General features: G+C 44.4%; 1 protein-coding gene across 2 annotated transcripts; it reads left to right on the top strand.

Annotated features, from left to right (window-relative positions):
* Positions 1-55,408: 55,408 nt before the first annotated feature.
* Positions 55,409-128,556, top strand: LOC115097060 (adenosine deaminase-like). Of its 2 annotated transcripts, XM_029612519.1 has the most exons (11): positions 55,411-55,568; positions 75,369-75,430; positions 88,069-88,191; positions 90,671-90,814; positions 94,498-94,613; positions 100,569-100,693; positions 106,667-106,738; positions 110,000-110,101; positions 117,986-118,053; positions 119,045-119,174; positions 126,539-128,556. In XM_029612519.1, the coding sequence occupies exons 1-11, from the start codon at positions 55,533-55,535 to the stop codon at positions 126,641-126,643; spliced, it is 1,083 nt and encodes a 360-aa protein (XP_029468379.1). In that variant the 5' UTR covers positions 55,411-55,532; the 3' UTR covers positions 126,644-128,556. The 2 variants fall into 2 exon arrangements, with proteins under 2 accessions (XP_029468380.1, XP_029468379.1); XM_029612520.1 differs by lacking the exon at positions 90,671-90,814 and having other exon boundaries at positions 55,409-55,568.
* The last annotated feature ends 15,623 nt before the right edge of the window (positions 128,557-144,179 follow it).

Here is a 144,179-nt window from a genome sequence, read left to right as displayed (position 1 = left end):
ATGTATTTACTTTGTAATATTTTTGAAATCAATAAATATATAAATATAAAGAAAAAAAAAAAAGTTACCAATAAAGGCCCTGACCTCAGCGGTCAGAGTAACAGATAAGTATGAGAAAAATAAGTATGAAGGCTTGCTGGGCAGACTGGATGGGCCATTTTGTCTTCTTCTGCCGTCATTTCTATGTTTCTATGTTAAGCCATACGAAAAACGTGACAAAAACAAGAAAAAGATTAACACACATTGCAATAAACATTAAGAGCCGGATTTTCAAAGGGTAACGCCCGTAAATCCAGAGGATTTACGCACGCCGGGCCTATTTTCAAAAGGCCCAGTGATGAGCGTAAAGCCCCGGGACGCATGTAAGTCCTGGGGCTTGCAAAAAGGGGCAGAGAGGAGGCGGGGCGGGGTGGTCCGGGGATTGCACGCCAGCAGTTGGCCGATGCACGTCACTTACTTCAGCCCCAGGGCTGAAGTAATTTTTGCAACAAAAGAGAAAAAAAAGGTAGGGGGAAAGGGCGAGGGGAAGGGAAGGTGGGGTGGGGGGAGGGGTAGGGAAGTTCCCTCCAAGGTCGCTCTGATTCCGGAGAGATTTTGGAGCGGCCTAGGAGGGAATGGGGGAAGGCAGCACGGCTCAGCGCGGGCTCGGCACGCTCAAGGTGAACAATTGTGCACCTCCTTGCACGCGCCGACCCCCGATTTTATAACATGCAGGCTAGCATGCGCACATGTACACCCGCGCGCAGGTCTTAAAATCTACCCCTAACTGTAGTAATGTAGTCAAAGAGTTGGCAACTAAGAGTGAAATGAGCCTCAGAGCAGTACCAGAAGCTGACAAGATCCAGCTGTCGCATAAAAAATTAAACATCATCCACTGAAGTTAAAAAAAGAAAAAATCGTTGTAAAAAATAAGTGCGCCATGCACAACAATAGTTCTAACGATCCAAGCAAAGAACTAGGAAAGAAAATATCATCTGAGGAGAATCAATGAAGCCCCCAATCAGAGCTACCGTGGCAAGAAGGAAAAAAATAAAACATGAAAGTCATTGGGAATTCAAGACAGTCATGTCACTATCTCTTGCGCAGACTCTAGCGATACAAGAAAAGCTTCTAGTTCTTCAGGCTTCTCAAAGGACATGGTTTCACTGTGGCAAGTGACGAGCATCGATGCAGGATACAGAAGGCCAAACCGAGTGCCAAGCGCTTGGAGCCGGGGCCGAAATGGCAAAAATGCTTTGCGCCTGACAGCTGTTGTTTTTGCCAAATCTGGCATGAATAGCAAGGTATGCCCTCGGAATATGACTGGGGCTTTAGCTCGAGTCGCTGCGAGCACCTCCAGCACCTGCAGGTAGTGCAGTAATTTGAAAATAGTAGGCCTTGGGAATCATGAATTCTGGAGGGGCCGGGATGGGATTCGATACACATGCTCGATTTCAAATGGTAGGTCAAAATGAAGCTGTAAACATGTGGGAATCATTGTTGATACAAAATGCCGAATATAGGACCCCTCCGATCCTTTTGGTACACCGAGGATCCTCACGTTGCTGTGGTGGTTGTGGTTCTCCAGGACTTTTAGATCTCGTTGAAGACGCTCCACTTTTAAGGTAAGTTGTGGGAGCGGTGCTGTAGCAAGCAGCAGAGAGGCGGTTTGAGCCTTGACATCTTCCAGCCATTCAGTAAAAGAGACAAACTGTTGGGACATCATGGAAAGGTCGGAGTGGATGGCTGTCGTCAAATCCATGTTATTTTGAAGAATATCTTTTAAAAGACAGAGCTCCGACAGAACAAGGTCTGCCAACGCCATTGTTCTTGTGGAGGTCGCTTTCTCCAGGGATGGAGGGTCCTATTTAGAGCTTTTCCCACCAGCTTCTGCTGCAAAAGCAGCCTCGATTTTCCGAGGTTTAGCGCCAGACATAACCGGGCACAGGTATTCCTGAAAAATGAAGGCACACACCGATTAATCAGAGTGGGAGAGCTGATAATCAAACAGGATCTTGTGGAGCAGTTGGATCAAGCAGCCATCTTGGTCGCTGCTCAAGAGTGGGAATTCTTTTCTAACAGTGTTTTAAACTATCCTGGATTTGAGTCAGTTCATGTTGAGCAAACCAATGAAAACACAAATGTGAACCCAATCTGCAGTGCCAAGGCACATTCAGGGCCAGAGTTTCCTGGAACTGGGGAGGTGATCCCTTTCCAAGCATGGAGGAGCCAGGAAGGGGATGGGAGGGGGTTGTCTTCCGTTGAACATTTACCGTGCTGTAAAGGGCAGTCTGTAAGTCCTTATGCCTTTAAGGGGGCAGACGTGATGGGGAAACTGCCACTCAAGCCAAGTGGTGCTTCTGAGAAAGAGCCACCAAGACTGAAAATGAGGTGCCCCTGAGCAGCTGTCTATTCTGCCTAAGGAAATCTGAGCTTGGGCACATTGCAGATCCTGTGTTCACTTTAACAGATCTTATGCTTTTTATTGGGGGGGGGGGGGAGTCAGTGTCTCAACTGCACCTATGTTAGTGTCACCCCCTCCTCGAGGTGTAAGAAGGGCTGGTAAGCGGGCGCATCAGCATAAGAGGGAGAATAAAATACATTCTAAAGTTGCGAGTGTAGATGGGGTTTTGAACTGCAGACAATCATGGGACTCCCTGTCCCATGATTGCCACAGCTTATACCCAGGTGTGCCCCGTGCCAAGAATCTTTCTTCTGTTTGTGGCGTTCAATAAACCCACGGAAAGTACAAATATAAAAAAAACTTTACTTAACTCTTCAGGGCAGGGACTGAAACACTGGGCACATACACGTAACACAGGAATGCCTTTCTTGCATTAGCGGGAAGACAGAAATGACCCTGGAGTATAAAATAAAGCAAACCATCCAATGAGGTTGATATGAATTTGTTCTTCTTTGGAGTCAAATGTGTCCACCATATGAGCAGGGACTAAAGTCAGTGACAATCCACTATAGAAACCATGTAGGTCACTGACAAAGTCTCGGGTCCTTGGTAGAAGGAATTCTGACTCATGTAATAGTATTGGTCTGCTTGGGAGCATTTCATTCTCTTTTTACCAGGGAGCAAGTTTCTGGCCCCCGCTCAGCAGGCTGCTACAGCTCCTGCTGGTTTTACTCAAGGCAAGGAGCGAGTGGTTTGTGGGTTTCTGGTCCTGCCAGCTGATTCCCTGTCGTGTGCAGCAGATGCAGCATAAACGCAACACAGGATATGTCCAACATTTTGAGTCTCTCGACTGCTCCGGCATTTAATAAGGGGTGTGCAGGATTTTTTTTTCCATTTTGTTTTTGTTTCATTTGTGGGAGGGAGGTTAATGTTGTTTCCTTTTTCATTTGCCAATGGCAACATTGGCAAATAACGCAGGCACTAGACAACAAAGCCCTTTCTCACTTCCCCAGGCTTGCCCAAAGCACTCCCCCAGACCCCACCTCCCCCTGCATCTTAGCCCGTCCAAAGGGAGCAGAAGAACATGTTCTGTTTCATTTTGTAAACAATATTTCACTCGTTTTGTTTTTTTGTTTTGTTTACAAAAGGATACCTGCTCCCCCATGCAAAACTAAAAAAAATGTATTTCCCCTCCCCCAAGACTCCTCCAGCATCTTACCCTATCCACAGGTTCAACGAGGGTAGGAGCGATCCCCAGTCGCTGGTCATATTCCAAAATGGCAGCCTGCCACCCGAGGCCTGCGCATCTTACCTTCTTTGAACCTGTGGATAGGGTAAGATGCTGGAGAAGTCTTGGGGGAGGGGAAATACATTTGTTTTAGTTTTGCATGGGGGAGCAGGTATCCTTTTGTAAACAAAACAAAACAAGTGAAATATTGTTTACAAAATGAAACAGAACATGTCCGTGGCATTTGAATTTAATTTGAAATGTAAGCGCATCCCTAGCCTGTAACTGGACACGTTTCCTTTGCTAACCCAGTGGAAGGGGAAACGTCCCCTCTGTTGTGGGCCTGGCAGCCCTTCTCATGTTTTGTTCTCTCCTGCTGCTTTTCGCACTGACATTGCTTCCTCCCAATGTAACCGTCTCTTTTTAGTCAGTAAGGAGGTCCAGACAACTGATCTGTAAAGATAGACTTTTATTGCCAGCAAGATGCAGCTAAGACAAAGGCTCAGTACAACTGCATGCCACGCCCCCTTCGGAGCAAACTTTTATGCACTTTACAACTCTTATCTTTCACACATGCGTCCTGGTTTTTGCTGAACAAACATTTCACAAATTGCTGAACAAGCATTAGCTAGCGTGGTCCTCTAGTAGGTGTAGCTTAAGATCAGACTATTGTTTCGTCATTTAATTGACGTGTTAGACATTTTACATTGGCATTCGTATTAATACAATACAAAGTATTATTCCAAAATGGAGTTACGTTACGTTACGCTAAAAATTAGTGCGCCATTGCGTCACTACGCATTACGTATCATTTGCGTTGCAAATATTAGTATGTTCAAGATGGCTGTGCGTTTCACTGCTGGCATGATTAGTCGGAGGATGTTCAGTTGCTCGTTCGTACTTCAGGGGGTCACGAAATTGAACCCCTTCATTCCCCCCTTTGATACTTCAACTTTGAAGAGAAGGCAGAAGTATCACTTTATATCTGAAGAGTAACTGAAACGACAATAAGAGTTAATACCAGTGACATTGAATGTGAGCCCTAATATGTTGTTAGGTCGTTGGTTGCTTCACGGGTTTGAGACGGGTGGACCCTATTGGTGTCACCCCCCTTTGTAGCCCGACTTACCCCAACAACACGTTGGCTCCATTACGGTAATGCTTAGAGGTTAGAGTTTATCAGACTTATAAGTTAGTAGTTAGGTACTCTTTATCAGAATCAGTATCCGAATCATTGTTAGTGTCGTAGTCAGAAGAATCAGATGAAGGGAATGTGGAGACAGACACATACTTATTAATCATCATGACGTGAGCAGCTGCTCGCCGATCAGCAATATGTTCAATCATGGATCGGAGATGTCTAAAAATAAGAGGGAGACAAATAGGAAATAGAATGCATGTCAAAACAAGAAGTATCAGAGGAAAGAGGAGTTCTTTAAGGCCAGGAATGGAAGTGAGCCAGTTGGGTAAAGAACCTGTCCAGTCAAGAATTCCAGTCCACGTCTGCACTGGTACATGGGCCAGGCGAATCATTCGATCAGTAATCTCCTCAATGACTTTACTCTTGTCATCTACCTGTAAACAATAGTTAGAAAGATTAAATTTGCCACATACACCACCTTCCTGGGCTAGGAGGTAGTCTAAAGCCAATCGATTTTGGTAGACAGCTGTTAAAATTTTGTGTTTTGCTTGGCTAAGATGTTGAGAGCCAAGGCAGAATCATTTGTCAGGAGTTCCAGTACTGCTTGGAGTCTTATAATTCGATTGAGCATATAGATAGGTGTTCTATATCCATAAGAACCATCCTCAGCCCAGGTGGCCGGACCATAGTATTGTACAATTCGTTCAGGAGGCCACTCTTGATCTTTCCAATCTCCTATGGATACTTTAGGAGTGCTTCGACGTTTGTTGGGTCTCATGGGACTGTATACTGGAACTCCTAAGGTTTCTCCAGCAGTGATGGGAAGTAGGAAGAAACTTGGCCGAATTGTAGCCAAGAAGCAAGTTCCATACCAGTTTGTTGGTAATTGTTCATAGGCTCTTCGTCCACATACATAATAATAACCATCTGGAGCATTGAAAACGGTAGTAGCAACGCCTGCAGCTGTCCATGTCTTGTTCAAAGTCGAGTCAGTCCAGATGGGAGTTGGCATGGTAGAATTTTCAGTCTGCCACCATGTCTGGGTGGTAAGGTTGGCAGTAAGAACTCCTGTGCATGGAGAATTTCCAACAGGCACAGTATAGATGCGTGAATGTTGTCGAGAGATACATAGTCTGCCAATAACATCAGTCTGTAGTGCCCACTCATATGGATGAGATTTACGGTTATAGGTTACAGTGGTATTCAAGGTGTTAAGATCAGATTGGAATGTTTCCTTGGCTTCCCATGGCCATTGCTCTCCTGTATCTGTTCCTCCACATACAAAACAGTTCTTGACTTCGAGAGAGAGAGCTATGTTTTCTGCCAAATTGACAAACAGGTTTTTTACTTGTTGAGAAATTGTATGTTTCTTTAATTCCTCAGAGGCATGAGATATTTCATCGAAGAAGGATTGATAACCCACCACAGTAGTCTGGTGAATAATTGGACGAGGTTTGTCTTTCCGCTGGGTGATGGTAATGTAGGTCATAGGGTCTTTTCCAGTTCCGTCGATACCAAATCCCCAAGTATCTTGCCAAGGGATTCCTTCACTTCTTAGAGGCCATTGTATCGATACTGTATTACCATTTACTGCAGTTAACCGTCCTATTCCGTGGCAGCCATGGTAACCTCCACCGGTGTAATCACAAACTAGAGCCCATCCTGACAGTGTCAGGTCCCCTCCGCATGGTAGCCAACTGGATGGATTAGCTGCACGGTTGTATGGGCAGAGGTATTTGTGATTGTAGACATAGGAATTTCTCCAGGCTTGAGACCCACAGTGAAGTGCATTTGGGTGTTTATCAATGGCTTCACAGGCATCGAACGTTATTGTGACAATCGTTTCACTTCCCATAAGAACCTTAGTGGAGTTGATGTAGTACAAGATGCCTTTTCCTTCTGGGACAATACTTGATGTGTAGCTCTTTGGTAGACCTGCAGTGAGGGTGATGTTGTAGTACTTAGGAGTGGTTGGGGTATGACAGATGACTTTGCCAGTTTCTAAACATCGATGGAAAGATTGATAGCCTTGAGTAGTATTCAGGGCGCAAGCAGGTAGTGTGGCACAGGAAGTTGGTGGTTGAGATTGGTGGATGATTGTTGATACAACTTGAAATCCAGTTTGAGTGGTAGTATGAATTAGCTTGATACATTCGGTGCAATTCTTGCTCAAGGACAGGAAAACAGAGGTAGTCGGTGTACAGAAGAGTAGTAAGTGAATGTAGAAGATGGATGCAACGTAGATCTTGGAAGTCGGAATCTGTGACATTGCTTTATGACGTAGATGGTTGCATTCATAAGTAATGGATTCTGAAAGGAAGGAGAGAAATGGACACATTAATATTCAGTTGCAGTTACTGATATCTTTTTACTCAGGACTAGCATTGGGCCTCCCTTGGGTGAATCTTAACTTGTGGTCTCCAATCCTGGAGACCTGCCAGTTGGCTGAAGCTGGTTTGAGACGTGTCCAATGAATCCATGAAGGACATCCAAAAACTTTGACAGCTGTCGGAGTAGTTAGCAATACAGTGTACGGCCCTTTCCATCGGGGCTGGAGGGAATCAGACTCATCCCAGTCTTTTATCCACACCGAATTCCCGATCTGGTATGGATGAATCGGGTTTAGCAGGACTAATGGTTCAGTGTCGCAGGTGTAATTTTGAATCGCAATAACTGTGTTATATAGTCCTTTGAGTTGGTTACTGAGAGACATTTCCCCTTGTATTTGCAGCGATTCAGGAAAAGATGGAAGAGGTGGAGGCCTTGCATACATCATTTCATAAGGTGTTAAACCCGACTTTCGTGGGGTGCATCGGACATGTAGTAGAGCTAATGGCAGGATGTCTGGCCATTTAGTCTTTGTTTCCTGACACAATTTAGCGAGCTGATTTTTTAGTGTCCTGTTAGCTCGTTCAACTGCTCCGCTACTTTGAGGTCTCCAGGCGCAGTGCAGGTGCCATCGGATGCCCAGAATTTGACTCAGACGTCACGTGACTTCACTGGTGAAAGCTGGTCCATTATCTGAATTTATCTGCCGTGGTAATCCGTATCGTGGTAAAATTTTATGGAGAAGCAATGTTACTACTTCCTTGGCAGTCTCAGTTCGCGTGGGTATGGCTTCGATCCATCCGGTATAAGTACAGACAGCTACCAGCATTGCTTTGTATCTTTTTGAAGCAGTCATGTGGGTGAAGTCGATTTGACAAACTTGAAACGGAGTTGTTCCTCGCAGTATATGTCCAGGGGCTGGACCAGGTCCATTTCTGGGATTGTTCCTTGCACAGGTAACACATTGATTAACAGCATATTTAGTTAGCTGAAAGAGTCTATTAATGTAGTAAGTTTTTGCCAACAGTGTTGCTAATGCATCTCGGCCGAGATGGGTTTTATTATGGGCTTCCCTGACAACAGTCCATGCCAGGGCGTCGGGTATCCATACCCTATCTTCTTGTACAATCCACCACCCATCCTGCTGATGAAATTGTTCGGTTTGTGCCCAATCATTTTCTTCCGCTGAATAAATGGGGGTTTCATTCGTGAACTGTAGAAGTGGGCAAGTGGGAGTTGAAGTATGTGGTGATTGCACACGTGCTGCTTCTTTCGCAGTCTTATCTGCCCATTGGTTTCCTTTGGCGATGGGATCAGTTCTCCCTGTATGGGCTTTACAATGCATGACAGCTACCTTCTTTGGTGCCCATACAGAGTCTAGCAATTGATGTATCTCCGATGCATTAGCTATTTGTTTCCCTTCTGCAGTTAGGAATCCTCGTTCCTTGTATAAAGCTCCATGCACTTGGATCGTAAGGAAAGCGTACTTTGAATCAGTATAAATATTTACAGTTTTTCCTTCTGCCAACTGCAGAGCCCTTGTGAGCGCAATTAGTTCAGCTTTTTGCGCTGATGTCCCTGGGGGTAGGGGTTCGGCTTCAACAATGTCGTCTTCGGAGACTACAGCATACCCAGCGACCCTGATTCCATTTATAACCTGGCTGCTTCCATCAGTGAATAAAGTCCATGCTCCTTGCCAGGGTTGGTCGCGTAAGTCGGGTCGGCTGGAATGTACTGTTGCCATAATTTCCCCACATTTATGAGAAACTGAAGTGGGGGTTGGGAGTAGAGTTGCAGGATTCAGGTTTTTACTGTCCTGTATTTGAATTTCTGGAGTTTCACATAATAACGCTTGGTACTTTACAAGACGTGAATTTGTCATCCATTTTGGTCCATGGGTCTCTAGCAATCCTTGGATAGTATGAGGAGTTGTTACTTGTAAAATCTGTCCAAATGTTAGCTTAACAGCTTCGGGTATCAGTAGACATGCAGCAGCAATGCTTCGGAGGCATCCCGGCCATCCTTTTGACACATTGTCCATTCCTTTTGACAGATATGCAACAGGTCGTTCCCATGAGCCTAAGTCAATACCCCTATGGCCATGCCTTTTTTCTCGTCGACGAATAGATGGAATGGTTTCATCACATCTGGCAATCCTAAGGCAGGTGGTTCAATTAAGGCTTCTTTTAGTTGACGTAAGCTTGCCAGTTCGTTTCCTTCCCATTGGAAGGGTTGAGATTCTGCCTCTTTACCCCGCAGCTTGTCGTACAGGGGTTGGGCAATAACTGCATAGTTAGCAATCCACAGCCTACAGTATCCTGCAGCTCCAAGGAACGCCCGGAGCTCTTTCTTGCAAGTGGGTACAGGTTGATCTCTTATAGAACTGGTGCGAGAAATCCCCAGACATCGGGTTCCTCCACGTATTTGGAAGCCTAAATACTCTACTTCCAATTCACAGATTTGCGCTTTCTTTTTACTTGCACGATACCCTTTTGAGTACAACGTCTTTAGCAGCTGAAGAGTGGATACCGCACATTCGAGGTACGTCTCTCGAAACAACAGAAGGTCATCCATGTATTGTATGACTGGCCCATACTTTACTTGATACATCTTTAAGTCTTTTGCCAATTGCTCACCGAACAGCGTAGGTGAGTGCCTAAACCCTTGAGGCAACCGAGTCCATGTGTACTGCTGCTTTACTCCAGTATCTGCATCTTCCCATGGAGCTGACTGTGATTAAAGATCAATTAGCTTCAATTAAAAGAATTACACCCACATTGCATTACTCAGAAAATAATTCCCCAATACCACAAACAAACCAGGAGTCAAGAAAAGGAGATCCATTAGGCTCAGGTAGGACCCACAGTCACCCATTCTTGACAGAAGAGCAGCCAACAGGTATACCGCCCCACTCAAACAGGTCATCAGGAAATTCTTTAAAAACCAGGAATACAGTTGGCTCTGGTAGAATTAGACCTGTGATGAGGAGACACACAATGTACCAAATGCAAAAAGAACAACAAGCCTTCTCTAAAATAAAAACTGAAGAAGTTCTTGAGAAAAGCATTGCAGTATTACCAGAAAAGAGAGAGAAAACACAATGCATGCAGTATTTAAAGATCCATAAGCAAAAAAAAAATCTAATTGAGATGGAAAACTCTGTCAACAGTGGCACTACCGCAAAAAGAAATAGTGAAGTGAATAACACATCTCAACAAATATCTCACAAGGAGTCCAGGAAATGCAATAACCGTAAAGAGAGTACCTGGAAGGCTATGACCACAAATGCTCATAGTTTGGGAAATAAAATCCCAGATCTGCAGGCCCTAATGGCTGAGGCAGAATTGGACATTGTTGCTATCACAGAAACATGGTTCACAGAATCTCATGAATGGGATACAACAATACCAGGCTACAACTTGTTAAGGAAGGACAGAGAGGATAGAAAAGGGGGAGGTGTGGCTCTTTATGTCAGAAACAACATCCAAGCAACTGAGCTACAAGGAAGTTGGGGTATTGAAGAAGCTCTATGGGTCGACCTAAAAAACGATGACGGAGCATCCATTTATATTGGAGTGGTTTACAGGCCTCCAAACCAAAAGGAAGAGCTGGACAGAGATCTGGTTAAAGACATCCATAAGATAGGTAAGAAGGGAGAAGTGGTGATCGTGGGTGACTTTAATATGCCAGATGTAGACTGGAAAATCCCATCTGCAGAAACTAAAAATAGTAGAGCGATAGTGGATGCCATGCAAGTATCTTTGTTCAAACAAATGGTGTTGGAACCCACGAGAGAAGGAGCTATACTCGACTTAGTGCTCACTAATGCAGATAATGTCTCAGATGTCCAGGTGGGCGCCCACCTCAGCAGCAGTGATCATCAAACGGTATGGTTTAATATCACTAAAATAATAGGGAAAAGAACCACAAAGACCCGAGTTTTACAGTTCAAAAACACAGACTTTGAGGAAATGGGGAACTACCTGGAGGAAGAACTTAAAGGATGGGAGAACGAGAGAGATGTGGATCAGCAGTGGACCAATCTAAAAGGAGCAATCACTAAGGCAACTGCTCTATATGTTAGAAATGTAAAGAAAAGCAAAAGAAAACTGAAACCTATCTGGTTCTCAATGGAGGTGGCTGACAAAATTAAAGCTAAAAGAACAGCATTCAAGAAATATAAAGGATCCCAAAGGGAGGAGCACAAAGAAGAATATTTGTATCAACTGAGGGAGACAAAGAAATTAATCAAGTTGGCAAAGAGTCAAGCGGAAGAGAGGATTGCCAAGGAGATAAAAAATGGTGACAAAACATTTTTCAGATACATCAGCGAAAAGAGAAAGGTCCAAAGTGGTATAGTGAAATTGAAAGGTGGTAATGATCAATGTGTAGAGAGAGACGAAGAAATGGCAGAAATATTAAACGAATACTTCAGCTCTGTGTTCACTAAAGAAGACCCTGGAGAAGGACCATCTCTAAACAACAAGAAACTGGAGAGAAGGGGAATAGATGAAAATCCTTTTACAGTAGAAAATGTGTGGGAAGAACTAAAGAACCTGAAAGTAGACAAAGCCATGGGGCCTGATGGGATTCATCCAAGGATATTGAGGGAGCTCAGAGATGTTCTGGCGGGTCCGCTGTGTGACCTGTTCAATAGATCCCTAGAAACGGGAGTGGTGCCGAGTGATTGGAGAAGAGCGGTGGTGGTCCCGCTTCACAAGAGTGGGAACAGGGAAGAGGCAGGCAACTACAGACCGGTTAGCCTCACTTCGGTGGTGGGAAAAGTAATGGAGTCACTGCTGAAAGAGAGAATAGTCAACTATCTACAGTCTGGAGAATTGATGGACCAGAGGCAGCATGGATTCACCAGGGGAAGATCCTGTCAGACAAATTTGATTGACTTTTTTGACTGGGTAACCAAGGAATTGGATCAAGGAAGAGCACTAGATGTCATCTACTTGGATTTCAGCAAAGCTTTTGATACGGTTCCGCACAGGAGACTGGTGAATAAAACGAGAAGCTTGGGAGTGAGTGCCGATGTGGTGACCTGGATTGCAAATTGGTTGACGGACAGAAAACAATGTGTGATGGTAAATGGAGCCTTCTCTGAAGAGAGAGCGGTTTTAAGTGGTGTGCCGCAAGGATCGGTGTTGGGACCGGTCCTGTTCAATATCTTTGTGAGCGACATTGCAGACGGGATAGAAGGTAAGGTTTGTCTTTTTGCGGATGACACTAAGATCTGCAACAGAGTGGACACGCCGGAAGGAGTGGAGAGAATGAGACGGGATCTAAGGAAACTGGAAGAGTGGTCGAAGATATGGCAGCTGAGATTCAATGCCAAGAAGTGCAAAGTCATGCATATGGGGAGTGGAAATCCGAATGAACTGTACTCGATGGGGGGGGAAAGGCTGATGAGCACGGAGCAGGAGAGGGACCTTGGGGTGATAGTGTCTAATGATGTGAAGACAGCGAAACAATGCGACAAGGCGATAGCAAAAGCCAGAAGAATGCTGGGCTGCATAGAGAGAGGAATATCAAGTAAGAAAAGGGAAGTGATTATTCCCTTGTACAGGTCCTTGGTGAGGCCTCACCTGGAGTACTGTGTTCAGTTCTGGAGACCGTATCTACAAAAAGACAAAGACAAGATGGAAGCGGTACAGAGAAGGGCGACCAGGAAGGTGGAGGATCTTCATAGGATGACGTACGAGGAGAGATTGAAGAATCTAAATATGTACACCCTGGAGGAGAGGAGGAGCAGAGGTGATATGATACAGACTTTCAGATACTTGAAAGGTTTTAATGATCCAAAAACAACGACAAACCTCTTCCGTAGGAAAATAATCAGCAGAACCAGGGGTCACGATTTGAGGCTCCAGGGAGGAAGATTCAGAACCAATGTCAGGAAGTATTTCTTCACGGAGAGGGTGGTGGATGCCTGGAATGCCCTTCCGGAGGAAGTGGTGAAGACCAGAACTGTGAAAGACTTCAAAGGGGCGTGGGATAAACACTGCGGATCCATAAAGTCAAGAGGCCACCAATGAAGAGTGGGTGACTCGCCAGAATGATGGCTATTGACACAATACCCTTACTAAATAAACATACACATGCTTACTGTGACTCCTACATCGCTCTAAGCTTCAACAGCAAGAGGTAATGGAAAAAAGGATTTGCACTCATAAAGAGGGGAGTAGCTGGCTTGTTACGGCGGTTACTACCCCAAACCAAATATGCCTGATACTTCACTTTCAATGCATATACAGCATAGCTCTCTGCTTCAATGACAGGGGAGAAGAATAACTGATACTTCACACATCCAGCAGAGCTCTCTGCTACAACGGCAAAGGAGAAGAAAAAGGGTTCGCACTCAAAACGCGGGGAGTAGCTGGCTTGTTACGGCAGTTACTACCCCAAACCAAATGTGCCTGATACTTCACTTTCCATGCATATCCAGCATGGTTCTCTCCTGCATCGGCATGGGAGAAAGACTGATACATCACGCATTTCCAGCATAGCTCTCTGCTTCAAGGGCAGGGGAAAAAAAAAACCAAAAAAAAAAAAAACCTGATGCTTCACGCATATCCTGCATAGCTTCAACGACAGGGGTGAAGAAAAAAAAGGATTCGCAATCACAAAGCGAGGAGTAGCTGGCTTGTTACGGCGGTTACTACCCCAACCAAATGTGCCTGATACTTCACTTTCAATGCATATCCAGCATGGCTCTCTGCTTCTACAGCAGGGGAGAAGAAAAAAAAAAAAAAAAAAAACCAACAAGAGCTGTACAACATAGTCTAGGTAAAACAAATAAGCATGGGTGTAGCTTGCTTATCGCGGCGGTTACTGCCCCTACTACCCCTAACTAATCAAGCTAGATATTTCACCTGCATGCAGCTCCATCACTGCTCTCTACATTAATGGTGGGGGTGGAAGGGGAATAGAACAAGGAGCTAAGAGTAACAGATAAGAATGAGAGAAAAAATGTGTGAGGCTTGCTGGGCAGACTGGATGGGCCATTCGGTCTTCTTCTGCCGTCATTTCTATGTTTCTATGTTTCTATATGAAAGCAAAAATCTTTTGACATTCCTCCGCCACCGGGACGGAGAAGAAGGCATCTTTGAGATCAATGACACTGTACCACTTTGATGCAGGAGAGACTTGAGCCAGGATTGAGTACGGATTTGGGACGAGGGCTACTAGATCTGCTACTTGACTATTCACTTTTCTTAAGTCTTGTACTGGTCGATAGTCATTTGATCCAGGCTTCTTTACTGGCAACAAAGGGGTGTTCCAAGCAGATCGGATTCGCCGGAGAATGCCCAAATCATACAATCTTTGCAGGTGTATCTGAATTCCTTGTCTGGCCATATACGGAATGGGGTATTGAGATTGATTTATCACCTGTGCATTCTGTTTCATCTCGATCCAAATAGGGGTAGCGTTGATGGCTATTCCTCCTGGGTTTTGTTCAGCCCATACTTTAGGTATACTGTCCATTAGCTGTCTGCACTTTTCGTTGAGGACGGTGTTTTCTCCATATCGGTGCGTAGTAGTATGTTCGACTATGGGGAGATGTAATCTCCATTCTTCTTGGAGTGGACAGATGAGAGAGACTGGGTTATCAGCGAAGGATGCTCTTATTTCTCCTGTCGATTCTGTAGAACATGCTGATGGAAAAAATACCAGAGGCCTCAAAATGAATTAAGGCTCTGAAGAAAGAAGAAGAAGCTATGGTGAACTATGGCCTAGTTTTGCAAAGCAACATATGAACTATGGCCTAGTTTTGCAAAGCAACACACACATTAGCAGAATCCAGGTGAAACGTCAACAAGTGAGTCACAGGATGAGCATGAGATAACAAGATAACAGATCTGAGAAAGGGTATCTGTGAAGATAACAGATCTGAGAAAGGGTATCTGTGAAGAAAGTTTGTGCATATGAAGTAAGATAAGATCAAACGGGAACAAAGAGTAGCTGCATTTAGCAGCAAGGTTAACTGAAATCTTGTGGTTTGGAACAAATAGTAGTTATCAATTAGCTTACAGAAAATGTATATAAAAAGAGCTTGCAAAAAGAAAAAAACAAGCAAAAGTTCCAGACCTCGATGTGCTATGTACATGTTGTAAGTATACCTTTGCTTCCTAAGTATACCTTTGCTTATACTCAGTATAATAAATATATTATTGTGTGATTTAAGACTTGGTCAGAGTTGTTTATTTACAAACAATTGGTGGAAAGAATGCGGGCATTCGTCACGTGTTTGCGGAGGCAACTCTGATTATTTCTTGGGAAGAGTAGAAGATTCACGTTCTTTTGGTGTGATTCCCTAGGGCTCAGATTGATCAACTGCAGCCCAGGAGTAATCGGTAATTAAAGCCAAAAGTCCTGTGTGAATCGTGGTGATAGTTTTGAGAAAAGGCGCCTGAGGTTTTAACGCTGCAGCAATTGTTGTTTTTCTTGTATTTACTGTGTGGGTTGATATTAGCGTGTATATATTTTGTGTTCTTATTTTGTCTCGGTTACTATATACAGTTATATGTGCGTAGCCTAAGTAAACGACAGTTTAAAATGGTTAACACACACCCAACCCCTAAAAGGGTCCCAGAAGGACAATTAGGACAGCCTAACACGTTACATACATTATATGTTAACAGTGATGATACATGTACGGCTGTCCAGCATGTAATTAATTTATTTCCATTTGATAAAGACCTTATTAAGAAAACAAATGACAAATGGGGTAAATACTCTGCTAAAGATTCCTTTCTTTCCTGGCCCATGGAAGGATCTTTGAAACCTAGTCATCTATTGCCATTGTTAAAATTCCTACAAGATAATAAAAAGAAAAATAGTCTAGAGAAACATCTGCATGTGTGGAATTTATTTTCAGTGACAGGTGACTTATATACAGCTGATAAAGAAATAAAAAAGAAAAATAAGGTTATAGGTGAAATAGGATCAAAATCCCTAAATCCGCCCCCATATGTGACTACATGTCCCCTGCTGGAAGACAGTAATCACGAAATTTTAATGCCCATACCAGCAGGCTATGGTCCGTTGAAAGGGCCTGTACAAAAGCCTAAACCCTTATATCCGGATTTGGAACAAGCAGCTAAATTTGAACGGGAAACTGCTGAGTTTTTCCCTGGGACAGATAATTTTAAAATTAAGGGATTAGTACACCTGACACCCGCCAATGGCAAGGACTGTCAGCAATTACGGGCTGATGTGTTATCAGGTGCCCCCCAGAGTCCTTTATCAGAAATGGCTCGAAAAGAGGAAGGGTCATCCTTGTCACCAGAGATAATTAAAGAAAGGATTAAAATGATTGAGGAAGGTTCATATGGGGCTCCATGGTGGACCACTGTTAAGACAGGATTAAGCAATGCAAATATAAACATTCCTTGCCACCCAGAAGGGCCAGTAAATGAAGCACAGCTTGCAGAAATAAGGGAATTAATCAGCAAATATTGTAAGGAGTCAGAAGATTTGGAATATATTCAGAAAGGTCTAGACATATGGTTAAAATGTATACAAGATTTAAACTCGCCACCCTTTAAGGGAATAAGAAACAAGAAAGATAATTTGGAATTTCCTATCTTCCTAAGAGATAATGGGCAACAGCCACCCACTGCAGCTTATAAACCATATACACCAGTAGATATTAGTACGATTATACAAAAATTGCCTAGTATACATAAAGGAGCAAGGCTCTGGCTCGAGGCAATAGATACTAATACGGCCGGAACACATTTAGCCATAGGGGATTTTAAGGCGCTATGTGCAGCTTGCGGCATTAGTTTACCGCAACTATCAGCAGTAAGCGCACGTCCACGACTTATAACTCATATTGCTGATGGACTTCCTTTTCAGGGACAGGACAGGATAGATTTGGTAAATGCTTTAAATGTCCTGTATCCTACCAGCATAGATTTTACAGCCATCACCGCAGCCAAGTGGGATGGCTTAACTGATTTTGCAATGCACTTGACAAAATGTATGGACATGTATAAGGCACAAACCGGGCAGGATGCTGATATACAGCCAAACATCCCTGTATTTTTACATTTATTCTATGCTACTTTGCCTGCAAATATGCAGACTAATTTGAATAATGTTGTGGCACTTTCAACAAAAACATGGCCAGAGGTGAGAAACACTTTAATGCATTTCGCCTCAGTGCATTGCAAAATGATAAGAACTTCTAATAAAGAGCAACAGAAAATGGCTAGCAAATTAATGACATTACAGATAGCGGACTTAGAGGAGAAAAAGAATATGAAAACACAAAGAAATCAGGATACAGTAAACCTACAAGGCAGTGATATACAGGATTGTTATGTGATACAGGGTCCACCGCGTACCCCGTATGCAGGAATATATCAGGGAGCATATCCCTCCTATATCCCCCGAGGTCGAGGGATGAGAAGGGGAAGGGGAGGAAGAGGTTTTGCACAAGGGATAATGAATAGACCGTCCCCTGATAGAAGAGCTCATGTGCAGTGTTGGAATTGCCAGTCATTTGGACACTATGCAACTGAATGCAGGCGATCAGGAGTCCCTGATCACACACAACAAACATTTTTACAGACACCGCCGCCGCTTAACCAAACATTGCAGACACCGCCGCCGTTATCTGCACCAGATCAGTTACAGGCTGGCCAACAGCCCTCACAATTCCCTGTGTGGGGCCAAGGTAACTATTGACAGCCTGCGGGGAATGAAGGAATAATGCAGGGAGATACTGTGTTTTTACAGAATTCAGAGCCGTTTGTGCAATTATTAGTAGGTCCTCAGCAGGTTCCAATGCAATTTTTGATTGATACAGGCGCTACATCATCTGTTATTTGTGTTAAACCAAGCGCTGTAAAAAGATCCATTGAAACAAATATCACTATTGGCTTTGATGGCAAGCCCAGTAAAAAACATTTAACTGAATTAACCCCAGTAGTAATTGACACTACACAAGGTAAAAGAGAAGCTTCAGTTAAATTCTTAATTGCTGAACATTGCCCTGTAAATTTACTAGGACGAGACTTACTTACTCAATTTGGATTAACTCTCACCTTTAAAATCCCAGCATCTAAAAGCCTCCTTTCATTACTCACTTCAATAGGAAGTGAGGAGGAGAATGAAATCCCGGATGAATGGAAATGGGATCAACTACCTTTAGATTTATGGAGCACAGAAGAGGCTCCTTATGGTAGAGCAAAAACAGCTCCGGCTTATCGAATTAAAACAGTACCATATGAGCTGGGACCAAATGTGAGCCCTTATCCAGTAAAAGAAAAGTTAATGGAACCTACTATGAAACATATTGCTAGATTGTTAAAACATGGTATTATTGAAGAATCACAGTCACCCTATAATACTCCTTTATTCCCTGTGCCAAAAGGAGAAAATGATGTCAGAATTGTTCATGATTTACGTGCATTGAATGATATAGTGATTCCACAATATCCAGTTTGTGCTAATCCTCTGACATTATTACAAACACAGCCCATATATAAGTTCAACTCTGTCATTGATTTATCTAATGCATTCTTTGCAATTCCTCTACATACTGCTTCTCGTGATCTAACATCTTTTGTATTAGGCACAAAAGCTTATCGGTGGGCACGCATGCCCCAAGGTTTTACAGATAGCCCGACTGTATTTTCAAAACAATTGAACAAGGATCTAGAGCAGTTCAGAAGTATTTTACCTAAATCAGTATCTTTATTTACATATGTTGATGACATATTGCTTTCTGCTGAAACTAAAATAGAATGTTGTGAATGGACATTTAAATTATTACAAAGGCTTGGTGAGGCAGGATATAAATGTAATCAACAGAAATGTGTATTAGCTAAGACTCAAGTAAATTTTCTAGGTCAAATAATATCCTCAGCTACTAAACACATAACAAAGGACCTATTGTTAGAACTACAGAAACAGGAGTTTCCCCAGAATTTAAAGCAATTACGAGGTTTATTGGGAACTTTTAATTACTGTCGACAATGGATACCAAGTTATTCAGCGCGCATTTCTCCTCTACTGAGGCACTTACAGGTACCGGCTGGTACTGGTTCTAATGCGCAAATAAAATTGACTGAAGATGACGAAATGGTAATACAAGATGTATTACAGACTTTACTACAGGCTGAACCCTTAGGTACTGTAGACCCCAGGCTGAAAGTGCATATATGGGTCCGAGACATGGGAAACACATGGGCTGCTTTTGTAAATCAAGAAGATACACCGAAACAAGCAGTGGCATTTCTATCTGGATCCTATAGTCCAGGTGGAAATGGCTCTACCTGAAATTCCAAAGTTATTAACTGCTATTGTCGCCGCTATTGGTAAATGGCGAGCTATGATGCCATATAGCTCGTTAATTTTACACTGCGCTCATTCAATACATCATTTGCTAACGACTAGTCAGGCTGCATTGACAGCAACCAGATTTGGAAAATATCAAACAATATTGACTGGCCAAGATATAGTAACAGCACCTCTCACGAAAGCTCAGAATAAGTTATTAGATTGTTTTTTTCCTAGTAATGTACAGAGACAAATTGAAAGAAAAGACATCCCGGACCTTTTACTGACCCAGTTTGATCCCCTTGACAAGGGACTAATATGGTTTACAGATGGGGCACAGAAAGACCAGCAAGCGGCGTTTGCAGCATTAAGTGTTACACCCAGTTTAGATATTATTACCAAAATACAGTATCAAACAGGGAAAGGTGTAACAGCACAAGAAGCTGAACTCCTTGCTGTAATAGCAGCTTTGAAATCTTCAGGAATGAAAGAGCACTGCACGATCTATACTGATAGTTCATATGTAGTTAGTTCTCTACAATACCATTTATTGAAATGGAAAAGAAGGGGAATGATTACTGCAACGGGTCAGCCCTTACAACATATCAACAACTGGAAACAAATACTGAACTTATTATCAAAAAGGGAAGGGGTTGGTTCTAAAACTGCTATAGTATGGACGCCAGCACATACTGGACACATGAGCTTTGAGGCACAGGGAAATGACCTAGCAGATAAAGCTGCTGCAGAAGTGCTTACCGTGAAACTAATGACTATGCAAACACGGTTTAGCTCAGAATTAATGCATACTCCATATCCCATGCCACTTGACATATTCCATGAACAACCTAGTGGTGAGGAATTACAGAAATGGGTGACAATTGGATGTTATCAAAAAGGGAAAGAATGGCTCCACCCTAATGGAAAAAAATGTTTGACAACATCAGAAGTGTTGCGATACTTCTTTGCATGGCATGCAACCATGCATCTGTCTGCCACTGCACTATTAGCAGGCATACAAAGTAATCATTGGAACCAGAATCTTTATGCTTTAGCTGTACAGATAATTCATAACTGTTTAGTCTGTTCTACTCATATAGCTCGTCGAGGCCCAGCTGTGAGTCCTGGTAACTTGCCTATCCCCCAGGGACCAGGTTTGGAATGGCACATTGATTACACTGATATGATTGAAGCAGTTAAAGGAAAACGGTGATCAAGTACTACGAAAGAATTACACCCACAAGACTTGGAAGGATCCGATATACGTTGGACCTTTCACTATCACAGACCTCAGCCATACTGCTGCTAAACTATCTGAACATTCCACTTGGGTACATTTGTCGGATATACGGACATTTAATCCGATACTATAATTGGACTGTTGCATTATCTTTTCTCTCTGAAGTAGACTGACGACTGCAGGAAATGAAAATGTTATGTTTACTAACCTGTTTATATGTACTAACGTATACATGGCCACTTGTTACTTCTTTCCCTCTCCAACAGGCCCCTGTTTCAGGATTAACAAATTTGTGGGTACAGACAATACATGAATTAGTAAAGGCTCTTCCAGCAGATATTACGGATTGTATCGTCTGTACTCCACATCAAAAAGCCCATTCACATGTCCCAGCCATTTCCTTTCCAGTTCCATTACACCATATTTTAGGATTTAAAGATAATGGACAACACAATATGACCATAGATCCATTAGCAGGACAAACATGGACACAATATTTGGGTAATGCCAAACCTCCCCCACTTACAGCCGATTTACCAAAAAATGGTTTTCTTTGCCTTAGTAATGTTACTTCCCCGAACCCTATTCCTTGCAACTATACTTACTCCACATACAATACAACATGGATTATTCGTAAGGGAACCATCTTACCCAGCACCCCTTTCACTGACATTGTAATAAGCTGTAATTGCACATTTTCACATATTACTGCATCTCCTCCACCAGGTTGCCTCCCATGTATAGCAAATCTGTCCAAGATTGTACATGTAGCCACCGACACCCAATACATACGCACTTTCAATTCCACATACACTGTCTGTCCACGTCTGTGTGACCTCTTCAACATAGCAGACAAAAACTGTTCATCTGAAAATGACTTATCTGTGGTTCCTTGTAGTGTATTAGGAAAATATAAATCTCCTTTTGTTTATGGCCCTTATGACAATAGCAATGATACCGTAATACAAAACTTTGCAAATCTTTATGTTGGACATTATTGGTTGTGTGATGGAATAGTCTTCCTCAAACTCCCTGCATACTATGAATTTTGTGTGTTAGTTACATTTAACTATTTTTCTCGAATTATTCCATTAAATCACCCTATGCATACCCGCTCCCGAAGGAGTGTTCCCTCAGCTGTCCCTGAAGATCAAGCAATCCAACTCTCGTTGGATTATATTAACTCCACCTACCCTTTAACTAAAACTAGATTAGATGCATTAAGCTATACCTCATGGTTACCATTTGCCCAACCTGCAGTTGCAGCTGAATTGGGAATGGCCATTCGGCGACTACAATCTGTCCTCCATGTAGTCACGCATGAATTAGAGATTGCCCTTAAAGCCCTTCAAGACACGGTAGATGAATTAACTACGGTTTCTACATATAATCGACACGGTCTGGACTATATATTGGCTGCCCAAGGCGGATTGTGTACAGTACTTAATAGCTCTGAATGTTGTACAGTAGTGGTCAATCGCTCTCATATAGTTTACAACGCAATGCAAAAGATACAAGAACTGGCTAGACTTCAAGTTAGCGATTTTAAGGGAGGAATCTCAGTAACTTGGTGGGATTCCATAACTTCCTGGTTTGCTAACTTATCTAGTCATTTGAAGGGGATAGTAGGAGTTTTGTTCGGATTACTGGTTTTAGGCATAATATTATGTTTTTGTATTCCATGTATTTGTTCAGTATTACAATATTGTCGACCAAAGATGCCAACACCAAAACCAGTAACCAATATGATAGCGTATAGCAATATAAACTTGAGGACTACTAGAATGATCCAAACCACAATCAGTACAGATGATAGCTGGGAAACGGAAAGTGAGAGCAGTTAAAAGGGAGGTCCTAGGGAGGTGTCCACAGATACAAAGAAGAAAACCCTAGTCTCTATGCTGTTCCCCTGTGTGAAGAATGAAGACACCTAATGTGAGCCAGAGTCAATCTGGCTCAAGGGAGGATTGTAGAACATGCTGATGGAAAAAATACCAGAGGCCTCAAAATGAATTAAGGCTCTGAAGAAAGAAGAAGAAGCTATGGTGAACTATGGCCTAGTTTTGCAAAGCAACATATGAACTATGGCCTAGTTTTGCAAAGCAACACACACATTAGCAGAATCCAGGTGAAACGTCAACAAGTGAGTCACAGGATGAGCATGAGATAACAAGATAACAGATCTGAGAAAGGGTATCTGTGAAGAAAGTTTGTGCATATGAAGTAAGATAAGATCAAACGGGAACAAAGAGTAGCTGCATTTAGCAGCAAGGTTAACTGAAATCTTGTGGTTTGGAACAAATAGTAGTTATCAATTAGCTTACAGAAAATGTATATAAAAAGAGCTTGCAAAAAGAAAAAAACAAGCAAAAGTTCCAGACCTCGATGTGCTATGTACATGTTGTAAGTATACCTTTGCTTCCTAAGTATACCTTTGCTTATACTCAGTATAATAAATATATTATTGTGTGATTTAAGACTTGGTCAGAGTTGTTTATTTACAAACAATTCGAATTGTAAGTTGGCTCTTAATTTACAAAGAAGGTCCCTTCCGATGAGGGGAACTGGGCATCCCGGGACGTAGAGAAACTGATGAGATACTAATTGTCCTCCCACTCGAACCTGTCGTTTCTGAAGAAAGGGAGCGATAAGTGGCTTTCCAGAGGCCCCTACAATAGAAATGTTTTTCGAAGTGGGCGTGGTAATAGCGGTAGTCATGACTGATCTTTGTGCCCCGGTATCTAACAATCCCTTAAATGTCTCAGTCCCTACTTTGATTTCTACTAAGGGATCGAATGGAAGAATTCCCTTCTCTAGTCATGCTTCACTACTGTCTTCGCCAGAGGTTTCTCCTACAGTCATCTGCCATTCAGCTTCCTTTGGTTTGGACGGAGTATATCCTTCCTGCTTCATTTGCAGGGACTCTGGGCACTCAGACTTCCAGTGTCCTTCTTGTCTACAAAATGCACATTGATTGGCTCCCAACGGCATCCTTCCACCCCTAAACGATCCTCCTCTACTTGCTCGTCCTCTGGGCGGTCCCCTCGAGGGTGACCTGCCCCTTCCTCTCGGCCCAGGATATCCCTGATAGTGCCTGGCCGAGTTTCCGAAATTCGTTTCTTCCAGCGCTGCGGCTAACAGACTAACACTTTCTCTTAACTTTCTACTTTCTTTCTTTTCTTTCTTGTCTCCGTCCGGCTCTCGGTTTACATAAACTCTGTCAGCCATGGCTTTTAACTGGCTAATAGTCATTCCCTCAAATCCTTCTGATTTCTGTAACTTCCGGCGGATATCGGGACAGGATTGTCCGACAAAGCTCATCACTATGACGGACTGACTCTTGGGGTCCTCTGGGTCGAATGGACTGTATTGCCGATATGCATCCATCAATCTCTCCAAAAAAATTCCAGGAGTCTCGTCTTTTCCTTGCACCACGTCGTGGATCTTTCCCATATTCATGACTTTCTGCTTTCCTTTCTTTAAAGCTCCGAGAAAGGCGACTTGGTATGCAGCAATGCGGGCTCGCCCTGCAGCCGTCTGGAAATCCCAGTTGGGATCGGCGACAGGGGCATGCTCTCTCACTACTTCATCTGGATTACCGTCTGACCCGGCTCCCAGCTGAGCTGCTTCTTCCATGTTTAATTGTATTTGTCGGCGTTCTTCGGTGGTGAAAAGGATGGAGGCGAGATGCCGAATGTCAGCCCAGTTGGGGTTATGGGCTGCAAAAATTCCTCATAAAAAATCTAGCATCTGATCTGGATTATCAGCGTAAGAGGGGCCAAGCTGTTTCCAGTTAAAAAGATCGCTGGAAGTGAAAGGTATGTAAGTAAACAACTTTATAGTTTGCGTAGTATTATACTCGTTTTCTTCAGTAGGGACCACAGGAACTACGGTGGTTGTTTCTCTAATTGGTAGTTGCAAACTTGCGGCTTGGGTTTTACTGCGAGTGCCGCCTGACACGGACGACTCGCCGCCGTCTTCAACTTTTGCCGCCGCCGCTTCCGCTTCAAGCCGTACTTCGGGAATCGGCATTATTTCATGATCAACTTGGGCAGCGGCGGGAGCTGGGGGATCTGGTGGCACATTATACGATTGAGGGCAGCTAGGGGCATAGGGTGGCGGCAGAAGATCTTCTGCGTCAGGCAGTACTGCAGGCGGCAGGGGTTTAATTTTTTTTTCTTGAGTCCGTGAATTCCCTTGCACTACAAACATGGCCGCCGCAGATGACGCATGGTCCTTTATTCCTAAGATGGCCGCCCTTCCCTTTCTTTTCCGGTTTGAGGACTTCCGGTCTCCCATTTTGTTTACTTGCGCCACCATTACGAGGGCGGCTCCCTCCACTAACTTCTTTGCCCACTTCGGAGGATTCTCGATAACTGCAATCCAAGCAGTTATGTATAGCTTATCCTCAGGGCAACCCGGATTCTCTTCTTTCTCAACTATTTTCAGGACCCTTGTGGCCGTTTGGAAATTGAAAGTTCCTTCCGGAGGCCAATTTACACACAAACCGGGCCACCTATGGGTGCATCGCTGAATCATTCCGGGCTTCGTACATTTACGTTTATCGAACACTTCACTATAGGGTTCCGTCATAACTTTTAGTGGAGTTGAATAGCCCCCTCCCATTAGGATAGAATTCACAGACAAAGGAGGGAAGGGAAGACGGATAGGTAAGGGGTCCGTATCCGTCAGACACAAAAGGGTCACAATCGCCCCGACTAGGACGCGGTCAGCCCGGCCTAGAACTGCGAGGCCATTCACTCTCTTTCACACAACAAGAAACCTATTCCCACTATCGTACGCGTTACTTCTTTTTCCTCTTTTTATGCGCGTGGCTTTCGGAATGCAATTCCTACCAAACCACCGCTTGGGGTGTGATCAAAGCCCCCTCGGTCCCCTCACGGATGGACCGGTTATTTGCTACTCTTTTAGCTATTCTTCACTTTTCCCATCATTCCCATAATACTCGCCTGCAGGGTTCTTCCGATCGTCACGAAAGCCTTCTTCCCAGATCACCAGCCCAGAGGTCTCAGAAGAATTTCTGTGGAACGGTCCCCTCAGAAACCTGATCGCTGAACTCAGCGGTGGCCACTCACCAGGTACGTCTGGGGGATCGCTCCGCCACCAAACTACCGGACCCCCTGGGGGGCTAAAATAGCGTCCCCGGTACCTCCTGGCTGGCTCGCCAAATGTAACCGTCTCTTTTTAGTCAGTAAGGAGGTCCAGACAACTGATCTGTAAAGATAGACTTTTATTGCCAGCAAGATGCAGCTAAGACAAAGGCTCAGTACAACTGCATGCCACGCCCCCTTCGGAGCAAACTTTTATGCACTTTACAACTCTTATCTTTCACACATGCGTCCTGGTTTTTGCTGAACAAACATTTCACAAATTGCTGAACAAGCATTAGCTAGCGTGGTCCTCTAGTAGGTGTAGCTTAAGATCAGACTATTGTTTCGTCATTTAATTGACGTGTTAGACATTTTACATTGGCATTCGTATTAATACAATACAAAGTATTATTCCAAAATGGAGTTACGTTACGTTACGCTAAAAATTAGTGCGCCATTGCGTCACTACGCATTACGTATCATTTGCGTTGCAAATATTAGTATGTTCAAGATGGCTGTGCGTTTCACTGCTGGCATGATTAGTCGGAGGATGTTCAGTTGCTCGTTCGTACTTCAGGGGGTCACGAAATTGAACCCCTTCACCAAGGATGTCGCTTCTCCTTGCTCTTTTCAGACCCTGCTCCCTCTGCTTCCCTTGCTTTCCTTCCCCTCCGTCCTCTTGCAACTATGAGGGAGATGACGGGAGCCACAGCCACTGGAACAGCTGAAGGAGTGCGCTGTCCTCCCCACCTCCTGCAGTGATGCCCCCTGGGCCTTCTCCCAGCTCACTGCCTCTTCCAAAGGCTCTGCTTTGGGCCAGGTGTACTAAAGGGGTTTTCCCCCTTTTTTTTTGTTGTTGCTGGGGAAAATGCTAAGCCTGTTTACAAAATGGTGGCAGTCGCCTATGGAGATATGTATGCAATTTTATTCAAGGAATTTGTGACTAGTTTACCACGTGCTTTGTTAGATGACTGTATTTCATGATGGCTGCCAGCCATTTTGGAGGATCCCTGGAAAGGCGGACTAGATGAAAACATTCATCAAATATGCAGAATGGTAATTGCCTTCTGAAGCTGAGGCGTGCAAACACAAGTTACGTCAGGAGCTCTCTCCCCCCTTGCACTGGGGCCGTAGACCTCCTTATCTAAAGTCAGCAGCTCCCCCAGGCATCCCAGAGCCCTCTTATCTCTTGCGAGCTGAGATTATTTCCCCTCGGCACCATTAGGAGGGGCTCCATTACGTGTTAACTCTTCTTGAACCCGGAGCACGCGGGCAGTGCACACACACACGCGCGCACACACTCTCACTCTCTCTCGATGTTTTTACCTGCTCAAGTGGGCTCTGCAGTTTCAACACCGATATTGATTTACCTGGTAAAATTATTTCCATGTGGCATGCTGCTTTGATTGTGGCGGTTTACAGTAAAAATATTCCTGGAGTTCCTGACTTGCTGATTTGCAAACGAGGGCAGATGGCCTGCCTGCTGACTAAGCATTACATTTACGAGGGTGATGCACCGAAGTTTGCAGAGGCAAGCAGTACGAGGGAAGGGGGGTGGGGGGGGGTGCACAGACATCGTTTTCTTTTTTCATTTTCTTTTTGTATTTGGTTTTCCTTGGTTGTTGCTTGGGTTTCTTTTTGTTTATTTAAAATGAAAAACAAACGGAACTTAAACAACAAATGAAATTTAAAAAAATGAAGGAAAACAAAGCAAAACAGACAAAATGAGTCAGCCCCATCGGAGAAGTAAAAGAAAATACCCCATTCCCAGGCACTCCCTCTGATCCTCACTCCCAGCTCTTCTTATCCTATTGAAGAATCTTTGTAAGGCAGGCGCAATTCCTTGTCACTCCTGCCCCGCCTATGCTGTAGTTAGAAATGGTACCAGGAGACCGAGCCAGGGGCCGTTGTTAATTTCTGCTGTACAGAATGACGCTGGCCTGGCTCAGCCACTCTTTTATGGTGTGGATTCCTGTCGTATGCATACGTCATGTGCAGAGTCCATTGGTGGGCCAAGGGAAGCTAAAGGCCAGCTGGAGATGGAGGGTTAAGGTGCCCCCTCAGCCCTGACATGGCCTCTGGTTCCAGGATCGCCTCCTCCCATGGACGTGAGTAAAGCGGTTAGGGTCGGAGCGCAGTTCCCTTCCCTGCCGGACGCGAGCTCTGAAGCGGGAGAACGTGCATTTTCCGTCGCAGATAATCCGGGACACTGTAGGAGCCCGGGGCAGCATGGATGCCCTGCAGCAGCAGTTGATTGCACGGAGAGGAGAGGAGATGTAGGATGTCGTGCTGCCAGGGGTACTTTGTTGATTTCATCTTTGGACTGTTCTGCATGTGTGTTAGAGAACCAAGGTTGGCTAAGCCGGCTGTGGTTAGTTTGGACTCCCATTTGGACAGTTTTGGTTTCCATGGAAAAATGTCTTTCCAATAACTCTCAGGTCCGAATCCTAGAATGCTCTCTTTGGATCATCTCTGGGAAAGATGAAGGCCTTGAGATAAGAACAGAGGTATTAAATACTGCCAATACTGCCTTCATGCAGGACATATTGGTAATTCACAGGAAAGCAGAGGGCACTGGAAAATGCTGAGAATTACTTGCATTTAAGCCTTTCAGACTTTCCCAAAGAACTGCTAGAAAAATGATTGTCTATGTTCGAAAGTTATTTTGCAGATGGGCTGAACTTTCCAAGCCAAGCCATCCCCCAGTTAATAAAGCCTGCAGATTTCCAGCAGGAAGGTTAAAGACAGGATGGCCAGGGAACAAGAAGATCGGATGCTGACATGTGAGAGTTTGTACTGATTACTATCCTCGAGAAAATCGTCCGAAAGGCGAACAGGATTCCACATTTTTTTCTTTTGGTGCAGACAGGGCCGGCCCGTCCCAATAGGCGAACTAGGCGTCACCTAGGGCACCGGCCATTAGGGGGCGGCAAAGAGCAGCCATGTAGGGCCGCCCAACCTGCTTGCGGCCGAGAAATGCGGAGTCTCGGCGGGCCACGAGCGGCGCCTCTTGTGTGCGTGTGTGAGAGAGAGGGAGGGAGCCTGTGTAAAGGTGCATGTGTGAATGAGACAAGGAACCTACGTGTAAGAGAGGGGGCCTCTCTGAGTGAATGAGGTCAGGACGAGAGCCGGGACCTGGACCCGGGGGGCGGGCTCAAAGCAGAAGGTTCGTCTAGGGCACCTAATACCCTTGCACCGGCCCCGGGCAGAAATATTTATTTTGTAAGGCAGAAAATCAGGATTCATCCAGACTGATGTAAAATTACGCAAGAGAAGGGGAAAAGATTTCTTTCTCTCCACCTCTACTATTGGTGCTGAGCTGTTTGTTCATTTTCCTTGTAAATGTCACTTGGATTATGAAAATGCTAAGTATATCTTTTATGAGCCCTATCGTTTGCAGTTTTTCGGTAGCTTTGGTAGCCAGAACTGTTGATGTTTAGTTATAATAGCCAGAATGATTGTCTTGTTGAAGTTAGAAATGGAATGTGCTGATTGCCCTATGAATTACATTTCTTTTTCCTTCATGTTGCCTGCCTCTGAGTGTCTGCATTTTGGACTCCCGGTCTAGTGGACCAAACTGATATACAGCATTCAATTTCTGTTTCCTTATTATGTAAAAACTGATTAGTTTTCGTATTCTGTAGTCCTGAAACTGTATCAAATTATCAAATTATTTCTGAGGTTGGTTTTTTTTTTTTCCAAAATTCAAAATAAATAATTAAAAAAATATATAACAACATAGTGTGCTATAAAGTACAAAGATTTCATAAAGCACATACAGTAAGCATGAAATTTGCTGCCCATCGAGTGCATAAATTATTAGCCCAATCGCTTATACGATAAATAAATCAACAAATAGCGCAATACTTGTACTGCAATTATACAAAAACTAGAACAAGCAAAACTGGAGCGAACCCCGGTCACTCCTGTCCCGCTGACTATGGTTTATAGACAGCACCAGTCACAGGGCCTTAAAGCATTGTTTTCCAGCTGTAACACTTTGCAACCCACAACTTGTTGTCAGCCGTCCTTGCAACCAGCACCGTTTTTAAATTACATCGGGCAGGGTGGGACTTGTTCCTCCTTCTTCCTACTTTGGACACCCCTGATGGAGTACGAAACAGCTGGGAGGGGCTGCAGGGAGGCAGCAGAAGGGCTGGATGTGTCAGTAATTAGGGCAAACTATTTGCCAGTGTGCACTATTGGCCGAAATGAAAAAAAAATCCAAATCATTTTTTTAAATTTTTCAGAACCAGTCTGTTTTCAGTTCACTCCATTCAGAACGAACCGAAAATGGATTTGTTCATCATGTTTTACCAATCGGGTAAAACAAATGCACATCCCTTGTGTACAGTTCTGAAGAGCTCACCTTCATAAAGATCTGAACTGAATACAGTCAGACCAGAGGCAGCACTAGATCTTCATAATAAGGTGTAAGGGGACAGACTTAAACGTGTATACTCTGGAGGGAAAGGGGAGATATGTTAGAGGCATTTAAATACCTCCAAGCAATAAATGCACAGGAGAAGGGCCTTTTTCCATATAGAGGAGGCTCTGGAATGAGGGGTCATGGGCATACCTGGGAACTCTCTGGTTTTGGACCGGAGACTCCGGAATACTGCAGGAATTGCCAGGTCTCCGGGCCAACATCTGAAAACTTCGGGTGCTCCTTCCTGTAGAAGCAGGCCCCGGGAAAAAAACTTCAGGCAGGAAGCAAGAGGCAGGATGGTCCCGCATGGGCAGGAAGTAAAAGGCACATCAGCCCGGACTGAGAAGGAGGGTCAGCATCTCTGCAGTCATGGGGTGGGCCATGGTCCACCCAATTAGCCCTATACGGTGTCCAAAGAAATGGCCCTATAGCAGGGCTGCCGCGGTTACCATCCTGTGGCAGCCCAGAAGAAGAGGTCCAGCAGCAGGGCCATCGTGGACCTCATCCCGTGGCAGCCTGAGAAGGAGGCCTAGAGGCAAGGGGGGGGGGCCTAGAGGCAAGGGGGGCTAGGGTGTGTGCGAAAGAGAATGCTTGTTTGTGTATGAGAAAGACAGTATGTGAGAATGAGAGTTTGTGTGTGTGTGATACAGACAGCGTGTGCGAGTAAGAGTCTGCGTGTATGTGTGAGAGTGAGGTCCTGTGTGTATGTTTGAGGGAGGAAGGGAATGAAGAAGAAACAGAAAGAAAAAGAAGCCCATAAAAAGGAATTGGGAAAAGAATGAGAAGAGGAACATGGAAAAAAGAGGCTGGGACCAACCAGTGAGAAAAATAAGATCAGACAACAAAGTAAAAAAAAAACCCCCATAAAGCATTTTATTTTGATTTTTAGTGATTGGCATATGCTACCTTTGGGAATGTGCATTACATATTTGTATTTTGCTTTTTCTTCAGAATTCCACTGTTCAGTCTGGTTTCTTGGCCTTTTCATTTCAGGTTTTTCATTTGGTTTTTTTTTGCATGTTTCTGTTTCTGATTTGTAGTCCCTTATTCTGTATTAAGAAAGGGTCAGTTTGTATATGACTGAGGGTGCAGCATTTCAGTTAGCTTGTAGCTTCTCTGTAGGGATTTGTAGCAGTACGGCTTAGTTTGTATTAGTGTTCTGTAGCCTGTTATAATATTTGCATGCTGCCTTTTCATAGACAAGGTTCCTGCTGTTTTGAGTCCTGAGATTTATTGCTGGTATGACATGATATGGCAAGGTTCTAGGTTCTTTTTTTGATTGTTTGTTTAATTCACAAAGTGGCAGTGGAGGATACTTGATTTGCTGTTATTGAGGTCAGTGTGTGTGTGTGTGAAAGATGGGAAGAATTGAGTTAGTGTGCATGTGTGTGAGAGTCTGGGGGAGAATTAGATGTATGAGAGTGAGTGTGCGTGTATAAGAAGGAGTATGCAAGTGTGTGACAGCGAGTATGAGAGTGAACATGTGAGTGTGTTAGTGTGTGTGTATGCGAGAGTGTTTGAGTGCATGAGTCCTCTCCCCACACCCTGCTAATCCGCCACATTCTCAGAGTGACTGGAAATCCAAAGTTCCCAGGTATGGTCATGGGATGAGGGTGAAAGGGGGTAGGTTCAGGAGTAATCTATGGAAATATTTCTTCACAGAAAGGGTGGTAGAGACATGGAACATCCTTCCCGTGGAGACAAGAACAATACTGGAGTTCAAGAGAGCATGGGACAAACACAGAGGAAGAGGAAGGGACTATAAAGCTGAGCAGCAGATGTTCATTGGCAGACTGGATGGGCCATATGGTCTTTGTCTGCTGTCATTTTTTCTATTTCTGTGTTTATTGATAATAAGGATGTTATTTAACATAGAAATGATGGCAGACAAGGACCAAATGATCCACCTAGTCTCCCAGAAAGCTTATGCCAGTATCTGCTGCAATGTGCAGGTTACCACCATCCTTATCAGACCACACCAAGGTCCCTCTCCCAGTCTGTGCGCATTAGTCTTTCACATAAAGCTCTTTTGGATTGCCGCACCCCAGATGCATGAGTCTGCACTTCTTGGCATTGAATCCCAGCTGCCAAATCTTCAACCACTCTTCAAGTTTTCTTAAACCACTTTTCATTCTCTCTATTCCTTTAAACGTGTCCACTCTGTTGCAGATCTTAGCATGATCCGCAAATAGACAAATTTTACCTTCTATCCCTTCCTCCAGGTCACTCACAAAGATATTGAACAGAATTGGTCCCAAAACCGATCCCTGTGGCACTCCACTTAACGCCGTTCTTTCTTCAGAGTAGGTTCCATTTACCATTACACGCTGTCTCCTGTCAGTCAACCAGTTTGCAATCCACGCTACTACCTTGGTACACATTCCCAAGCTTCTCATTTTGTTCATGAGTCTCCTATGTGGGATCGTTTCAAAGGCTTTACTAAAATCCAAGTAAATCACATTGAGCGCTCTTCCCTGATCCAATTCTCTATTCACCCAATCAAAAAAATGAATCAGATTTGTCTAACAGGACCTTCTCCTGGTGAATCCATGCTGCCTTGGGTCAAGCAACCAACCAAATTATAGATAGCTCACTGTCCTTTCCTTCAGCACAGTCTCCGTTAATTGTCCCACCACCGAGGTGAGGCTAACTGGTCTGTAGTTTCCAGCCTCCTCTCTGCTTCCACTCTTGTGAAGTGGGAACACCACAGCTCTTCTCCAGTCACCTGTGGCAACCACTCCCGTTTCCAGGGATCTATTGAACAGGTCCTTCAGTGGACCCGTCAGCACATCTCTGAGCGCCCTCAGTATCCTGGGATGTACTTCATTCGGCCCCATGGCCTTGTCCACTTTCACTTTTCCTAGCTCTTCCCATACATTCTCTTATGTAAATGGAGTTTTGTCTATTCCACCCTCATCCACAATTTTGTTAACTAGCGATGGTCCTTCTCCAGGGTCTTCTTAAGCGAACAGCGAACTCAAGTATTTGTTTAATATTTCTGCCATTTCTTTGTCTCTCTCCACACATTGATCTTTGTCACCTTTCAGTTTCACTATACCACTTCGGACCTTTCTCCTTCCTCTGATATATCTCAAAAATGTTTTGTACCTCACGCTATCTCTTTGGCAATCCTTTCTTCTGCCTGACTTTTTGCTTTCTTGATTTCTTTCTTTATCTCCCTCAGTTTCATCAGATTTTCTTCCCTGTGTTCCTCTTTTTTCTTAAATTTCTTCTACGCTGTTTTTTTTTTTGCTTTTATTTTATCAGCCACCTCCTTTGAGAACCAGATCAATTTCTTATTTTTCCTACTTTTGTTTACTTTTCTAACATATAGATTAGTTGCCTTTGTAATTGCTCCTTTTAATTGGGCTCACTGTTGTTCCACCTCTCTTTTCTCCCAGTCTTCTAGTTCTACCTCCATGTACGTCCCATGTCGACAAAGTCCGTATTTTTGAAATTCAAAACTCAGATCTTCATGTGACTTCTCTGTATCCTATTTGTGATGTCAATCCATACCGTTTGATGAACACTGGTGCTGAGGTGGGCACTCACCCGGACATTAGAGGCATTATCCCTGCTCGTGAGCACTAGATCGAGTATAACTCCCTCTCTCATGGGTTCCATTACAATTTGTTGGAACAGAGCCCTTTGTGGGGCATCCACTATCTCTCTACTTCTGTTAGATTCTGCAGAAGGGATTCTCCAGTCTGTGTCTGGCTAATTAAAGTCTCCAACAATCAATACTTCTCCCTTCTTTCCCACCTTTTGGATGTCTTTGACTACTAGATCTCTGTCTAATTCTTCCGTTTGAGTCAGAGGCCTGTAAACCACACCAGTAAAAATGGATGCACCATCTTCTTTTTTTAGGACAGTTCAGTTATTTGTATATTGTTTTTGACATAAAGAGCTATTCCTTCTGCTTTTCTCTCCTCTCTGTCCTTCCTTAAGTTATACCCAGTATGGCCGTATCCCAGTCATGAGAATCCATGAACCATGTTTCCATAACAGCAACAACGTCCAAGTCCACCTCCAACATTTCTTGTCCTAGTTTAAGAAATGTTGGAATGAAAGTGGATATAGTGTTTAACCTTGCTTCCTATGTTACTATCATTACCCAAAAGCATTTATGAAGCTGAGAGCTCTGGGCAGGCTATGTTCTGTCCTTGATAATGAATCTTTTATAATATAGGGTTGCATGCTTTTGTAACATCACAACTGGGTAACTGTTATAGCCTATACATGGGCCTTTCCATACAGCTCAGGCATAGGCAATGAGTAGTTCAAAATATAAGAACATAAGAAATTGCCATACTGGGTCAGACCAAGGGTCCATCAAGCTCAGTATTCTGTTTCCAACAGTGGCCCATCCAAGTCACAAGTACCTGGCAAGTACCCAAACATTAGATAAATCACAAGCTACTATTGCTTATTAATTACCGTAATAGCAGTTTATGGATTTTTCCTCTAAGAACTTTTCCAAACTTTTTTTAAACCTAGTTACACTAACTGCTGTAAGCACATCCCCTGGCAATGAATTACAGAGCTTAACTATGTGCTGAGTGAAAAAGAATTTTCTTTGATTTGTTTTAAATGAGCTACTTGCTAACTTCATTGAATGCCCCCTAGTCCTTCTATTATCTGAAAGAGTAAATAACCGATTTACATTAACTTGTTCAAATCTTTTCATGATTTTGTAGACCTCTATCATATCCCCCCTCAGTCGTTTCTTCCCCAAACTGAACAGCCCTAACTTCTTTAGCCTTTCCTCTTAGGGCAGCTGTTCCAAGCCCTTTAACATTTTGATCGCCCTTTTCTGCACTTTCTCCAGTGCAGCTATATTCTTTTTGAGATGCGGTGATCAGAACTGCACACAGTATTCAAGGTATGGTCCCACCATGGAGCGATACAGAGGCATTGTAGCATCTTCCGTTTTATTCACCATTCCCTTCCTAATAATTCCTAACATTCTGTTTGCTTTTTTGATCGCCAGAGCACACTGAACCGATTTCAATGTATTATCCACTATGATGCCTAGATCTCTTTCCCGGGTGGTAACTCCTAAGATAGAACCTAACATTATATAACTTCAGCAAGTGTTATTTTTCCCTTTGCATTTGTTCATGTTAAATTTCATCTGCCATTTGGAAGCCCAATCTTCCAGTCTCGCAAGGTTCTCCTGCAATTCATCACAATCCGCTTGAGACTGAAAACAGAGAATAGGATTAAACAATCAATTTTCTCAGTGGAAAAGGGTAAACAGTGGAGTGCCTCAGGGATCTGAACTTGGACCAGTGCTTTTCAGAATATTTATAAATAATCTGGAAAGGAATATGACAAGTGAGATAATCAAATTTGCAGATGATATAAAATTATTCAGAGTAGTTAAATCACAAGCAGATTGTGATAAATTGCAGGAAGACCTTGTGAGACTGGAAAATTGGGCATCCAGATGGCAGATGAAATTTAATGTGGACAAGTGCAAGGTGTTGCATATAGGGAAAAATAACCCATGCTGTAGTTAAACAATGTTAGGTTCCATAATAGGAGTTACCACCCAGGAAAAAGATCTAGATATCATAGTGGATAATACATTGAAATCATCGGCTCAGTGTTCTGCGGCAGTCAAAAAAGCAAACAGAATGTTAGAAATTCTTAGGAAGGGAATGGTCAATAAAACAGTAAATGTCATAATGCCTCTGTATCGCTCCATTGTGAGACCGCACCTTGAGTACTGTGTACAATTCTGTTCACCACATCTCAAAAAAATATATAGTTGCAGTGGAGAAGGTACAGAGAAGGGAGACCAAAATGATAAAGGGGATGGAACAGCAACCCTATTAGGAAAGGCTAAAAATGTTAGGGCTGTTCAGCTTGGAGAAGAGATGGTTGAGGGGGGATATAATAGAGTTCTTTAAAATTATGAGAGGTCTAGAATGGGTAGATGTGAATCGGCTATTTACTCTTTTGGATAATAGAAGGACGAGGGGGCACTCCATGAAGTTAGCAAGTAGCACATTTAAAACTAATCGGAGAAAATTATTTTTCACTCAATGCACAATTAAGCTCTGGAATTTGTTGCCAGAGGATGTGATTAGTGCAGTTAATATAGCTGGGTTTAAAAAACATTTGGATAAGTTCTTGGAGGAGAAGTCCATTAACTGCTATTTATCAAGTTGACTTAGGGAATAGCCACTGCTATTAATTGCATCAGTAGCATGGGATAGACTTAGTTTTTGGGTACTTGCCAGGTTCTTATGGCCTAGATTGGCCTCTGTTGGAAACAGGATGCTGGGCTTGATGGATCCCTGGTCTGACCCAGAATGGCAAGTTCTTATGTTCTTTGTCTATTCCTTCATTTCTTTACTGATTGTTATCGTTTTGAGGTGTTGGAGTGGATTCTTGGGTACTGCGGTGATGGCCACTCCCACGGGGAGGAGCCCCGTGAGGAACCGCAGTACTAGGCTAGACTCTATACATGCAGACACAGAGAATTTGTATTTATTATACAGCTTGATGGTACTGCCCGGGATGGGCAGCAGCGAAGGTAACCCAGTAGAAGTAGTCCAAGGGTCCTCAGCAGAGGAGACCAGTCTCACACCTGAGTAGATGATAGACAGCGCAGGGTAGCAGAGGCAGGTCCCGGATGTGGACTCCGAGCGCTGAAGCTGAAGGTGAGACCGACAGAGAGTTAGTACTTACTGAGTAGTTAGCTGTATTGATGAAGATCCTGGCAGGCAGAAGCAGATCAGATGCTGGCACCAGAGTAGGGAGAGCAGGCCCTCGAGGAGCGAGTACCCGGTTTCCCAGATAGGCACCTGAAAGAGAGCAGAAGGGCCCCCGAGAAGCGGATACCCAGGTTAGCGATGAATTACCCTGAAGGGCAGAGAGAGCTTCCAGCGGCAGCTGGGAAGTGGCAGAGCAGCTTAGACCGGAGGCAGTCCAATCCTTTCCAATCCTTGCTTACTCAGTTTGTTAGCAAACGAAGGGCAAGCTAAATGCCAGGATGTGATGAAGTCACTCGGAAGGGACGCCCCCAAGGTTCCCGCCATGACGTGGATAAGGACGCGGGTGGCGTGTGTGCGCGCACCCTAGGAGGCCCTCAGGAGAAACATGGCGAACACCGTCGCCATTGCCGTTCCGGAGACGCCGGAGAGAGTGACATGAAGACGCGGCAGCAGCCATCTTCCCAAGGCTTGAGGAGAGAGAAGGAAGAAAGGTGAGGCACAGAGGTCGAAGCCGTCTGAGACTGATGGAGTGTGATATGTTTGCTTTGTTTTTGAAATCTGTTCACCACTTTAGATGGCTTCTTGTATTAAGGACCAGGAAGGCACTTTATAAATATTATAATAACATAAATTACAGCCCCGTCCTAGGAGCAGGATACCTGCTTGGGCAACTGAACCCACACAGGCATGTAAAACACTGCCACGCACTGATCCACCGGGCCAGCCCATTAAGGCAATATGCTTAATTAAAAAAATAAACACATGGTGATCACCCTATAGACACTCAAACCTCTATTAAACTTCATTCAGCATCCTATGTGGCCTCCTAGACATTAGCTTTCTGCACAGCGTGCTTGTGCAATGTAAAACCAGAGCTGGTAGGTAGTTTCTCTCTATGATACAGAGGTCCATCTGACTAGTTTCTATAAACACCCTGTCTGTGTATACAGTGCTTAGCAGTTTATGTATTGTGCAAGCACATGCTGCTGGCTCTTTATTTGAACACGTCTGTGCCATTTGCCAGCTCAGCCATTAGAGGGTAGCATATGTTTCTCAATCATCTTTCACTCCCTGATGAATAAACTCTGGCATGGAATACAGCAGTGCTCTAAGGGCCAGATGTACTGACTAAAGGCATTTCTTCCCATTTTGTACCTATGGGAAAAAGGCTTAGTGCATCCAGCCCTAAACCAGATGTGAGAGAAGGAACTGCTAGTCGGTGAAGAAACCCCACCTAAAAGTGGTCTGAGTCTTGATTTAGTGGACTGCTTTGGATAGCTGAAGATGACCCAGCCTCTATAGGGGGCATGGGCCTTGTACTCAGGACTGCTGTCCGGAAGTGTAGGTTAGGGCAGAGGTAAGCAGTGGCAAGGGAGGGAGAGGTTAGCACAGGGCTAGCAAGGTTCCTGGCCATCTTGGCCACTTTGAGTGCACCAATCCCCTTTGGAGCAACAGGGGGGTCCTGGGGGGGACAAAGAAAATGCCAACCAAGGGGGTTAGGCGGCACCATTTGGGAGCTGGGTGGCTTACAAAAGCCCCGCCTACCACACCTGATAGAATAATGCACCGAGGCCCCTCAGGCAAGGAGCAGAAGGGAAAGGAAATGTCCACAGCAGTGGGTGAGCTCCTCACCGGCCCAAGAAGTGAGCGCAGCGTGAACAGCGATGCTCAGGCGTCATTGGATAGGGGGGGGCACCTGGGCTGGTTGTCTCTAGGGGTGCTTTAGCGACCCGGGTCCCTGACAGAAGGGGGGAGGGGGGACCTGGCCAATTATTAATGACAAGATCGTCGTGTTTACTCAAACCGTTGTAGGGTGGTGGTCTGCGGAAGGCCGCAAAAAAATGAGGCGGGGACAAACAGCAGGGAGCAGCTGTGGTCACAACGTTCACGGAGCAGGATGCTGCCGGGCAAGGGCCTTACTAGTCAAGGAGTTAGAAAGCTTTCAGATGCCCGGGACATGGTGGGGGTAGGGTGAAGGGTTAGAACATGTTAACGCTTATGATGTTGTGGGTACACTTGCATTTTATGAATGTTCATTAAAGATGCTGTGGCCGTTTCGTCCACTGAATAAAGAACAAAAGGAGATTATTTGCAAATGGAATGATGTTGGTATTTGGGAACAGGATAAAGGCGGGGGGGAGGGGGAAGTTATATGACCGTACTGGGAGAAGGGATCAGCGTGCCCGGGTTATGCCCCTCGAAGCAGACTTTTGGCAGATGTCGATGCGAAGTGCCCTTTTTTCTCAAAGTCTACAGGGAGATGAGGACATTTGTGTCAGGTTGCAGCGAGCATTCAGGCCGAGGCGGTACGGACGCGCTAAAAACGTGCGTCCGTTTTGGGCGCCCGCTCTTTCAACGCGCGCACACAGCCCCCTCTCCTGGGCCACGCGATAGAATATTTAAATGAGGGGTCGCGCTAAAAAGGCACTAGGGACAAACGTGCGCCCCTAGCGCCTTCTTGGCAGTGGGCGCCCGGGAGAGGTGGCTGTCAGGGGTCAATCGAGCGTCCCTTTTCCTAACCTGACCACCGGCACACTTTTTTTTTTTTTTAATTTTTTGGTTTCTCCAACTTAATATCACCACAATATTAAGTAGGAGGATGTACAGAAAAGCAGTATTTTTTGCTTTTCTGTACACTTTTTTGGGCTGCTCAGAAATTAATGCCTGCTCTGGGGCAGGCGTTAATTTCTGAGCGTAAAAATATGGGGATCGGGCGCATTTTTTTTTTTTTTTTTTGTATCTGGTGCAAATAGCTAATAGCCTCATCAACATGCATTTGCATGTGATGAGTGCTATTAGTTTCATGGGAGGTTGGATGTGCGTCTTGGATGTGCTAATCCTCTTACAGTTTAAGGGATTGTGAACGCACATCCAAAACGCGCATCCAACCGCGGGTTAAACAATGCATTCAGCTGAGCGAGCTGTATTGTATTGGCCTGATTGTTTGCTTCAGTGATCGCATCTTCTCTCCTGGGAGCGAACAGAAACTGTAAGTTACTGCTGGCTTTATTTTTAGATAACGTGGGTTCCTAATGCACCATTGTATCTGGAAGAACTAATATAGGTGTTGCGCCCGTCAGTCGCAGGCGGCTGCGATCTCTCATGCTCACCTCTTTTTTTTCCTGCACCATCAATCATGGGAAGAGTGGCGGTCTCCGCCAACCAACGCCGACCTCCCTGGCATCCCCAGGATGGTGTGGGCGCTGCTGACCGCCATCTTACTTATGGAATCACCTAGGCGCGCGCACGTGCGCAGGGCCTCCTTTTGTATACATCATAGCGGAAACCTTGGGGGCGTCCCCTCCCTATGACGTCAACCCGCTGGTGTACTTAAGCTGACCAGCCCATTGCTAAGAGGAGTTAGCAAGGAGTTAGCAAGTTCTCTCTTGTTAAATCCGCTCCAGGCTTGGATCTTCTGTTCCAGTAGCTCCTCGTGGCATTGGACGCTCTAAGTAACCGCTCCATGAGGGCCCTTCGGCGTCTTGGCTATCCACTCCTCGGAGGGCCTTCCTGCCTTGGACTTCACCTGACCCGCTCCTCTGGTCTCTCTCCTGGAACTTCCTTGTGTGAGTATCTTCTTCAGTTTCCTACGATACCAACATTGCTGAAGTCTCCACGGTGTACCCCTTGCCTCGGGCCACTTCCATTCTTCAGCATCATCGCTTCTACATTTCCTGAGCTACAGGGTATTGGTGCAGCCACTCAAGATCCTCTGCTTTGTTCCTGTATCTCAAGACCTCATCTACCTCGTCACCTTCAGTACAGTCATCCTTGGCATACCCCGTACTACGGGCCACTACCGGATCTGCACTTCTGAGGTATCTCCACCAGCCTGCAGGAACCTCCTGGTGTACCCCGCGCTACGGGGCCACTACCAGATCTTCTCATCTACAGTACCACCCTGGGTATATCTTAGTGCTCCAGAGCTGTGTTATTGCATTTCCCGCTCCTCGGGTTATGCCTTATCTTTTCTCTCTAATAAAGTCTCTCTCACAGCTGTGTCCTACGTCGCTGAGACCACGCCCACCAATGGTGAGGCTCACGGGGCTCCTCCCTGTGGGCGGAGACATCTCTCATTTCGGCCAGGGGTTCACAATTTCCTACAAAACCATAAAAATAGGGATCTTTTTGGTGACCCAGAACTGTCAGGTTACCATTTCCAGGTGAGAGATTTTATGCCTGTTCTGGATTTCCGACCACACCATTCTGATGCATTATGGGGCCTGCAGTGCTGATTGGGATGTGAGTTCAAAATCAGGACTGGCTAAATATTTTCCCTCCTGGAACTGGGTAATTTGACAGCTCTGGTTATGAGTCAAAGGCTGGACAGCATTTGTTAAGTTATTATTGTGCAGCTGGGATCTGCACAGTAATAGCTTACATTTAGCCTTAGAAAATGGCCTAATAGTTGCATTTTTATTTTTTAAAGGCTGGTGTGTGGCAGCAGAAGGTTCTGTGAGGACCATCATTCACAAACACAAGCAGTGGCAACTTAAAAGCTACTCAGACAATGCCAGAGGAAAACATGAAGTGAATGTGTGACATTGCCAGTCAGGATCGTCTGTTAGAAAATAAACAGTTTTCAGCAGCTGTTGCAGAGCATTAATGAGGAACACCTGCCCGCACAGCAGTAAGTTAGAAATCACTTTCCAGTCACTGAAGTGTTTGAAAGTGGCTCTTCAGAATGAAGTGTCCCATTAAGATGGTGATGTGTAGACTGCAGGATTGTATCAGCAGCTGAGACACTTCTGCTTTTACCCCTTTGCAGACATGGACTCATTAGTTTCTAATTTTCTTAGAGCAGCTGAAACTTCAGCCCCATGAATGCAACAAGGCAAAACCACACAGATGCCAGGTTATCCAGTTCCAGGAGGGAGATTTTGTGCCAGTCCTGGATTTCTGACCACCTCACTCTGATGCGTTCTGGGGCCTGCAGCACTGATTTTAATGGGTAGAATCAGGGACTACAAATCCGGCACTGCATTGGCATGTGAGTTCAAAACCAGGGCTGGCTAGGTCTCCTTCCTGGGTAACTTGGCAGGCTCTGAAACCAGCACCGGCCCAGCCTGCCCCTAATCACCCAGAGTCATGTGCTTTCCTAATTTGCAATTGGGGGGGGGGGCTACACGAGTAGAAAAAAGTAACATTTTGGGGGAATGCTGCCTGAAGTTCTGACATCGCTGCTCCAACCGGAGGTTCCTGCCCTCCAGCATCATCGGGGGGCTGCTGGGAGCCATAAGAGCTCAGTGGCTGCGGCGTGCCACCGACGGCGCACCGAAGGACTGCACCCCTTGTTGATGATTCAGAGCTTAGCAGTTTTTTCTTTTCCAGGAAGTTCAACAGTTGAGATGGGTATAAAGCGAAAAGGTTCTGTTCACTTACTTCCACCCGCATCATCAGCTCCCCTCTCTTCTGCCCAGACAACGCTGGATTCCTTCATGTCCCAGGTCACTGGGAGGTTTCTGTTCCCCCTTCCAGTGACTCTTCATTCTCACCTAGCCCTAAGGTCCTTATTTGACCGCAGGTAATTTCCTCAAACTGCATGGGAAACTGTGTCCGGGATGGAAAGAGCTTATTCTGCTTTGCCCTCTCCTGGACTAGATGGGGAGCTCCCATCAGTGGGGAGGGGGATTTCATTTACCCCCACTGGAGGCTATTATGACTTAGTCTACGATCATTAAACCTGCAGTAGCCACCTTAGATTCTTTGTGGACAGTGATTGTAAACTCAGAGAAAAATGTTTTTTCCAAAATTGATGCAATGTTGGGAACTTTGAGGGGTCCTTCTGTTAAGATTGAAGAACTCTCTGTTAGGTAAAGTGCGCTCCAGTGGAGCGCACTGTTAGCCCACGTTTGGCCACGCGTTTTTGACGCGCTATTTTTACCCCTTATACAATAAGGGGTAATAGCGCGTCGAAAACGCGCAGCCAGCCCCCCCCCCCCCCCAAAACTAATAGCGCCCGCAACATTCAAATGCATGTTAATGGCCCTATTAGTTATTCCCGTGTGATACAGAAAGTAAAATGTGCAGCGAAGCCGCACATTTTACTCTCAGAAATTAACACCTGCCCAAAGGTAGGCGTTAATTTCAGACGCCACCAGGAAAGTGTACAGAAAAGCAGAAAAAACTGCTTTTCTATACACCCTTCAACTTATTTATTTTTTATTTCTTTTTATTTAAAATAATTTATATACCGCAAATTAAACAGGATCTGTCTGGCTAAGCGGTTTACAAAAATAAACATACATAATAAAATACTCAAAAATTAAAACAGGCAAAGTACATCAAATGAACAATACATCCAAAAACATTAAAAACTTATAAAAACTACTTCTTAAAAGACTAAAAACAAAAGAACAGATCTGCTGTGTTGATGACTGTTTTCAATAAACTGAAAAAGTTGTTAGGTAATGTATGCAGCGGCAAAGAGATATGTCTTTAGAGCCTTTTTAAATTCTTTCGTATTTGCCTAAACGAATTTCTTCTGGGATGGCATTCCAGAGGATTGGTCCGGCAACAGAAAAAGCATGTTTACGTGTAAATTCTAGATGGGCAAGTTTTACTGAGGGTACTTCCAGCGTGCATTTATCCATTGATCTTAGTTGTATTGTTGGTTTGTAAATTCTAAGAAGTGAGCAGAGCCATATTGAGTTTGTGTTGTATAAAAGGTTGTGTATACTATTAAGAATTTTGTATGTAATACGGTAGGATATAGGTAGCCAGTGTAAATGTTGTAGAACTGGGGTGATATGTTCTCTGAGTGGTATGTTATACAGTAAACGGGCAGTAGCATTTTGGACTAGTTGTAATGGCGATATTAAGTCGGAGTCCCCAAAAATAAAAAAAAATTAAAAATTAAAAATTAAAAAAAAAAAAGTAAAAATCTGCCCACAGGTTGGAAGACGGACGCTCAATTTAGCTGCATCAAGTTCCGTACCTGTGGCTGTCAGCGGGTTTTAGAACCAACGCCAGTAAAATTGAGCATCGGCTGTCAAACCCGCTGACAGCCGCCGCTTCTGTCAAAAAGGAGGCACTAGGGATGCACTAGTGTGCCTAGCGCCTCCTTTTACCGCGGGCCCTCATTTGCATGCGGGCAGATACTGAATCATGTGCCCAGGACACTGGCCTGTGCGTGTGTCGGGAGAGCGGGCGCTCGCCGGCTATCCTGCGCTTCTTTCTGTATCAGCCCATTAGACATTAGAAGCCATTGATGAAAGATTGAGAGCGTCAAGGTAATTTTAAATTGTTACAGATGTGACATCTCTCTCTTATTAAAGATAATCAATTATTGCATCGTAGGATACAGAATATGGGTAATCAGATGAGGAAGTGTAATCCTAGATTTCTCAACTTTCTCACAGGACAAGCAGGATGGTAGTCCTCACATATGGGTGACATCATCAGGATGGAACACTTTTGTCAAAGTTTCTAGAACTTTGACTGGCACCTACTGGGCATGCCCAGCATAGCACAAACCCTGCAGCCAGCCGGGGTCCCCCTTCAGTCTTCTTTTTTCCACGTAGCAGTAGCCACATGGGTTAAGGAGCTCTTCAGAGATTCCTGACAGGAATTTTTCCTCACGGAACTTCATCAAAAATTTCAAAAACATTTTACCCCACAGGGGTCCACTTATTGATATCTTTGCTCCGCAGTTGAACGGTAAGTTTTTTACCTGCTTGCGGTTGATTCCCGTCGAGTTTTTCCCTCGCGGTCTACTGGCCACTGACCGCACCGCGGTTAAATTTTGTCGAGTCCATGGCGTCAGGTTTCCGTCGGTGCCCTGACTGCACTCGAACGATGTCCATCACTGACCCTCAAACGGTCTGTGTGATGTGTTTGGGGTCCGACCATGATGTCCTTACTTGCACCAAATGTGCCCAAATGACACCAAAGGGTCGCAAGGCTAGGCTGGAGAAGATGGGACTTCTCTTTCGGCCAAAAACCCCGAATCCATCGATAGCTTCAACGTCATCTGAACCAGAATCGTCTACTTCGCACCAGCACCGGGAAACCGCTGCTGCCCAACCGGCTTCGACAACTCCATGTCGACCCCCTCTGTTCCTATCACCAATCTCCATCTTGCCCTCCGGAGTGCTACCACTGACACATCCATTAATGTCACCGATTCCATTGGTGCCTCCATCGATGCCTCCGAATCCTCCCTCGATGCCATCGATGCCCCCATCGATGCCTTTGATTCCACCTTCAAGGCCATCGATGCCTAGGCCCGGACCTTCCAGAATAACACCGTTACTCCCTTCTGATGAACATATGGGAGCTGGTGATGAGCCATACAATCTCTGGACCGATGATTCGTCCCAGGATACGGATGATCTGCCTTCACAGCCCTCTCCTCCTGATGAAAGGAAGCGTTCTCCTCCAGAGGACTTGTCCTTTATCAACTTTGTTAAAGAAATGTCTGAAACAGTTTCATTCCAGCTTCAGACCGAAGAGGACTCTAGGCATCAGATGTTAGAACTTCTCCAATTTCTCGATGCTCCTAAGGAAATCATGTCTATCCCTATTCATCACAAAATAACCCACCAACACCAAATGTGTAATCCTTTGGGATGGTGACTGGAAAGTTTTTCTTGCCTCAGTTCTTTCGTCTTAGCATTATGTAGGATGAATAGTCCATATGGAGGATTTGAAATTTGTCAGCATTTTTGAGACATTGGTTTTTATGAAAAATGGAAAATATGCAAAAATATGAACAAAATAGAAATGCTATTTAAATAAAAGCAAAGTGACCCGATATCACAAAAGAGTCTGCTATAAATTCTGACTCGAGATTTGAGGGTCCAACAAACTTTGTTGGCAGTAGGGTGTGTTATAAATGAATACCAGTACACTGCTGTTTATATTTTATCCCTATTCATGTCATCCTCTTGGACCTTTTAAAGAGAAATTGGGAGTACCCTGGCTCTGTGGCACCTATCTAGTTCAGCCAGCCCCTGGCTTCCAGAGAGCTCAGCTAGATCATCATTCAGTAGTTGTGGAGTCAGCCCAGAAGAGAGTATGACGCTCCAAACCCCACTCTTCCATTCCCCCAGGAAAGGAACAGAAATTTCTGGATGCATTTGGAAGGTGAGTATTTCATGGGTCAATGCTCATCTCTCGCATTGCTTCCTATCAATTATACATAATCCAGTACAATAGGGCCCTGTTTATGAAGATTCAGGAATTTGCTGAAGCCTTACCTCTGCAATTCTAGGACCAACTTCATACCCTAGCACAAAAGGGTCTAGATGCTAGCAAACATGAAGTAAGGTCGGCATATGACATCTTTGACACCGCCTCCAGAGTTTTAGCGGCAGGAATTAGTGCGAGAAGATGGGCCTGGCTAAAGTCTTCAGACCTCAGACCAGAAGTACAGGACAGGTTAGCTGACTTGCCCTGTGCTGGGGATAATCTTTTCGGAGAAAAGATTCAAGAAGCAGTGGCGCACCTCAAGGACCACCAGGAGACTCTGTGCCAGCTCTCCTTACTGCCTTCTGATCTCTCGTCCTCTTCCAAAAGATCTTATAGGAGAGACTCCAAGAGACAATCCTACTGGCAAAGGAGATTCTATCCCCCATTGTCCAGGGCTCAAGCTTCTAAGCCTTACTAAAAAGGCCAATCCAAGCAACCTTGAGTACAGAAGTCACAGCCAGCCCCCCAGCCAGGTCCAGCGTCTGGCTTTTGACTCTTTCTAGAGAGCAGTACCCAGCCTCAGCTTCCGACCATTCCCATCGGAGGCCGGTTGTGCCACTTCTCCAAACCATAGAACTATGCACCCGGGTAATATTTTATAGAAGACACTTGTTACATCAATGTCAATTCAAACTCACATTAGAAAGTGTCAGGTGTCTTGTTTCTGAAATGTTAAATTTTTTTAGGGGGAAAAAACCTCCATTATCAGAAATCACTATTTATAATGAAAATCTTTAAACCAAAAATTTTTTTAAGGTGGAAATGGAATGTTTCATAAATTTACAATGCATTACTGGCTTGTAATGCTATGTATCCAGTTTTAATCACGAACGTTCCACCTCCAACCTTATAGTGATTTTTATGTGAATATAAAAGTGCGTTGGAAACTTTTTTTTGAAAAATTATAAACAATGGTGGTAGTTAGAGTGATCAAATATAATACTTATTATGCCCCCTGATAATGATAAATCCGACTTATGCAAGAAAATTTAAGATCCACCTGACAAGGCCTTGTTTCTGTCCGTGATAGGTCTTTCTTCAGGGGATGTAAATATGATAAATCGTCGGAATTACTTATCTTATAAGTGTTGCTCTGGTCTCTCGCTTGTTGCTTAAAAGCTCCAAGGCTTTCAGTGCCTGTCCAGTGCTATGCAAGCTGTAAAATGCTGTGGAATGCTGTAAAACTCCCAAGCTTTCCGTGCTCTCTGGAACTGTTGAATAAGCGATTCTTCAGGTTGATATTATGATGCAATGAAATGATGTTGCAAGTACAATGTTGCAACGATGTTGCAAGTACAGTTACACGAGATATTCCAAAATCCACCTTTAATTGTCACCTCCAGGGGCAGCAACTTGCGCGACAAGCTAGTTCACGCACATGTGGTCAATAGAACATCAATAGAACGAGTGGGACACTACAAATGTGGTCAGTGCACTCATTGTAATAACACCATAGAGGGACAAGTGTGGGAGCAACCCACCACTCATTACAAGGTATACCGAAGATGGATGACTAGTTGTGAATCCTCCTATGTTGTATATGTCATCATCTGCCCGTGTCCCTTGGTATACATAGGCAGAACCACCCGATGTATAAGATTAAGGTTAAACGAACATAAATCTCGCATAAGGACAGAAACTGTCAAAGTCCCCATGGTAGCTCACTGTTTACAACTCCATCATATATTTGGGGATCTTGGATGGACTATTATAGATCAAGTACAGGAGTCACCCAGAGGAGGTGACCGAATGTTTCTGCTAAATCGCCGAGAGGCATTTTGGATATTTACACTGAAGACCCAGGCTCCACAGGGTCTCAACGAAGATCTGGACTGGAGCTTGTTAATTTACCCTCACGCCATCACGTCATGGCACGTCTGAAAATCGATAGGCTGATTTTTGAATATAAGGGGAAGGACCTTAAATCCACATTCAAGCCCGTTACAGCACTGAGCGTTTCTGAGAGCGAGAGATATATTACGATTACATTTTAGCTCGCGACAGCTCCAAAGAAATCACTTCGTGGAAATTAGAGTATTTGCAACATCGTTTCATTGCAACATAACATCAACCTGAAGAATCGCTTATTCAACAGTTCCAGAGAGCACGGAAAGCTTGGGAGTTTTACAGCATTCCACAGCATTTTACAGCTTGCATAGCACTGGACAGGCACTGAAAGCCTTGGAGCTTTTAAGCAACAAGCGAGAGACCAGAGCAACACTTACAAGATAAGTAATTCCGACAATTTATCATATTTACATCCCCTGAAGAAAGACCTATCACGGTCAGAAACAAGGCCTTGTCGGGTGGATCTTAAATTTTCTTGCATAAGTCGGTTTTATCATTATCAGGGGGCATAATAAATATTATATTTCATCACTCTAACTACCACCATTGTTTATAAATTTTTTTTAAAAAGTTTCCAACGCACTTTTATATTCACATAAAAATCACTATAAGGTTGGAGGTGGAAAGTTCGTGATTAAAACTGGATACATAGCATTACAAGCCAGTAATGCATTGTAAATTTATGAAACATTCCATTTCCACCTTAAAAAATTTTTTGGTTTAAAAATTTTCATTATAAGTAGTGATTTCTGATAATGGAGGTTTTTTCCCCCTAAAAAAATTTAACATTTCAGAAACAAGACACCTGACACTTTCTACTTCTCCAAACCATGGCATACAGTAACCATAGATCAGTGGGTACTCGCTGTAATAAACCAAGGTTACCACCTCAACTTTCTCTCTGTTCTACCGGATTCCCCACCTCGGCTGTTGTGGGGAACATCCGACCACTCATCACTCCTGGAGCAGGAGGTCTCCCTCCTCCTCCAATCCCACGCAATACAGCCGGTGCCCCTCTCCCAACAGGGGCAGGGTTTCTATTCCCGGTATTTTCTGATACCAAAAAAGTCAGGTGGTGTTCGCCCAATATTGGATCTTCACATCTTAAACAAATACCTACAAAGAGAAAAGTTCCCTTCTTCCCCTTTGCCAAAGGGAAGACTGGCTCTGCTTTCTAGACCTCCAGGACGCCTACACACATATTTCAATTACTCCGTCACATCGCAGATTCCTGCGGTTCCTAGTAGGCCCAAAACACTTCCAATATCGAGTGTTACCATTCGGCCTAGCATCTGCCCCACGAGTCTTCACCAAGTGCCTCGTAGTGGTAGCTGCCTTTCTCAGGAGTCAAAGTGTCCACGTCTACCCCTATCTCGACGATTGGTTGATCAGGGCTCCTACTCAGCAAGCTGCACTGACATCTCTACTTCTCACGTGCCATACCCTGATCTCCCTAGGGTTTCTCATAAACTATCCAAAATCCAGGCTAGTTCCCTCTCAAACCCTATCGTTCATAGGGGCCGACTTGGACACTCTAAAAGCGAAAGCCTTCCTACCTCAGGATCAAGCTTTCACTCTCGCTTCTCTGGTCTGTCGACTGCAGTCTCAACAACACTCAACTGCACTTCATTTTCTGGTCTTACTGGGTCATATGGCCTCCTCAGTGCATGTCACTCCCATGGCCCACCTGGCCATGAGAGTAATGCAGTTGACTCTAAAATCACAGTGGATTCAGTTTTCCCAGCCAATGTCCACCATTGTCCTCATCACCAACCATCTCCACTTATCTCTGGCTTGGTGGATAAACCAATCCAATTTTCTTCAAGGCCTTCCATTTCAGGCTCCAGACCCTCAATTAACCTTGACAACAGATGCCTCCAACCTCGGCTGGGGTGCACATGTTGCAAACCTGCAAACTCAGGGCATTTGGTCTCCAGAGGAAGCCAAACACCAAATCAATTTCCTGGAGCTTTGTGCAATCAGATATGCTCTCAGGACTTTTCAGGATCACCTTTCCAACCAGGTCATCCTGATTCAAACTGACAACCAGGTGGCCATGTGGTACATCAACAAGCAAGGGGGAACGGACTCCTACCTCCTGTGTCAGGAAGCTGCACAGATATGGGCGGAAGCCCTTTCCCACTCGATGTACCTCAGGGCCACCTACTTCCTGGGAGTGGACAATGTGTTGGCAGACAAGCTCAGCCGCACTTTTCAATCACACGAGTGGCCACTCAACCCTACTGTAGGGGACTCAATATTCCAACATTGGGGTTAACCTCACATAGACCTCTTTGCGTCAATTCACAACCACAAAGTAGGGAACTTCTGCTCTCACTCGCAGCCAACACCTTCAGCCAAGAGATGCTTTCTCCCTCTCGTGGGCCAGCGGTCTCCTTTATGCGTACCCTCCATGTCCACTCATTTCAAAGACTCTCGAGAATTGCAAAGGGACAAGGGACTAATGATTCTCATAGCCCCTCATTGGCCACGCCAGGTCTGGTTTCCAATTCTCCACAACCTATCAGTACACCGGCACATTCCTCTGGGGAAGGACCCGCTTCTGATCACTCAGAACAATGGCTGCCTTCATCACCCCAACCTCCAGGCCCTTTCCCTGACTGCCTGGATGTTGAAAGGTTAATCCTTCAATCTCTTAACCTTTCAGAGCCGGTTTCCTGTGTCCTAGTAGCTTCATAAAAGCCTTCCACAAGGCAGTCTTATCGTTACAAATGGAACAGGTTTGCGGTATGGTGTACTTCTATGTCCATTGATACCTTCACTTGTTCCACACTGAAGTTCTTGGACTATCTCTGGCACTTGTCAGAGTTAGATATCCAAACTTCTTCTATCAGGGTACATGTCAGTGCGGTAGCCGCCTTCCATAAAGGTGTCGGGGATGTACCTATTTCAGTACAACCTCTCATAACACGCTTTTTGAAGGGCTTGCTCCACCTTAAACCTCCACTGCTCCCTCTGGCCCCTTCCTGGGACCTCAACTTGGTTTTGGGGTGGCTCATGAAACCGCTGTTTGAACCTCTCCAGTCCTGTGATCTCTGCCATCTCACCTAGAAGGTGATTTTTCTTTCGGGGATCACTTCTGCTCGCAGAGTTAGTGAGTTACAGGCCTTAGTCACCTACCCGCCTTACACTAAACTTCTGCATGATAAGGTAGTACTCCGCACTCACCTAAGTTTTTGCCTAAGGTAGTATCAGAGTTTCATATCAATCAATCCATTATACTACTCACCTTCTTTCCCAGACCCCACTCAAACCCAGGAGAACGGGCTCTGCATACCCTTGACTGTAAATGGGCTCTAGCATTTTATCTAGACCGTACAGCTGCCCACAGGAAATGCACTCAATTGTTTGTTTCCTTCGATCCCATCAAAATGGGCAAACCTGTGGATAAGCAGACTCTCTCCTCCTGGTTAGCGGACTGTATTTCCTTTTGTTACCAACAGGCAGGCATTCCGCTTCAAGACCGTGTTAAAGCATACTCTGTCAGGGCCATGGCAACACCAGTAGCGCACTTACGCTCGGTGCCACTTGCTGACATCTGTAAAGCTGCTACCTGGAGCTCTCTCCACACCTTCTCAGCCCATTATTGTTTAGACAAGGCTGGCAGACAAGATTCCTTCTTCGGCCAGTCTGTGCTACGCAACTTATTTGCGAACTGAGGTACCAACATCCTTCCGCCAATCCGGTAGGGTTCACGATGCCCTCTACCAAATTCCACCCCAGTTCTTGTGCCTGTTGCACGTCTTTGGGTACATTTGGTGCATTGCTTGGGCATCCTCAGCTCGGTACTCACCCATATGTGAGGACTACCATCCTGCTTGTCCTGTGAGAAAGCAGAGTTGCTTACCTGTTACGGGTGTTCTCACAGGACAGCAGGATGCTAGTCCTCACGAAACCCACCCTCCACCCCGCAGAGTTGGGTTTGTTTACATTTTCTTATTTTATTTTTCACACATACTTTTTGCTATACACGAGACTGAAGGGAGACCCCTGCTGGATGCAGGGTTGGTGACATGCTGGGCATGCCCAGTAGGTGCCAGTCAAAGTTCTAGAAACTTTGACAAAAGTGTTCCGTGATTGGGCTCCATCCTGATGATGTCACCCATATGTGAGGACTAACATCCTGCTGTCCTGTGAGAACACCCGTTACAGGTAAGTAACTATGCTTTCCTAAATGCCCCTTATTATCTCCAATAGAATTGGTAGAAAAATGTTACTTGGATGTATTAAGAGTTTCTAGAGATGTTTTTCAATACTATAGGCAACAATATTCGCTAAAATAGACTACTGCAACTCACTTCTCTTTGATCTTCCAAAAAACACCATCTCCCCCCTCCAATTGCTACAGAACCCAGTTGCACGCATCCTCACCAATACACGCAAGAACAAACACATAACCCCAATCCTCAAAGAACTACACTGGCTACCTATCCAACATCGCATACATTACAAAACCCTCACAATAATACACAAATCCCTACACAACCCAGATATGAACTGGCTCCATAACTCCTTCACCTTCCGCAACACAAAGAGACCCACCCGTTCACGCTACCTAGCAACCTTAAACATTCCCACACCCAAACTTACCCACTACAATGCTACCAAAGAACGCGCCCTATCCATTGCTGGCCCCACACTGTGGAACTCTATGCCCGCTGACATATGCCAAGAACACTGCCTGCACAAATTTAAACAAAAACTAAAAACTTGGCTCTTCACACAAGCATACTCATGATCACAAGTACATTACACTGCATCCTATCATACCGCATCCTATACCACCCCGACTCCCTGCCCTCACATTAACCTATGCCCCCTCACTTACCTCATCACCCACCACACAGTAGCGCTACTCACGGAGAATACTAAACCTCCCACAAATATGACCTTTCTCTCCATACCTGAATTTATCCTACTGATAATCCTCGGCATTTAACCCTGGTGTATATATATATAGTAGAGATGTGTATCGTGTGATCGATAGTCTTAACGATCGATTTCGGCTGGGGGGGGAGGGAATCGGATCGTCGCGGTTTTGTTTTTATAAATATCGTGTAAATCGTAAATCGGTCATATGGTCATATGACAGGGCAAAGGTAGCGCCGGCGCCATTTTCTATCAACGCGCCCGACGCCCGAGAGTGGAAGATCACAACGGGACCCCCCCCCCCCCACTGGACCCCAGGTAATTTAAGACATTTTGGGGGGGGTTCGGGAGGGTGGGGGATTTATTTTAAAGGGTCGGGTGGGTTTTAGGGATGTTTTAGTTTGCCGGTTTTCCCGCCCTCCCCCTTCCCCTCCCCCTTCCCCCGATTTACGATTTTTGACGATAAATCGGGGGAATTCCTATTAAATATCGCCTCTAACGATTTTTGATGATTTAGAATATATCGGACGATATTTTAAATCGTCAAAAAACGATTCACATCCCTAATATATAGAGCCCTCCTCGACATACAAGCCTGGTATATAAACCTGTGTATATATTCCCTCTGTTATATATTCACTGTATAAAAAAAATCCAGTGTATATTGAAACCAACATGTGAACTAACCCACTTCTCCCCCTAAGTATCCAACTAAATATGGCCCTTAGTGATCTTGGGCAAGTCACTTTACCCTCCATTGCCTCAGGTACAAAACTTAGATTGTAAGCCCTCTAGGATAGGGAAATACTTACAGTACCGGAATGTAAACCAATTTGATATCTCAAAATGAATGTCCGTATATAAAAACTATAAATAAATAAATAAATAAAATAAATCTACTGTTAAATTGTTCTATTTACATTCTCATACTTCTGCATCCCAAGCAAATTTATCTTCTGAGGACTTTGGACCTTTCCAGATTTTTAGAACTCTCTAGTTTTGAAGGAATGGAAAGGGCCACTTTAGCTGTTACATATGCCTGTGAGAAGGATAAAGACTGGACCTTAAGACTCTTTTTTCGTCTTAAGGACAAGATCTTTTGTGGTCAGTCTATTTCTCTTTTTCCCGATGTTTTGAGAGAGGCTCATCAGAGATGTATTAAGTATAAAAGGTAATTCCTGATTTTTATGAAGTTAAACAATGAATATGTTTCTTACTATTCAAACATCTCTGAGTCCACCAGATCCATAAAGTCGGAATTTAAAGACCTTTGGAGCCGATGCGATAAAAGTGCATCGAAAGTAGGTGCTCAGTGTTGAGCACCTGCTTTTCTAATGTGCGCCCAGGCACTTCTCCTGGGTGCACAATGCAATATTTAAATGAGGGGACCCACTGCCAAGGAAGCACTAGGATCGATTGCGTGCCCCTAGCGTCTCCTTGGCAATGGGTGCCCAGAAGAGGTCGGCTGTCCGCTGGATAGGAAAGCAGACGCTCGTGTTTTTTATTTTATTTATTTATTTATTTAAAACTTCTTATATACCATCATTGCAAATAAAATTTAATTAAAACGGTTTACGAGCATCCGTTTTCCTAACTGGTGCTCAGCCACGGGTTAGGAAATTGGACGCTCATTAACTGAGAATCTGTTTCCATAATTTGACCACTGGCACTTTTTTTTTAAACTTTTGGTTCCTCTGACTTAATATCGTCACGATATTAAGTTGGAGGATGTACAGAAAAGTAGTATTTTATGCTTTTCTGTACATCTTTTTGGGCGGGTCCGACGCACATTTTTTTTTTTTTTGCACGTGGAGTGAATAACTGATAGCCTCATCAACATGCATTTGCATGTGATGAGCGCTATTAGTTTCGTGGCGCATTGGACGTGCATTGTGGACGCGCTAATCCCCTTGTAACATAAGGGGCTGTGGACGTACGTCCACAATGCGTGTCCAATAGCGGGTTAAAAGGTGTGTTTGGCTGAGCGCACTGTTTTGCTTTGTGATTGTTCTGGGGTGGGTTTTTTTTTTGGTAAATGATTTTTCTTTTACCTTACTCCCCCTGATTGTGGTCTAATTTGCAACAATCAGTTATTGTTGTGTTTTTCTTGAAATCAAGTTTACTTGATTGTAATTCGTTTTTAAAAACTTATAAAGGTAAAAAGAAAAACTAACATTTTGAACTAATTTAAGCGTTTCACTTAGGGGTCCCACCTCACCCAGGTCAACCCAAAGAGGCTGATCCAGTCCTGGTTTTGCCCCCTTTGCTTGTAGGGAAAATGTCATCCCTCATGCTTCGAGATAATCAGAACTACAACTCCCTGCATGCAATGGGGCAAAACCAGGTCCGTATCAGTTTTGTTTTTTTTTTAGGTGGCCTAAAGGAAGTGGCAGCGCTAATTAGAATCTCAGTGGTCTGATTTATGTGGCCTGTGGGCATTTCGCCTTCCTGGGTAGTGCAACTTCCGCCGGTGCTGGCACGCTGACTTTCCGCAGACGCTGCTGCCCGCCGGTAAGGGTGCAAAGCCCCGGCGCCTGCCTCGGCACTTCCTTGCTCTGCGATGACGTCAGAGGGCGCCTCCTCCATAAGGGCGGGGCCTGCAGAGGAAGGCTGACTTGCAGCGCAGGGGGAGTGCAGGGTGCGGGACGGGAGTGGACCGCAGAGCGCTGTTTTGAAACTGTCATTATCAGCAAACTGCAGAGGAAGCCAGCAGCTGCAAAATGGAAGGGAAACTGCCCATTTTTGAAAAGCCCAAGGTACGGTAATTAGTGGGTAAACTATTCGAACAGAAACCAGGCAAAAAAAAAAAAAAGTGTTGATGAGAGGGCTGGAGAAACGCTGGCCGTGAGAGAATCCTCGGTACTCTTTATAGGGCAAGGAAAGTGTGCTGACTTGGGAGAAAGAGGAACTGTGTCATATGAATCGAAGCGGTGCCCCAGGCTGTGCGGGGACCCCTTCTGCACAGCCCATTTCCAGCTGTGTCGTGCATTTTCCTCTGTTCTGGACGCCTCTGGGATGCTCAGAGGAGCTGCGATTGGCTTCCAGCCATGAATGGATGGGATGAGGCTGAGCCGAACCGAATACCCGGGTTATTGATTGGTGAATAACAATATGTGGCATCAAGGAGGGAACCGCACCTTTTTGTTTTTAAATCTGCATTAGAATTATTCATGTATTTGTATCGTGATTTCTCTAAAGCGCTGTGTGATATTTAATAAGAGCCGCACACACAAAACTGAAAGGCAGAGTCTGTTCTAATTGCATAGTGGCAGTTTTCTGAAAACGTGTAATCTGTGCTGGATTCCATCCATGGCTGCATCCTTGTTCCTGTCTGAGATGCTCTGGGGTCCTCAATATCCTTATTGTGACAAAACCTCACTTTAATATCATCTCCTTGTAGTTCAGTACAGTACCACCACGGCTGTCCTTAAGGTGAGGGTGGGGGAGCAAATAGGAGCAATTGCCCTGGACCCCACACCACCATGGGAGCCCCATTCCCAGTGCTGTCATTTCCTGTCAGCTTGGAGGTGGACCTGTGCATTTCTGTGTTCCAAGTCCCTGCTGTGGTCGATTTGCCCTAGGCCCCACACCCTGCTGAAGTCAGCCCTGCCTGCCCTTCCCCCAACACAGTCCTGGGCATCCATTCAAAACTGGCTCTGAGGAAAGCGTGCCCCCTACTGACCAACTAAACCAAGCTATACTTCTTTAAACTAAGGCTTTTTGAGTGGAAAAAAATCTGTCTATAAATAAAATACATTGCAGTGGTAGTGGGGAGAAGTTGATGTATTTGCATGAAAAGAAGGTGACTGGCAGTAGAATTATTTCTGGTGGTGAGGTTAAAACCCCATGGCTCTGTTATGTCACTTCTGAAGTGGATTTTTTTGGGGGGCTTTTTTTTTTTTGTGATGATTTTAACATCAGATGCTGTAGGTTAGGTTGCTGGATCATTCTGAATTTCCCTTATAGTATGCTGGTTGAAAAGTCACTTATGCAGTGGTCTGGTTGCAAAAAATATCCCACCTTGGAGTTGCCTCGTCCTTCTCTGTGATGTGTAATTTGGTGTCTGTGTAGCTTTACAGTGCTCGCCGTCTGAAAAAGAAACTCGTCTGGTTGGGGCCGGCAGCAGCCTCCAGTTTCTATTCCAGTGACCATGTGGGAAAGGAAGAATTTGCAGCAGTTCAGAAAAGTTCCAGGTTGGTGGCCTGGCATGACTTGGCAGAAACTCAGCACCGGAGGTGTAGTCTTCTCTTTAACTTCTGGCTTGCCTCATCTCATTTTCTGCCCTGAGTAACATTTACTGTGTTAGTGGAGGAGTGTGAGTAGGATCCACTTGTGCACTAACCAGGGAAACCTGATTCTAGCCATGTGGTGTGAACTCATGGGTGCTTTCTGTGCCCCTCTACCAGCTGCTGAGATAAGGGCAAGGCCTACATAGTGTTGCATAAAGGCTGCCCACCGCTCATAGTGGAGGGGGTGAAAAGGGAGATGGTTGGATGCATGTTTAAGGTGGTTGCAGATTAAAATTATAAAGGGAGAGGTAAGGTTGGTTATAAAAGCAATAATTGGCTGGGGCAGTTATAAAAGCGACCCTCCTTGCCTTGGAAGATATTAGGAGAGGGAGGGGAAAGCAAGGGTGGTATGGTTTATTTGCTTTGTCACAGCAAAAGAAGGGGTTGTATTACTACACTGCTCAGGTGCCATTACATAAGAGGCTGCCCAAATAGCATAAGAAACTGTTACCCAGGCTCCTGTGAATACTAAGTGGGAGTCTGGGGGTGAGTCCAGGTGCTCTGGGCTGGGGGTGGTGGAATGAGACCCTGTAGTTTGAAAGGGGTGGGGAAGTCTGGAAAAGTGAGAGGGGTAACCTGCACAAGGTGGACACAGCCGAGCATTTCATCAAAAGACGCTCGGTTGACAGCTTCGTTGCTCCATTAAGGACGTTTTATGTTGGAGGATTTTTGATTTTGTGACTTGATGCCCCTCTGTTAGCCAGTGAGGTTTTTGCAATTATTTCACCTTATAAATTGTTTTTGAGAGTTTAAAGCTCATATTTGTTAAATAAAGGGTACAACGGGTGAGGTGATCAAATTTGTGGATGACACACGGTTATGCAGAGTAGTTAAACCTCAAGCAGATTGTGATGAACCTTACACTAACTACAACTCTTGTTGTAGTTAGTGTTAGGTTCCATATTAGGAACTACCACCCAGGAAAGAGATCTAGGCATCATAGTGGATAATACATTGAAATCATCCGCCTAGTGTGCTGCAGCAGTCAAAAAAAGCAAACAGAATGTTAGAAATTATTAGGAAGGAAATTGTTTTATTAACCAAGGATGCATTAATGCCTCTGTATCACTCCATGGTGAGATCGCACCTTGAATACTCTGTGCAATTCTGGTCACCACATCTCAAAAAAGATATAGTTGCACTGGAGAAAGTGCAGAGAAGGGTGACCAGAATAAGAGGCATGGAAATGCTGCCCTATGAGGAAAGGCTAAGGAAGTTAGGGCTGCTCAATTTGGAGACGAGACGACAGGGGGGGGGTGATATGATAGAGGTCTACAAAATCATGAAAGGACTTGAACAAGTTAATGTAAATCGGTTATTTACTCTCTCAGATAATAGGAGGACTAGGGGGCACTCCATGAAGTTAGCAAGTAGCTGATTTAAAACACATCAGAGAAAAATCTTTTTCACTCAGCGCATAGGTAAGCTCTGGAATTCATTGCCAGAGGATGTGGTTAAAGCAGTTAGTGTAACTGGGTTTAAAAAAGGTTTGGATAAGTTCCTAGAGGAAAAATCCATAAACTGCTATTACAGTAATTAATAAGCAATAGTAGCTTGTGATCTATCTAATGTTTGGGTACTTGCCAGGTTCTTGTAACCTGGATTGGCTACTCCTGGAAACAGGATGCTGGGCTTGATGGACCCTTGGTCTGACCCAGTATGGCATATCTTATGATCTGTGCTTTCACAAGTCAAAAGAAAGTTGGCTGATGTGTCATTAGTGAAGGAGGGGCTGTGGGTGGGAGATCAAGGTCTGAAGGGGAGAGAAGTCTGACAGGTCCATGTTAGGCTCCTGCATTAAAGAATTGTGAAAGGGGATCCTGTTTTGGATCCAGTTAAGGATTCGCAATGGGTGGAGGGATGGGAGGATCCCTTGAGCAGCTCAGCTGATCCTGCAGATCGGATCCTGTACCAGCAAAAGGTACTGAAAAGGACCCAAATTTGTTTGTCAAGTCTCACCCCCAATGAGATTTTTAGAAGAAAACCTCTTTAGATAAGAATCAGACATGGATAAATTAGTTTTCTTCCACTTTGTCCTTTTGGGAGGGGGGGGGGGGGTGAGTCCTTAGTTCAGAGGTTCTTTTGTGAATAAATAATTGCTATTAACTAAAAGAGGGGGTTCCAAACTGAATTCTTTGCTTGGTGGTTTTCTTTCTTTTCCTCCTAAGGAAGCTGAGCTGCTCAGCGTAGAGAGCAGTGCAATCGCACACACAAGCCAGCGTTATCTATTCAGCTCGCTAACAGAAAAAAGCTTGTTCCCAAAGTGCCACAGAGCTAAAGCACTGTGTATGCAGCCCTCCCCCTGGTTTGTTTTAAAATGACCGGCGCTTCTCCTTCACGTCTTAACATTTACCCCTTAATTGGGGGGGAGAGGGGAGATGCAAGGCCCTGAAAAGCATGAAGCCCCCCAGCCAGCTGCTCTTCTGGTTATTCTGTGCTCCTACTACTTCTCACTTCTGTAGCATCGCTCATCGTACATGGCGCTGTATAAAAACACACAGGAGACAGCAGCGGACAATGGAAAGCGTAACTCGTGGGGTGTTTTTTTGGGGAGTGCAGTAAAGGGAGAGAAAAGCATCTGGAAAGGAGAGGGTCAACGGATTTACTGTATCAGAGCCCAGCTCTGACCAAAGGCTGATCACAGCATGAGGACTGATTGACCCTGACTTTCGGCCTCCGGGAGGGGAAAGAGCAGTCTGCTATCAGGTTTTCCTGAAATACTTTACTGTCGTAAAAGGGGATATTTGACTGCTATTTGGTATGTTTCAGGCACTCTTAAAAAGCATCACAAGGGACCAAGCGCAGATGTTTGGAGCATGCTGACCCCCAAATCTGCCAGGACTCTGTATCATTGGGCTCTGCATCGTCTCTACAGCCATCCACAGATGACTGTTCAGCTTTTATACTCCTCCCTCCCTGAAGCCTCTGCCCCTATTCCAGTTCGGAGCAGGAGTAAAAGGCTGTCTGGCCATAGCTTCTGTTACTTCCCATGAGTGCAAAAAAATATTTTTTCTTAGCTTTTTTTTTTTTTTCTCTCACGGAAAGTTGTGGCAGCTGGGCCATGCCACAGCATTTCACGGGGTTCTGTCCAGTTGCCTGAGAGTGAAACTAAATAACGTCTCAGGAAAGAGTTGTGAGAGAAGTCCAGGTTGAGGCCATTTCTGGCCGTTTCTAAAGAGACGGTCCTGCCACGTCTGTGGCACATCGCACCACTTATCTGTGGGGAAAAGTGGCTTTGCTCGAGCCTCTGTACTGCACAGGCATCTTAACGTGCTATGCACGTGTCCTGTTCACACTTCTTTCTCTCTATTTCGAGACATTTAGATTAACAATGATCCCTCTTTCTTGGGTAGGGGGTTTGAAGGACTTTCTTAAGTCCTTCAAACCTCTTGGGGGCACCTGTCTCCCTCCACTTCTGCCTTCTTGGGGCCCCTGTGTCCCCCTCCAATTCTGTCTTCCCGTAGGGTGCCCCTCTGGCTGAGGATCAGCCAACTCTTGAGGTCCAGGTTATTCTGGAAAAAAATCATTAAAAGAAGAAAGAACTTGTTTAGTGGATTAAGTCCTATTTTTCTTTCTAAACAGGCATACGATTAAACTAGATTTATTCACTGTTTTATATTTTTAAGTGTTTATTAATGATATATGTCCAAGGGTTGTTTATTTGCACGCTTTGTGTATGTGATTATTGTTCAGCGTGGATCTCTAAAAAGTTATTGGAAGATGTGGAATACAAGAAACTGTAAATAAAAAGTGCAGAAAAGAGTTTTGGAGCATATGCAAATGAGGCCATGCGGACGGGTGATTTTCGCATCTTGAATTTAGATCACCCTAACCTCACAAGGTGTGCCAGGCTGGGTCAGAAGAATGGTCCATGGAACCTGGCATCCTATCTCTGACAGCGGCTAGTCAGGGTCACTTGGAGTTACCTAATGGAGAGATCCATTCCCCAAACCTGTCTGGCTAATAATTGTAAAACGGCCTGTCCCCCAGAATCTTGGAGGATGCTTTATTTTATGCTCATTACCCCCGTTTGGCTTCCCATGCAGCTTCTGCTCCAGCTTTGGATAGTAAACATTTTGCTATCCTTTTTCCCAAGAGTTATTCACCCCAGCCTCCTCTCTGGCCTCAGAATTGGTGAATTGGCCCCCATACTCCGCAAAGATATCTTCGCAATGCTCCCTGTTCTCACCAGGTTATTAGAAGAGATGACAGAGCAGTCAGCTGTGACTGAACAGTATACTCAGTCGGTTTTCCCAGTTACGCTCGTGGCAAAGAAGAGGATGCAAGCATGACTCTTTTTTTTTTTTTCATTTTGCTTAGTAGGCTACTGCCCCTTTAAAAATAGTCTCCACTTCAGTTTACTTTATATTTAAAAAAAAAAAAAAAATATGGACGGCAGTTTATTGGAGACATCAATGTTAATAAAGCATTTTAAACATTATACAAAGTGAGCGTTTCCCCCAGAACACTCAATGATGGGGCTGCTTCATGCCTTTTAATTTTGGGGTGAACTTGCATTAACTAGAAAGCTGGGGATGGTGAAACCCAAATGGGTTTTGATGTCAGAGCTTGCCAGAGCACCTTCTGTTTCCAGGTTGCTTGCTGGCATAAGTTCACACGGTTGGAGAAAACATTGCAGACTAAGAGCATCGAAGTCCCATTCGGTATATCGGAACGGAATCCCTTTATTTATTCTGAGATTCTCTCTTCACTAACCAAAATCTCACCCGGATGTTGGGAAGAGTGGCCCGATTACCATGAGACCAGGCCCTAAATTGAACAGTAGTGCAATGGTAGTCAAGGGCCAGTCCGCCTGGTTGATTCTTTCTTTTGGTTTCATTTTGTGTGGAGATGCGGGTGTCTGCTCACCTAGAACTTTTTTTTTTTTTTTTTTTTTTTTTTTTTGGACTTGGTAACCTTTGAGAATTATATCTAAATGGTCTGTGTTCCCTTTGCCTTCCCCTATGTGACTTGACTGTTTAAATGGATGTCATACATTTATGACTGCCTCGTGATTTTCATAGTCTGTGTGCAAAATGCAAGCTTGTTGTTGTTTGCAGTGGCCCCGTGTGCAAGACCTGAATGCATATTCAACAGTGTCCTTTAGATTAGCAAGCTTGGAGCGCTGCACGGTAACTCACTGTTTGCAGCAGCTCTGGAAAGAGGCAAAGACAGGGCCTTACCTGGCCTGAGCTGCTGTCAGGCGTAGGCAGCAGCCCGAGAGAACCAAGCCCCTCTTTTCCTACGTCTGCTGCTGGACTGCGCACTGCCAGCAGCACTGCCGGTTACTTGGATTTCCTCTTGGAAATCCAGCTGATAGGCCTTTAGTTGCATTCCCTAATGGAGGAATAATTTGACTTTGTTCTTAATTCAGTTAAAAAAAAAATCACATCATTTTGCAAAGAGCATAAACCCGTTTTGGGACTATAAAAGAGACATTTAGCTTTCCTTGCTAAAGGCCCCCTCTTCTCCGCCCTCTGTTAATCTTTATTGATTTTTAAGCCTGTGCTAGAGTGGAAATGCAGGTGTGCTGAATTCTCCTGCCAGAGATGGTGTGCTAAAAATCTGCTTTGGTAGATCAAAATTATACTTTCCATGAATTGTATAGTGAGGTGATAGATAAATATTCAGGCCATGGTCATGTTTGTAGTATGTGCATGATATAAGAAATGTGTTTCAATAAATTTGTAATGAGCCCTCCTCATGCATATGAGCAGTTGGAAAACATGAGACGAAGCTGCTCAGAGGGAAAACCTGACCATCTTGCACGTTACGTAGAAAGGGAGAGAATATGGCACAGATAAGGACCATAAGGCCTAGCTGGTCTGGCCAGTTTCCTTTCTAGTGCAGTGCCGTAGACGTCTGGCTTTTCCCTTGCTGCTTTGCAGCTAGAGATCCTCTTGGCTTATTTCAGGCTTTCTTGAAAATGTGTTGCTGTTCTTGTCTTCACCGCTCCCACTGAACATTGTTCCATGCATTCCCTATGCTTTCTGTGAAGGAATATTTTCCTGATAGGGAGTGACCCTACATTGATACAGTCCAGTAATTCTGAAGGCTGAGAACAAATAATGAAGATCCGTTTTCTAAGAGAACAAAATCAATAGACGGTGTGCTCTGTCAAACCTTAAAAGTGGATATGTTTTGGGCAGTTAATGATTTCTCTGTTTGGTAGATTTGTCAATGTCTTTCTCTGGAACATGGTGTGGCCTACCAATGTGACTGGATCACCAGTTGTGTTCCTGTCCACAAGTTAATATTGCAAGGCATTTTGATGGGGCAGGCCCTGGTGTATCCTTGATCTGAAGTTCTATGAGGAGATATATTGATTGGGCCTGCAGTACTGATGGATGGCCACCGGATGGCATCAAGTATAGTGCAATGTTTTAACCTGAATGTTATGAGTTCTGATTGGTAGGGGAGTGGCCTAGGATGGTATAAAACCCTGGAACAATTAGGCAGGAGTTGCCCTTTCGAAGTATGACATGAGAAGAGAGACATCAAAGATGTAGGGAGCCTGGAAGTAGTCAGCCCGTGGGATCCTCTCAGTTAGGCCCTGCAGGGGCTATTCCCCCTTAAGTAGAGAGACCTGTGGCCAGATGAGGGAAGAGGCCCATGGATGAGAATGTTGGAGAAGAGGCAATTTCTTCCCCTGAGGAAGTAGCCAGTAGCTAAGAGAATAGGGTGGTTCCCTAAACGAGGAGACCAGGGAGACCTGCACCCTGTGAGAAGGTTGGGATAACTAAGGAGAGGGGGCATGCGGTGAATTGCCCCAGGGGTCAGGGATGCGAGTCCCCTGTTCCACATTTGGATTCCGGTGTCAGGAGAATGTGATTCACCTGATCTTAGTGAGGAGGGGAACTGGTATATTGGGAAATTCCTTGCTACCTGAATATTAAGGGATGTAGGCTCTATTTATATATCTATTGCTATTTAATATATAGTGGCATAAGGGAAAGGATTTATTCCAAGCCCTGGCATGCACGTTATTACCTTGGTTATTGAATGTTTAAACTTGGCTGGTTACCCCATGATCTCTGAATAACTTGGTATGCTCTGTTTATCCTTTTGAGTAATGTACATATTTGCTAGCTGGGCAACCCAGAAAATTAATTCATGTTTGATTGGATCCGCAGTGGTGTGGACTTTGTGGCACCTCACAGATGGCTAGCACTTGAAGATAATAATAAAAGGACAGGATTCATGGAGGGGAATGTATCAGAGGACTCCCTGACGAGACAAAAGGCATCACCTAATTTACTGTTTCTAACTGGGTCCACTTCATCTGCATGACCCCATTTGCTGAACCCACCAAAACAATTAGAGAGCCTGACTTAGTCCACATGTGTCACATCCTCTTGTTTTATGTGCCCTGAAGTAGGGTTACACTGAGAAATAAACTATACTTTGGGGGGGGGGGATGTTTTGTGAAAATGTGTGAAAAAGCATTTATCATTTTTAGTTGAAATGTAAAGTTTGGTTTACATACTTCCTGCTCTTCTTGAGGACAGGGCTGCTCTAATTCCAGGAATCAAAATCATGACTCCCTTATAATAGTTTGCCCAAAAAACCTGAAATGAGGGAGGCTGAGCACTTTCAGTTGGAGATCACATCCCAACTTTGACATTTATTCAGATAGTTTATTTTTATCTAATGCACATCTGAAAGCTGAGAAGAGGGGGGAGCTGCTCTAGATATAGTTCTGGGTGAAACACAGATCTGGTACAAGGGGTAAAGGGGCAACAGTGATCATAATGCACTCAAATTTGATATAATCACTGGGTGGGGAGGATGTCATGTAAAACTACTGCAGTAGCATGTAACTTTAAAATGGGAGACTATAATAAAAGGAGAATGTTTTTAGCTAGAAACAAATAAAAGGAGCATTTGTGAGAGAAAAAGTTGGTATTTAACTCTCAACACCTTATACAATCTTAAAAGTCCAAATAAAACATTCATGTGTTAAAAAATGTTAAAGACCAAATGAATGCCAGCATTGTTCAGTGGTGACATGAAAAAGGTATTTTTCAAAAAATAGAAGCCAGAGTCTAATGAGGCAAATAGGAAAGAGCATACTCACCCTGTAAGTTAGGAATAAAATATTAAGGCAGGTCTGGAAAGTATTTGAGGAGAAACTTGCCACAGATGCAAAAAGTTAATAAGAAACTCCCCCCCCCCCCCCCCCCCCCCCCCCCCCCAAGTACAACAAAAGCAAGAAACCTGTGAGGGAGTCTGTCATGATGAGAGGGAAAAAGGGGTGCACTGGACGCACAAGGCTACAGCAGAAAAACTAAAATTAAATCTTTGCTTCACACTTTGAAGAGGATGTTGGGGAGATACCCACACTGGTAATGATCTTTGAAGGTGATTGATTCAATGGAACAAATCACCAGGCCTGGATGGTACTCAACCCAGAGTTTCAGAAAGACCTTGGATATAAAGCTGTAAGCTTGTTACTAGCAATCTGTAACCTATTAAAATCAACCATTGGGCCTGAAGATTACAGGATGAGCCTGATCTTTGGTTCCAGACAAAATAGTAGTAGCTATTCCTAAGAACAGAATTGTACACACAGTTTTAATGGGGAAGAGTGAACATGGTGTCAGCAAAGGGATGTCTTGCCTTATTAATAAATTAGAATTTTTTTGAAGGTGTAAATAAGAGTGAACCAGTGTGAGGATCTGTTGCTGACTTCACCTTTAGACTGCAAGTGGCGCTGTGAGCTGCTTAGACTATCTATCCAGTCCTCTCAGCTCTGTGCCCCTCTTTCCCCCAGCAGCCATCTTGTTTCCTACCTAAACATATTTTCATGCTCAGGTTTTTGTCACAGTTGCTAGAGCTTGGTCCCATTTCCTGCTCTCTGTACTCTGGTTCCGTACATGTTACCTGAATCCAGAAGACTTCTTGCTCTTCAGGTTTCTGCCTTCAGAAACCCTTTTTGTGTTTCTGATTTAATGGTGTACTCTAGTCTCCTGCTCTGTTCCATGCTTCTTGTTCCTTGTTTGTATTAAGGGCTACCACTGTATCTAATGCTTCGCTGGCCACCAGAACCTGAGAGCTCAACCCGAGGGAAAGGTGTTTGGCATAGGCAGAAGATGTCTAGCTTCTTTGTTTTCATAGTCATCTCTTTGGATTTGCTTCTCCAGAAATTAGGCTGCTTGTTCCTGGGGCAACCCATAGAATATAGACATCACAGTCATTTGACAAAGTCCTTTCACTAGAGATTCCTCGGGAAATTAGGTCAGGAAGCTGCATCCTGCTGTTGGTTGGTAACTGGTTAAAGACAGACAATAAGAGTTGAACTAAATGGTCAGTTTTTCCACTGGAGACAATAAGTAGTGGAGTGCTCCAAGGATTTGTGCTGGGGATCAGTGTTTCATATTTTTATATAAATGATCAAGAAAAGAGAGCTACAAGGGAGATGGTCAAATCTGTGAAGGACACAAATTTATTCAAAGTTTAAAACATGAGCAGATTGTGAGGAACTGCAGAATGATCTTGCAAGTCTGGGGAACAGGGCTTCTAAATGACAAATACAATTTAATGTGAACAAGAGCAAAGTGATGCATAGGCCCGGCAGCATTGGGAGCAGGGCGTGGCCAGTGTTGCTGCCGGTGAACCCGATTCCCACCAGCAGGAGGCCTGTGGTGCCACCAGTGGACTCGATCCCACTGGTGGCAGAAGAAGCAGGAGGCCACAGCAGAAGAGGAACATCCATCTGGCATTTCCTCCTCATGTGCTGGCCCCGTGGTATTCAACACTTGGGGTGCTAGCAATTCCTGTATTCTCATCTCGTGATGCATAAGATAAGAATTACAGGAAGTGCTAGCACTGCGAGGAGTGAATTACTTCAGGGCCAGCACATGAAGAGGAGCTGTAGAATGGTTTCTCTCCCCAACAAAGACTGTAGAGGCTGGCGGCAGCAGCAGCAGAGGAGGAATGACCCAGGATCCTGACTGCCAAGTCTGCGTGTGTGTGTGTGTGCGAGTGAATGGGAGCATGCCTTGGGTGGGGGTGGGGAGGTGTGCACACATGCATGCATGGGAGCCTTCCTGGGTTGGGCCTGGAGTGTGTGTGTGTGTGTGAGAATGGGAGCCTGCCTGGGATGGGTGCTGCAGGTGGATTCCAACCTGCCAGCAGCTGAAATGAAGATGAGGGCCTGATGCTGATGATAGATCCCAACCAAAGAAGATCTGGAGGCGCCTGCAGGTTTATCTGAGAGGGAGCGTGTGGGTATATATAAGTAACAGGAGAGTTTGTGCACCCCACTCCCATTACTCCCCAACAATTCCAGGTATGGAGAGCATGAATTTTTAAAATCCTTTTTAGTTTTATTTTTCAGGTGCTATTTGCTGTCTGATGTTTTTAAAAATGATATTGGTGTTTGGGACACTTAAAAAAAACCAAAAAACTTGTATATGAGTTTTTAATTATTTGATCTTTTATTCATCAGCTTTTTTGAAATATATTTTTAGTATTATGATTATGTATTTTATTTCTTGATTTTATTGTTTGAGGAATGGTTCTGTTTTTTCATTGTTGCACTGCATAGAGAGTCCGGCTTCTTGCAGTTTCCAGTTCGGTTTTTGTCTGCATGTTTGTATTTTTACTTTAGGATTGCTCTGTTCTGTATTTGGTAAGGGTCTGATTATGTTCTGCATGAGTGACTGAGGTGAGGCATTTTTGTAATAGGAAGTATATTCGGGCTTTCAGAGGGTCAAGTCCTAGCCCAACACGCATCACAATAGGCCTAATACCATAGGGGTTCCAAGTGTCTTTTTTGCAGGGATTTCTGGTTGGCATCACAGCAGTGCATGTAAATATAATGTAAGTGATAGTTTTACCTCAGAATACTGTACTTTGATATGTTTCATGTAAAATAATGCATAACTCTTAATTGTGTGTGTGGAATGGAGCTGGGGGTGTTGTGCAAGGCTATAAGGGTCATCTAGGGCACATAATACCCATGTACCAGCTATGGGTTGGGAGGGGATGGTATCAGTTTTTAAAGTTTGTATCACTGGAGGCAGCTGGGTGTCTTTTTTTTTTTTTTTTTTTTTTTTTTTTTTTGGTGGGCCTGGGACAGAGAATGAATGGGGGCAGCAAAAAAAAAAGCTAGCACCGGCCCTGGTGATGCATATAAGGAAAAATAATCCCAACTATAGGTACATAATAGTGGGTTCCATACTAGGCATTACCACCCAGGAAAATGACCTTGGAGTCTTTATGGACAATACGTTAATCCTCTGCTGTGGTGGTCAAAAAAAACCAAGTAGAATGTTAGGAATGATCTGAGAATAAAATAGAAAATAACATACAGCCTCTGTATTGAACATGGTGTGGCCACATCTTGAATATCATGTGCGGTGCTGGTCACCCCAGCTCAAGAGAGGACATAGCAGAACTAGGAAAGGTGTAGACAATATTTATTAAAACATATTTTGCATTTTCCTACACAAGTTACATCCCAGCTGGACCCAGGGGAGTGGGAACTCTGTCAAATTGCATTCCTCAGGATCACGAGCAAATGGGGTTAGTTGACCATGGATTTAATGGCCTCTTGGGCCAACACAAAGGCAAACAAATTCTTCAGCCGAAGAAGGGAGGCGAGCTCTGTCCATATAGACATGTTGACCAGCCTATGGCCAACAGAGGGTCCACTATGTGTCCCTCCACCCTAATAGGAAGAACATTGGAAAGAATAGAAAGCCAGCCAACACTGACATTCCTAGTCTCTTCGGACTGGTACACATCTCCTGAGACTTCTAGTGGATGCCCCTCTACACATTCCAGCTGGCCAAGGGCTCCTGAGTTTGGGCCCAGCATATCTGGAAGATCCAGCTCCAATCTATCTTATGGCATGGCCCATGAAAGGGCACGCCTGAAGAAGAAAGGATACTTGCCCTTGGTTATATCAGCCACGTTGAAGACTAAGTCCTTCACTTCATTAGTCTACATTTGGGTGTGGTGCCTCTTTGAGGATGTCTGCCATTCGGACAGAAGATCCCCATGCAAAGCAGACATAACCATAAACTGGATTTTATCCAACAAGGTCCGGACAAAGCCCTCAGATGCTCAAGAGTCCAGGTCACTGCCATCTCTAACTTTTAGAGGTTCAGTGGAGAGTGTGCACGTAACAATGCACCAAAATGTCATGCACTTTCTTAAGGGGGTAAAACACATTAGTCCTCCCTTTCGCCCACTGGTCCCTCTATGGGATCTTATCCAAGTACTCAGTCTTGATAGGCCCCCCCCCCCCCCAATTTGAAGCCCTATAATAGGCTCTATCAAAGACCTATCCTTGAAGACAGATTGACTGGTTGTAGTATGCTCAGCAAGACTGATCGGAGATACAAGCTCTCTCATGTAGAAACCCGTACTTGGTCTTCTCTGAGCCCTCTTGTCTCCTTTTGCCTAGTTCCGTCCTTACTCGAGAATGGTGAGTGAAATGGAACGGAGACAATTTCTCAGAAGGCCAGTTTCTGTTATGGGGAAACTAAACTGAAAATGTGCTTTTGTGGTCTGATCTGCTATTTGAGATAATTGTGATGTAAAAACTCTTATTCCACATACTGCCTGTCTTAGCAGTATCCTTAGTTATGTTCTGCCAAAATGGATGCCAGAATCTCTCTCGCCAACTCCAAAAGTAAACTCTAGCTATAATGATTGAATGGATTTGGGAGAATAAAGGAAATGTCATAGAAACTGTGAAAAGCTGTGGAAAAGAGAATTAAAAAAAAATAATCTTAAAACTCCTCCAGTTACTATCCTGCTGACACACCACCTCTGAGGATAATTTTTCAGCAGACTTTAAAAGCCTGAATTTTCAAAGTGGACTTATATGGATACACGAGCTTTGAAAATTCCCGAGTTGCACGGGTGCACGCATGAGCATATGTGCAGCTGCCTCCGAACAGGTTTAACTTTCTTCGTATCCATTTACATGCATGCTTTCAAAAATGGGGAAAGTGTGCACGAAATTTTTCCCCTGCCTTAACTCTGTCCTGGAACACCTACCACGAGTGCGGGGGGGGGGGGGGGGGGAGGAATGCATGTAATTGAGTTACAGATGTTTTTTGCTCTCTGCATGGCACCCACCCCCAATTGAACAAATAATATATCAGTTTTGTAATGTTTGGCATTGTGCCTGGAAGCAGTAAAGTAATCCTGCGAGCAACAGATGTTGGCGTCCTGTTCCAATGGCCACATAAATGGTACAAATGCACTGAAAGGAGCAGACCGAGCACACAGAAAACCCAACAAAAACATGGGAAACCAGAAAAAGCCATGGCTGAACATAAAAACATAGCAAAGAGTATGGAAACGTACAGAAATTGTCACAAACGATTTTCTGTGGTTGCCATGATGGAGATACAGATGTAATAAAAATTCACGAGCCATCAGGCTCTCTCATGAAACATCAGAACGTAGGCCGAGACTTTCACAGTCTTCATTGCTCTAGGGGGCAATTGTCAGACTGTCCACACTGGGACAAAGACCGCACATATATTTTTATTTTTTTTTGACTGCAGGCATTGCACCAATCCTCCAAACCAAAGCATGTGCCTGCTTTCTCCGTGGAGTTTGCTGCAGGTGCGACATCCACGCAGTCACTGGCACCTGCTTGTGCTTGTGGGTAGACTCCTGGAAAAGGAGGCGTGAAGGTTGTGAAAATATCTACTTGCGTGGATTTTTCCTTCTCTGACCTAAACTACGCCGCCTCTCGGCAGAGCTAAAAGCCTGTGCCTTCTTTCAGCCACACAGAGGGTGGGCCGTTCTTAGCTGATTTTTGCGTGGGCAAATTGTGATGCACCCACAGAACTGATTTTAAAAACAATCACCCTCTTAATGCTGAACAATGATGATCAAACTGTATTGAACAAGGGCAGGCTGTCTAGCAACAAGGACTTCAAAATAATTCAGAAGCAGCCTGTAGCTAACCTTTTTTTTTTTTGTGATATCTCTTTTCATTAAAATCCCACGTGCCCAGATGCGTTGTGAACGTTGCTCGATAGTCATCCGTTCCACCAAACCATCAGTAGCCTCCACACTGGAACAATGATCCCTTAGAAGGAACGCACATCTTGAGGCTGCTTGTCACAAAATAATGCACAAGTAATGAGAGCTGGCTACATGTTAATCTCGCCTTAAGTTTGATGCCACGTAAGCATATAAGTTGCGTGCCAGCTCCTCCTCCCTTCACAATATTTCAACTAAGAACAAAAACAAGAAACCAGGGACTTGACCTCTTAATTGTTTCCCCCGCCCATAGACATAAAATGGGAGATAGTAAATCAGGCCTGAAGTGGATGTGCAATAAATCATAGCACTATATGGTATTATTACCATTATTGTTACAGCAATGTTCAGTCATACAAATAATAGATTTTAAGTCTCTGCTGAATAGAGCTTTTGAAAAGAACCAGAAATAGTAACTAAATCAGGGAAGGGTATCCCTGTAAAATTCATTGCTAGTTTTCAAGCTTGGGAGACTTGCTTTGGTTTCTCCACAAGGAATCAAAGCGCTCTGTAAACATGACTTAGTTTTACTGCCTTATACTAGCTTTTGTATACTAAATACATGGCCCATTGCATTTAATTGTCTGTCTGTTTCAGGAAAGAATGCAATTGATAGTAAAGGCGGTATCTATGTAGCACAGTTAATGTAGGGATGTGCATTTGTTTAAAGCAAATGTGCAATGCTCCAGTGAATAAGGCAGATTTCATTTCTTGTGAGGGGCCCTGGAACGAATCGGGGGGGGGGGGGAGCACACACCAAACAGGGCCTAGGCCCTGGCCAATGCTGGGGCTTTGTCTGAGGGCCCCCTCCTCCCTCCGAACAAACTTACCTGACTTGTCGGGTATCCGCAGAAGCAGCTAGGCCAGGTCCCAATGCCTGGGTCCAGGCCGAGGCCCAGGTGTTAGAACCCAGCCCCTCTGGGCCTGGGTCCGGACTCAGCACCCACATCGGCCCTGGGTCTGGGCAGAGGATCCCGGTGTCAGGACCTGGCCTGGGCCTGTGCTTCAGCGTAAGCTGAGGAGTCTGCCTTGTGTAGGCTGAAGTTGCAGTGACCTAGCTCGGCCTACACAAGGCCAAGGCTAGGCCTTGCCAGAGAATACCCATTTTTCTGGTTGAGTGGGAGGTTGGTTTTTTTTTTTTTGTTTGTTTTTTTACACCAATGAAGCAAATCAAACATTTCACCAGCCAACATACATTTGGGGGGGGGGGGGGGAACCTGAAAACACATTTCCCCCCCTACACCCCTCAGAGCAATGCTTGATGTTAGCACTGGGACATTTCTTAACTGGAAAATTAAGTTCAGGAATGCATGTACCATGATGTTTCTCTCTCTCTCCTCTTCCCTCCTCTTCTTCGGCAGTGGCGCTGTAGTACAGAAATCTCTCCTTCAGTAGTGCATGGTATCTCCAGCACAGCATCTTCTCACTTTCTCCCCTTGCCAGGCCCTTCTTTCTCCCTGCCCACACGATGTTAGTGGCATCCGATGTGGTGGCGCAGCCTTTTGCATGGTTCCTGTACAGACACACAGGTCGCGTGCCCCAGAAGCTGGCCCTGATGAGTCAGTTGATAGATTTTGCTTCTTTTCATTTCAGGGATGGTTAGGATGAGCTGTCCTATAAACCATCCACTCCCTTGTTTCATTGAGTTTCACAGTATCTTGCTATGTTTGCCAAATGTTCTGATCTGCAATTATGATTGGAAGAACAGGGCTAGTGATCTGACCTTGTTCCTTCTGAGTGAGAAGAAATAATGGGTGGACAAATCATTTTTGCAGTTCTGCCAGTGCTAGCAGATGTCATAAAGAGTCAAAGAAAATGCAACACAGAGGTCGGTATTAACTCAAAATGGTGAGTTTGGTAGAGGAAGTGGTCCACAGAAGCCTTTCAAGAAGACAGATTCTGCATGGAGAAAATCCATGGGGTCTTCTCTGGATTAAAATGCGGCTCAACTTCACAATTGAAGGACCTATGACTTATTGCCCCATCAACATCTGGAGTTTCCTGTCCGAATCCATATGCTTCTGACAAACTGTTTTTGCTAGATTTTTCCTGTGATTGAGGTCACCTGATGCAACAGATCATCATTCTAAAGCAGCAGGGCCACTGAATTCAAATATTATTGAAATAATCCAGTTAGCCAAAATCACTAATACCTTTTCTGGCCTCTCTTGTGCTTTTTTTATTTTATTTTAGGTAAAAAGTTTCAACATCCCTCTTCTTTAGTCAGGTCTGCTATTGTAGACCTCTGTGTACCAGCATGCGGATGTGCTGTCCATCATCAGGAACCTGGGCAAGCATTGCTCTGCAAGCTCCTCATGTACCTGCCCTGTAAACAGTAGAAGAGTGGCCTCGAGTTAAGAGATTTTGAAAACTCGGGTTGCTCATCAGAAGAGTGATTTGTAGTTGGACCAGCAGGGAATGCTCCATTGTATGTGCTGGGAGAGAAAAGAGTGTGCTTTGACTACCTTCCTTAAATAAAATGTATAAAATGGAAGTGATTTTACAATGGCCAAAACAATACAAGAAATAAATGCATCATAATAGACTAATACAGCAATAAAATGCAATAGACATTTTAAAACAATGCAAAACAGTTTACAATGTAGGAGAAGGGAGGTAATGACAGGATATATGGGCGGCAAGGAGAGGGTTGAACACCACGAGAACGTCAGGGAAGCAGGAGATGGAATTGGGGTTATGTTTGTAGAAACATTAATAGGCTAAAGAGATATAAGATTAGCATTTGGAAGTCTTCATCCATCTGATCCAGGCTCCTCTTTAATGATCTTCTTCTTTTTTTTTTTTCTGACTTTTATCTTCCTTTTAGTGCTAAGAAGTATTAAGCTAATGATGTTTCAAAGCTGAATGCTTAAGAGTCCCTTCCACAAAAATATCTCTTAGAAAAATATACTGTTTGAGGATGCAGCAAGCGGCAGATCCTTCAGACTGGGAGCAAGTGTAAAAGATATAATTGTAGTGTTTTGAAATGCCATTTTATATTTGTTTTCCAAATAGTTTTATTTCATATTCTTGATTTGTTTTTTTTGTATTTTGTGGATTTAATTTTTTTTTTTTTTTTATTGTTGATCTTGTTTCCCTGCTTTGGGCATACCATGGGTGACAATGCTTAAATATAAAACCAGACACCTTCCAAGTGCTTAAGCATCATCTTTGAAAACAACTCCGGTATCTGGATAACCCTTTGCTTCCCTCCCCCATCTCCCCAAAAAGGAGAACCAGGAATAGACCAGACCAACTGAGTGCCATTTCTGAATGTAGTGGTACCAGAGTCCTGCAGTGCAGACTGCTTAAAAAAACAAACTGGCCAGTGCTTTGCCAGCTGACAGATTTGGCAGTGGGAGGGAGCCCCAGACTGCCTGCTAGCATCTTCAGATGTATACTGGGCTAGCTGGCTGCTGCTGAAGATGTCTGCTAATGAGATCGAGCAAGCTGTTCCTTTATAATCCCCCCCCCCCACCCCCCACACACACACAAAAAAGGTTGGAACTATTTTTGTAAGGAAACCCTGGAAGATTGGGTCAAGTAGAACGTATGTGCTTTGTTTATGCGCAGCCATCTGTGGGTTTGTAAGAGTTCCAGGAATGATGCTGTTTGGTTTACCCTGCTTCACAGGAAAACTGTTTCAGTTGAAATACCAATTTTTTTTGCAATTTGTGAGATCTAAAATGGTTGGCTTTCTTTTGGTTTGATTGGCCCCGTTCATGTCCTCCTCCTTCTTTTATGCTTTCGGCTCATTCAGAACCTGGGCTGGGATCCGGTATCTTGAGCCTGCATTCAGAAATACCCGGGATATCTTATTTCCCCCTCCATTCGCCTAAGCCAGCCATTGCAGTGGCCATCCTTGGTCAGAGGTTATGACCCCGGGCTCCCTTTGGAGCATGCAGTCCTGGTCTTCAAGTCTTGTCTGTTAGGTGGTGCTGTTGAGCCGTGGCCAAGGCTTCCTTCCCCTTTGGGATGGGAGGGGGGCCTGTGAATGCTGCCTCCTTGGCATCGTCAGCCCAAAGAGCAGGATCCTGGCCCAGGACATCTGTTCACAGCCATTGGGCCGGTCCCTAAGATTCATATTTAATGGTAGATTTATTTGATATGTCTTACTTGCTTGACATCAAGATGCTTCAAGCAAGGCGCAGCAGAATTAAAATCACCAATACGTTTACTAAAAATGTCAATACATATGTACTTTACCATTTTATTTTATTTTTTAATTTAATTCAAATTTTTGTCTTGCAGGTAGAGCTTCACGTCCACCTAGATGGAAGCATTAAGCCAGAAACCATCCTGCACTATGCCAAGTGAGTCATTGTAAAATAGAAACGTGTTCCCGGTATTTAATTGCATTCTAGCGAGTTATGGCAAATGCTGACTGCAGATCCCATGTTAAAGGGCCGACCACATTATTTTAGATGAAAGGCCCTAAGATACGCAGAAGCTTGTCATGTTGTGTCTCACTGGTACAGAATACCTGATGCATGTCCCTCAGTGGGGACTGTTCAGTAGTTGGTTTACTGGTTGCTCACTAGCTTTGGGCTGCTTTTGACTCTTAACCTTATTGATAATGCAAAATGCATGCTTTTACTAAGCAAAAAAAAGGGATCTGGCAATTACTTCCAATTAACCTGGCATGGCCACCGTCTGAGACAGGATGCTGGGCTCAATGGCCCGTTGGTCTGATCCAGCATGGCACTTCTTAGGAATCGTCATCACTATGTTTCCTTATGAGGGGAAACTAGGTGAAGCTTGCTTGTTCTTGTTTAGTTTTGTTAGTTGGTCTTTAACTGATGGTATTTTGCATGCGTTGGATTCCTCATAAAATAGCAACCAGCTGCCTTCCTGACACATTGCTTCTCAGCCTTTGTGCTATGTTCAAATGTAAGGTTTGAACCATGGGCTGAGGACACTCCCTTCCTGGTCTTTTGACTGAATTTGAGGAACTGTATAACATGAAGGGAGGATAGGAGTGAGAGGTAATGCCCTGTTATCTAACCCCACTGGGGACACAAAAATAGTGCACTTATGATCAAAGCAGGAGGATTAAGCCACCTTTAAAAAAAAAAAAAAAAAAAAAACAAAACAAAAAAAACCAAACCCAAATCTCTGCTTTTATAATGCTGCCTCTCCACCTTATTCAGCTATGCACGTGTAGAATAATTAGTAAATATGCAAAACATTTTCAGTTTTAAGACTTGTCTTGCTTTTTGACTCTAGGACTGGAATCATGTATTTACGGGTTGATGGGGCCATTTAAAAATAAGACTGCATTGCATAAGATTGTTTTCAACCCAGTCCTCCAGCATCTCCCCCAGCAAGTCTGGCTCTTCAAGGATATCCATCATGAATATGCATGCAATATGATCCACTTGCAGTGGAGGCAGATGCAAATCTATATCATGCATATTCATGGAGGATGTCCTGGGAGGTATTCGAGGACCAGGTGAACACTTCTAGTGTAAGAGAACAGCTGATACCTGCAAACGTAATAAGTGTAGGGGAGCACGAGGAAGCTGACGTGTTATTTTGCAAAAGATGTCCTGAAGGACCGTGGAATAGAAGACTTCCCTTTAGCACTGCACTTGAATCTCTCTGGCCGTTTGCAAATACTATCACGTTGCCAATATCACATTTCTTTTTTTCTTTTAAGTTGCTGTACAGAGTGACCGAAGGAAGGATGGTTCACTGCTGTGGTAGAACGAATATGCACGGTTTATCAAAATGCTTTCCTTGCCTAATCTCTCCTGCTAAATCGAGATGCTCCTCTACTTTTTGACATTAGAAATACGTTATCCACCTCATGGTAGTGTCTCGGACTTTTTGAGGGTAATTTTCAAAGAGACCTCTGGGGGGGGGGGGGGGGGAAATAGAGCTTTGCCTGCAGAAATGGATCCTTAGATTGCAGGGCTGATAATGTGTAAAATTGTGCAAATTCGCCCAATGTATGTAGTTATATCTACAAAAGGGAGAGGTGCTCAGGGGGTGCAGTTTGGGTGGGGGCTGGGACGCATAGTTTTTTTGCATACAAATTCTTTCGGCAGATCTACAGGTACCATATTGTAATGAAATGTTGTGCGGCATAGTTTTTGCTCGAATAATTTCAGAGCTGACGTGTACGTGCATGTCCCCTTTGAAAACTGGCGTAATGTGTTTTCTGGCTAACCTTATGTCCGATTTTGGTATAAAATTATCCCCTTTGCATACCACAGCTAAAGAGGAGAAAATGTTTAAAACCCAAGAGTTACAGCTGTAACCAAATGATCCCCCTTCCTTCCTAATGACAATATGCAAAATATATACCTGGGACAATTTAAAGCTGGTGAACTTAGGAATGAAACCAATATAGCAGTAGTTCCTGAACCTGCCCTGCGGGCTCTCACCCAGTCAGGTTTTCAGGAGATCCACAATGAATTTGCATGTACTTCCTCCATGCATATTCATTATGGGGCTCCTGAAAACCTGACTGGCAGGAGGTCCCAGGTTTGGGAACCACTGCAGTGGAGAAAAGAACAGAGCCAAGAAAACGGGCACGTTCAAGAAATAGGTGGTACAATATTTGCTACTGTTGCGTGTTTGTTTTTTTGGGTTTTTTGTTTTTCCATTTTGGGGGGTGATGTGGAACAGTCTGCTTAAATTTAATGCCAAATAGGTGCACGAGTTACATCCATTTTCAAAGGGAAAGTATATATACATAGTTTCCCTCTTTGAAAATTACCCCACCAAAACAGCCTGCATTTAATTACGCTGGGTAATTTGTGTACAAAAAGATTTTAAGAAAATGGGTAGAAGTGCAAACCCCTTTCAACCCAACCCGGGGGCTGCCTCTGCTCGCTGCCATATATGGCTTTACCCCTGGAAATGCCTTTGAAAATTGCACCCCTCCTCTAGGGTACATTTTCTTTAACTCCGTGCCGCCAAAATATCCTGTTAGTCTTTGTGCGCATGTGTCTGAAAACCAATATTCTTGACAGAAAAACCTTGCACAAGAGCACTCTGCTAGAAGCCTTGTACCTAAAGGCAGGAGAAGACTTGACTCTGTTTGCTAGGTTTATGACCAGAGAAGGAAAACGCCTTGATTCAACCATAACTGGAATTATCGCTAGGACTTGCATAGTGCATACCAGATGCATGCAGCACCGTACAGAGACACAGGGAGGGTAATTTAAAATGTTCAAAGCTATTTCCATAGGGAAAACACTGCTGTACTTGCAGAGGTGGCCTTTTAGAAAAGTGGTCACCTGATATGCAGCAGACTGCTCACTTGGGATAAACTTAAAGGCAGAAGAGGCATTCCTGGGGGTAGGGTTGGGGGTGGGGCTTGCACCTATGCATATATATTTTGCATTTTCAAGACAAGAGGACAAACTACGAAAAACAAACAAGAGACTCAGAGTTAAGACAGCAAGACCCGGACTGATAAGATTTAAGGTGTGTGAGTTTAAATTGAGGATAAGCAACTTATCATTCATGCCAGATCAGTCCAGACAAATAGGTTATGTTCTCCTGCCAGCAGATGGAGTCAGAAAATAAAAGCTCAAAGCTGGCTTTATTCCCCCTATAAGGGGCTGGTGTAGCATTTAGCTCTTCAGTATTTTCTGTCTCAGCAGATGGTAGCCAGGTATCTTTCATACTGGTGCTGTGGAGGAGATGGCCTTGGGCCAATTTATTCCCCATTCTAAGACTTAGGGCTGAGCCGAGGGCAGACTGATTGGCAGTCAGGTGCTACCTGATCTTCCTTCCCTCTAAGAACTGGCTACCTGGGGAGACTGAGCTTCTCTGGCGAGTGCACCTGGTGGGATTTTATAAATAGCTTTGCCTCCGTTCTCTACGGCAGATGTCCTCCTTAAGCTTATTAGTCTGCATAAAGTTGAAAAAAAAATGTAGAGAAGAGCAAATGGAATGCCAAATCAGACCTCCTGTTACAGAAGAGTCCTTCAGGATCCACGGAGGCGTCTCGCCATCTTGAGTGGACAGGCTCCAAGGTATGATTGCAGGTGCTGCAGTTCTTCAGGGGACTAATGTCAGGTGGTGAAACTGATTTCCCTCCATAGAACTCAGAAAAGGACATCTGGAAAGCAGAGGTCACAGCTTTTTAAAAGGCATGTTGTACTCCAATCAAGCTCAGCTAAGTGAGCGAGAGTCTTGACCACCAGAAGCAAATAGATAAGCCTCAAGGCCAGCAACTCATGGTTAGGTGTGGTGGTGGCCCTGTTGCCTGTGCAGTGTGTTGCAGTGGTTGAAGGACTGAACCGCTCCTACCACCAAGTCTAGTTTTACAGGTGAATGTCCTGCACTTGTTCTTTGGCTGAATCAGGTCCCAACAAGCTTGTCCTCCCCCCCCCCCCCCCCCCACACACACACCCACACACATCTGACTTTGTGCTTAAGGCTAAAGCCTTTGGTTCAGCCTGGAGGGAACTAAAACATGAAGAACCGGTGAAACCAGGAGTCAGATCCTGTCGTCGTCCCCCCAGGGCTTCTTTGGGTCCTGCCTTAAACAGGAACCAGCCCCAAATAAACTGTGAGTTGGCCCTGGAAGGATTCTGAACTCTGAGGACCTCCTGGGGTTGACCTGGAAAAGGAAAAGTGGACCAGGAATTAGGGAGCCTCCTAGGCCTTTTTTCCTGTGATACAGGCCATTTAGGTCAGGATTGTAGTGGAATGGGAGATCCCACAAATATTCTTACCCATGCTCTATTAGTGGTGGTAACTGATAAGACATCTTTTCCCATGGATGGAAATAGTGAGTCTGCTTAAAACAGCTACTAAGGTGGTCCTGCTTGAGTAGTTTGTTTGACCCCCTTCCTAGTCTGTTTCCAGGATCCCACTCGGAAGATCTTTAGGTTAACCTTAGCAAGAACTGGAGGTGCTAGAGCCACTTCACTGGCTGGGAAAGATGAGGAAATAACTGTAGATAAGAGGAGATTTCTTCTTCGGAAGATGATGGTTGCTCAAGAGGAGCTGGTGATCTGTAATTCCTGGGCGTTGCCTTTTGCAGCTCTTGCATAAGTGATGAGAGGCAGCAATCTGTAAGGGGAAATCTATATTCCTGAGTGCTTGTAGGCCCCAGCTCAAGAGATTCCTGCTACTTCTGATTTTTGAATATGGGATTTCTTTGATAAGACGCCTGATTCCAGCCTAAAGTGGCCAAGACAATAAGGGAGCTGTAGTCCCTTCCCAGAGAAGATAGGTATATGGAGTTGGATCACCTATTGGGAGTTATCTTCCCTTTTTTTTTTTTTTTTTTTTTATAAAGACCACAGTTGAGTGGTGGAAGCACACCCTTCAGGACCCCCATGATAGGAAGATTGTATCTGTTTATATTACCTATCTTTTTTTCTATAGTCTCTCTCTCTCCTCAGAAAATTGCAATGGCTTTGCAATGTGAGTCTTCCTATGCTGGGTCCAGCATTCCTCAGAGGAGACTATGGTGATCTTCTCCACAGGTAACAGTGTGCTGAGAGGACTCTAATTTCCCTACAAGGAAACCTGTAGCTCCTGGATCGATTCCCAGCTGGTGAATCTTTCACACAATTAGAGGTAAGCGATTCTAGGAGCTCCTTTAGTTGGATCCCCCTTATGGCTGGGCCCAAGCTACTTCAAGATGGGGCTGCAATGTTTTACAGCCATGCATTTCAGGAGTTCCCCCATACAGTGTGGAGTCTTCTGCTGTGAGTGGTCAAACACTACTCAGGAACTAGGAGGCTTCAGGTTTGGGGGCTCCATCTGTCCCTTGAAAAGAGATCAGAGGTGTAGCTCTAATTATTTCAGGCCTCCAAGAAAGCTGTAAATTTGGTTTCAGGTCACTGTGAAAAATGGCATACCTGTCGTTAGGTAGTTCCCCCAAATGGATACATTGGAGTTTTCCACCTTACCTCCACCAGGGGTTAGAATCAGACATTTCTAAAATGCATCATCCTGAATTCTTTATGGACAGCTATCAGGCTATTTCTTGGTGCTGACCATGGCCCCAGGTATCTGCAGATCAAAGGGTAGTTAAGGCCTCCCTAAGCAGGGAGGTACATTGGTTCTTCCTTTAGGCAGTCATTTGTCTACTCAGGCTGAGTCAAAACAGGAAAGCCATCAGACTGTAGCCAGAGTTATACAGGTATGGAACCCTTTGACTAACTGAAGATTTATCTCAAACGGCATTTAGTTCTTCCCAATCTCTGGAGCACAGGGAAGCCCTCTCGTATCCAAAGAAGAAAGTGGTCTTATAACCTTGGACATCAAGGGCTGAAAGCCTTGCTCCCAGTGTCCAGATCTTCTGTTTCCATAGCTTCCCATTCTTCATGTCCTAGGCTCCAGGGCAATGGACCTGAAGCTAGGTACCTTTGGTGCAGACTCACATGCCTCTCACTCAATTCACTCTTATGGTGATATCCAAGAGTGCAGCGTCACAAGACCTGAGCAGAATACTTTCTTCATCATGGTTTCCTGCAGGGAAGATATTTTGCACCATCGGAGAGGAGTTATGATTCAGGGTGGCCAAGGCAAGCACAGAAATCCTAGTGGAGAACAGGTCCAAGCTTAGGCTAAGGACCACAATCAGTCAGCCATCTAATGCTCTAGAAATCCTGGCCTTTAGCTTGGAAAAAGGCAGCCTGGTAAGGCCATTGGCTGATGTGAACAAGCTAAGGGAATCTAGTAGCCTTCAGGATTCCTGGTAAGTGAAACAGATTTGATCTGGAAAAGAGGCCTTCTGCAGGACTTAGCAGCAGCTTTCATGGCCAACGCTGTTATCATACAGACAAATGTTTAGAGCTGACAGTGCGAGACCCTAAAGTGTAAGGATTGGCAGAAGCGACCTTTACGTATCAAGAGGAGGAGGAGCACCTCCAGAAGCAGATTCAGATCGGCTTGCTGAGGTTCAGAGAAGCAAGCTGTTCATTCAAAAGGAAAGCAGGAGCCTGCTGAGTTTGGATATCCTGTTAGAACCAGGACTTGCATCTAGTCCCTTGGGTGGCTCTTACTGAGAGCCTGAACTTTCCGTGGACTGAGGTCTGAAATTGCAGTTAGGGGTGTTCCTTCAACTTTTCTCCAACAGAGGATTCTTCCCCAGATGATCCTTTTCCATTCTCTTTTAAAATCTTGACTGTTAAAAGAACCAGGCTACATATTCGGGATACCTAGTTTCAGAGGTTACAGCCCTTGGTGACACAAAAGAGGAAACATAACAGGCCTGACTTAGAGATTGGAGTCTGAGAGGTCAGCTTTTGGAGGAGACAATATTTCCCATTGAGGGATCTATTCAATCTTGTCCTTTTGCTAGAGTGGATCAGGATAAAAGCAGTACCTGCAAATCTCATAGAAGGCAGAGACTGGTTTGGGGTTGTTTGAAAAGGATGCAGGCATGGGAGCTTTCTCACTACTCTCCTGGATGGGCTACTTTGAGATATTTGTAGATGACCAGTTTCTTTTTGGATAGTCTTTGTTCTGTTAAAGCACAATGGTTTCTGAAGCAAGGAGTTGGGCACTTCAGCCTGCTTCAGCAAGAGTTTGCAGATCCTTAAGGGCTGGTGAGCCCACTCAACAAGGGTGCAGGACACCTTGTAGATAGAATCAGAAATGGTCTTTCCAGAGGAGAATGGCTCCCTAGTTTCCATTGCATCTGTGCTCTCTGCATGAGTATGCAGACCAGGAGACGCTGCGCCCTGAATTCAGGATTCCTGAGAGCTATCATGGTTTCTTCCCACCCATTCTGGGCAAGCTTTGGTACATTCCACTTGTCTGGATTGGTCTGGCATGGATAACAAGGAAGGTGACATTTTTAAACTTGGCTGTTATTTTCCTTTCCTTTAGTCTTGTCAGGCCAGACCGGTCCAGGACCCACCCAAGAAAGTCACGACAATCAAGGTTTCTCAGTTTGACAAGTTCAGACAGCTAACAGCAAGTGCACTGTGGCCCATTCCAAGGGTAGCTGGCCAGGTTATGCTCTTAGTATAGAGATTATCTAATTCCTGGGTTAATGATTATGGAATGAAATTTGCAGGCTGCATCAGATTTTGGAGGTGATGATTTGGAAATAAACAATGGCCTTTGGCTGTCCTAGTTGTGATTTATAGGATACTGTAGAGCTGAAGGCAGCTTCAGACCTCTAGGGGGAATGAAATTTATTTAAAAACTTGTACCTGCTATTTCCTAAACATTAGTTTGGTGCGGATAACACTAAAACATACATATTAAACAATCACATAAAATACATTAGTGTTATTAAAACTACATCTCACTTTAGGAATATACTTTTTGAAAGAAAAGTTTTTAATCCTTTCCTGAATTTGTCAAATCTTTCTCTAATCATAATACCTTAGGGAGAGAATTCCATAGTACTGGAGCTGCATTCACTACTGCCTGTTTCTGTGTAAAGTCAGATTTATAATCTACGATCGAGGGGACTGTCAATAGACCGGCCCCCTCAGATCATAATGTACAACTGGGCTCATACCGCTGGGATTCACTGAAGAAAATATTATGTATAATATTCAACAATTTAAAATGCAATTGGCTCCTTATTGGGAGCCAATGCAGGTCCCTTGAAACCGGGGTTATGTGAACATAATATCCTCAGCCACTTGCGTCTAGTAGCAGCATGCTGCACAAGTTGCAATGAACAAAGCAGTTTCTGGTAAACCACCCTAAAGACTACAGTAGTCCAGCTTTGAGCTTTTCTTCTGTCTCCATCTGCTGGCAGGAGGACATAACATAGTTCTGTCTGGACTAGTATGGCAGAACTAAAGGAAAGGAAATTAACAGGTAGTTTTTTTTTTGTTTTTTTTTTAAATTTCACCTTTATTTTTTGTTTGGCCAGTGTCAATTACACTGTTCTTGAGATTGTATGTCAAAGTTTATATGATTATGTATGTTTTATTGTAACTCACCTAGGATAAAAGGCAGGATAGAAATATTTTAAACAGATTACCATCAGACATAATTATCAGGTTCTGGAAAAGTTTGGTGAGGATTCTGGCGTATATAAATTGTTGCTAATCAGCCTTTTCTTGTACAGTGTAAAGTAAGTATGGAACATCTGTCAGTCCCAGTCCAATCTAGACACTGAGAAATATACTCCTAAACTAGAACCCAGAGTGATAAATCTGTTACATAAGCAGGAAGACTTAGGGTTTGGTTATTAAAAGCAGTCTTGAAGAGGTGAGGTTTGTCAAGTGGCATTTGAATCTGGTACGAGAGGGAGCTGGAACATGCATTCAGGAAGGCTATTCCAGGCATTTGGTGCAGACAGAGGCAAGGCATGGAGATTTGGTGTTGTGGGGGGGAAATGACTGGTCCTGTCAATATTCAACCCCTCAACAAATTCAGGAGCCCGTTTACTAAGCTGCATTACCACAATAACGTGCATTATTCAGAGTTAAGGCACATTAATCTGTAATAATGCAGGTAAGTGTATAAAAAAAAAAAATCAAGCCCAATATGAGTTAAAATAATGAGCTACATTGTAAACAAATGCATACAGATCTGCTTGTCATTATTATGGAAACTGAATAATACGGCTTGTGGTAAACTTCTCAAACTGTGCTGTTCTCAAAGTTTGGACATCAAAACGTATAGTTGACCAGGTGATGCTCCTGGGGCTGAAATTTTAAAGGGACCACCAGGCCCAGCCAAATCCATCCTCCTCTGAAAATCCCTAGTGGTTTAGTGGGAAAGGGCATGACCCCCTACCTGGGCCATCAGTGAAGGAAAAAACAACCCGCCCCATAATTTTTTTTTAAGGTTATCAGACACCCCCCCCCCCCCCCCCCCCCACACACACACACACACACACAAACACACACTCCTCTGACCTTCTCCAGGCTTATCTTGAAATTCCAAAGATTTAATGGGGGCAGAAGCCATCCTCACTCCTGCCCCACAGCACTATAAGTCCAAAATGGCACCAGCTGGCCGCAGACACTCTTGACTCAAGAGTCAGTCAATGCCATTTTCCAGAATTGAATGAGGATCCCTCCTGCCCCCACAAGACTCCAGGGAGTTGGGTAAATCTGGGGAGGGTCAGAGGAGTGGAGGGTGGTTCCAGGGGAGAGCACTTTTTTTTTTTTTTTTTTTTTTTTTTTTTTTTGTGGGGTGGGGCTTGACAACAGGGGCCTGGGCATAACTAACGGTGAGGTCATTTTTCCTTTCTTGATAGGCAAGAGGGGGCCATGCTCTTACCCCACTAGACCACTAGGGATTTCTGGACAAGGGGGTAGGGGGCTTTGACTGGACTTGGTGGCCCCCCTTAAAAAAAAAATAATAATAATAAAGTAGCCTTGGAATGTGGAGCTGCCATTGTGCATTGCTGAGGCCAGGGATGTGCGATTTTCCTGGCCATGGTAACACCAGGAAAACTCCTGCCAGATTTACTAAGCTGTAGTCCTCAGGTGCTACAGTTGTTGTTGTTGTTGTTGTTAAATCCTGCAAGAATTCTTTCATGGACAGACGGTGTAGAAGTGATGTCTTACCGCAGCTTTCTAAATTGGCCTCGTAATAAGCAAACCAGTACCTTTTTGGTTTTGCTCTTACAAACTTATCTTGCATTGACCTGGTTGAAGGAATTTAACTCTCAGAAGCTGAACACAAAACGTTTCAGCTATGTCTATTAAAAAGGTATCTGCTACGACTTCTATCTTGAGCATTATTGCTGGGAATAGTCACAGAATAGTAATACAAGATCATTCTGGACACTTACCAGAAGACTTCCATATCGGGGTTTCACTTTTTCTAGTGGGTAATCTCGGCTATTGAACTTTGGGCCTCTATACCCATGTCGTTATGTAATACATCTTTATGGTTCTCCACGGGGCTTACACTAAACGTCTTCTAGAGCGATCATGTCATAGTAGCTTCCCAGGGCCTATCAGAGCAATATGTAGATATTAAAGACCAAAAATACTAAAATATGTAACTGGACATCGGAGGAAAGTCCTGAACAGTCTTTTAAATAGAGGTTGCTTGGTGTAGTGGATCACAGGTGAGATACTTCTAATAAAGGGTGAACAGATTCTTTCTTTCTTTCTGTGGGTGCACAGTTTTTTGCTTCAATCAAAGCCTGGAGTAATGGCAGACAGCTCCAAAACTGTGGTTCCAAATTGGTCTGACTTTTTGGAAATAAAAAAAAAAGTTATTTACAGGCTGCTGCCCGGGCACAGTTTGAATGTACATAACTCTCAGTTTATACAGAGAACTGGGACATGAGGTCCATATTCAAAAGCCATTTAGACAGATAACCATTACATTATCTGTCTAGCTATATTTAGCCCTTATCTTCCTAAATTTATAACCAGGTAACTAGTTACCAGGCTAGAATTTACCTGGATAACTTAGACCTGCTTCTCAGTAGGCCTATAGTTATGTGGCCGTATAACTCACTTCTTACCCGAAAATCTTCAGAGATATCAAGGTAAGTAGCACGACTTAGAGAATAAAAAGGCTCCGTTTCGGGACTCCTGGCCCAGTTTGCTCCCCCTCGAGCTGGCCCAAACCTTTAAAGATCGGAAAGTTTGTGGGGGTTTTTTTTTGTTTTTGTTTTTAAAAGCTTTCATGCAATGATCCCTGCCAGCCTGGGCCTCTCCCCTCCCTCCTTCCCTGCTAAAATCATTTTAACAGTCCTTCCCTTCCCACCCCTGGGTGATGTCCTCTCACCCACCAGTTACCTCCCAAAGTGGCCCCCTGGGATTGCTTTTATCTATGACAACAGCCACTTCTAACGTAAAGTAGGCCATTACCTAAGTAATGTTTCCAGGTAATGGCTCTGGAAGTGTACTATCTAGGGATCCTGCTTCCAGCGTGATGTAGGTAATGGCCTGCTTTACGTTGGAAGCGTCCGGGATCGCTGAGAAGAGCAATTCTGGCACAAAGAAGAGGGGGCCACAGGTGGGTATCGGTTCAGCAGTGGGGGAGGGGGGATGAGGAGGGACAGTTAAAGTAACTTTAGCAGACTGAGGGGGAGGCCTGGGCCAGCAGCAATCATCGGATGAAAGATTTTTTAAACTTTCCGATCTTTAAAGGTTTGGGACAGCTGAGGGGTGGGGGGGGGGTACATACATGTAGGGAGAGGGGCATCGGGCCGGGAGACCCGCACTCTGAGCTTTTTAGTTTTTCTAAGTAGTGAGTTATTTGGCTATACGAGGCCGGATAACTTTAGGCCTAACCGGCCATATTCACTGGCCGGTTGGGTTAAAGTTATCAGGCTACGTGTAGCTGGATAACTTTTAACCAAGTATATTCAGCGGGATGTTTATCCCGCTGAATATACTGGACAAGTTATCCGGCTAACTGTGGTCAGATAACTTGTCCTCTAAACGGCCTACTGAATATTGGCCTCGCTGTTTGCAAGTGCTCAGGGGAGATTGCTAGGGTTTTTTTGTAACAGCTCACAAACCGTCAACTCGTGGCAAGCACTCGAAGGTGTGCTGCCTAGTCTTGGCTTCCTTTTGAGCTTCATTTCCTTCCCCCGAGGACTCTTTTTTTTTCCTCTTGTGGGAAAACCTACAGTGGGGACCCCTTTTATTACTCGCACATCAGACGTGACTTCTTTTCAGGATGGGAATACGCTTCGTCCTCCCAGGAGCTTGGTATTCTCCTGCAAACTCTGCCTCCTTAGCTCCATTCCCTGTGGTTGGACACTCAAACTGCTTCACACACACACACACACACACACACACACACACACACACACACACACACACACACCTCTCCAGTCTGACATACGTCTCGTCTACTGTGTGCCTACATTGCTTTTCCAAGACACTACCACTTGGGCTTAAAATACAAGTTGGTTGGTTTGTGTTTATTTTTTTTGAGTGCTCTCTGGGTCACCTCCACATGCTACAGATCTAAATAAGGTTCAGGAAACTGGACACAGGTGAACATATGAACTTCTGTTTGCCAAATGTTTTTTCACTGAAAATGTAGTTCAAATCCTTCTGTTTTTTTTCGTTTTCAGTAAAAGGCAGATTAAGTTACTTGCGGACACTGTTGAAGGTCTCCTGCAGCACGTTGCTTACAAAGAACCGCTCAGTTTTACAGAGTTCCTGGCAAAGTTTAATCATTATATGCCTGCCATTGCGTAAGTATTACCCTGTCTTCTGTGCCGACCATGGTCCTTGTATCCCTTAACATAGTAAAATAATAATTAGGGGCAGGTAAGGACCTCTTGGCCCACCTATTCTGCTCAGGTTTTGAATTTAAAAAATCCAACCTCTTCCATCTTGTGGTTTCCCTCGTTGCTAGCAGTTCAGGGACTTCTACAGGAGCTGAGGAAGGGCCGGTGCTACCATTAGGCAAACTGGGCAGTGTCCTAGAGCGCCAGGATATTGAGGGCAGCAAAATCCCTGGCATTGTGAGCCTCCAGAGAGGGGAGCTGTACCACAGCTAATACGATCAAAGAAGAGCGTGCTGTGCTGGAGCCACTGCCGCTAGTAAGGAGTAGCCTAGTGGTTAGAGCCGTGGGCTACGAACCAGGAGATCAGGGTTTGAGTCCAGCTGTCGCTCCTTGTGACCTTGGGCAAGTCACTTTACCCTCCATTGCCTCAGGTACAAACTTAGATTGTGAGCCCTCTGGGGATAGGGAAAAACCAATGTGATATCTCAGATCAAATGTCTGTTTATAAAAATAATAAATAAATAGTTAAGTTGGGGGAGGGGGGTAAATGACAGTTCATCTAGGGGGGCCAAATATGCTTGCACCGGCCCTGTTACTGGCATTAGCATGGGATCTATTTACCCCTTGGCTCCTTGCCAGGTTCTTATGGCCTGGATTGGCCACTGTTGGCAACAGGATGCTGGGCTCGACGGACCCTCCTGTCTGACCCAGTATGGCAACTTCTTATGTTCTTAATGTCCCCAACCCCCTCCTAGAGGTGTTCTTAGCCAGTCTGGTTTTCAGGATCTTCACAATGAATAGGCATGAGACAGATTTGCATACAGTGGAGGCAGCGCAAGAAGATCTCTCATGCCTATTCCCTGTGGATATCCTGAAAACCAGAGTGGCAGTGGGGGGTCTTCTAGGATTGGGTGGGGACCCCTATCACCCATCCTAGCCAGGGATTTCCCCCTTCCCCAGAGCTCTTCTCCCAAGTAACCTTTGGGTGTTGGCCCTGTCGCCCTGGCTATTGCTATGTGTAATTAGTAGTTGTGCCAAGGCATTTCCTGTGCCTCTTCTGCATGTGGGGGCTGCCCAGTTCTCCTCAGAGTCCTCGTGCAGATCCTGCCCAATGTTTGCCTATATCGTAAGACCTTGGCTGTGGGACGTTTGTCTAATTTTAATGGGCTAACAAGACGTTTTGCAGTAGATACTTATAGTAAAGTAACATAAAACTCTTTACTCTGGTCACTCTCGCTCGTTATCACGGCCCCCATCCTTTTTTTTGTAGCAGAGGTAGTGTTTCAGGATTTAATTCATGTAATATTTATTTCAGTTCAGTTAGTTTGAATTTAAACATTAAACTTAAAAAGGAAAACACAAAGTTAAAAAGAAACACTCCTCTGCAGCCCCTCCCCCCCCCCTCCCAGTCACTTCTTATCCCATTAGGGGAAGCGAGAAAGGGGCAGGAGCGAGTTCCAATTTAAAAACAAAAAAAGGTGTCGTTCTCCAGGCCAGCCATCAAGTCATTTTATAGCCATAAGACAATTTTGCCGGCTGTATTGCTTCATGGCCACATTACTTTACAGCCTAAAACAATTTGGCACTGATTGGCCCTGAGAACGGTGCCACTTCTTCATCTGAACCAGTGGGCCAGGAATGAATGGAGTTCATCCCTGCTCAGTTTTATCTTAGATACCCTTTGGGCGGGTGGGTGTGGGGAGGCTGGTTGGGCCAGTAAAATATGCCATTTACAAACCTAAAAATTAAAAATGTCAGATCATTCAGAGTTAATTTTCGATTTATTCCATTTGAACGAACCGAAAATGGACTCATTCGTCACGTTTTACCTATTTACATAAAACTAATGCTCATCCCTAGTCCAGATTCATCCTTGCATTCTTCCGAGGGCCATTGCAGAATAACCCCCCTCCCCAATAGAAAGGGGTTAAATTAGCATAAGTTTGTAAGCAGTAGTGCCCATCGTCAAGCCTTTGGCTGTAGCTGCTGCCTATTCGTGCATCTTTCATACACGTTCATAATTCAAATATTAAAAAAAAAAGACACAAATCTAAGGTAAAATGACAGCACATCTTACGTTCACTCACCTCATGCTTGGGTCAGGAAGGGTTGGTTGGGCCTTCTAGCTGAAGCTCTTAAGGGGGTTTCCTTAGAAACATAGATGCCAGTGGAGGACAGGAATAGAGAAGGGTTTTGCATGCACTAAAACCACTTCAGTATGCAAGAAATGAGACAAAACAAACAAAGGCAGGTCCCTAGTATGCAGGGAGAAGGGCTGGGAAAGAAGCAGGTTTAAAGAAAAACAGAAAGGTGGTAGCTGGGATGCTAACCCCTTAGGAGTAAAGCTGAAATGACGACAATATAGCCAGACTCCTAGGTCTTGCTGTAGGGAAAGCAATTAATCATGCTGTGTGTTTTTTTTTTTTTTCTTTTAACTTTGCAGGGGTGACCGGGAGGCTGTGAAACGAATAGCCTATGAGTTTGTAGAAATGAAAGCCAAAGAAGGAGTGGTTTATGTTGAGGTCAGGTACAGCCCTCACTTGTTAGCAAACGCCAAAGTGGATCCTATTCCGTGGGGACAAGAAGAGTAAGTGATTCCTATACGGGCCTGCAGTCAAAAGGTTTGTCCGGCTAAGTCTGGGATTTAGCTGGACATACCGCAGGATTTTTAAAACATCTGCTGTTCTGATCACCAAAGGGATGGATAAATATTTAAAAAAAAAAAAAAAGCTAGTCTATTATCTGAATTAGCCGGATAGACTCATCTGGCTAACTTAGGGCCTAGTTTCCTCTTCTGTCTATGGGGAAAATAGCTTAGTGAATCGGGCCCGTAGATGGGATATTCAGCAGCACGGCTATTGAGCAGGGGAGGTGAAAGAAGCTATTTTAGCCATAAGATCTTCATTCAAAAATTGGAAGAAGGATCCAACAGAAGAAAATAGGATAAAGCATAAACATTGGCAAGTTACATGTAAGACATTGATAAGACAGGCTAAGAGAGAATTTGAAAAGAAGTTGGCTGTAGAGGCAAAAACTCACAGTAAAAACTTTTTAAAATATATCCGAAGCAGAAAGCCTGTGAGGGAGTCAGTTGGACCGTTAGATGATCGAGGGGTTAAAGGGGCACTTAGAGAAGATAAGGCCATCGCAAAAAGATTAAATGATTTCTTTGCTTCGGTGTTTACTGAAGAGGATGTTGGGAAGGTACCCGTAATGGAGAAGGTTTTCATGGGTAATGATTCAGATGGACTGAATCAAATCACTGTGAACCTAGAAGATGTGGTAGGCCTGATTGACAAACTGAAGAGTAGTAAATCACCTGGACCGGATGGTATACACCCCAGAGTTCTGAAGGAACTAAAAAATGAAATTTCAGACCTATTAGTAAAAATTTGTAACTTATCATTAAAATCAATCATTGTACCTGAAGACTGGAGGATAGCAAATGTAACCCCAATATTTAAAAAGGGCTCCAGGGGCGATCTGGGAAACTACAGACCGGTTAGCCTGACTTCATTGCCAGGAAAAATAGTGGAAAGTGTTCTAAACATCAAAATCACAGAACATATAGAAAGACATGGTTTAATGGAACAAAGTCAGCATGGCTTTACCCAAGGCAAGTCTTGCCTCACAAATCTGCTTCACTTTTTTGAAGGAGTTAATAAACATGTGGATAAAGGTGAACCGGTAGTTGTAGTATACTTGGATTTTCAGAAGGTGTTTGACAAACTTCCTCATGAGAGGCTTCTAGGAAAAGTAAAGCGTCATGGGATAGGTGGTGATGTCCTTTCGTGGATTCCAAACTGGCTAAAAGACAGGAAACAAAGTAGGATTAAATGGACAATTTTCTCAGTGGAAGGGAGTGGACAGTGGAGTGCCTCAGGGATCTGTATTGGGACCCTTACTTTTCAATATATTTATAAATGATCTGGAAAGAAATACGATGAGTGAGATAATCAAATTTGCAGATGACACAAAATTGTTCAGAGTAGTTAAATCACAAGCAGATTGTGATAAATTGCAGGAAGACCTTGTGAGACTGGAAAATTGGGCATCCAAATGGCAGATGAAACTTAATGTGGATAAGTGCAAGGTGATGCATATAGGGGAAAAATAACCCATGCTATAATTACACAATGTTGGGTTCCATATTAGGTGCTACAACCCAAGAAAGAGATCTAGGCGTCATAGTGGATAACACATTGAAATCGTCGGTTCAGTGTGCTGCGGCAGTCAAAAAAGCAAACAGAATGTTGGGAATTATTAGAAAGGGAATGGTGAATAAAACGGAAAATGTCATAATGCCTCTGTATCGCTCCATGGTGAGACCGCACCTTGAATACTGTGTACAATTCTGGTCGCCGCATCTCAAAAAAGATATAATTGTGATGGAGAAGGTACAGAGAAGGGCTACCAAAATAAGGGGAATGGAACAGCTCCCCTATGAGGAAAGACTAAAGAGGTTAGGATTTTTCAGCTTGGAGAAGAGACTGCTGAGGGGGGATATGATAGAGATGTTTAAAATCATGAGAGGTCTAGAACGGGTAGATGTGAATCGGTTATTTACTCTTTCAGATAGTAGAAAGACTAGGGGGCACGCCATGAAGTTAGCATGGGGCACATTTAAAACTAATCTGAGAAAGTTCTTTTTTACTAAACGCACAATTAAACTCCGTAATTTGTAGCCAGAGAATGTGGTTAGTGCAGTTAGTATAGCGGTGTTTAAAAAAGGATTGGATAAGTTCTTGGAGGAGAAGTCCATTACCTGCTATTAAGTTCACTTAGAGAATAGCCACTGCCATTAGCAATGGTAACATGGAATAGACTTAGTTTTTGGGTACTTGCCAGGTTCTTATGGCCTGGATTGGCCACTGTTGGAAATAGGATGCTGGGCTTGATGGACCCTTGGTCTGACCCAGTATGGCATTTTCTTATGTTCTAAGTTATCAGTCTAAAGGTGAATATTGCTACTTAGCCGGATAATTTATCTGGCTTAGTGCCACCCCAATCTGCCTATCCCTGCCCAAAACTATTCTGGCCAACTGGATAGCCAGATAGGTGACTTATCATCTAGCTATCTAATGGCTGCTAGATAGCCAGATACATTCTACCCTATTTGGCTGTCTGGTGTCTGAATATTGACTCTAAATGTTTAGATGTGTAAAACTTACCTGGATTAAAGATGTTTCTAGGCAGGACTAAGTTATCCGGATGAGTTTAGCCAGCTATATTCATTGGTGCAGCTTTCCCATTGAATATCCAGTTTAAGTTAACCAGATAAAAAAAAATTTAACTAGTTAACTTAACCAGACATTCCTTGGCTGAATATGGACCTTATTGTAATTCAAGGAAATTTACAGGACACACAAGCCAGAAAAGTGAATGCAGGAATTCAAACAAGAGGGCTGTTTAATTAAAGTTCTGTAATTGTCTTGAGGGAAAAAGGAGTTTAATAGTCCCGAGATACTGCATCTTCAGACATTCCTTATCCTAATAAAGACATCTTCTTCTCAGTCCAACTGCTTTGTTGATTCTCTTTCATATAACTGCATTAGCTATGTCCTCTTCCAATTTTATGTAATTTGTCACCTAGGTAGCAAGAATTAAACAAAAAATAAAGTATTGTTGTGACCCATGGTTTAAAGACAGGCCCTCCAAAAAGTAAGCACATTCTGCTTAGTGCATCAGATCCTCAAAGCAAAACAGCAGCTTCGGATACCGAGGGTTCAGCATACAAGATTATGTGTTCTTAGAAGCCAGCGTTTAAAGTCACTTACCCGGGCAAATGTGCCTGGCTGAGGGTTGCCCTTCTCAGAGGGGCTGCAGAGACTGGGCAGGCTTAGGATGGTAAAAGTAAAATGGGCCTGGAGATCGGGGAAATGCTAATCCAGGTGCATTCTCAGTCTCCCACTCCTCTGCCTGCAGGAAAAAAGGAGGTTCAAAGCTCGCTTGGGATTCTTGTAGCCATGCAAGTGAATTTAGAAAAGCGGAAGTACTTGCCTTCCAGGTATGTGGTTGAATAACTGCCCAGTGGACTTAGGCAAGCTACTGAAAATTGCTCCCCTTTTTAACCAATCCTTTAGCCTGACAGGGAGAGAGGCACAAACTCCTTAGGAGATCTGTCCCAAAATGTTTCTTAGGTGCTACATAATTTCGTAGCTCTTTCCAGCAATCCAGTAGCTTTTGTTGCATGCAGGATATTATAATAAGGATCTGGTTAGTGCTGCAGAAGTTACAGCCTAATTGATTCTTTTCTGCTTTCTCCCACAGGGGTGACCTCTCGCCCGACGAAGTGGTTCGTCTCGTTAACCAGGGATTGCGAGAAGGGGAGAGAGACTTCAGTGTGAAAGCCAGATCTATTCTCTGCTGCATGCGCCACATGCCAAGTAATGCCAACTGCAATGCACCTGCTGCTGTGCTTCCCAATTCTTTCACAGGCCGTCCGAGCGTCAGTAAAGCCATAAAATCAACACTGTTCTATGATTGTGACTGGTTAGACCTGACTTAGTGGCATCTTTTCTCTGACACCTGGGTGTGATGCTTTCTGATTTCTCAGCCCAGCAGAGAATTGACCAGTAAGGAACCGAATCTGTAGCGTGCAACATGTACAAGTAGTCTGGTCCAGGGCAAGAAGACCGATGCCTCTCATTTTGTATACTTGGAGGTCCATATTCAGACGCTGCTTAGCCAGATAAGTACGGCTTATCCAGTTAAATGGCAGCTGCTGAATATTTGGCTACGTTCAGCAGTTGTCACTTAGCTGGCTAAATAGTTAACTGTATAGTCAGTGGGGATAATTAGGTGGCACTACTTATCTGGCTAACTTAGGCCTGGAGTCATCATTCCGCTATAAATATAGCGGAATGATCTGCAACAAAATTTTTAAAAAAGGGTGGGGGCGATTAGTGAGCAGGCGGCCGCATTGTGGCGGTGCATTTTCGCCTGCCGCAGTTGTGGCCACGCTGCACACTTTCGCCCCCTTTAGCACTAATGAAATAGTTGTAACTACTACGGGCAATAATGTGCGATACGTTTATTGCCTGCAGAGGTACAGTCCCCTAATTTCCCTAAACCCCACCCAAACTCCTTCCCTTTCAATAATTTATATGTTCAAATTGTGATGCAGTAGTTATTGCATGCGACAAAGCCCTAAGGCTCGCGACAGCAGCCCATCTCAATTTGATGAATGACCTCCGTTAGCCAGATTAGCAGTATTCAGACTTGTCTGGTTAAGTTAAATGGGTAAGTTAGACTTGGTCTATAGCAAGTATAAACTTATCCAGCTAAGCAGCAGTAAATATGAGGATATTCAGCAGCATAGCCGTGCTGCTAAACATCCCGTGGAAATTAGCCGGATAAGTCTGACTATTGACCTCCAAATGTAGCGGACCCAAATATTAATGGGGTCAGTTTTCACAAAACGCTCAGTACTTCAACTATAGGCACAAAAATATAGGGACATTTTATTTTATTTAGCTTTCTATTCTGCCATTCAAGTACTGCATACATTTCCCTGTTCTAAAAGGGCTCACAATCTGTACCTGAGGCAATGAAGTGACTTCCTAAGGTCACAAGGAGTGGCACGGTACTGGGATTTGAACCCTGGCTTCCCTGGTTCGAGGTCTGCTGCACCTCCATTCCAGCAGAACATAACGGCCTACATTTTAGTCTAAAAAAATTTAGGTCCCTAAGTTCTGCTGAAAATCTTCCTAAATTTAGGTGCCTCCAATTTAAGCACCAAGCTTTTTTTTTTTTTTTTTTTAAATTCACCCTTATTCATGTTTGGGTCAGTTATTTTAAATATACAAAATGAGGCGCATCGGTTTCCTCATCCTCAGCATCTTAAATCTAGGTTGGCAATTCATTTTCCTAGATTTAGACACCTAAACTAGTGCTGAAAATCAGTGCTAAGCATCTAAGTATTTTTTCTTTTCTCTGTTTAATCTTTGTTCCTGCAGCCACCCATGTCTTAGGATCCTAAACTTGCATTCCTAATTTTCATTAGCCTCTAAATTTTAGTCATTCAGCCCTAGTCCATTTTCTGAGGGTCCAATTTAGGCCCCTAATGCCCAGAGATAGGCACCTCAAACATTCAAAGGCTCTGCCTTCAAGCATGCAGGCAGAAAGGTTAGTTCCTCCATAACTTTAGAACAAGCTAGATTCCTCTCGGTTCACCAGTAGCTCGCCGGTCCCTTCTCAGTGTCTGGCTGGAAATCTGGATCTTTTATGGGAGAGGAGGAAAAGGAATTTATCAGCCGGTGTGGTGGGTTTTTCATGAGGCTGAACTTTGCATGGAAATTCTAGAGAGCAATCCATGTAGATGTGACCTAAAGGCCCCACACCAGCCGTCCCCATTCTCAGTCGGCAGTCTCGTCTCTTGTTTCCTCACAATGCCAGTTTACAATGCTCTTCTTTAAAGGGATCATATAGCAACCAGGGAGGTGCACTCCTTTGCTTGTCACCACCCGTTCCCTGCCTGCCTGTTAATCATCTGATTTTAGTGAAGCTCACATTCCTCTTATTTGTTTCTTGATGAGTGAGGTGATATGATGTGGCAGCAGCAGCAGAACATCCCTATTGTGTCTGGCACAGATCTTGCCGGTCACGGTTGGGAAATCCTGTTATTACTACAAAGTGTTATTGTTAGTAGTGTGTGTGTGTGTGTGTGATCGAGGCGTGAACAAGCTTAAGGGCTTCTGTTAGGATTGCCCTTTCCTTTGGCACAGGCTGCTGTTCTATGCTTGGATTGGTGCAACACAATATGGAACGAGGGATCAGCCAAGACTGGTTTAGCTTCATGTCCAGAGCCCATCCCCAAGCTGCCACTGCAACTGGAAGCACAAGCTCAGATTTCAGGTTCTCTCCCTGTTATCCTTGTATCTGTGCAGTCCTGATCTTTTGTCTACATGCTTTGTAGGCCCTGTGCTTATTCTCCATTAGTTGACTATTAAAAAAAAAAACCAAAACAAAACAAAAACAAAAAAACCCCCCACTAAAATATCAGAGGGAGATTGTTTGAGCTTATTCAGGCAGCATAAATAAATATTTGCCTGTGAACACAGAAAGCCTTCTGTTACGGACTTTCAATAAGGAAAGCATGGGAGTGTTGGTAAGTGCATGAGGTTTGTGCAGCTGTGGCTATTGTAAATGGAATAACGGACCTATTGTTCCAAAATAAAATAAAACATTGCTGCCAGAGTCTTCGTACAGATTTATGGCCTCCGGTGCCAGCTCGCCACAAAGCATGCTCTTCTGTGCACTTTTGTTTCGCAATGACAAAGTCTGGAATAGGGACAGTCCAGTGCCGGGATGATTGGCAGATTTTGTCATCTGATGCACAGCTTTACCGGGATAATCCAATGCCAAGGTTCCTGTGGGTCAGCCATGCACAGCGATGAGCGGCTTTTGCTCTTTGGAGTCTTGGTAGAAGCCAGGACGGCACCACTGTCTATTTTTCGTTTTAGGTTAACGAGGCGCCATTGTTAATCAGAGCCATCCTCTGACTCCTGGATCTGTTTATTTAGAAATTTTTTACATACCGCGGCACGTTATAAACATCACCTCGGTTTACAATAAACAATAATTCAGCAACAGGCTTTACATTCTAATGACCATAGAACAAAACAAGTACAAATAAGTCAGTGTATGATAGAAACATATAGTACAAATTAAACAAGCCTAAAATGGGTAGTAACGTAGAAGGTAAGTATAAATAACTAGGTATTTTCAAACAATAGTAAGGTGAGTCAAAATGCATTCTGTTTGAAGAATGGTATTGTATTTTAGGGGACACATATATAGATTACAAAGGATTGCCAGTGGGAGAAATTATTGAGGTAGTGGATAACAGAGGGGATGGAGTGATTGGCAGTTCAGACTAAGAAAATTCCTATTCTGGGTAAGCTTGTTTAAATAGCCAGGTTTTGAGGTTTTGTTTAAACTTCTTATGGCAGGGCTCCTGGCACAGGTCAGAGGGCATTTTATTCCAAATGTTGGTTCCTGCAATAGTAAATGAGCGTTCTCTCGTCGAGACATGCTTGAGAGTGGGAGTTTGGAGTTTGGCCTGGTGAATTGTGGGTCATTGTTTCCTATTTCTGCTGTCGAACTGGGAATGCTCTAGACTTTTGTGTTACTTATTGCACTTACCTGTCATAACTAGGTCCGAAGGTGAAAAACGAGTGATCCCTTTAGCAGGTGCTATTTCGTTGTAGTTTCCTTCTTGATTAGAAGACCACACAATTCATCTTTCCTGGCACCAGAACCTGAATGTTCTATAAAAATGCGCAGTCTTCCATTATCTAAATGCCTACAACAATTTTGTGTGGCTTTGTCTTCTAACTATTGGGTTGGTATTGCACACCATCCTAAATCACCCGACGCTTATTGCAGTTTGGGATTTGTCATTGTAAGTTACGATGAGATGAGGGGACAGTAAGCTGACATGCTGTGGTGGGGTACAGTACGGCACTCTCCACAAGAAGGTTGACTTGAGTTTCAACACAAGCTGTACAACATGGCCCTCCAAATATTTCCCCTTCCCCCATGAAGGATCCCAGGTAGGAACAAGGAAAAGCATTGCCCTCCTTTTCATGAAGCGTAGCCCTTCTTAAACACTGTTCGGCATATCGCCATGCAAAAGTGATCCTGCTGCTGACACACACAGACGGAGGTAGTCCATATTTAGGAAAGGCTTACTATTTTGAGAGAGGCTATTTTCAAATTTGTTTATGTGGGTAAATTAGCCAGTCTGAAAATGCCTCCCCCCCCCCCCCCCCCCCCCCAAGCAAGGGAATCGCAACAGGCAAGCTTTTAGTGTGTGCACTATTTAACCCCTGCCAGCAGCACATAAGGTAGGTGGAAAATCACAGGTGCTTTTAACATGCATATTTTATGCTAGCTGCTTCTCAGAGAAACTATGTGCATGGTTTTCCCTTTTGAGAATTAACTAGAAAGTTAGCATGGTAAAAGTTCCCATGTGCTGTGTTGCTACGCAAAGCTACTCAGAAATGCCCACTGCGTGCCCCTCCATGAAAGGGTAACTCCATTAGTGTCAAAATCCAAGAGAGCAAAGTTTCCTGAACCTCACAGTGCTGGTGTAACTGTGGGGAGCAGGGAACGCTCTGTCACGTGTGGCGGCAGCACACAGACATGAACATATTTTGGTCGAAGGTCATCTTCCTCATTCATGGGGTCCCTGGCCTTTTTGCTTCCAGATGACCCATTGGTGGTTCTATTGCGCTCTGTGGTCGGAATAATTTGCCCTGATTAGTGGCTGCTAGGCGCACAGCGGCAGGGCGCTGGAGTAGCTCCAGTAACCCCTCGCCGAAAGCCTGGCTTCAGCTACTTTTGGCAAACATGCGTGTCAGGGAAATGTGAATTCAGAGCTGAGAGAGAATTATCCAGATGTAACTGAGACCTGGGAGAGGGAATGCAGAGAGAAACAGTCCACAGGCATGGGAAACCTTCCTGGCTCCTCTACTTGCTTTTATTCCCTCTTTCTCCTTGTTTCTGGGTTCTTTTTGGTGACTGGATAGAGGCTAGGGAGTTGCTATAGGATATCACGAACAAGGTTATTAAGAGTCATTTGTTAAAATACTGGGATACTTTCTTGCTCCATAAAAGGATGGAAGGGGGGGGGGGGGGGGAAGAGCTTGACATCCAGGCAGGAAACTTCGTACAGTTTAGTTTTGCCCTCCGGTTGTTGAACATTGCGGTGCAGCTCACATAGAGGGTAAATCTTCAAAGCCTTTTACGCACATAAAACAAGGGACTATGCCCATCCATTGACTGTTATAAAAATGTTGAGTGTTGGGCACATAACGTGCATGTAACCTGATTTTTTGCACATGCTTTTCTGCGCATGAATAGGCATTCCTGAGAGGTGAAGTTGGGACTTACGGGCATCTTTTGCCTTCAAATTAACCCGCACAAGTTACGCCAGGGCTTTCCAAACCTGACCTGGGGACGCTACAGCCAGCTGGGTTTTTAGGAGATCCACAATGAATATGCATGAGCTAAATTTGCAGAGACTTGGGGGGAAAGCCTGAGTTGCACCCTGTAAAGAACAGGCGTGCGGCTGAGTTTGTGTTCTTGGGGATAACTTTCAAAGCAAACTTTGAACAAGCACGTAGGCTTGTTTTGAAAACTGGTGTAACCTGGCGCTTTAGAAATGCCTAAGTTACACACGTGGTTAAAAAATTGCCCTCTTAATAATGTATTTTCATATACTGTGTCCAGACTATGTACTGCTGTTTTATTAGATTTAGTTTTGGAAAATCTTCAAAAACAAAACACAAAAAAAGGCAGACTGACGTTGCATCCCTTCACTCTGTCATTAACAGATTGGTCTGCTGAGGTGGTCGAGCTCTGCAAGAAGTACCGAAATGACACGGTGGTGGCAATTGACCTTGCAGGAGATGAATTAATCAGCTGTGAGGCGTTCTCAAGACATAGGGAGGCTTATGAGGTTTGTTAAACAATAGCTGTATGTTTGCATGTACCTAGGACTGCATTATGGTTTACATATTTCCTATAATGCTGCAATCTTAGTACACATTTTGTTTCTGACTCCAATGCAAGCAATTACCCGGGACGTTCTGCCGAGTTTGCTGTCCTTTATCTACTTCAGTGTATTCCTCCTTGAATAAGGCAGGGCTTTGGTGCCATAAACTGTTGCACAAATGCTTGGCTGGCTGAACTGTAAACTCTGTACAGTATCTACCAAGATAGAAGCCAAGCCAATAATGAGCTGACACCTAAGCGGCAAGGCCCTGAGAATTCTTATTTTGAAGCATAAAAAAGTGAGAGAATGTCACGGGCCAGAGGAGTCTGTCTGCATTTCATAATCGAAGCTTCCTGTGGAGGCTGCCAGCATCCTTCAACTTGTAAGAGCTCCCCGTCCATGCAATCTTTTTTTTAAGGAAGCGCTAGGCTTCTGCTGCCTTTAGTCAAGGAATCTTTCAGTTGAGACAGTCCTGATGGAAGCTTCTTGGGGAACAATTGGAGGCCAAGCTTCCTTTCTAGCTAATGTTTAAATAGGGCTGTACAGTTAAGGCTCTCGGCAGAAATGTCTTGTTGCTGTTAAAATAGGTTGGCCACGGACATTCCCATTGCTCAGTTTCAGGTCTCCTCCCCCCTCCCATTTCCTTTTTGTATCTTCTTTTTCATACCCTGCCCTCTCGTTCATTACAGTATTTCTCTCCCTCTCAAAGGTTCTTCCCTGTAGGCTGGCATCTCTTCCGTCCAGTCTTATCCCTTCTTCCTTTCCCTTCTAGATTCACTCTACTCTCTTCCCCAGCTATTCCCTCCCAAGCTGCTCTTCCTTCTTGCCTTTCCTCTCCTCAAGTTTATCCCTTTCAGCCACAGCCTGGTCTCCCCCTCTACCCTTCCACTGCTGCCTCCCTCCTGTGTCTAATGGCGAGGGCTCTCCTGCCTGGGAGACGTGCGGAGAAGGCAGAATTCACTGGGGCTGGCCTTGTCTGTACAGGCAGCATCAGGAGCTACCGGCAGGAAAGGATAGCAAGAGGCACCAGGGGCTGTCACTGTAGGACAGTGGGGAGCAGTGGCAAGGAGCCATGGATTCTGTGGCCAGAGACAAATTCCCATAAACTGGAGGCCATGATACAGAGTGACCAGAAAGCTACTTGTCAGAAGAGACGGGCTGAGCCAGTCTGTTTGACACCCATTGTATCTTTCTTAAGAAACTGGTGTTATCAGATCATAGGTACCAGGACTGGCTCACCCTGGAGTGGGAGTATGCCACCACGGTAACTCAGGAGGGGGGGTCATTTTGTAGCCCATCCACGGACACAGAAGACTTGGACAGTAAGAGGTCAACATTCCAACTGACTGGCTAAATTTTATGTCTGGGAGAATCAAAGCCTGCAAAAAATTGAGCTGATCATTAAGACCAGGCCCTTGGTGTTCCCAGGGAGGGGATGAAACCTTGGCAGGTCCGTGCTGGCCTGTCAGTTACCCAGGTCAGCCAATTAGCTGGCCTAAAGCTAACTGGAAAACCTTCCCAGCACTAATATAAAAAGAAGACTCTGCAACTAATGCCCACTTTTTCTCCCCTTCTCCTCTGCAAGCTCTGTTTATGCAAAATAAAAAAAATTAAAAAAAAATCCCTCCATGTCTCCCTCACTCTTGCAGACTAACAGGCCGATATTGTAAAGTGTGCTTGGCGTCCACGACCCCTTTGACGCGCTAAACCCCTTACAGTATAAACGCACGCCCCCCCCCCCCCCCGGAAGCTAATAGCACTCATCACATGCAAATTCATGTTGATGAGGTTATTAGTTATTCACCCGGGATACTGAAAGTAAAATGTGCGGTCAATCTGCACATTTTGTTCAGAAACTAACTCCCGTCCAAGGCCAGGCGTTAATTTCTGAGCAGCCCGGAAAAGTGTACAGAAAAAGCAGAATATACTGCTTTTCTTGTACACACTCGCCAACTTAATATCAAAAAATGGTTAAATAAAAATGTTTAAAAAAAAAAAAAAGTGCAGGCATCCGTTTTGGCTAACCAAGCATCTGTTTCCTGAACCCACTGACAGCCACCTGGAGGCGCCATGGATGCGCTATTGTCCCTAGCGCCTCCTTTTTAGCGCAACCCTTCATTTAAACAGAGGATCGTGCGCCCAGGAAAGGTGGCTGGGAGAGCGGGCATTCTCTCCCGCTCCTTATTGAGTCAGTCTGTCTATATTTTGGAAAAAAAAAAAATCTGTCCTGATGTCCCTTTTCCTCCACACACCCGCAAACCAAAAAACATAATGGGTCAAGGGCACTGTGACCACACTCCCTCCCACCACCCAATAAAAAAAATGTGGCAGAGGGGCCACAATCCTTCCCCCTCCCCCCCCCCCCCGCCCCATTCTATAACTAAAAAAAAGTATAAAAGTGGGATTCCAAATCAACCTCCCCAAAGTGGTCAGGCAGCTGCGCGGGAAGAGGACAGAGTTTGCCTCCTCTCCCTGGGCTGTGACAGCTGAGAGCTGGCCAGGGAAAGGCCCAGTCTCTGTTCATTACTTCAGGTTGCAGTGAGCAAACGCATTCTAAGAGGCGGCACTTAGTATTCATCCCAGCGGGGCTTGTAGACCACCGCTGGGGGCTCGGAGGGGGGGATTTGGCCATGTACTTCTGCCACTACATTTTTTTGGGGTGGGGTAGGAGGCTTCTGGAGCCCTTGGCTGCTGCATTTTTTTTTTGTTTGGTGGGTGAAAGGGATAGGGAGGATGGTTGAGGCACTGTTGGTCCACTACATTATTTTGGTTTCTTGGGTCAAAGAGAGGGAGGAGTGGTCAAGAATGTTTGTTTTTATTTTAAATAAGTCCAAGGCCTACCTTTCTTTCAGAAGGGACGGGCAGGGCAGGAGCAGGAGGTGGGCTGAGACAGCACCATTAGACGCTGTCCCGGGGAAGTGCGTGCTGGCTGGCGCATGGGGTTTTCTTCTGCTCCCGAGGAGCAGTAAGTATAAAAATAAACAATTGGGGGCTAGGTGGGGTTAGGTTAAAGGTTGGGGATGAGAGGGGAAGAAAGGTAGGGTTAGGGAACTGGGGGGAAAAAAAGGCGATCGCTGCGCGTAATTTGAGAATCCCCCGACCCCCTCCGCCCTGTGCACGCGAGTCGTAGATGGCCCACACGTGCACGCGGATGTTAAAACTCCGGCACGCATACGTGCGCGGACATTGTATCTTATAGCATGTGCGCGGGTCTTAAAATCGACCCCTTAACATGTTTTAGAATATGGACCTCCAGGTGCTTTGAGGCCACAGGTTCTCTGCTTTTATATAAATTGTTCATTGTGGTGCTAAATGATCATTTGGCACAACTGCATATGCTGTCAACTAAAATCAGTAGCCAAGATCCATTTTTTTGAAAAGATCATTGTAGTTTCAGCTTAGTCTTTTGAACATCAACTTTTTTTTTTTTTTTTAATTAAACCGTAGAGCAAACAAATATGGTATTTCGTAGTTAGTTTCAGGGTCATTTATATTATTTACTGGCGTGTGCAAACAACTATATCTTTGCTGGTGCAGGAAATTCCATGTTTTATCTCAATTGACTGGCCTGAGGCTGTTTCTCAAATGCAACATCAGCTCTTTCATACAGGGCGGAATCGATTAATTGATAGAAGCAGCTGGAATTTTTTTGCATATGAAAAAATTAATCTCTGTAGCAGCTGAACTTGGTTTTCTGAGCACTTGATTCAAACAGGTAGTTGGGATCCTGCCAGGTACTGGTGACCTGGATTGGCCACTTTTTGAGAACAGGATACTGGGCTTGATCGAACTCTGGTCTGACCCAGTATGGAAAATCTTATGGCGTTTTTTTTTTTATTACAGCTTGAAAGCCGTCTCAGATAAAATGTTGTAAGTCGGGGTCACCAAACATTTCAAGAGAAGGGCCACGCAGGACATTTCAAATCACTGAGTTTGCATTGCCGGGGAAGAGGCGAGAGAGATGCTTGAAGTTGTTTGGGGGGGACCATGACTGACCCTTTTGGTGATCTGAAAGGCTGGTGAAGGGGGGAGGTAGGGGACAGGGTTGCTAGGGCTGTAGCAGATTCACGTCAATAATAGAATAATTCTAGATTCTCCAGAGTTGGTGACCCTGCCTTGCTTCCGTGCCTCTGGGGTTTTTGTGTGATGTGCACTCTCGCAACCCCCCCCCCCCAACCCCACCTTGCACTCTCTCTCTTCCTCTTATTCCTTCCCCCTTTCTCATTCATTTTATTTAAAAGTAATCATCCCTCCTTCCTTTGCATACACTCTTGAAACCTGCCAGGTCCATGGTCTGAGCAAAACGACCCCCCCCCCCTGCTGCAGACCCTAAACCAGGGAGACTTGGTATCTGGGTTCTAATAATGAGGATTTCCACACTCACACCTCCAAAACCTGACTCCTTTAGGGGACGATGTCCATGCCCTTCCCCTATAGCTACGCAGAGATAGTGGTGAGGCACCGCCATCCTTACCTGACTCAGTACCATCGGTGCCTTCCTCCCTGTGGCCTGCACTGCCCTCCCCAGCAGCTGAAAACTCCTTGGGGGCTGCGCTGCAGCCTCTCTCCCTGTCTTCAGCTCAGGCGGCTGCACCTGCACAAATAGCGCTAATACCAGAAATGCATAATGCAGCCAATCAGTAGAGACCTTGCCCCGGCCATGCTAGTCTCACAAATGCCATTGACTGCACTCTGATACCCAAATCAGGCCTTGCAGTGAACACTCTTCTGTCTTGTCTCCTACTTTAGTTTACTAGTATGTTATGTTTGATTTTAATTACGTATGTATCCTCTGTTACCCTCAGATTTGTGGCTCAGTGGCCTACAGGTTGTTTAAATAAGTAAATGTGCTGCCACTCGCACTTCAGACGTCAAGTATCTGAGCTGGTGGTAGCAGCAGAACGTGCTCCCTCAATTGCTACTGCAGGCCAGAACAAACCTATCATCGTGGTTCCTGCTGCCGGGGGAGAGAGATGAAATCCAACCAAGGGTTGCATCCAGCCCTCTGGCTATGCTTTGGGAGCCCCTACTCTAAATATAAATGGGAACAAGGGAATTATTTGTTTGAGATAAGATCGCCATCCTAATACATAAGGTGATCAGTCAAAACCCAATATGAATTAAAAAAAAAATATTTTTGCTGGGCAGATTTCTTCTTCTTCTCCTCCTCTTTGGGATTTGCAGCTCATTTTGGACCCAGCCTCTGAGGCCATAGCCTTATGAGCCTTAATTTGCACTATTACAGCTCCCTGTGGACTTCAACCAAGGTCCACAGATCATAGCTTACTTTAGAAACAGGTACGTGCACCTCCCCAGCTCCAGTCACTTGGTATCACCAGATCCACCATTAGGAACATAGAGAATGGGGCCAGAAGGGACACAGACCCACTTTCCCTGTCCTTGCCTAGGGCGGTGCTGCCGCACTATACTTGCATTAGCCTCTGTCGTGCAGGTCCAGTTTCGTGGAGCCTCCTAGTCCTGTGGGGAGCTGCTGCCAGTCCTGGGCAGTTCATCCTGCAAGGCTCTCTGGAGCAGCACCACACAGCAGAGGAGGCTTGAGGATAACAAGGGCATGAGAGAGAGAGGGGTGGGAAGGACCAGGGATTGGGGGAGAAGGGCAAATGCTGTTTAATGGAGCCAAAAACTTCTGTCAGCCCAAAGAGCAAAAACCAGGTTCAGGAAGCCTGCCCGGATGTCCCACACGGCAGCACGTAGCACTGCCATGGAGCTAGTGTCCAGCCCAACGCAGCTCTAATTTACTGTCATTTGGAGGGAAAAACGTTCTGCTCTATTTTTCTCTAACTACTAGAATCTGTCTCTCCCATCCCGATGGCTCTCTGAACTTTGGCGCATATCGGAGAGCCAGCCCTGATTGTGTGGGAGTTTGTCATGATGCAGATGAATTACCAACACTAAACCATGATGTTGCATTTCCAGGAAGCTTTGAAGTGTGGCATCCACAGAACTGTCCATGCTGGAGAGGTTGGACCATCTTCAGTAGTCAGGGAGGTAAGAGAACAAAATATAAAATCATGATTAGAAGACTGCAGATCCTTGTAAGACTTGTTCTTGTTTTTATTCTCCTGGTTTGCCTTTTAACATCAGTGAGGTGCTGTAGTTGACAATCATATGCTTCTCCCAGATTAAATAAGGCTGTATTTTAACATACCGTAGATAGATCAGCGTATCAAAATATATTTTGTGAAATGTTGGTGCCACATCAAGCTTGGTCTTATTTGTAATGGTCTGTTTGGGACTGCCATGCGCACAGGCTCTGCCATGTGGCCTGATCACTGCTTTTGAGGGGCTCTTAGTTTTTTGTTTAAAAAAAAAATTAAAAAGGTTCTCAAAGCAAGTATTTTGGACATTGGAGTTTCTGACCCCTGTCTTTCTAATTTTACGATGGGTGTACCTGCCAGTCTCTCACTAAGAAGGCATTTGAGATGGGATTTGAGTGTAGAGTTGGCAGTAACACAGGCAGCTTGGCTGAATCCACGATGGTGAATTTTCACTCCCCTGGTAGTAGGTGCACATACCTTTTTGGCTCCAGGGTGGAAGGGAAGGGGGAGGGGATTTGGGGCTTTGGTTGGAAACCACACATGCACGTTTTAAGAGTTACAAACGTATGCAGAGGTTAGCGTGCCGCTAATGTATACACCTTCCACCGTCATTCAGCCTTCAAGTTGGCGCGCACCCAGCAAACTGGCCTTAAAACCCTCTGTGGGCAGCTTAATTGGGTTTGAACGCTGGCTAAGTTTACATGCATAGTTCTGAAACCTCAGTTTTGCTGGTAGGAGCTCAGTTAGAAAAAGAACCCTAAAATATGCAGCTTTCACACCAGCATAGCTGGAAATGATGTAGCCAAATCCTTTCTCTCAGAGGTTACAAGACATCAGTACAATGCTAACATGAATTGCTGGGTTTTTTTCTTTTACTTTAAATAGTCCAGATTCCAGGCATGAACTTCCTGTCCTTTCTTCTATTCCACAAAAGTGGAATAGAAGAAAACCCTTTTACAGTAGAAAATGTATGGGAAGAGCTAAAGAATCTGAAAGTGGACAAAGCCATGGGACCTGATGGGATTCATCCAAGGATACTGATGGAGCTCAGAGATGTGCTGGCAGGTCCGCTGTGTGACCTGTTCAATAGATCCCTAGAAACGGGAGTGGTGCCGAGTGATTGGAGGAGAGCGGTGGTGGTCCCGCTTCACAAGAGTGGGAACAGAGAAGAGGCTGGTAACTACAGACCGGTTAGCCTCACCTTGGTGGTGGGAAAAGTAATGGAGTCACTGTTGAAAGAGAGAATAGTGAACTATCTACAGTCCGGAGAATTGCTGGACCAGAGGCAGCATGGATTCACCAGGGGAAGATCCTGTCAGACAAATCTGACTTTTTTGACTGGGTAACCAAGGAATTGGATCAAGGAAGAGCGCTCGATGTCATCTACTTGGATTCCAGCAAAGCTTTTGGTACAGTTCTGCACAGGACACTGAATAAAATGAGAAGCTTAGGCGTAAGTGCCGAGTTGGTGACCTGGATTGCAAACTGGTTGACGGACAGAAGACAATGTGTGATGGTAAATGGAACTTTCTCTGAAGAGAGAGCAGTTTTAAGTGGTGTACCGCAAGGATCGGTGTTGGGACCGGTCCTGTTCAATATCTTTGAGTGACATTGCGGACGGGATAAAGGTAAGACTTCTTTTTGCGGACAACACTAAGATCTGCAACAGAGTGGACACGCCTGAAGGAGTGGAGAGAATGAGATGGGATTTAAGGAAACTGGAAGAGTGGTCTAAGATATGGCAGCTGAGATTCAGTACCAAGAAGTGCAAAGTCATGCATATGGGGAGTGGAAATCCAAATGAGCTGTATTCGATGGGGGGGAGGCTGATGTGCACGGAGCAGGAGAGGGACCTAGGGGTTATAGTGTCTAATGATCTGAAGTCTGCGAAACAATGCGACAAGGCAATAGCAAAAGCCAGAAGAATGCTGGGCTGCATAGAGAGGAATATAGAGTAAGAAAAGGGAAGTGATTATCCCCTTATACAGGTCCTTGGTGAGGCCTCACCTGGAGTACTGTGTTCAGTTCTGGAGACCGTATCTACAAAGAGACAGAGACAAGATGGAAGCGGTACAGAGAAGAGCGACCAGAAAGGTGGAGGGTCTTCATCGGATGTCATACGAAGAGAGATTGAAGAATCTAAATATGTACACCCTGGAGGAAAGGAGGATTCAGACCTTCAGATACTTGAAAAACTTTACCGATCCAAAGACAACGACAAACCTTTTCTGTCAGAAAAAAATCAGCAGAACCAGAGGTCACGAGCTGAGGCTCCAGGGAGGAAGACTAAGAACCAATGTCAGAAATATTTCTTCATGGAGAGAGTGGTGGATGCCTGGAATGCCCTTCCAGAGGAAGTGGTGAAGTCCAAAACTGTGAAGGACTTCAAAGGGGCGTGGGATAAACACTGGATCCATCAGGTCTAGAGGAAGTGCATAAAGAGGAGGCAGCAAAACACTGCACGGAGCGGCAATAGCCACAGAGGCATTCACGGAGCAGGATGCCAATGGCCAGTGGTTGGTGTTCCACCTTCATGGAGCGGAAGGATGGAGGGCTGCCATCTCCAAATTAAAAAAAAAACAAAACAGGGGTGGGCAAGAGTATGTAAAATTTAACGAAGAGTTCATAAGCTATAGGTATTACCAATTATTAGGCTTATTCAATATTTGTTGATAGATAATGTGGCTTTCAATGCATACTTCACTTTCAATACATATCCAACATAGCTCCCTGCTTCAACGGCAGGGGAGAAGAAAAACAACCAATAAGGGCTGAATAACATAGTCTGGGTAAAACAAGCATGGGTGTAGCTTGCTTATTGCGGCGGTTACTACCCCTAACTAATCAAGCTTGATATTTCACTTGGATGCACCTCCATCACTGCTCTCTGCATTAATGGTGGGGGTGAAAGGGAAATAGAACCAAAGGTTACTAAGAGAAACAGATAAGTATGAGAGAGAAAAAGAAGTGTGAAGCTTGCTGGGCAGACTGGATGGGCCGATTGGTCGTCTTCTGCCGTCATTTCTATGTTTCTATGTAATACAAAAGAAATCCTTTTTTTTCCTGACCTCATAATCATGTTAAGATGCAAATCACATATGGGTTTCTTCTATGGAGAGGTTTTTGTTTTTTTTTATAAAACTGTTTAAAAAGGTAGGCAGTGACCACCTTGACAAACATGCCGGCAAATTCTTTTCATCTTCATTTACAGGCAGTCGACATCCTAAAGGCAGAGAGAATCGGCCACGGGTACCGCACCCTTGAAGATCCTGTCCTGTATAAGGAGCTGCTGGACAAGAACATGCATTTTGAGGTACATCAGATAGCACTGTAGGGGCTGAATATGGAATTGGAGTTCATGTTCAATAAATACGTCCTGTCCCCCATATCTGAAAAAAAGACAGGGCAGAACTAGAAAAGTTACAGAGAAGAGCAACAATGATAAAGGGGAATGGAACGGCTCCCTTATGATGACAGGCTGAACAGCTTAGGGCTCCTCAGCTTGGAAAAGAGACGGCTGAGAGGGGAGATGACAGAGGTTTAATAAAATCATGATTAGGGTGGAAACAGGGAGAACTTATTTACCCCTTCAAATAGTTGATACCCAAAGAAACTAACAAGTAGCAGATTTAAAACAAATTTGAGTATTTTTTTTAAATTGATGCACAGTTAAGCTGTGGAATTTATTGCTGAAGGGTATGGTCAAGGCAACTAGTACAGCTGGGTTTGAAAAAAAAAGGTGTGGACCTTTCTGGAGAACAGGTCCATAAACAACTATTAGGCAGATGGAGCTGGCGACCCCCAAGTCTTACGTCTGGCAGTGAACAACAGGGTATGGACTTCCAAATTAGGAGCTGCCGGCTACTTCCTAGTGCCCTGGACTGTGGGAGACTATGCTGGGCTCAATGGGCCATTGTCTGACCCAGCATGGCACATGTTATGCTCTTGAATTATTTTTTAAATAACCTTTTATTGCTGATAGAAAGTAGGTTCCTATAGCTTTTGTGTTCTTTGTGGCGACAGATGTTTAGCATGGACTGCTGCCTTATACTTTTTTTTTTTTAAGCTTCACAAATCCTGTCCGCCTTTGTCCTGCAGTGAGCTTTGGAAGGCACCAGTGAACGGCTGTGGGGAGCTTGCAGGCCCGGGTACTTTGTGCCCACGGGTACTTGCAAGTTCATTTACAAAGGGAAACTTCCCACAGAGTTTTTCTTTGAAAATGTGAGCCGGGGGGGGGGAAGCACAGATACTGCAAAGCACACGTGTAAAGAAAATGCAGAGATTGCAGAAGGAAATGACTAAATGCGCGTTCACGCCTAACCTATTCCTCTCCCTTTTTCCAGGCGGTAAAAGTAGTGTGGACCTTTGCCTGCACTGAAGTGAGGCTGGGGAGGGGGGGGGTAACATTTAAATTCTATTTTTACATGATTAAGTGCACACTTTTACTGGAATTAAAAACTTCTGATTGGCCTTTTTTTTTTTTTTTTTTTTTTTTTTTAATATGCGTGGTCAGTAAACTTGTCTGAGGTTGCTTCAAATTTACTGTCACCATGGGAAGGAAACGTTGAGACCACCTTTGGCAAAAAGGAGGGGACTGCTCAAAGAGAAACTCCAGAATCAGAAATTCTCAAAGGGTTCTCTACAAGAGAGATGTAGTTCCGAGACTCTGCGAGCTGAGCAGATAGCCACCGAAAACACCGTTTTCAATGTGAGGTCCTTTAACATCACCTTTTTATGGGGTTCAAATGGCGGATCACACAAGACACGAAGTACTAAATTAAGACTCCACAACAGACATACAGGGCAGACGGGGGGATTCAAGTGCCTTACTCCTCTGAGGAAACACACCACAGCCGGATGTGATGCTACTGAACTGCCAACCAGTGTGTCTAGGGCTGCAACCTGTACCCGGAGGGAATTGAAAGACAAGCCCTTGGCTAAGCCATTTTGCGAAAACTTAACATCTGAGCAATAGAAGCATGCTTGGAAGAACCCCTCATTCACGACACCACGTCTCAAAAACTCTCCACACCCTGACATATATGATTGAGAGGTAGATGTTTTTCTGGCTTGCAGCAGTATAGTAATGATTTCCTCTGCATACCCTTTCTTCCTCAATCTCCTCCTTTCAAAAGCCAGGCCACTAGACAAAAGTGATCTGCCTGGTCTCAAAATATAGGATCTTGACAAAGATGTGGAAAATTTCCGAGTCTTAGGGGCCAGACTACCGCCAGATTGACTAGATCCGCGAACCATGGATGTCGGGGCCATTCTGGACTTTGCCCACCAGCGGCCAAGGAGGGAACACGTATAGGAGAACTGAGGTCGGCCAGGGAAGTACCAGCGCATCGACTCCTCTGCACCATGATCCCTTCTGTGACTGTAGAAGCAAGGAGCTTTGGCATTCTTGCGTCGCCATAAAGTCCGTGTGGTGAGTTCCCCACCTGTATGAAATTAGATGCTTGGTCTGAAAGCTCCCACTCTCCTGGATCTATGCGCTTCAGATTTAGGAAATCCGCTTGTATGTTGTCCTTCCCAGCAATGTGAGATGCTGCTAACAGCACAAGATTTTCTTCCGCCCAAGCCATGAGCTGCTCCACCTCATCGGCTAAGGCTTGACTCCTGGTGCCTCCTTGATGGTTGATGTAGGCCACCATAGTTGCATTGTCGGAAAGGACATGAACCGCATGATTGCGTAGGCACGGGAGAAAGTGTTGCAAAGCCGATCGAACTGCTCTGGCTTCCAGATGATTGATCGACCAGCTGCCCTGGACTGAGTGGGACTGGCAGACAGCTCCCCAGCAGACGACTCGCACCCGTGGTCACCACTATCCAGCTTGGAACTTAGAGGTCTACCCCTAGAGACAAGTTGTGCAGGCAAAGCCACCACCCAAGACTGGACCTGGTGTGAGCGGTAGAGGGAACTGGAACTCCTCCGATTTGGGATCCCACCGGGAAAGCAACACTCTTTGTAATGGTCTCATATGAGCAGAAGCCCAGGGAACCACCTCCAGAGTAGATACTATGGAGCCGAGGACCTGAAGGTAGTCCCAGGCTTTGGGTAGTGGGAGTAACAACAAGCGCTGAACCTGCTATGTCAATTTGGTCTAGCAGGAGAAACTTTCCTGACGCTGGTATCGAACCGGGCCCCCAGGAAATCCATCTCCTGAGAAGGGACAAAGTTGCTTTTGGCCTGATTGATCACCCAGCCGAGCAATTCCAGGAGACTGACCACCCTGTTGATAGCTTCTACACAGAGATCCTTAGACTTCGCCCGGATGAGCCAGTCGTGAATCAGAAGGCCTTATCTCCGCAGGGCCGCAGCCACTACCACCATGACTTTGGTGAACATGTGGGGGGCGGTAGCAAGACCTAACGGTAGAGCACAGAATTGGAAATGCATCCCCAGGATCATAAAGAGAAGAAATTTCTGGTGATCTTCACGAATGGGTATGTGCAGTATACCTTCATTAGGTCCAGAGATGGTAAAAACTCGCCCTTGCGGACCGCTGCGATCACCAAGCGCAGAGTTTCCATGTGGAAATGCGGCACCTTGAGAGCCTTGTTTACCTTTTTGAGTTTCAGAATAGGCCAGAAGGCTCCCTCCTTCTTTGACTACAAAGTAGATAGTATCTCCCCATCTGCCAGTGCTCTGAGACAGTATGCAGTCGAGGGTCTGTTGAATAATCTGCCCCTTGACCCGCGCTCTGCAGAGACATCAGGAAGAAATCTTGGAGCGGCCAAGCAAATTCCAAAGCATAGCCGTGTTCTACAATGCTTAGCACCCACTAATCGGAAGTAATTCTGGCCCATGCCTCATGGAACTGGGATAAGCATCCCTCAACTTGAGGGATGGGCCAGCCTTATCTCATTGAGGAGTCTTGGAGGCAAGTGAGGTGGAAGGTCCTCCCTCCCGGGAGGGTCTGCAGCCTCAAAAGGAAGTGTTCCAGGATTGGGGTTGTCTCTGCCCAGCCGGCTCTGCCAAAACCTACGCTTCCCCAAAAGCATGAGCAGGATGACTGAAAACCTCTGGAAGGTTTCGGTCTATCCTCTGGCAACTTGTGAACCTTGTTTTCACTTTATCAACTGCTCCAAATCATCACCGAAGAGAACCTCCTTTAAACAGTAGAGCACCAAGCTGAGCCTTGGATGACACATCTGCTGACCAGTTACGCAACCAAAGTCGCCTTGCCGATTAGTGCTGAGGAAGTGCGGAGAAGGTCATACAGTGCATCAGCGCCATATGCCACCGCAGCTTCCAAGCATTCCGCTTGCTTTGACTCACCTGCAGGGAGATCTCTGGACGTTAGCAATTGTTGGACTTGGTGCAGGCTTGCCTGCAGCATGTAACTATTACACACCGCTGCTCGGATACTTAGGGCCGAAACATCAAAGATGCACTTAAGAAGGACTTTCGGTTTTCGATCCTGAAGATCCATGAGAGCTGCCACTCCTGCGACCGGGATAGTAGTCTGCTTCGTAACAGCAGATTACAGAAGCGTCTACCTTGGGTCTTCAGGAGCTCCAGAGATTCCTCGAGCAAAGCATAAAGCTTATCCATAGCCCGACCAACCCTTAAGCCGACATCCAGAACGTTGCACTCATCAGCTGTTGAAGCATTGGATGGAAAGGAAAAGCTCTGGCTGGAGCTTGCAATCCCGCCAGGACTGGGTCTACAGAATCCTGTGGCAGAGCAAGAGGAGGAAGCTCAACTCTGAGTTCTGAGAGGACTGAGGGAATGAGCAGCTCCAACTCCTCTCTATGAAACAGACTGACCACTTTAGGGTCATCTCCATCCAAGGGAGCCTGCTTTCCCTGATCCTCTTCAGATCCCCCTCCTGCAGGAGGGAAAGGAGAAGACACTGCATCCGCAGCCCCACTGCCCAGAACCTCTGGAAGGGCCGAGCCGCCTGCAACTTTGCGACCCGCAGAGACGCTGGCGCATCCGGAAGTTTGGCAACCTTGTGGGGCGGTCCCTGCAGATGTCTCAAAGCAAAGCACCACGCTGCTGAGACTGTGAAGCTAAAAAAGCCTTATGCATGAGGAGGACAAAATCCAAAGAGAAAGGATTAGGACTGACCTCATCCCCACCTGGGGTATCTGGATCCTCCTGAAAAACATCCTGGTCCGGATCTGAGGGATCATCAGGACTGGCAGGGACCAGTGACAACACTGGAGGAGGCTCCCCTGCCCCCATAGCTCTTGCCTGAGCTTCAGCAAAAGTGTTAAAAATGGCTGCTGTTCCCGCGCTGAGAGGGAACGGGTCAGCCCGAGGCTCCCGAGGTGTTTATCTTTTAAGTGCACCTCGGGGCTTTGCTGAACTTGCTGCTGCTACAAAAGAGCTGCCTTCCTCCTCCAGGAAGGCAGCAGGAATAAGTGCCTGAATGGGAGAGCCTCAAGGAGGACTTTCCGCAGGCAACACACAAAGATGGCCACGGCATTGCGGCGAGAGGGAATGCAGGGAGCCCAAAAATAGGGAAAAAAACGTGGCAAAATTGGCCCGGAGCCTTGAAGGACTGCAGCCGTCAAGAAAACAAAACTCACACAGGCTGCTCATATTTTTTTTTTTTTTTTCCAATCTGGTGATTTGCACGAGGTAAGAGGGACCAGACCACCAGTAAACCATCAATTTTAAAGATATACTACTTACCTAAGTCCAGAAGAGAGGCCTCTAATCAAGAAGGTGAATTAGAGACTTTGAGACCAGTCTCTTAATATAACTACAATTTTGGAAACATCTGACACGGATTTAGCAGTACCTGCAACACGGGTTATGACTTGGGTGTTAGAGACTGACAGGGAATGGCTGTTGAAATTAAGTATAAGTCATAGAAACGAAAGATTTATGGGAAGCCTTATAAGAGCTTTCCTGGATGTCTCTCGTGAGACCCAGAGGAGGAGAAAAGCTTTCCTCCTGCTGAGACCACAGGTCTTAATTGGGGCGAGAGATTTCCTCAAATTTCCATGCAAATGCGTGGTTAAATATTTACAGAATACTTATGTGTTTTTTGATCCACCCCAGTTAACCCAATTCTTAGTGGGGAAAGTCCCCATAACCACCGAATCACCCTGTTTAAATGCTCCAGTAAGTCCCTCATAAATAAATAAATGTCGCTGTTATATTTGGTAGATTTTCTTAAGTTACAATGTACTTTTACTTCAAGGTATGGGGATCCACCCCCCCTTTTTTTTGAGGACTTTAAATATGAAGAGATTGAAATTGTTATTGATTTCCTAGATTTATATAGTTGTATTATGGTATTGAATAAGTGTAATCTCCTTTTTTTTTTCCTATCAAGATTTGTTCTTGTAATTACTGTAAACTGCATAAATAAAAAATTCACCCTAGATTGAACTTGTGGGGTGCACAGCATTGCCACTGTGATAGATATAGATTTTTTTTTTTTTTTTGGGAGGGGTGGGGCCCCAAAGTTAACATGGGTAGGACATTGTTAGCCACCCACCCCAAGCTCTTACCCCATCCTATGTGAGTCTTCATGGCAATGGCTGCAAAGCCCTCACTTCTGGCAACACACTGGTTTGTTCTTGGAGGAGAAGTCCATTAATGGCTATTAATCAAGTTTACTTAGGGAATAGCCACTGCTATTAATTGCATCAGTAGCATGGGATCTTCTTAGTGTTTGGGGAATTGCCAGGTTCTTGTGGCCTGGTTTGGTCTCTGTTGGAAACAGGATGCTGGGCTTGATGGATCCTTGTCTGACCCAATATGGCAATTTCTTATGTTCTCTTTTCACTTTCCTTTCCCTGACTGTCACAATCTCTGGGGCGGATTTTCAGAGCCCTGCTCGCGTAAATCCGCCCAAAACCGGGCGGATTTACGCGAGCAGGGCCCTGCGCGCCGGGAAGCCTATTTTACATAGGCCTCCCGGCGCGCGCAGAGCCCCGGGACTCGCGTAAGTCCCGGGGTTCTCAGAGGGGGGCGTGTCGGGGGCGTGTCGGGGGGCGGGCCCGGTCGTCGCGGCGTTCCGGGGGCGTGTCGGCAGCGTTTTGGGGGTGGGTACGGGGGCGTGGCTACGGCCCAGGGGCGTGGCCGCACCCTCCGTACCCGCCCCCAGGTCGCGGCCCGGCGCGCAGCAGGCCCGCTGGCGTGCGGGGATTTACGTCTCCCTCCGGGAGGAGTAAATCCCCCGACAAAGGTAAGGGGGGGGTGTAGACAGGGCCGGGTGGGTGGGTTAGGTAGGGGAAGGGAGGGTAAGGTGAGGGGAGGGCAAAGGAAAGTTCCCTCCGAGGCCGCTCCGATTTTGGAGCGGCCTTGGAGGGAACGGGGGGAGTCGGCGCGCGCAGGCTATACAAAATCGATAGCCTTGCGCGCGCCGATCCAGGATTTTAGTGGATACGCGCGGCTCCGCGCGTATCTACTAAAATCCAGCGTACTTTTGCTTGAGTCTGATGCGCAAGCAAAAGTAGGCTGATCGCGCTTCTTTTAAAATCTACCCCTCTGTGTTTATGGCACCTACTTTACCCAAGCCCTCATCTCTCAGGCTTTCAACCAAAAGGTGCTGAGAGGAGGTGAGATAATTAACTGCCAAAAGTACATAGAGAGACTTTGGCCTCAGATCTTTACAGGACTAGCCCAAGGGCAGTGTTTCCCTGTTCGTTTGCCCTTTTAAAGGTGCAGTGATTACATTGCCTAATGGCCCTCTAACTGCTGCACCTTTAAGGCTAAGATGTGACATCATCCTGCTGCTGGGGGGAGCGGGCCTGAGACTAATGTGAGGGGCACGGGCTCCCAAGGCTGCCTCTGGTGTGCTAACATAGAAGTGTAGAGAGGTAAATTAGCTTTATGCGAATAATTGTGCTCTGTACCTGGTTCATGCCTACAGCATCGCAGATCCATTGCATAAACTCTGGAACTTCCCCTTGGAAAATGAGCATTAAAACCTCTGTGCTCCTCTCCTCAGCTAAACACACCCAAAGGCACACCCCTTTTTAATGTGGGTGAAAGTACACGCGCTTTGATGCATTTTAACCACATAGAGACTGAAAACAGCTTTCCCTCAATTTACCCACAAAATTGACTGAAAATTGCCCTGTTTAGGTAATAGCAATAGATATACCTGTAGTTTTTGGTTTAATGTCTGGGCTGCTGATGTCAGCTTGCTGGTATTAATGGAAGAGCAGCTTTACTGCATGTGTGATATCTCCTTTTTTTTTTTTTTTCTGCTTTGTACCCCAGCTGTGTCCCTGGTCCAGCTACCTCACCAGTTCCTGCTGTTCGGACTTTACAAAGCATCCTGCAGTCCAGTAAGTAGAACAGAGCAGCATTTATTCAGATACCAACAGGCACACGAATACTGGGGGGGGGGGGGGGCAATAATCAAATCACCCTAGGGAGGTGGCAAGTCTGCGGACCCTTTGTTCCTTCTACCCATTGGGCATGAAACGATATTTTCAAAGGGAAACTCTCCACAATAATTCCAAGTGCACTTTAGGGGGATGTGCTTTAAGTGAAACATCCTGTTTCATTACATTTTGAAAATGAAAAATAAAATAAACTTAATTTGTTTTTATTTTCAAATGGCCACCCCCACCCCATGAGGTCACTGACTCATAGGACCCATGAGTCAGTGAAATCTGACCGGTGTAGATCTCCCCTAAGGATCTGTTTTAAGCTATTACCTCGTTGACTCTCTACCAACCCATCTTTGCTAGTGTAGGGGATTACTGGCCCTGTCACAGCTGCCTGTTCTGCTGTCCCAGAGTATCTCCCAGCTGTCAGCCGTACAAGCTTGATGGTCTGCAGGAGATCTCAGTCCAGTTGCTTTTGCTGTCTACTATCTTTGCAGGTGGAGGAGCATATAAACTTCCATACCTGAACCAACACTCTCTACTTCTCCTCCTTCCCCCATCCAGTTTCTTTTCCTTGCTCTTTGTATCTGTACAAATAGTCTTGAGTTCCCATTCTCTGGCTTTGAAAGCTAGCCTCAAAATTGTATTAGAAATATACAAAGATATTCTGTCTTTGTTTAGCTTTTCAGCAAACATGGCCTCTGATTCCATCTAATAGCTAGGCAAGAACTATTTTTCTTATAGTAAAGCCAAGCAAAGCTTTTGTTTAAAAGTAAAATTGATTTCTGTTTCAACCTGCTGTAAACCCAGCATTCTTGTACAATTTAGCTAATGAAATTCTGCCAGTCATGCCTTTTCATTAAAGGTAAATGGAGTAGAGAAAGTTGTATTAAGGAATATATGAATGCAACATGTCTGTGTTTTTTTTTGTTTTTTTTCCCCTCAGACTTAGGAACGATAAAGCAAATTATTCCTTGAGCTCCGATGATCCATTGATTTTTGGCTCAACTTTAAATAAGGATTACAAACTAGCTAAGAAGTATATGGGCTTTACTGAGGAGGAATTCATACAAATGGTATGCAGTCTTTAAAATAATGAATGGTTATAACTATATATGTGATCATTCCTGACATACAGAACGTTAAATATAAAAACAGACGCTTAGTTTAGTGGAGGATTCTTGCTTAGAGTTTGAGGGTAATGTGTATTTCTAAAGTACACGGTTGCTAGCAGTTTCTATGCAAATAGAACTATGAGAATTTTTAACAAACCCAGGATATAAATGCCACCAGAGAGGCCAGCCTAGTGACTCAGTGGCAAGTGCCACTCAGAAAACGGGGGTTCCATACCTGGGATAGGTCAGCCAGAGCTGGGAATGTTGCAGTAGGACCCATGATTGCAGGATTCCTGAAGGACCACTGGTGCATGACCCTGGCCGAGGGCTGCCACCGAAATGACTGGGCTTACTGAGTTTGGAGAAGGATCTCATACGGTGGCACAGGCCTTTAGGAGGGTGTGGAACATTTGAGCTGCCCACCCTTTGGCGAGGAGGGTCCCCTGAAAAGTCACAGTAGTCCCTTCCCTTTTGTTGTGCTGTCCAGCTGACCTGCAGAGGCTGGGGCCATGCGATGGCGATACCTGTTGCAGATGAGGAGCGGCAGTGGCTGACTAGGAGTTACCAGGGGTAAGCCTGTGGTTCTGATCCTCAATCTCCAGGCGAGAGGGGGAGGGCCTGGGGTGACTGATTTGCACAGTCGTGTGTCCCCTCCCCCACAGGGCATCCCTGCTTGGATCATTGTAAGTGAAGACTCGTTACGCCTTGGCCCAGTAGAGCCTGCTTCCGATTTGAGTTGGATACCCGGTGGAGCAGGAGGATAGTGCTAAGCTGAACAGTAATGGACTTTGACTTAATGTAATGCGCACTGTTTTAACCCATGGTTGGACGCACGTCTACAACTCCTTATTCTATAAGGGGATTAGTGTGTCCAACCCCCAGTGAAACGAATAGTGCTCATCACATGCAAATGAATGTTGATGAGGCTATTAGCTATTCTTCTCCGATTTGAAAAAAGTGTGCCCAACATGCACATTTTTACCCTCAGAAATTAAGGGCCTGCCCAGAGCAGGAGTTAATTTCTGAGCAGTGCAAAAAGTTGTATAGAAAAGCAGAAAAAATACTGCTTTTCTGTACTTCCTCCAACTTAATATCATGGAGATATTAAGTCGGAGGAACAAAAAGGATTAAAATTGCATTTAAAAAAAAAAAAAAAAGTGTGCCGGCGGTCAGGTTATGACAATGGATGCTATTTTAATTGTGCATCCCTTTTCCTAACCCGCTGACAGCCACCTCTCCTGGGTGCCCTCTGCCAGGGAGGCACTAGGGGGGGGGGCATTTTTGTTTTTAGCACTTCCTTGGCAGCGCGATCCCTCATTTAAATATTAGATTGTGTGCCTAGGAGAGGTGGCTGGGTGCATGTTAGCAAAGCAGGCGCTCAGTACCACGTGCCCATTTCCACAACACTTATTGAATCGCTCTCATAGTACTCACAGCATACAATCCTTGTCCTTTTTGATTTATTTTCTAATAACCATAATACAAATGTCAATGGAATAAAAAATAAACCATCAGGGATAAAGGAAAATTGATTCTTACCTGCTAATTTTTGTTCCTGGAATGCCACGGATCAATCTAGACTCCTGGGTTTTGCCTCTTTTCCAGCAGATGGAGACAGTGAAAGTTTTACTGACACTGCCATATAATCTGGTGTGCCACTTGAAGCCTCTCAGTATTGACTTATACTCAAGCCAAGATACATACCTTAAGAACCCTAATGTAATTGGAACAACCTCCCACAATGAGCAGGAGAAAAGGCTGAACACTGCAATGGAAAAATCTTTTCCTACCACAACAGGAGAATCCTTAACTATGCAGTATCTATATAAAAGAAGCACAAACGGACTCTCCTTCACAACCAGGGTGGGTCTCTGGACTGATCCATGGTATTCCAGTAATGAAAGTTAGCAGGTAAGATCCAATTTTCCTTTCCTGTTCATACCCAGATCAGTCCAGACTCCTGGGATGTACCTAAGCTTCTCCAACTAGTGGGACCCCGCTTTAAAAACACTTTCACCAAAGCCCATGGCCGCTGGAGCGTGGATGTCCAAACGATAATATCTGCAAAGGCGTGCAACGACTTCCAAGTAGCTGCCAGATAAATCTCCTACAGAGACACCTGATGGCATTCAGCCCAAGAAGCTGCCTTCAACAGAGTAGAATGAACCCTCATTCCCACTGGGACAGGATGCCCCTTACAGATGTAAGCTGAGCCTATAGCTTCCTTCATCCACCTCGCAATATGGATTTTGAGGCGCTCTGCCCTTTCTTAGCCCCACTCCATAGCACAAAGAGATGGTCAGACACCCAGAAGCTATTGGTGATTTAGAGGTAATGTAACAAAGCCTGTTTTACATAGAAAAGTCACAGATCCCTTGTGTGCAATGTTGACACATCCAAATTTGGGAAAGCCAGAAGCTCTACAATCTGACAAACAGTACACCGATACAACCTTTGGGAGACAAGAGGGCACCATACACAACAAGATCCCAGAGTCTGAGATCTTCAAAAGGGGATCTCTACATGACAGTGCTTGAAGCTCAAATTCTTTGGACTGAACAAATCGCCACTAGAAAAACTACCTTCAGTGTGAGATCCTTTATAGTTGCCCTCCTCAAACTGTGCCACACACACATCCCTCTTAGGCCCAAATTAAGATTCCTGGAAGGACATATTTTCCACACCAAAGGACATGAATGTTTTGCCACCAGAAGAAATTGCATCAAATCTAGATGAGCAGCCAAGGACATTCCATGCACCTTGCCACGAAGACAACCTAAGGCCACCACCTGCACCTTGAGAGAGTTAAAAGCCAAGCTTTCATCAACGCTTTTTTGAAAATTGTTTAGATGTGTGCTACCGACTCCTGAGTAGGTCTTACTCCCTAATCAATACACCAGGCCTTGAAGACTTTCCAGATCCTCACATAAGACAAGGAAGTGGATGGCCTTCTAGCCTGCAACAAGATGGAAATGACATCCTCTGACTATCCTTTTCCTCTCAAACACTTCTTTCAAAAGCAAAGCCACGAGACAAAAGCGATCCATCTGATCCGAAAATATTGGACCCTGACAAAGGAGCCTCGGTAGATGCATGAGCTGCAATGGTCCGGCTACAGCCAGATTGATCAGGTCTGCAATCCAAGGCTGCCGTGGACACTCTGGCACCACCAGGATATCTCTACCAGATGGGTTTCTATCCGCCATAGCACCTTGCCCACCAGCGGCCACGGGAGGGACATGTAAAGAGGAATCTCTTGGGGCCAAGGTAGAACCAGGGCATCCAACTCCCTCTGCCCTGTGTTCTCTGCTGTGACTGTAGAAGCAAGGCACAGTCATTCCATTGAGACGCCATCAAGTCCAGGCAGCGAATGCCCCACTTGTGACAGTCATTGCCGCCTCCGACAGCTCCCACTCCCTGGTGTCCAGCCTCTGGCAACTGAGAATCTGCTTGAAAATTGTCCACTCCAGCTGTGTGGGTGCCACTAGCAATGCTGGATGCCATTCTGCCCAGGGAAACAACTCTTAGGCCACCATCCGACTCTTGGTTCCTCCTTGTTGATTTGATATAGGCCACGGTAGTTGTGTTGTCTGACAAGATACACTCCAGGCAATTACGTAACAGAGATCGAATTCAAGCAATGCAAAACACACCACCCTCATTTCTAACAGATTGATAGATCAGGATGCCTCGACTTTGGACCATTGCCCCTGGGCTGACTGACCCTGGCACACCACACCCCATCCGGAGAGACTGGCATCAGTGGTAACTACCACTCAGTCTGGAACATCCAAGTTCACCCCATAACTCAGATGGGGCCCAACTAAGCTACCATGAAAGACAACCCAGCAACCTCCTCGAGAGACGGAAGAAGATGAAACTGCTCAGACAATGGATCCTACCGGAAATGAAGAGACTTCTGCAGAGTCTGCATGTGTACAAAGGCCCAAGGAACTAACTCCAATGTCGATGCCATAGAGCCTAGAACCTGAAGGTAGTCCCAGACTCTGGACCCCATAGCATTCAACAGCCTGCGAACCTGCATCTGCTGTTTGAGTATGCAACCCTCAGTGAGAACCTTTCCTATCCTGGTATCCAAGTGCATTCCTAAGAACTCCAAAACTTGAAGGTGTGAGATGACTCTTTGCTAGATTCACCACCCAGCCTAGTGACCTCAACTGCTGCAGGACATGAGACACAGCCTGTCTGTGGAAGATTTCAGCCTTTGCCCGAATGAGCCAGTCGTCCAGATATGGATGAACCAGTATGCCCTCCTTTCTAAGTGCCACCGCCACAATCATCACCTTGGTGAAGGTATGAGGAGCCGCTGACAATCTGAAAGGAAGGGCACAAAACTGAAAATGGCACCCAAGGGTCATGAACTTCAGGAATATTTGATCTGGCTGATTTGCTATGTGCAGGTATGCCTCTGTCAAATCTAGGGATGCCAGAAACTCTCCTTTGTACACTACTGTGATGACAGAGCGCAGGGTTTCCATGTGAAAACAAGGACCCTTGAGAGCCACATTCACCTTTTTTAAATCCAAAATTAGACTGAAAGACCCTTCCTTTTTTGGTACCATGGAATATATTCCTGTTCTTCGCTCCCTCCCCGTAGGTATAGGAACAATGGCACCCCAGCCTATGTAAATGATTCATGGTTTCTTGAACCACCTTCCTTTTTGTCAAATGGGGCACAAGGGGAGACTATGAACAAGTCTTGTAAAAGCCGAGAGAATTCTAAGGCGTAATAGTCTCTTATCATGCTTAGGGACCCATTGGTCAGTCGTGATTTTGGCCCACTCCTCGTAAAAGTCAGATGTCCTCAGATAGGAAGAACAAAGGAGTGAGCTGGCTTGCTTCATTGCAAGGTCTTAGCTCCACCAGATCCCTGGCTAAGTCCATCTCTGGTTTTCTGCCCCCTCGAAAGGACTGGCCCCAGGATTACTGCCTTCTGACCCCTTGTCTCTGGGCTCCTGCCAGTGGCCTACTCTGACGAAACATTCTATTTGGTCGGAATCGGAAACACCCCGAAAAGGAACCCTTGCCTCCTTTTGGCTTATCCTCTGGCAACCTATGCCTCTTGGTCTCATTGAGACGCTTGACTAGCTCTTCCAAGTCCTCTCCAAATAGTTCTCCCTTGAAAGGCAATGTTCCTAAACATGACTTGGACCAAACATCCGCTGACCTTTAACCAAAGGGGATGCCTGACAGACTGCTGACATCATAATTCTCGAAGTTCTGATGAGGTTGTACAAAGCATCAGCAACATAAGCTACTGCCGCCTCCAGACAGACCGCCAGCTTAGCCTCAGCTGCAGCCAGCAGCCTCATCGCCTGCAATTGCTGCACCCAGCGCAGACTAGCCCTCTGCATAAAGCTACTGCAAAAAACAGCAGGTAATGCCTAATGCAGACACCTCAAATCTTGAGATGAACTTCCAATTTTCTGTCTTGCATATCCTTCAGCACCGCTGAACCAGTCACTGGTGGTCTTCTTAGTGACTGACACTAATGCATCCACCTTTGGAAGCGACAAACACTTAAGCATATCTTCAGGCAATGGGTACAACTTTGCCATTATCTGGCCAACTTTCAGGCCTGTCTCTGGAGTATCCCACTCCCTGGCTACTAACTTCTTCACAGATTTGTGAAAGGGAAAAGCTTTCACTGGACCTCTTAGGCCATCCATGACTGGGTCTACCCCTTCCTGAGCAGACTCTTCTTGAGGAACCTTGATCGCCACATCCTCTAGAACACACATTGGATGGGGCCACAGCTCCTCCTTGTGGAAGAGATGCACCACTTTTGGTTCATCCCCTTCAGTGACAGGGACCTGGCCCAGCCCTTCATCTGGCTCTGCCACATCCAAGTTAATAGCAGCATCAGGAGAGAGAGTTTCCAGCAGTACTACTTCCTCAGAGCCTTTGTCCGGACGTGCCGCCCTACCCAGGTCCCTCTGAGTCCACCTAGGAATCTCCCCCCCCCCCCCCCCCCCCCCCCCCACAAAAGGCTCTGAAGCATATTCAGCACAATGCGCGCAATGGCCTTCTGAGGTGCCCCCATGCCTGATTTTTCCTTGCCTTGCCACTCTCCACAGCAGCCTACCGTGACTTGCCCTCTTCTACAGAGAGATATCGGGAGTAGAGTCCAGTGTGCGAGAGTTACGCGCACATTGCTGCTTGAGCAGCAGGCACTGCCATGCGCCATCAGCTGACTTTCAGTGAGCCGTGCTGCTCTAGTAGGCCTGACCACTTCTGACCACTTGGCTAAAAAAAAACAAAACACTGCCGACTGAACTTTTTTTTTTTTTTTTTTTTTAAACTTTACCAGACAAAAAGCCAAACAGAGTAGAAGTAAGGGGTACATCCGTGTGGCCAAACTGCTGCAGGATGCCAAGAGTTCTCCTCGGAGGGAGGGAACTGGCACCAGCAGTTGTCCTCCCCTGTCGACGAAAAGACCAAGCCAGACAAGGGTCCCCAACCCCCTGCTCGTCCACCTCAGCACCAGGAGGGATAGCCCCACCTAGCAACCTCCTGGGAGAGGAATCCTCCAATCCTAACAATTTTTATTTTATTTATTTTTTGGAGTGCAGGATTTGCACCTCTACCATCTGCTGAAGACCAATACTGAGGGACTGCCGATGGCACACCAGATTATATGGCAGTGTCAGTAAAACTTTCTCTGTCTCCATCAGCTGGAGGGAGGCAAAACCCAGGAATGTGGACTGATCAGGGTATGAACAGGAATGTCCCTTTTTTTTTTTTTTTTTGTGCTGGGGCAGCTTGCCTTCCCTGCCCCCATCCCAAGTACTTCCACATCTGGCATTAGATTTTGGATCTGATTGCTAACCAAGCCCCACAGATCTCATGACTTCAGCAGGGTTAGAGGCCACAGAAGCAGGTCAGCCCTCGCTCACAGGCCCTAACAGAGGGGCTCACCTTCTCTAGGCTGCTGTGCCGACGATGGGCTGGCTCGGTCCTCTTTCGCTGCCTTCTCTTTGATAGCACTGCTGGAGCCATGTTGATCAGGGGAGGCCTTCGGGAGGGGATTGGAGGTCTGCTTGGGGGAGTTCTAGGGCAGGGGCAACAATGGAGGTCCAAGGGCAGGCAGACGAGCAGAAACTCTGCCACCTCCCAGATTTTTCTTGCTCACCTAGGCCTCTGCATAAATGCAGGCTTGCCCTGGGATATATTAATGGGATTAGTGAGCCTTTATCTTTTTTTCTTGATGACCTACAGTAATATAAATTGTAATCACTTCTTGTCTCCAATATTCATCTGTTTTTTTGTTGGGGTGGGGGCGACTTTTTTTTTTTTTTCTGTAGAACATCAATGCGGCTCAATCCTGCTTTTTACCTGAGACAGAAAAAAAGGAACTTCTCAATCAGCTCTATGAAGCTTATGGAATGATCCTTAGTACGGAGCTCTAACTGCGATCCCAACACCACGTTCATCACCGTAGGTCTAATCAAACGAAACCCAATTGGTGTCCTGAGCCAAGAAACTAAACTTTCCTTTCAGCTTTACCTCTGTTCTGTTAAAACTGGACTTGCAAACAGATTTTGAAAATACTAGTGGTACTGCTCGCCTTGGAAGTCTCTTGTATATAAAGACAATATTTTTCTACAGTCAAGTACAGCAGATGAACTTTGTTTCTGTTTTTATAAATTGTCTGCCTTTTTTTCTAAACTTTCCAAAAGAAGGTGCTGCCCATGTATCTGATCTGTGTCCCCTGTAACTCTCCTTTCTACCTCACTGACTGAAACTCATCAGTATTACTCATGGCTAGTCTTTGGTTCTTCAGGAGAATGCTCTGCACTAACCAAATAAATGCAAAATATCTTTAAAAATAAAAGGAAACCATCAATTCTCTATGCAACTAATAGTTGTTTGGCTTTACCCATTAAGAACTAAGTCTCGTGGGCTCATACTTAACTTATTAGATAAAATCATTCATTTTGTGCATTTGTTTTAAAGCTCCTGAACGTGTACAGCCATCCCAAGTATTGGATTAGCTGTAGCACCCTAACCTTTTTAGCTTCAGTGGAAGCATAGCTGATGGCTGCAATGGAAAATATCAGTTGTACTTGTTCATTCTACAGTAATTACTGGGCATTTCAGTTCCTTTAATTTATAAGATTGCTAGGTCTATTACTTCCATTCAAGTAGATTTTAAAACTGCTGCTCATGCAAATACAGCTGCATACCTGCCTACATTGAACTGCCTAGGGCGCAAGGGTCTGTAGACCCTTGTAGCAAAACACCACCCTCTTCCACACTGTGTTGAAAGTGCCCCTCTTACAGTGGGAGAAATAGTGTCAGATTGTCTCTCTAACAGAGGCTCTCTCTTGTGCTCTCTTCCCCATGGTCACTTGTGTAGGTGCACGTGTAAAGGCTCCACACATATGCACAGTTGGGATATTTTAAATGATACACATGTACTTGCATGCACAATATAAATTAAGCATATTTTTGCTTGTGTGCCCAATATGTGCGTTTTATGGGTGCACGTGTGCGCCTTTTTAAAATCTACCTGATCGTGTTTTTCAATTATGTTATCTAATTATTGGAGGTTATGACTTCTTTAATTACAGAATATCGCATTAAAGCTCCGGGCAGTAATGTAACACCTTGCACCTAATCTTTGCCTTCTGTGCACTTTGCTAGTTTTCCTGAGCCGAACTAGGGTTTCTGTTCACAAAGAACAAAACCAAAACTGGCTACTGTCTTGTGTTTTCACTGATGAGAAAGTCCTTTCCCCTCTGCCTGATATTCCACTTCACTTCAGATGCAAACATGTGTTTTAGCTGCGAACAACACTTGGTATAAATAGAGAATATGATGGCAAATAAAGACTGCACAATGCATCTAGTCTGCCCATTTTCTGTTCAGTTTGCAGTATCACAAACCCTACTTGCTCTCCAGCGTTCCCTTCTCTTTCCCCATGAGGGAGCCTCTGTCCTTTCCCAGGCTTTCTTGAACCTTTGTTACTATTTTTGCCTCCATCATTGCTAGGGGGAGGCAGTGAAGAAATATTTCTTTGTGCTACTCCCTATCCTCCCCAGAGCTGGATTTAGGACTGGCACCCAAAGGCATAGACTCCCTTGGAGGAGGAGGTCCTGCCTGGGTCCTCCTGTTTGTGCACCCCCTTTCTTCCCCCCCAGCCCTGCCACGACAGCTTCCTAAATCCTATCCTGTCTTCCACAATAATAATGCAGGGGATAGACCCTAAAACAAATGATACATATCTTTGGAATACAAAAGTGCTTTTCTAGAGCTTCATCTGAGAGCAAGTGTATTGATTTTATGAATGGATAACATTAAATTGCTGGCTTATTAATTACCATATTGAGTTACATTGAATTTCAAATGGAACCAACCATGGTGGCAATTTTGAACGGAAACACTCATCAGTTGAGCTCTCATCCTATAAATTTTATTTTTTTTTTGTATTTATTCCCTAGAATCAATCATTTTGTGCTTGAGAAAATTGTAGAAGCAGTCTCTTAAAGTAGCAATTCATAACTTCTATTAGGCCAAATTTATTTTCAGCCTGATGGAGGACTGTTTGCCTTCTCATACTGCTGAAAGGAAAGAGAAGGAAGTTCGACGCTTTTGTCTTGAAGCAAATAAGCAATCGGCCATGTGGGTCACTGCATGTGCCTGAGTAAAGATCTTCCGGATGACCAGCCATGGCTTCATCTTCTCTTTCAGTAACATGTATCCTCTACAATGGTTTTTGCATTTACTTCATGCTGGAGGTCACTGGGCTCACGTTGGACTGCTTTATATATAATCAATTTTTACATACTGCAAGAGGTATTAAGTAACATTTTAAATGAGTGTTCCTTACACTAATACTAATGCCTGAGATTATTGGGTTTTGAACAATTCCCTAAGTGGTGGCCTTGGTTATCATCAGCTGCCCTGTCTGAATATTAGCTTATAAAAGGATGCTGGGGTGTTATCCTACAAAGTATTAATGCTTCCATAACCTAATGGGGGTTCTCTGGCTCAGTGCATGAAACCAGGTAGATGGCCTATTGGGTACCAGTGGTTCTAATTATAGTTCAGGTGCTGCTGAAGTCCTAGGGACAGTAATGTTTGGTTTTTTTTCTTTTCATTCTTGCTTTAGTGGCTTCCATTGAACTCTAAATTTGTACGAGACATACACAGTATTAGCACACACCTATTCCACATTGAAGCCAGGCATCATGATGATGCATACAGGTGTCCATTTTCAAAAGATGTATGCAGTTAAAATTGGCCTTTACCCCCATAAATCTAACCATTTAAAAACTCTCCCCAGCTGGAATCTGTGTACAGAGTTAGCCCAAACAAACCTTGGGCTGGGTTGGGAGTCTCAAATTTAGCTGGTTAGCATAATGTTCAACACTGTTAAAATAATACAGAGGGCCAACCGTTTATAGATAACTCCCTATTAATCACTTGCTAGATCCACAAAAAATAGAGATGACACATAACCAATGTGTATAACATTTATTCAAAGGGCAGCCTTGAATATTATTAAATTGGAGCTTGCCAAAATGGATATTACAGGATGTAGATTGAATTTTCTAATCACTATTGCTGAAATTGCTCTCACATTGAATATTTTCAGCTATAAATCTGATTATTTTTTTGCAGATCAAGTGCATCCCATGGCCCCGATTGTTGCCTGTCTCTACGTCTCATACTTTGAAGAAACTTTTTGTCTATAGTTCTTCTCTTTTCCAGCATGTTAGATATTGGAAACGTTACATTGATGAACTGTTTTTTTTATATGGCGTGGGAATGATGGAGACTTGAATTCTTTTTTGTCTTTGCTTAACTCTAGCGATTCCAATTTGGTGTTTACATTCACTAAGAATAAGAGATCTTACTTTTTTGGACATGAAAATATATGTCCATGAGCAGAGACTGATAACCAGTCTTTATAGAAAGGCCACTGGCCGTAACTCTGTTACATTACCGTAGCTTTCATCCTAAGTTGCTCAAGGATAATATTCCTGTGGGCCAACTTTTACGGTATCAGAGGTTATGTACTTCCACAGCTGAATTTAAAATTCAAGCTCAAGAGTTTTCTGACAGGTTGATTGCTAGAAGGTATACCAGAGCGACTGTTAGGAAGGGCATACAAACGTGCATTATATTCTAATAGGGAGAATCTTAATTCAGAGTCCAAAAGATAGACCCACCCGCACAATTTGTACCATTCCTTTTTCCACAAAATTATTGGAAGTTAGAAAGTCTATTTTGAGACATTGGCATATTCTATCTTCAGAATCATGCTTTATAGAAAGACCTATTTTTGCTGTTAATGTCAATCATTACGGGGAAAATTAAAAAATAGAGATGAATCTGTGGAATGTAGTGACAGTTGAGGCCAATTTTCATGTGGGTCCTGCTAGGTGTGCCCTCTCGCTCGCCAGTCTTTTCACCATCCCCATTTGAAATATCCCTATGAAATTCCGAAATTGTTTACATGTAACACCAGTGGTGTGGTGTATGCCATCATATGCCCCTGTAATTTAATTTATGTGGGACAAACTGCTCGGCCAATTCGGCTTAGGATTATTGAACATCGTAGTCGCATTAAGTCCGTACGCGAACATGCCCCTTTAGTTGATCATTGGGTAGAAAAGAGTCATGCTCCTAAATGATATTCGATTTTTTGTTATAAAACAAATTATATTGAAAAATGGAGGGGATTTGTCTACTGTTAGAAAATCTGAACAGCGCTTTATTTTTAAGTGGCGTACTATGTCTCCATTAGGTCTTAATGGGCCTATTGAATGGAGTGCTTTTTTCTGAATGAGTTTCGTTGAACGGATTTTTTTCTTTTGTGAATGGATTCCTGGTTATCAGTGTAAGTAGTGAGAGGCCAGTCTAAAAAGATTTTTTTTTTTTTTCAGGTTTAGATTAGACAAGTCTTTACATGCAAGGGAATTTTTCCCTTGTGTATTTCATTGCGTGCCCTAGCTACCTGTATTTACGTTATACGGTCATTCATATAGTGGGAGTGATCTTCATTGATTGCTCAGTCTATATAAAGTTTTGGGAAATTGAATCGGATACAATGTTTTTACTCATGGCAGAATGACGTCTTATCCGGCTAGCTGTGAGTATGGTGGCTTTGAAAAAACTGAATGGAGTGCTGTTTGAAAAAAGGTAATTGTTGAATTTAATTTTTTGTTTATACTTTTACTTTTTTGCACAGAAACTTTTTGAAATTGAATTATTGGAATAGAGCTTTAGACCCAATAGTGCAGCGCTATAAGCGAGCACCCCCATTTGTCAGCGTTTGGGGGAGAAAGCGGTCAAGTTTACCGGGTTATGAATGGATGCAGTAAGTTGATTTTAATATCTTGTTTGACTTAAAGTTTGATTGTATTGAGGTGTGACACTCTGTGGTGGCTGTTTAACTCTTTAGTAGCCTTATAATGTCTGTTTCAATTTTGTTCAGACGTGTGCTTTTTGAATACATTTGTATACATTTTGACTGCGTGTTCATGAGAGGTTTTCGGTTAGTGTTACAAAGGTAACAGATTTGACCTTGTGTTACTGTGTATCTACATGAGGTAGGTTTGAGGTATATTTTTCAATGAATATTGATACATTTTCAATTACGTATGTAACTTTGTTACTTCATGATTGCAGTGAATGGACATGGAAGTGAAACAGCTTTGATAATATTCAGTCCCTGAGGAAGCCTTCTTGGAAGGTGAAACGAAGATATCTTTTGTTGGACCCATGTTGAGAAACAATTTTTTGTTTTTTGTACCTAGTACTCATGTTTAGAAAATATTGATATACTTTGAAATCACATGCCTAAGTTCAAAAATTGGATTTACATCTGTAATCAATGGAATTTGTAGTTCAAAATTGAATACATGAGGTTTGTGAATTACAATTTATGCATTGTGCAACATGTATTTTAATAAGATGTGGATGAATGGTGTGGATGTGTTAATTTAGTTTTTAGAGTGTCTACATCGGTATGTGTGTTTTGCTGTCTAAATGTTATACACATTGGTTATGTGTCATCTCTCCTAGTTTTTGTGGATCTAGCATAATATTCAGCCATAAGCACTAAATTTTGTATGCACAACTATCCAGGCAAATAGTGGTCCTAAAACGAACCATTCAAGGGTTGTACTGTTAACAGGCTATTTAGCTGCATCAGTAGCTGGATATTTGCAGCTGAATATCCAGAGTTAACTGGCTAAAATGAATGGGTTAACTTTGCTACACAGCAGCTCTTTGAAAGTCTAAACCATATCTTCCTCTGTGGTAAGTGAATAAAGTACATCATCAGCTCTTGAGGAAAAGAAAATGGTATTTTTTTGGTTTGATTGCTTTCTATGACCTACGTGTTTATAGTCCGAGCAGGGAGTAGCTTTCAATTATATCCATTCTTCTATTAGGTATTGGTTTTTCATAATAATTTTTGTATAGCATGGATATGAGCTCAGCAGATCTCTGTGGTGAAATAAGTAAATGATGGCGCCAACCGACAAAAAAAAATTGCCAATTCTGGTTTTTTCTAAGGTAGATCAGAACTACAAAGCCATGCAAACAGTGGGGCAATGACAAGACTTGATTGGCCTACCCTGAAAACTCAGACCCAGTTGGTAACTCCAGGTTAGCCTAGAAGCAATACTGTAGCAATTAAAAGCATTTCAGGATTATGACTAAGTGATCAAATGACACAAAAAATACCAAAGAAATGTTTTGTTTCCTCTCCAATCTGAAATAAGAGAAAACCCCAACAGTTTCATTTCATTTTAAAGGGTGTTAAAATAGCTTAATGTGTATTCACAGAAGGAAACCAACATAAAGAAAAACAAAATGAAACTGTCCTGTGCAGGAAACTACCAGACTGGAAAAGCCAGATCTATTTTCTTTTAATTACAATAAATCCTTCAGATGCTTTTTCAAGTAAGATGCCTGCATGTGAGGCAGTTAACAAGTGGCGTTCTTCCACAGTAACTTTTTCCCGGACCTGTAAATTAGACCTTTAGCATTCCTGGGAGAGGGGAAAGTCAATGTAGTTCTTAGAATTGTACCAATGTTTGCAGTGCAGCAGTTCACAGCTGATAAAGATTAGCAGGTTATCTTGGCTAATAAGGAAACCTTGTGTGGTGCTTTGCACCAGAGATATCAGTGCCCTATAGGACAGTTAAGTAAGGCAGGGTTTATGGTAGAAGTGGGTATATTACTTTCTTAAAAGCAATAAATAATTTTAACTTTTTAAGTGTATGAGATAAGTAGAAGGGGCCCCTGTTTTTCAAAAGGCTTTCTCTCATCAGGTCTTAGGTCAAAATGCATCTTCAAAGCAAGAATCTCTTAAAGTTGAGTTCTTAGCTAAAATCAGTTTTTTGTTTTTCTTTTTTTAAACTGATTTTCATACAGAGGGATAGTAACTTTCAAATGGGTGCGTGGGTGCACAGAGGGAAACATATGTTGGTGCACATGCAGGGATGTGGGTATTTGCTAAGAATCGCATGCATGTTATAAAATAGCCTAGGCATGTGCAGCCAATTTTAAACTTGTGGACGCCCAGCTGCGTAAAATCTGGTTTCAGCCATGTGAGGAGTAGTTTATAACCGGCACGAATCCATGCTATGACCAGTTTTAGCAGTTTGCCCAAGCTAGAGCTAGGTCCTCCAAACCCTTCTGCGATGCCTGAAAATACTTTGATTTAGACTTGCACCTCATTAGCAGAAGCAAAGTTGCTTGTGCCCAGATCGTAAGTAATTATGTGCACACGCATGTATTTATTTCTATTTTTTTATACTGCTAAGGCAGAGCAAGTCTGGTCAAAGCAGTGTACAATATAATTAAAACAAAAGCTTAAAAATAATGGTGTAGACTTTAAAAGAAGTGCACATGGCCTACATGTGTGTGTGCGTGCTACCCAGCGCATGCACATGTACGCCCAATTTTATAACATGCACGCGCATGTTATAAAATCCGGGGTCTGCCACAAGGGGGTGCACAATTGTGCACCTTGCACGCACAGAGCCGCACTGCCTTCCCCCATTCCCTCCCAGGCTGCTCCGAAATCGGCCTCAGAGGGAACTTTTCTACCCCTGCACCCTACCTCCCCCTGCCCTCCCCCCCATCTTTGACTTTTTTTTTTTTTTTAACTTACTTCAGCCCTTTTGTAAAGCCCCAGGACTTACACGCGTCACCAGGCCTTTTGAAAATAGGCCCGGCGCGTGTAACCTTTTTGAAAATTCGGCCCATTATGAACAAGTACAGCAGTCAATGCAATTCCACTAATAAGGACATACGATATGCAATACTGGGTCAGACCAAGGGTCATTCAAGCCCAGTGTCCTGTTTCCAACAGTGGCCAATCCAAGTCACAAGTACCTGGCAACTACCCAAACACTGGATAAATCACAATGCCCCCTGGTCTTTCTATTATTATCTGAGAGAGTAAATTAACAAGTTAATGTAAATTAGTAAAGTCCTTTCAATGATTTAGCAGACTTCTATCATATTCTCCCCCCCCCCTCGTCATCGCGTCTCCAAACTGAACAGCCCTAACTTCTTTAGCCTTTCCTCATAGGCCAGCTGTGCCACACCCCTTATTTTGGTCGCCCTTCTCTGCACTTTCTCCAGGTCAGCCATATCCTTTTTGAGATGTGGTGATCAGAACTGCACACAGTATGCAAGGTGCGGTCTCACCATGGAGCGATATAAAGGCATTATGACATCCATCCTTTTATTTGCCATTCACTTCCTAATAATTCCTAACATTCGAGTCGATACTCTAAGGCCGCGGTAGAAACAGTGCGGCAGTGTCAGGCGCACCCTCGTTCCCCGCACGCACAGTTCTCTTCACCTACCGCTCTATACTCTCTTCTAATTGCATGCAAATGCATGCCGCGGCTGCGAAGCCTTAGTCAAGCGTTAGGCCCGCGCAACCCATTTTACTGTATAGAGCGCCTATACAGTATCCTGGGTTCGTGGGCCTAACGCTTCACGGCCGCGCTGGTATCTGTCATTTCAAATGACATTTGAAATGACAGGTACCAGGAAGTGGACAGTTACGTTCCCCGATGCTCGGCAAACTATCCCCCAGCCCCCGCTCACCTGCCCTGGCCCCGTCCGGTCTCCGGTGCAGCCCCAGTCCTGTCTCCTCCTCCCGAAGCAAAAAAAAAAGCTGGGAAAAATCATGGAAACTGTTAAAGAATAAAATCACAAAACATTTAGATAGACCTGGTTTGATGGGACACAGCCAACATGGATTTACCCAAGAGAAATCTTGCCTCACAAATCTCCTACATGTTTTTTTGTTTTTTTTTTTTGAAGGAGTGAACAAACGTGGATAAAGGTGAACTGATAGATGTGTATTTGGATTTTCAGAAGGCACTCAAAGTCCCACATGAGGCTTCCGGAAAAAAGTCATGGAATAGGAGGCGATGTGCGTTTGTGGATTGCAAGCTGGTTAAAAGACAGGAAAGAGTAGGATTAAATGTTCAGGTTTCATAGTGGAAAAAGGTAAATAGTGGAGTACCTCAGGGATCTTTACTTGGGCCATTGCTTTAATATATTTATAAATGATCTGGAAAGGGGCATGATGAGTGAAGTGATCAAATATGCAGATGACAAAATTATGCAGAGTAGTTAAACCTTAAGTGGATCGTGATGAATTCCAGGAGGACCTTGCGAGATTGGAAGTTTGGGCTTCCAAATGGCAGATGAAATTTAATGTGGACAAGTGCAAAGTGATGCATATAGGGAAAAATAATCCTTGCTGTAGTTACATGATGGTAGGTTCTATCTTAGGAGTTACCACCCAGGAAAGAGATTTAGGCATCATCATCGTGGATAATACACTGAAATTGTCAACTTTTAGTGTGCTATGGTGATCAAAAAAGCAAACAATCAGGTCGACACTGTAACGTGCGGTTGAAGATTTCCCGTCTGTAACGTGCTGGGAGCGCACAATTCAGACACGTAGGGCGATTCAGCGATACAGTCTCCAGTTTCATGCGTCCTTAGCGCTTCTTAAAACAGACGCATAACCCTTTCCGCACACAGCATGTATATGATATGTAAATGAACGAATTAGCTGTATAATGAAGGAATTAGCTATTCCCCTCCGATACTGTGACGCGCGCTCAGATTATCTCCTTTGTAACCCGCTATTTTGCCGCGTCCTTAACCTGTTAGTTTACCGCTACCCTCTACTTGGTGTTAGTGTGGTGTTCGAAAATTAAAACGGGAATAAAGTGTAAAAAATGGTATAAAAAAAAAGTGTAAAAACATTGCTTACCTGCCCTGGCCCCGTCCGGTCTCCGGTGCAGCCCCAGTCCTGTCCCCTCCTCCCGAAGCAAAAAAAAAACCCAACCGAAAAAGTAGCAAGGCTCGGGCCTGCTACGGTAGTCCCTTCTCCTCTCCTCCCGATTTCGACACTCAAGGCAGGCTGGGTGGGCGTGCATTCATCCAGGCAGAGGGAGCCGGAGGCGAAGCTTCGCCTCCGGCTCCCTCTGCCTGGATGAATGCACGGCCCCCGCCGGCAGCGAATGAATGCCGGTGCGATTTCGGCGCTCAAGGCGTGACGTCACGGCATGAGCGCCAAAATCGCACCGGCATTCATTCGCTGCCGGCGGGGGCCGTGCATTATCCAGGCAGAGGGAGCCGGAGGCCGCTTTCGCCGCCGGCTCCCTCTGCCTGGATGAATGCACGCCCACCCGGCCGCCTTGAGCGCCGAAATCGGGAGGAGAGGAGAAGGGACTACCGTAGCAGGCCCGAGCCTTGCTACTTTTTCGGTTGGGTTTTTTTTTGCTTCGGGAGGAGGGGACAGGACTGGGGCTTCACCGGAGACCGGACGGGGCCAGGGCAGGTAAGCAATGTTTTTACACTTTTTTTTATACCATTTTTTACACTTTATTCCTGTTTTAATTTTCGAACACCACACTAACACCAAGTAGAGGGTAGCGGTAAACTAACAGGTTAAGGACGCGGCAAAATAGCGGGTTACAAAGGAGATAATCTGAGCGCGCGTCACAGTATCGGAGGGGAATAGCTAATTCCTTCATTATACAGCTAATTCGTTCATTTACATATCATATACATGCTGTGTGCGGAAAGGGTTATGCGTCTGTTTTAAGAAGCGCTAAGGACACGTGAAACTGGAGACTGTATCGCTGAATCGCCCTACGTGTCTGAATTGTGCGCTCCCAGCACGTTACAGACGGGAAATCTTCAACCGCACGTTACAGTGTCGACCTGATTGTTTGCTTTTTTGATCACCATAGCACACTAAAAGTTGACAATTTCAGTGTATTATCCACGATGATGATGCCTAAATCTCTTTCCTGGGTGGTAACTCCTAAGATAGAACCTACCATCATGTAACTACAGCAAGGATTATTTTTCTCTATATGCATCACTTTGCACTTGTCCACATTAAATTTCATCTGCCATTTGGAAGCCCAAACTTCCAATCTCGCAAGGTCCTCCTGGAATTCATCACGATCCACTTAAGGTTTAACTACTCTGCATAATTTTGTCATCTGCATATTTGATCACTTCACTCATCATGCCCCTTTCCAGATCATTTATAAATATATTAAAGCAATGGCCCAAGTAAAGATCCCTGAGGTACTTCACTATTTACCTTTTTCCACTATGAAACCTGAACATTTAATCCTACTCTTTCCTGTCTTTTAACCAGCTTGCAATCCACAAACGCACATCGCCTCCTATTCCATGACTTTTTTCCGGAAGCCTCATGTGGGACTTTGAGTGCCTTCTGAAAATCCAAATACACATCTATCAGTTCACCTTTATCCACGTTTGTTCACTCCTTCAAAAAAAAAAAACATGTAGGAGATTTGAGAGGCAAGATTTCTCTTGGGTAAATCCATGTTGGCTGTGTCCCATCAAACCAGGTCTATCTAAATGTTTTGTGATTTTATTCTTTAACAGTTTCCATGATTTTTCCCAGCTCTGAAGTCAAGCTCACCGGTCTATAGTTTCCCGGATCCCTTTTTAAATATAAGGGTCATTGGCCATCTTCCAATCTTCAGGTACATCAGATGATTTTAATGATGTTACAAATTAATTGAAATAGGTCTGAAATTGCATTTTTAGTACTTTCAGAACCCTGAGGTGTATACCATCTGGTCTAGGTGATTTACTACTCCTCTTCAGTTTGTCAGTCAGGCCTACCATGTCTTCTAGGTTCATCGTGATTTGGTTCAGTTTATTTTTATTTTGGTTTTTTATATACCGGCATTCGAGACAGCAGTCACCTCATGCTGGTTCACATAAAACAGGAGTGCATAATAAACTTAAACTAGAACTAAGGTGCAGAAAAGGCAGTTACATGTAACAAGGGTGGAAGAACTGGGCGAAGAGGGGAGGGAAAGGACAGGTAAATAATGGCTAATGATAGTTACAAGTAGTTAACAATAGGGTAGTAGATGTTTGTGTGTTGATGTTGAGGTGTTTGAGATGTTGAGTTAATCTGAATCATCACCCATGAAAACCTTCTCTGGAATAGGTATCTTTCCACAGTGGCCTTATCTTCTCTAAGTGCCCCTTTAACCCCTTGATCATCTAATGGTCCAACTGACTCCCTTGCAGACTTTCTGCTTCAGATATATTTTAAAAAGGTTTTATTGTGAGTTTTTTGCTTCTATGGCAAAGTTCTTTTCAAATTTTCTCTTAGCCTGTCTTATCAATGTCTTACCGAATCCTAGCAGAAAATATCAATCACTTCAAAGACCTAATTAAAATAATCACGTTTTTACCTTCTTTCTAAAATCCAGATAATGTGTTTCCAGTCTTACTTTCCAGGGGGCTAAGGTCCAAAGCTCTGGCCCTTGAACCAGGAACATCCTCATCCTATGAACCATTTTGCAAATCTCCTGCCTTGATAGAACCTGGCTTCATACTGAGAGTGCAAATTGTGCTTAGGGACATAGCCGTCCTGCAGATATTTAGCTCCCCCCATGTAATGCCTTAAACTGAGTGTGCTTTTCAATAGGCAACCAGTATAGCTGCCTTAGTATAGGGTTCATGCTTGCTCGGCTGAGATACCTATAAATCAGCTGGGCCGCCATGTTCTGAATCGTCTGAATTCACTGAATGCTCTTTTTAGGGAGGCCTATTAAGTGTTACAGTAATCAAAGAAGGGGCAAATAAAGGCTTGAACTACCACTCTAAAAAGATCCAACACAAATCTTAACCTCCTCAAGTGTCTAACCCTAAGGCAAGCTCCTTGTATAACAGAAGAGATGGGGGAAGTCAAGACTCAACTCATCCACCAACACCTCCAACTCTCTAACCTTGTGGCTTCTTGCCACAGCAGTATCTCTTAACCTTCAAGGGCAGTGTCAAAAATCTCCTCATTGCACACATCTCTTGCCCTCACCTGGAAATGCCCATGCCCTGCCAATAATACACCCCTTTTTGAATGTGAGATATTCGCGCAGTGGGAGAGAGACACACGTCTGGCTGGCTTTTAAAATTTGGGCGCATGCAAGCCCTACTTGTGTATGCTTCCCCTAATTGATGCTTGTGCCAGGCTTTTAAAATTTACCTCTTATTGAGGGATGTCAAAGCAATCACAAGAGCAGATGTGCCATCCTGGATCAGACGGAAGGTCCCTGAAACCTAGCATTGTCTCCCGCTTACAGGCCGATTCCGTAAAATGTGCAGGAGAGCTGGCGCTCCATGTTGAGCATCTGCTCTCCTGATGGGTGCCCAGGCACCTCTCCTGGGCATGCAATTCTCTATTCAAATGAGGAAGTGCACTAATAGAGAGGTGCTAGGGACAATAGCACATCCCTAGTACCTCCTTATTAGCGGTAGAGCTAGCTGTCAGCGGGTCTGACAACAGACTCTCTATTTTACTGGCATCTGTTGTCTAACCCATTGACAGCCATGGGTTAGAAAAATGGACACCAGTAAAATTGAGCATCCGTTTTTCTAACCTGCTCACTGCCGGGTTAGGTTTTTATTTATTTTAGATTCCTCTGACTTAATATCGCTATGATATTAAGTTGGAGGGTGTACAGAAATTCAGTTTTCTGTACACTTTTCCCTGTTGCGGTATCCTGGGTGACTAACTAATAGGCTCATCAGCATGTAATGAGCACTATTAGTTTTCAGGGGGGGGGGGGGGGGGAGTTGGCCGTGCATTTGATGTGCTATTACCCCTTACAGTATAAGGGGTAATAAGAGTGTGTCTAAAATGCGTGGCCAAATGGGTGCTAAATGGTACACTTGGCAGAGCACACCATATAGTATTGGCCTGTTAATGTGAGGAAAATGGAGATCATACCCCTGAGTAGGTGATCAAATCTAAATTTTCCTAATGCTTTTAGTTTTCAAGGTTTAGAGATTCTCCCCCCCCCCCCTCCGCGCATTGTCAACGAAGTAAGAAACCTTGGAGTACTTTTGACTCTAAACTTTCATTTGCGCCCCATATCAAGTCCTTGGTTAAGACTTCATATTGGAAATTAAGGATGTTAAGACATGTTAAAACCAAACAAAAATTAGACACATCTAAATATGGTTTTAAATTTTCCAGTTTGGATTACTGAAATTCTTTGTTCATAGGGTTGCCAAAATATATTTTGTGATTCTTGCAGATAAGCCAGAACTCTGCTGCAAGAATCTTAATGGACTTCTCACTGTTTGAACACAATTGAATATAGAATTCAATATACAATTTTAAGTTTAATACATAATGCTCTAAGCCATGATGCCCCTGTTTGTCTTAATATTTATTCTTCTAAAGATCCACCAGCCGGTTAGAAATTTAAGATCAGAGGCAATGCTTATTGGATATCCTGAATCCTAAAACTAAATTCTTAGTAGAATTGCAAGAAAAATGATCAGTTGCTGGTGTTGAGATATGGAACAAACTACCTCTATCATTACAAAAGCAGGTGTGTCTCAAGTCCTTAAAAGAGAGAAAAAAAAAAGCATGTGGCAGATCCCAAATAGTAGATCTAATTCCTTGCTGCTCACTCCCAAGGATAAGCAGTGGATTTCATAGAGGCCACCTAGCTAATAATGTATGCATATCCTTTTTAAACCATTGACCACATCCTCCGGGCAACCAATTCCTTAGCCTAATTGTGTGTTGAGTGAGTGGAGAAAGATACTCCCATCGTGTTAGAAACCGGCTCCATGCTAGCTTCACGGCATGCATCCTTGTCCTAGTACTATATCAAAGGGTAAATAACTGTTCTCCCCTCCCCACTCATGATTTTATAACCCTATTATCTCACCTCTGTCACCTCTTCTCCAAGCTGAAAAGCCCTAACCTGTTAAACGTTTTTCATGAAAGAGGCATTACATTCCCTTTATAATTTGTTGGTCTTTCTAGTTGTACTTATCTTTTTAAGATGGGGAAACCTTGAGTTCATACACAGTATGATTGTTTTATTTTCCATTCCTAACTTTGAGATTTTGATTGTTGCCACATACTGAGCTAAAGCTTAATGAATTGTCCACATTGGCTCCAAGCTCATTTTCCGGGGTGGTTACTCCTAATATGGAATCCAGTATGCTCTACCTATAGCTAGGATATTTTTTTCCCCTCTGTGTATCACGATGCACCATCTCCCACTGGCACAAGGTCCTGCTGCAGTTCCTCAAAATGTGCTTGTGTTAATACTAAATTATTCAAAGTTGTTAATTGGCAAGTGTGACCATCTCACTTATTCCTCCCATTTCCAGATAATTTTTGAATGTTAAACAGCATCTATCCCTGTAGAGATCCTTGGGCCATTCTCTTATTTATGTTAGGCCTTTGTTTCCTATCTTTTAACCAGTTCCTAATCCACAATAGGATATCTCCTAGCCCAGGGCTTTTTAATTTCCTGAGGAGCATCTGATGAGGAATTTAGGAGTGAGTGGCAAATGCCTTCTGCAAATCCAATCTACATGCTTACTCACACCTTCAAAAGACCTACTATTGTAATTAAGACTTCCTTTTGCTGAATTGATGTTGGCCCTTCCATTAGGCCATGTCTATGCATATGGTCAGTAATTTTGTTTTACCTAGCACACAGGCCGATACAGTACAGTGCACTCCGGTGGAGCACACTGTTAACCCACGATTGGATGTGCATTTGACACACTAGCTTTACCCCTTATTCAGTAAGGGGTAATAGCACGTCAAATGCACATCCAACCCCGCCAAACCTAATAGCGCCCGCAACATGCAAATGTATGTTGAGGACCTTATTAGGTATTCCCGTGCGATACAGTAAGTAAAATGTGCAGCCAAGCTCCACATTTACTTTCAGAAATTAGCGCCTACCCAAAGGTAGGTGTTAATTTCTGGGGAAGTGTACAGAAAAGCAGTAAAAACTGCTTTTCTTTACACCCTCTGACTTAATATCATGGCAATATTAAGTCAGAGGCCCCAAAAGTTAAAAAAATTTTTTAAAAAGTTTAAATTTAAAATGGGCCCGTGGCTTGAAAACCAGACACTCAATTTTGCCGGCATCTGGTTTCTGAACCCATGGCTGTCAGTGGGCTCAAGAACTGATGCTGGCAAAATTGAGTGTCAGCTGTCAAACCCGCTGACAGCTGCCGCTCCTGTCCAAAAAGAGGTGCTAGGGATGCGTTAGTGTCCCTAGTGCCTCTTTTTGCTGCAGACCCTAATTTAAATAAATACATTTACTGTATCGTGTGCACAGGAAAGTAGGCGCTTGCCTGCTCTCCTGTGATTTTTACTGTATTGGCCTGACGGTCGTCAGGATCACCAGTCTTAATTGTATGATCCATAGTGCATCCTTTAAAAATTGGCATTACATTAGCTACCCTTCAGTCTTCAGGTACAGGGGCTAGTTTTAATGATAGAATACTAGTAACCAGTTTCATTGGAGTTCTCCCAGAACTTGATACAAATGCTATCTGGTCCTGGCGATTGTTACTCTTTAGTGTGTCAGTTTTCTCTATTATGTCTTTCATTTTCAGAGATTTGCTCCACTGTGTCTCTGAACTATCAAGGAATGGTTCTGGACTGGCTCTCTCTCCAACAGCTGCCTGCTGGAAGACCAAAGCAAAGACTTCATTTTTATTTATCTGCTATGGCCTTATTATGTCCGAGTACTATTTTTACTAGGCCTATAAATGGCAATTTTAAACTAGCATAAAGTTGCCACCTAACTAAATTGCAAAATTTAAAAATGGAGGCACTATGCTGCAGTGATGGTTGAATATTCCAGCATTCCCTAATGAAGAAAACATTTTTAAAAACATTGCTGAGGTTGGATGATAATTGTGACTGGACTCTGTGAAATTAAGCTTACATGATGAGAAGTCTAAGTGCAATAAAGAACAAGTTTTTTTGAAAAAAAGAAAATTAGCATTTAGGAGGTGGCAGATGGAACTCTAGATTAAAAATAAGGCTCCTGGTTGATCTTCCATGGATTTCAGACAGCCAATTCAGGGGATATTCCACCACCTCAATTATTTGTAGATGGTTGGTTTTATAAAGTGAGCTTTTTAAATGTTTCATTTTTAGTGCATACTAATTCAAATAGCATTTACCAACATGAGTTACTGTGTGTTATTTCTACTTAGTGTGCCCTAACTAAAAACTTTTGTGGAATTTCAGTTAAATGATATGAAATGGCAGACTATATTGCTGACATCATCTAAATTGTTTCAATGGAAGCGTGTTACTACTTTTTTACCTCTTGGTTGTCTAGCAGTTCAATTAACGCCCTCGGAGGCTTCTTGTTAAAATAGTTTTTATTAATAGTTATTGCCTCTATTGCCAGCGTAATCAATGTTTACATCTAACTTGTTGTGCTTATGCTCTTTCCTATTTTCCTCATTTAGATCTTCTTTCCATTTTCAGAAAGATCTCCTTCTTTTACTTCACCATTTAACCAGGAGGGGCCATTTTTAAATGCATGAAGTACATTTTATCTGACCAATCACTATGGTATTTTTAAACAAATGTCCATG

The sequence above is a fragment of the Rhinatrema bivittatum genome, chromosome 8 (genome assembly GCF_901001135.1).
Source record: "Rhinatrema bivittatum chromosome 8, aRhiBiv1.1, whole genome shotgun sequence".
Lineage (NCBI taxonomy): Eukaryota > Metazoa > Chordata > Amphibia > Gymnophiona > Rhinatrematidae > Rhinatrema > Rhinatrema bivittatum.
Note: the sequence above shows the minus strand (reverse complement) of the source record. Positions and strands in the feature narration are given on the sequence as shown.

What these genes read in the sequence shown, in the direction of transcription:
- LOC115097060 (XM_029612519.1), top strand. Translation starts at nt 55,533, where the DNA reads ATGGAAGGGAAACTGCCCATTTTTGAAAAGCCCAAG. An exon ending in CCATTTTTGAAAAGCCCAAG is followed by an intron (nt 55,569 to 75,368) that starts GTACGGTAATTA and finishes TTTGTCTTGCAG; the next exon opens with GTAGAGCTTCACGTCCACCT. An exon ending in CATCTTCAGTAGTCAGGGAG is followed by an intron (nt 106,739 to 109,999) that starts GTAAGAGAACAA and finishes CTTCATTTACAG; the next exon opens with GCAGTCGACATCCTAAAGGC.